Source organism: Prionailurus bengalensis, chromosome C1 (assembly GCF_016509475.1).
Source record: "Prionailurus bengalensis isolate Pbe53 chromosome C1, Fcat_Pben_1.1_paternal_pri, whole genome shotgun sequence".
In the NCBI taxonomy this organism is placed as follows: Eukaryota; Metazoa; Chordata; class Mammalia; order Carnivora; family Felidae; genus Prionailurus; species Prionailurus bengalensis.
Window position 1 is genome coordinate 201,763,652 of NC_057345.1, and position 144,179 is coordinate 201,907,830.

Here is a 144,179-nt window from a genome sequence, read left to right on the forward strand (position 1 = left end):
GAAATGACCATGAGTCTCTCTGTCCTATTTCTTCTTAAGATCTCAGAGCTCTTCACCAGTCACATGCATTGTACTCAAGCCCTGGAAGGGCATGTGGGTGACCAGAAGCTGGTCTTTCCATTGAGTAGACAGGGTCAATGCTGGCCTGAGAACTCAGAGCACAGCTAGAGGAGAACTAGAAACCAGGCCTTGTGAAGTCACAGACACCAACACCACTGAATCACAGGTCTCTATGCCTGCTCTTCTCCAGACTCTTGGAGATGCTAAAGGAGGGTAGGCGCTTCTTTCTCACTCTTGAGGATGTGAGAGTTGGTGAAAATGATAGAACAGAAACACCTCATATGTAAGGGAACTCAGACCAAGGCAAGTCAACAACTAACCACAACTGGACAGAAGGCAGAAAGTAACAGGGACAGCTGGAAACGTGGCTTCTAGCAGGAAGTATACCTGGGTTTTCAAGGTGGGAGAGGATGTTTTTTTGACTGTTGTTTGACTAGAAAGAAGATGGAGCCTTTTCATTTGGGAGAAGGCACTTGAGGCCTAGAGATTCCACGTCCCAGCTGATTGTCCTTGCGGGGACCAAACAGAGCACCTGGATGGGGAATGTCTTTGAAGTTGCTTTTTAGACTTAGTTTTATGCAAAATGGTAACAGAGGTCGGAAAGATGGAGGTAGATTGGAGTAGAAATCATCCTTTTGCTCATGGCTGTTATTGGGGGCCTTGTCATCTTGCTTACTCAGCGATGTTTTTAAAAACAAACAAACATGGGGCGCCTGGGTGGCTCAGTCGGTTAAGCGTCCGACTTCGGCTCAGGTCACGATCTCGCGGTATGTGAGTTCGAGCCTGCGTCGGGCTCTGTGCTGACAGCTCAGAGCCTGGAGCCTGTTTCAGATTCTGTGTCTCTCTCTCTCTCTCTCTCTGACCCTCCCCCCATTCATGCTCTCTCTCTGTCTCAAAAATAAATAAACGTTAAAAAAATTAAAAACAAACAAACAAACAAACTGAATCTACTGTTCTCAGGGCCCCCATCACCATGTTTTCCCGGAGCCAGGAGGTGGGGGGTGGGGTGATCAGCTGTGGAAGCTGGATTTGGCCTGCTCCCTGAAAACGTCTACCTGCTGAGAGCTCCAGTTGTCTCCCTGCCATCATGATAACGTGACACAGACAGCAAAAGTGGGGCAAGTGGAAGAATGGATGGAAATAAATGCACTGAAGCAACCTGTGAGAAGCCAGCAAACAAGACTACATCAGCAGTGAAAGTCAATGAGGCGAACGCCATCTGGCCCTGAAAATGAATGGAGCGAAGAAGGATGGACTCGCCTCCTGGGGGATTCGTGCTTCAGCGGGGAGGGGAGTCGCATGCCCACCTGCCTAGACTAGCCTGGGGTGGGGGGCAAGTGTTCACGCGTTTCCACAGAGCAGGACGCTAGGGAGAGACTTTGTCTCCATGATAATATATCAGGGCATATTTTCACCTAATAGAGACCATTCAGTGGGAAGGAATTAGAGTAGCTGCTCCATTTCCATCTCCACACAGAGCAGAATTCAGGGATTTGAAGACAGTGGAGCTGTCCGTGAGAGAGGGACAGCTGGCTTGCACCTGACTGCTTATGTTCACTCATTGGTTCCTACATTCATCCACCCTTCCATTCATTCATCCCTCTTTTCCTCTCCTTTTCCACCCGTCCTTGGTACATCACTTAGTACGTCACGCCCGACCGCCAGGGCCTCCTCTCCGGCCTGCCTCTGCTGCACTCTCCTGCAAGTGGCGGCCAGAGCCTCTTTGCAAGCCCCGGTCTGCTCTGATACCCCCTGATCTTCCGTGACTCCCCATTGCTCACATGAGGCACCCGCATGAGGGAACTGCTGCCACCCAGCTGACCTCACCTCCTGCTAGCTCTCCCTCCCCACACCCCAGCTGATGCTGCATTCATGCCCAACTGGCACAGACCACTGATGAGCCGCACTGTTTCATCCTTTGGTGTCTTTGCTTGTGCAGATCCATTATCCTGGAGCATTTTCCCTTTTGTCTTCTCCCACATTTCCTTGGTCTATGCCTACCGACACTTAAATATAAAGAAAATGTGTCAGTCATGTGTCCTGTGGCAGGGAGCATGACTGAAATGCCCCCTGAAGCCGCCCTCCTGGGTCTGCTACCCCATTCATGCCAAGACCATGATTCCTATGGGCTGCTCCCAGCCAATGGCTGGGCACGGTGGGTCACCAAGGCAGCCCCATCCAACGAGATATGAGATTCCTCCAGTGGTCTGGCCAAACCTTTCTTGGAACTACCCAGAAGGAGACTCTACTCTTTCCTCCTTTTTCCACGGGTGCTAAGCCTGCACCGTGGTCTGAGGGCTCTTCCTCAGACCTTCCTCTGCTCCCTGCACCAATGAACCCTGTGACTCTCTAACCCTCTTTTTTCATGGACCTGAACTAACGTACCAAGTTAGTATCTCCTCTCTTCTTGAAGACTTTCCTAACCTCACTCAGGTAGTATTGAGCCTTCTCTCCCTCACACCCTCCTCTCCATTTTGTACACACTTTTCGTGGTTGCACCGATACTCTTCACTATAATTATTTCTTACATGGCTGTCTTCTCCTCCCAGACCGGGACTCCAGGAGGCCAATGGGTTCACTGTCTTATTTGTCTTGTTAACATCACTGCCTAGCACAATGCCTGTTACGTTCAGAGGCACCATAAAGGTCTATGAAATGAATAAATGATTGATCTATCTATTCAATGATCAGTTCCCATTGTCCTACAGCACGCAGAAGGTGCTGAGGGTAGAGAGATTAATGCATCAGAATCCCTGCCTTTAAGGCACTCTCAGGGTGGCTGATGGGATTAGCATTCAGATCACTGTTTTCTAAGCAAGAATGGAGTAGCTGCTCTCAGAATGGTACACACAAAATGAAATAAGAACCCAGAGGATGCCATGGTTGATTCCCATGGGTGGGAAAGGAAAGCAGAGGCAGCAGGAGAGGCTTCCTACAGAAAGCAGCATTCGGCCTGGGCCATGTGCGATCTGTAGGAATCATGCCCAAAGAGTATGAGAGGAAGGGCCTTCCAGGCCAGAGAGACTGTATAAATCAAGGGCACAGAAGGGTGCTGTGATGAGGGCTATTTTGTTAATTATGAAAATTTTATAATTTTATTATGAAAATGTTCGACTACATACAAAATGAACATGCCTCATTTGTTGTGTCTCCCCTTCTTGGTGGTGTTGCTGCTGGAGAACTCTTTGTTTATTTGATGTTCGTTGGTTTTCTCTGCCTGATTCCCTAGGGTCTCCATCTGCCTCAGACCCCAGGAAGCAGCCCTTACCTGGTTTGTTTCCAGTTTCTCCACATTGTCAGTCTCCTTGACTGACTTTCCCAAGTCACATCTGGCAGGCTCTGAGGCCAGGACTGGCACCCGGGAGGCTTTAGGCATTTGGCTGGACAGGTGGGAGCCTTCTGTGACGATCCCCAGCTGACATGTCTCCAGGGCAGAGGACTGGCTGGCTCCTGTTAACAGAGCCCAGTGGCTCCCAAGGGCTGGAACCTGGAGTGGGCATGAAAAAGGGGCTCTGGCATCATACATTCTGTCCGCCATCATGTGCTATTAGAGGGCATAGTTTGGCTGCTTCTTGAAAACTCTTGGCTGGGGAGGATTAGGAAGGTGGGAATAGAGAAGTAGGAGAGAGAAAGGGAAAGAACCAACCACCAACAGCCTGGATGATGCTGGTTCTGCTGGCCAGCTTTGTCTGCAGCTTCGTTTGGGCACACATGGCTAGGCCGGCAGGAGGCCACTCTCCAAGTCGCCTGGTTAGATGCACTCAGTGCCTCTCAGCCAGGCAGGCTCTTCTCACGCATGTGTGCTGGCAGTAAGGGCTCAAGACCTCTGGGAGCTGCAGAGGCCTCTCCAGAAAACCTCTGGTCTGGAGGCCCATGGCCAAAGTGAGGTTGGGGGAGGCCACTCCTGAACTCAGCTTGAGATCCTCCTTCCTTCCCTTGGCCTCCATTGGATCAATAAATAAACTCTCAATTGCAAATTTCCTTGCTCTCAGACTTTCCTTATCATAGAACCATAGAAACACAGAAACTTGGAAGCCCCAGGGACTCCTCTACCCCACACCCCTGCAGGGGCAGCCCCTCCTCCAAAGCAAAGTTCTCAGGAAAGACAAGCAAGAATTTCCTCCAGTGACAAGGCACCTGTTTTCTAGAAGCTTCCGATCTTTGTTTTCAGTGGTTACTTGAAATTTCACAATGTGTACCATAAGTTAAAAAATTACACAAGTATTACATGAACTCATCCCTATTATAAAAATGGGAACAACACAAATGGAGGGAAAGTTTGCTCTTCACGTTCCCCAGCCTCATCCTCTCCCACAAACAAATGACTCTAATCAGTTTGGTGGCATCCCTTCCATACTCTTTTGGAATATGGCATTTTTAAATTGAAATAAGGGTGATGTTCTTTTTTTGGTTCATCTACACATATGTGATTGTTGTATCTGTCGCCTTGCAGATTATATTTTCTGGTTAACAACATGGCTTTGGACTCTGTCCCTGTCAGTCCTTCAAGGTCTATGACATTCTCTCTGATGCAGCTGGAGTATCTCACACTCCGTCACTCCCATATTGATAGACATTTAGTTTTTTTTCTGATTTGTTACATTATTACAATGATATAACTCTGATCCTCATTTCCCAAGCTCCTTGAGAAGGCAACATCTGCTACTCTCTAGGAGAATTCCAAAGAAATAGAATCCCTGGGTTGAAGGGTATGTGCATTTAAAATTCAATAGAATACTACCAAATGGCCCTCCAAGGCAGCACACTAATTTATCTGCTTATCCACAGGGTGGGACAGATCACTTTCCCAGCTTCTCCTGCAGCTAAGAGTAACTATATGATACATTTCTGTCCAGTACACACACACACACACACACACACACACACACACGCATACACGCACTTACAGAAGCATCCAGGGGTAGAAACATGGTTCTGTGAAAGCTTTTGCTTTCCTGATGTGAAGAAAGGATGTGACCAGGGCCACCCCTTCTCCTTTCTTTATTGCTTTGAGCTATAGTCACCCACTTGAGACTGTGAGGTTACAGCCATGGGTGACAAATAAACATGCTAATGATGCCAGAGCAGAAAGAGCCTGGGTCACTTGTGGCATCACTGAGCACCTGGACTGATGCCAGCAGCCACCTACTCTGGACATCTCATTACAGGAGAGAAATAAACCTCTAATTGTTTTAAGCTCCTGCTATTGGGTATCTGTTATTTATAGTTGAATGAAAACTGAAATGAGACACAGTGTTGGTGACAGTACTCATTTTTGCTTTGATTTAACCTTGCTTCTTATACATTATATTAATGGTACGACTTTCCTATTACTCTGTTGAACAATAAAATGATGATAGCAATAATTCTTTCACTGCCAATTTTATATTCATTATCCCTGATATTACAAAGACCCTGAGAGACAAATTATGTCTATTTTTTAAATGGAGAAACAAGAGACCAGAAAAGCTAAGTTACTTGCCCATGAGGCAAGGGATTCTGACCTGGGTCTGGTTGCTTCTGTGGGTCCCCACTCATAAAGTCCAGAAGCAGGGTGTTCTTATTCCAGTAAGAGCAGTAGCAGTAAGGAGGCACATATGGGAGGGCCATGGCATCTACATGGTCAATGCCAAGGATAATGGGATACCCCTTGGCTTTGGCCAGTGGGTCAAGATCTTGTTGCCAGCTTTGCCTCCTACCTTCTTCTATAAATCCTGGTACCCTGGCTCTGTCCTGCAGCCTCATACTGGGTCCTTCCCATTTCTAAGCCCTTATGTCAGAGTTCTGATTAAGGACTGCTTGCTTTTCTTTTTAGGTCCTTTCACTGTCTCCCCCAAAACAATCTTAACAGAATTTTTAAAAGATACTGTTTAAGAGAACACTTTCTGCAAGCATGTCTGTGTATATTATCTTCTTATTTAATCATCGCATAACCTTGAACAGATTCATAAAGATAATTAGGGGAGAATAATAGGAGCAAATGCTGTCATAATGCAAACTTGGATCGCTAATCAAAAGGAAAGGGAGGCAACCCATTCTTGTTCCTTTGGCCCCTCAATCAATGTGCCATGGATTTAACCCAAACTTTCTCATGGGATATATGGAAATCTTTGTATTCATGGTGGATTTTTTTTTTTTGCTTGCAAGTGACATAAATGCAGCTTAGACTAATATAAACAAAAATCAAGTTTATAGGCAAATGTCCTAGGAAATCTAGTCAAAGAGCAGGCGCAGTCATGGATCCAGGGGTCAGGATGTTTTATGTCCTTCTCTTTGTATTGTATGTCTCTGCTTGACCTTTCTCTGAAGATTAAGTGCTTTCCCTGTGACAGAAAGTGGGGTCTTTTCATTTTTCCAGGCTCCCAGGTTCCTAACAACCATGGTGGAGGGAAATGATATCTCCCACTAGCTCTGATAGAAAAATCCCAAAGACTTGGATTGGCTTTGAACACATGCCCATTTCTGAACCAATCCCCATGGTTAGAGAAATAAGATACTTCGGTCATCCAAGCCTGAGTCACAGTCTCACTGCTATGGCTGGAGAGGTATTAGGGGTTCAGCCCTACTAAAACAGCATGGTAATGTGGAAAGGAGGTTTCTGGGTACAGGATGGACAAAAGAAACAGGTGTCCACCAAAATGATTTGAGGAGTGATAGACGACATGGGTTAATGCCTCAGCCTTGAGACTTTTGAGGGAGGGACTAGGCCTTCCAATAATGCCACCATGATTCACTAGGCTGGTGTAGGCTCTCAGCATGCCCAGCGAGGTGGCAACTCCAGAATTACTACATCCCTTTTTCGGAAAGATACAATAGCCTGTGTTGGAGGGTGCAGAGGGTCCCATTCTCAACAAATCACCCCTTGGAGTGGCCACTGGCTGGAACAGGGAGGTGATATACCAAATCCAGCCTCTACACAAAAAGGTTGCTCAAACCAAGTGACATACCAGAGCTCAGAGGGCCTGATAGAGACCTTCCTCTTCTGTTCATCTCCACCTGTTACCTGGGTGTCAGTCCTCCTGAGGAAATCCAAAGGGTGGCTCAGTCAACAGGCCTTGACTCTGTGTTAACTTTTTAGAGAATGCGTTTGTCATACACTCTGTATTTCTGTCTTTCTGCATATGTGTCTTTGTGTCAAATGCACAGACATGGCTATTATCCACTTGGCTAAAAGAATGCAACACAACCCTTCACCTGCTCAGTGAGAATTGAAATTCCACCACTTACAGAATTATTCCTCTTGCTTAAAAACAATCTCCTCTCAAGGGCGCCTGGGTGGCTCAGTTGGTTAAGAATTCGACTCTTGATCTTGGCTCAGGTCATGATCTCACAGTTCATGAAGTCGGGCTCAATACTGACAGTGTGGAGCCTGCTTAGGATTCTCTCTCCCTCTTTCTTTGCCCCTCCTGTGTGCGTTCTCTCTCTCTCTCTCTCAGGAATAAATAAGTAAACTTTAAAAAATTATCTCCTCTTAAAAATGCTAATTCCCCAGGAAATGGAATGTTGTTAATTTACTTATTTACAGTTAGTAAGAGTAAGCTTGTCAGGTACTCTTTCATGAAGAAAGCTTTTGATGAGAAATTCTGAGTTAGAGTCTAGTAACTAGATAGTGAGATCCTTAAATATAGTTGTATCTGATTGATATTTGAGATGTCCACCTAGTACGAACCTTCCATATAGCAAGTTCTCGCTACAGGTTTTTTCTATGACTAATCTTCAAGTTACCTTCAAATTCCCAGTAAAGCTGGGAATATACACAACTAAAAGTGGTAATATCTTGGGTGGGAGGAAGAACCAAGGAGGGGTAATCATGTCCGATATTTGGGCTGGGCTTAACCTAGGGTTTCAGTGAAGAAGTCTAGGATGGAACAGAAACTCCGAATTCAGGAGATTCTGGAAATTGGAATAGGAGGCCACGGGAACAAATTTTATGATCCAAGTTACTAAAAATCCTGATGAGGGCATCAACCTTCCAATAGGTTGAGGCATGGAGTCCTTTGAGCTGGCATTAGCTGACTTTGGGGGGCACATGACACGGATGGCATCTGGGCTACACCCAGCTGGCATAGAGCTCATTCATTTTCCTTCAATGCCACTCAAATCAGGATAAACCTTCTAATTTTTTTTAATGTTTATTTATTTTTGAGAGACAGAGAGTGAGCAGGGGAGAAGCAGAGAGAGAGGGAGACATAGACTCCAAAGCAGGCTCCAGGCTCTGATCTGTCAGCACAGGGCCCAATGCAGGGCTCGAACTCACGAACCGTGAGATCATGACCTGAGCCAAAGTCAGACGCTCACCCGACTGAGCCACCCAGGCACCCCGACCTTTTAAATTTAAGTTTATTTACTTTTGAAAGAGAGAGAAATACAGAGACAGAGTGTGAGCAGGGGAGGGGTAGACACCGAATCTAAAGCAGGCTCCAACGTCTGAGCTGTCAGCACAGAGCCTGATGCAGGGCTTGAACTCATGAACCGCGAGATCATGACCTGAGCTGAAGTCCGATGCTTAACCGACTGAGCCACCCAGGCGCCCCCAGATAAACCTTTTAAATGCATTTCCTGAGAGGCAGTATAATGTGGTGATTAGCAGCCCAAAGCACGGCACCAGACTGCTGAGGTATAAATTCCAGTGTGGCTGTGTATGGCTACATGACCTTGGGCAATGCACTGAACTTCTCTGTGCCTCAGTTTTCTCACTTGAAAAATGGGTGTAATAGCAGTTCTCAATGTGCAGGGTGGTTTTGAGGAATTAAATTAGTTAGTATACATAAAAAGTTGAAAATGAGTCTTGACATATGGAAAGTACTACATGTTTAGCTCCTTTTCCTATTTCCCCAAAGTGATTGGGGGAAAAGGACAGTATTATCATAAGCAGAACCCAAGTATCTGCTCCCTTATTTAACAGATCCAGAAGCAGATGATTCCCTCTGCATCAGAGAGGACCCCCCCCCCCCCCCCGCCCCGAGGAGCATGAACACCCTGGGGGTGCCATGCTGCTAACTGTCCCAGGTCCCATGCCTTTCCTTGCCAGCAGGGCCTCAGGTGGACACAGCACCAGACTTGGACCAGCACACTGATGGAGCTGTATTTTCAGGACTTTCCCCTCTCAAATGAAGACATCATGAGCACAGGGTGGACGTGCTTTTCTTTCCTTCTAGAAACTCCCTGACCATGGCTCCTCCTCTTCCCTGATTATCTACTGATACTTTGGGACAAAATTCAGTGTGACGGGGAGGTGTTTTGGTACTTAATTACAGGTCACCTATTTCAAGAGAAGGGCCTGTCCCAGGGACCAGTGGCCAGGGGCAGGGAGAGTACTGAGGGCTGCAGTTCTCATTGGGTTGGGGCTTGGACAGGAAGAAAGCCCTCACCCCGGGGACTCTTATTCCCATGGTGGGCTGGGTGAGGAGTAGATAGGAGATACTGAGGAAGAAGAGGCCACATGAAGAAGGACCTGTGGTTCACTGTGGTACCACCAGTGCTTAGCTAACCAGCTGGCCACCAATCCAGTGCAGTCCACACTCTGGACCCACATTACTTAGAGTCATCTTGGAGTGTCATCCAATTTCCACGGCTCCCCAAGCACTTCCCAGTTCCCACGTGCCATTATGCCAATAAGGGTAGATGGAGATGGGGCGAGGGGAGGTTTTAGGACCATTGCATCACTGCTATAATAGCATCGGACCCTAAGAGGTAAAATCACCCTTGATTGCTTCTTACTAGGGAATAGGGTAATTGAGAAAAGGTGACAAGGAATAATGCAAAATGTGTTTCTCCCCTGCCTCCTAGGCTTCTCACATCCACAATATAATGAATTCTGCTTATAAAGCACATCATTACTCTTAGGAATTGGTTATTGTTGTAGGCAAGCCATGCCCCTACCCTCTGTTAGGAGTCCTTGGATCCAGTGGGCAAAACATCAAAATAGCAGCAAATTATCTCCTAGAGGCTAAAAAATTCTGTGATTTTCTGTGCTCTAAGATAGTGACAGATTTGATCTTTGACAGACAGGGACAAGGCCTCATAATTGTGGGGTCCTTCTAAATTTTGTGACTATGATTAGAGCCCCCAATCTGTCACTTTGCACCACTCATTTGGAACCAGAACCAAAAGCCTAGTCCCCAGATAGGATAATTTTTTACTTTTGTTTTTTTCTTTCCTAGAAAGAGAGTACTCTGTGATCTTTTTTTGGCTCTTTGTCCATAAAATTGTGGTTGAATTATGTCCATCGTCCTTTCAGAATTCCCCAGCATCCAGATATGGCCAACTTTCTATTACACAGGCTTCCATGCAGCCAGGATATTATCTGGACAACATCAAATATCGATTGTTACTTACACTCAGGTTTATCAGGTTTTGTTTGTTTGGTTGGCTTTTGGTAGGGAACAGAAATAGTTTATATTTATTTATGCCCAGTTTCCCCAACCTCCACATTTTTTTTTGTATACCTCCACCATGATGACACTGGGCTGAACCAGATTTCCCTTAAATTGGTGTCAGCTGTCCTGCAGGAGTAGCATAAAGTGGATTGCCTGGGATTGGATTCTGTCTAATCATGGCCTAGTTACTTAACCTCATTGCCTCAGTGTCCACATCTGTAAAATGAAGATAATAATGGCATCTACTTTGTCAGTTGCTGGAGTACTAAGTATGTTGATACATACACAGCAGTTAATTTGGTGCCTGTCACATACTGAGAACATTAGGCATTAGCTAGTATCTTGTCCCATGCATGGGGCCATACTTGCAGATGATTGCAAGTGAATTCTCTGAAATCTAGACATTTGTCTCGTGGTATGAAGGATGGTTTGCACATTGGAAAGGGGACAATGGTCACTGGTTATCAGGGTGCACTTCTCCTCATTCCCCAAGGATGCATATGAAAAATAAAAACCCAATTCGTTCATTTTTGTACCCACAAGTACAGGCACGGGGAATTCCAAGGCACAGGGAATTTACCACCCCATTGGGTAGAGAAGTCAGAAGTTGAGATTTCTTTTCTGCTCTGTGACTGACCTTGAGAGCTACCATGTAAGCTGACGGAGTAGGAGGCTGGTCTCCTGCATGCCGAAGACACTCCCATACTCTTTCAAGAGTGTTTTACTCATTCGGAATATTTATTAAACACCTACTGTGTGCCAGGTACTACTGTAGATCCTGGATGTGAGGCAGTAAACAAGACAGACAAGGTCTTTGCTCTTTTGAAGCTTGTATCGTCAAGACCCAACAAACTCCAGAATGCTATTAGAACTTCAGTAATCACCTCTTATTCAGTACAGCAGATTCTGAACGACCCCGAATGACCATAAGATTCTGAAGTGTCCTGTGAATCACCCAAAAAGGATGATATGAAAGCCACTATAGTTTTGATGATATGCCTATTTTGTTGCATTCTAGTATTTTTGGGAAATAATCTAACACATCTACATTTTCCATAAATACTGAATTAAACTGAATGGCCCATTCCTAGAACCCGTAGAAAAATAGACGCCTTTACTTGTACCATTTTGTCAGTTTTCTCTTGTTTTATTTTAAATTTTGTAAATGTTTTTTTTTTTAATTTTTGAGAGAGAGTGAGATAGAGTGTGAGTGGGGGAGGGGCAGAGAGAGAGGAAGACACAGAATCGGAACCAGGCTCCAGGCTCCGAGCTGTCAGCCCAGAGCCCGACATGGGGCTCAAACTCACGAACTGTGAGATCATGACCTGAGCCAAAGTCAGACACTTAACTGACTGAGCCACCCAGGCGCCCCGGTTTCACCTGTTTTGTATGTTTTCCTTGTATGTGGGCTTTGGCCTCTCACCAATTATTATTTCCTTTCTGAGCTGCTGGACTGTAAGCTCCACCAGGGGAGGAACCTTCCTAAGCCTGTGCACTTCCCACTGAGGAAGGACATTGCCTGGCCTGTTGCTGACCTGAGTGAGAAGGGCCTGGGAAAATTGAAGGGAGGAAGGGTCTTATCTGCTGCCTGGTGATATATGCAAGCCCTCTCTCAGAGCCCTGCCTGGGAGCTTTTTTTCTGATGTTCGACAGAAAACTTTCATGGGAATGAGGTCTTAACACATTCCTTGTCCTGTGTTTCTCTCAGCTTCTCTGAAATGACCCGATGGGGTAAAATTTCTCCACATTTCTTCCAGCACTAATGATCTCTGCTTCTAGGAGTCCTGGGCAGAAATTTAAAGAGAGTTTGTGAGTTGTTCCTCTTTTTAATCTTGAAGGAATCCATCTTGTAGGAAGCCAGAAAGAAGACACTAGGGGTGGAACAGACAAAAGAGAGAGAGAGAGAGAGAGAGAGAGAGAGAGAAGGGAAGGCAAGATTATGCCACAGAGGGAGAGCTGGGCAGAAGAAGGGAAAACTCACATATTGAAAAGGACACTAATGATAGGGAAAGAAATTTTATTTTCAAGCTTTTAAGAGAATAATACAAACAACAGAGAGTTTTAAAAAACCCTAAAAACTAGTTTAAAAAAGTACTTGACAGTGTCCCTTTAATACCCATGGATGGCGCGGCCATTGTGCATTGACAATGAGAAACTGTGCAGGTGACCACCCCAGTGGCCTTGCTGGCAAGGCCCCAGGAACCAGCAGCCTGGGCTGGAGGGACAGTGCTCCCTGACAGGGTCCCTGGGCCCTGCCTCGCTGCATGGGAGGGACCGGGGAGTATGTAGCACTGAGGGATTACACCCTCGGATGAGGGTCCCAAGTTGCAAGGAATACTTAGATTGGTCTCCACTCCACTCCTTGGGACACATCCAGCCAATTTCTTCCCATCTGCTACAACAGCTATCCTGGGGGGCCCCTGGGTGGGAGGTGCTCTGCCCTAGGGGGCCCTGGGTCTCTGCATGCGCCAAAGCAGGAGAAGGCATGACATTGAGCATGTCCTGGCCATGGGCAGGGTTGGGTAGTTGGGAAAGTCGCTCCTGGATTGACAGCTTTGAAGGCTGAAGCCACAGCAGCAGGACTGTGCTTGAGATACCCACAGGAAATCTGTACTTTTCTCTAGTTGTGTGTGTGTGTGTTTCTTGTAAACATCTTTGAGCCAAACCACCAGAAAATAAAGTAACAAGGGCACAAAAAGACACCCATCTCCAAACCAACCTAAACCCTCTTTGAGCCCATCTGAAACTGGGAGTTCCCGGTTTGGAAGGAAGCCGAAATCTCCCTCCCTCTGGGGGCTCACACCAACATCTCCCTCCCTGCACCTTGCCCCAGAGCCCCTAAAGCCATCTGAGTCAGGAATCCTGCCCACCCAGACGAGCCCAGGAGCCACAAATGCCATCTGTCATCCTTGCCAGCCCACACCCATCCCTCTCCCTCCCCACCACTGCCCCAAAAACAGCCCAGGGAGAAACAAACTCAAGCGGAAAACAAGGCAGGCTACAGTGCTTTTCCTTTGCACACTCTTTGCCCCTTTGCATTTTTTCTCCCACCACTTGCGCACACAGGGACACCACCGCCGCCACCTCACGTCGCCCTTCCCAAGCCTCCTTTTCTCCCAGGTGCCCTCACCCGAGGGCAGTAATCCCAGGTGGATGGGCACATCTGGGATTTTTGTCCTTGTGTTTTGTTACGTTCAAGCTGTATTGCGCTTCCTTGTTGAGTTTGTACTGGTTCTTCTTGCTCTTGTTGGAGGATGGGGGTTGACCGATTAGAATCACGAAAAGCGCCCTGGACACCCGACTCACTCGCTCCAGCTCTGACCCTGCCTCCAGGGCCCCCACGAGGCCCACCGCCTTCTGCCTGCCCTCTGCTCCGGCCCCTGGGATGCCACTTTGCCTCCCCACACCTGCTCCCCAGACTGTGGCCTGCCAGGCCTTGGCCCCTTCCTGGCCCAGCCTCCCCACCTCTGTGCATGGTCACGGCCTCCTTTCCAGGTCTCTCCCCTCACACTGTCGTGACCCTCATGACAAGCTCCCGGCTCCCGCCCTGGGGGCCCCGCTGTTCATGAGGTCGTAAGTGACTCAAGATGTGCAGGATGGTGTAAGCACAGTGGTGATCGGACAGAGGGCCTGAGGGGTGGCTGGCCGCCCTGGCAGGGCCTTCCTCAGGGCCGGGGGCACCCACAGCCTCCTCTTCGGAGGAGGGGACATCAGCCTGGGTGGATGAGGAGGTCCGGGGGTTTGTCCTGCCTCCTGACTTTTGATCTTCCAGGTCTTTCGTCCTGTCATAGTTCAGCACTTTCCACTGCTGGTTGACAGCCTGCCACCGTTTAAAGATGCGGTACACAGAGGGTCCCTCGTGCACGATGAGACCTGGAGGGGCAGGGAGGGAGAGAGAAAAGGACAAGAAAGAGACAGGACGTCACTGCTGGAAAAATGGTCTCCCTATGCTTACACACAGATGTGCACATTGGGGCAAGCTGGATTTGTATCGGTTTGATTTGTTCTTTTCAAACCTCCCTTTCAGAGCTGAGCCCCTGTATGCCTAGGCTTCACGAGTCTTCAGAAATAGAAGGTGGAAGGCTACCACACGAGTTCAGGAAATGGTCCAGTGCCTACATGCAACGCGTTTGCCCACCTCTCCTCCACCCCTCCCACCTCTTGGCTTGACAAAACCCCAAGTCATCATCTGTTGAGGCATAATATAAATATGTTTTCCTCCCTCTACCATGTAGCCATGGCACCAGGCATTGAGCAGATGTTGAATGAACCGTGTGCTTTCAAAGGCACCATGAAAGATACCAAGGGTCATTCCATACCTGCTAGATGATGTCTGGAATTACATTGGTTAACTCTTCGCTATTTAACAAATAGTCGAATTCTCTTGAAACACACCCCTGGGAAGGAGAGCTTTGATACAGTTCTACTGGCCAGAAGCAGTGTAGAGTCAGAAAGAAGCCATACCAGACAACCGGAAGATAAATATTATGTGCCTATGATGTGCCAAGCACTAGGTGTAGTGCAGTGAGCAGGACAGGCAGAGTCCTGCCCTCCAAGAGCTTATATTCTAGCAGAGAGACAATAGCAGGCACACAACCAAACTGATAAGACTATTTCAGGTGATGGCAAATGCTATGAGGAAGATGAAATAGGGTTAAATAGCCACTGGCTGCAGATACTGAGGGTCCTGCTTTATCGAAAGGATGGTGAATAAGGAGGTGGTGTTTACATTGAGACATAAATGATGAGAAGGGGGGGACCATGCAAAGATCTGGAGAGAGAGCATGTTGGTGGTAGGAGTGCTAGTGCGAAGGCCAGGAGGTGGGAATGGAATGCACGTGCATCACAAAGAAGGTCAACATGGCCAGGGTGCAGTGATGAGCGGGAAGTACAAGGAGATAAGGGGGCACAGAGGGGCACAATATGATGAGGCCTTATAAGCCATGGCAAGGGATTTCTGTTTTGTCCTGAGTATAATGGGAAGCCATTGAAGGGTTTTAAGGGAGGGGTGAGGGGTGATGTGATCTAGTTTACCCTGCAGAAAGTTCATTCTGGCTCCTGTGAAACAATAAACTGATGAGGGAGAACAGTAGGAGCAGGCGACCAAGCAGGAAGTGATGTAGTGATTCAAGCAGGAACGGATGGTGGTCTCTACCAGGGTTATAGCAGTAGGTTGCATGAAAAATTGTGTGGTCAGGACGTATGTAGAGGCAGAGCTCACAGGCTTGCTGACAGATAAGTTGTGAGTCAAGTGAAAAATCTGGACAGCCCAGGAGCTTTTGGCCAACAATACACTAGTGGTGTGCCATTTACTGAGATGTGGATAGCATGAGGGCGGAGGGGGGGGGGGGGGAGGATTTATGTGGTGTGGCCATGACTGTATTAGTTTCCTACTGTTGTTGTAACAAATGACCACACACTCAGTGGCTTAAAACACACAAGTGTTCTCTTATAGTTCTGGAGACAGAAGTCTATAGTGAACGTATCAGAGGGCTGGTTCTTTCTGGTGGCTTTGAGAGGAGAATCCATCTTCTTGCCTTTAAGCTTCTAGAAGACACCTGCATTCCCTGTCTCTTTCCTACATCACTCCACCTCTTTGTTCCAATGTCACATCTCCTACCCTTCTGTCATTGTCTCTTTCTGAATCTCTCTTATAAGAACCTTGTGATTACAAGTCCACCCAGATGACCCAGAATACCCTCCTCATTTCAAGAGTCTTAAATTAGTCATGTCTGCAAGTCCCTTTTGCCATAAAAGGTAACATTAACAGGCTCCAAGGATTAGGACCTGGATCTTTCGGGGGTCATTATTCAGCCTACCACAGTGATTAATAGTTATATTTTGATTATGGTAAATTTAAGATGTCTGTTAGAAATGTCACTGGAAGGGCCAGGTATACAGTTGAACATATGAGTCTGAAGATTAGAGAGAGGTCTGGCCTGGAGGTAGAAGTCATCAGTGTAGAGGTAGAATCTGAAGTCTCAGGAATGGCCCAGGAAGGCAGACAGATTAGAAAAGAGGGACAATGACAGATTCCTGGGCCTTTTGATATATAGAATTTTGGCGGAGGTAGAGCCAGCAAAGGAGGTCCTGAATGAGCAATAAATGGCATAGAAGCAAGACCAGCAAGTGTAAAGACCCAGAAATCTAGAGAAGGACACATTTAAATAAAAAGAGTGTGCTAACTCTTAAATTCTGTTAAGAAAACGGCTCATGTGGAATGAGGGGTGACCACTGCCTTGGTGGGCACAGGTGGAAGGAGGTTGATAGAAAATCAAGTAGTTCTCATCCAAGTGTCTTTTTCTTCTATGATTCATCAGTTAAGATGGAAGGGATACAGGAGGAAGTGTTGAAGATTATTGGGGAGAAGAAAAAGGGGGAAATGATTATCTTAGAAAAGTGGGAGACTGAATTTACAAAGGAGATATGGTAGAATTGTCTGACAGTGCTCAGCAACCATTTGAGGTTTGTGGCCACAAATTTGAGGTGAGTTGTATAGTTTTTCTCCATAACTTCAACTCCTGGCTAGGTGCACCTATGGAGTAAGAAAGTTGGGTTTCATTAGTGTAGACTTTTTCTGTGAAAGAAAGACAGTAAGAGAAGACATAAGATTTACGGATGTTGGCAAGGGAGGGATTATTAAACTGACCCATGGAGTCTGAGCTGAAGAGGAGGAAAGGGATACACAAAAGTGATAAAGAATAATGAAAAAAGGAAAAATGGAAAGTAATAGGGTCAATGCCAAGAGTTCTCTTTGAAGTTATAGAATTGCTAGAGTCAGTGAGCTACAAGGATAGGGGTGTGGAGTGATGGGCAGAGTGGGATGTTTAAATCCAGATTTTGGAAGTGGTATTGTTCTTGGTGATGATGAGGTCTAGGGAATGTCCACTTGAGCAGAGGCTGAGGTGGGCTAGAGGAAAAGGCTTGTGGAGTAAAGAGATAACCAAAGAGTTGGACAGGTTATCTGTATCAGCCATCCTCAGTGCTATTAGGACAAATGTCCCCTTTTTATAATAGGTATAGTTTGTTATTCCCTTTCCTATCCTGAAGTGAAATTCATAAGGTAATATAAGCTACTATGGTTTCTTTTTTAAAAATAAATTAATATAATGCACTGACAAATAATGTAAAAAAGAACAAAGGAGACGTCATTTAGACCAGACAATATAAGTTTCAGCAGAAATTCTAGGGCACAACTACATTAGAAAACAAACAAAAACCTCAAACATTTCTGAAATGCCCCCCTAGGAGATGGTACCACCTCCACTGAGAGGCACTGATCATAGAGATGCTGAAGACAAGAATAGTGGGAGGGAGTGCATGAACCAGCTGCACCCAGGAATGGGAGGAGTGAGTAGGCAGCCAACAGCCAACAGCATCAACAAGGGGAAAGGGACAATCAAATATGATGATATGCACTTCAAAGGGGCTGGGGCTTCTGAAGGATAAAGGAAGAGAGGTGGTTTGGAAGGGGTGATGGAGAACAAGAAGGATGCGGACCTCACCTCCACTCGCCGTATAATACAGCATATGGGAAAAAAAGCAGCTACCACTTGAGAAAGCAAGAAACAGTGTCCTCAGAAGAAGCTGTTTCCATGAAAGGAACACTCAGAGAAGTTGCTGGTGACAGGCCATGACATCCAGAGGAAGGGCTGGGAAGATGAAGCCAGCTAAGGGATGGGCAGAATAGGAAAGTGATGATTGTCCATATTGTGAGAGTGGTGCAGGAAGGTGGGCCCTGTGACAGGAAGTGAGATGACTCGGGATTCACCCTGCAGCAACTGTCAGTGTAGGGATGGCTGCTGGCCTGGCCTCTGGAGGGAAGAGCTGACTCACAGGAGCAGTGATGAGTCACTCCAGCATCCTCAATGTCAAGCAAAGAGACCAGATGGAAACCTCTCAGTGCTCCTCCAACCTTGAACACACTGTGATTCTAGGAGACAAGATAGCCACCCACCACCGCTCCTTCTTCTACTATGACAATAGTTCCTGAGATTGCACTCTGGCCACATGTTTTCAAAAGTTTGTTGGAGAGACCATCTCCCTGTGACCCAGTTGTTCCTAATCTTTTGGGTCACATGCCCCTTTGAGGATCTGATGAAGGCTAAGGACCACCTCCCTGGAACACAAACCAGACATAAGAATTTAGGATTCATATATCTTCTGAAGACCATCTATGGATCCCTATTTGTGGCCTGATTCTAGACAAGGAGACCTCCTCTCTGCCCCTTGTCTCGTCACTCTCTCCCAGTGTACTGACCCTCATCACGTCCTTCAACCTTGTGAATATGAGTCCTGTGGCACTGCTTCATTCATATGTTGATTAGTTCCACAAGCTCTTTTCCCTGTGCGGTAAGCCCCTCGAGGACTGAGTCCAGGAATGGTTGAGGCCTGGGCAGTCAACACAGTAACAGGAGTTTAATGAAGCCTTGGTGATGATGGAGGAGATAGGGGCCTCAGGGAGAGAGAAGCAGAATCTTTTGAAGCCCCAAACTAACTCTTTCCAATAAGAGCCATACACTTGATTCTTAATTAGCTTCTTGATCACACAATTTTACCCTGATTGAAGAGGGTGGCTTAAATTTTGGGTCTGAATGCTGCCTTCTAATTATCTAACTGTCTAGTGATCAGGAAGTAATTAAACCACTTTAATGGATAGGAGGCTGAAGGGGAGAAAGTGCACCTGTTTTTGTAGATAATGCTTGTTTGGCAAAAGTGGGAAAAGCACAAACTACCTTATTTGCATCCACTCCCCTTAGTTCTTCCTCTGCTTCCCGCTCTACAAATTACTTATTGATTCCTTGGCTTGTGGAATAAAAAAAAAAAAAAAAATGGAGGAAGATCGGTGGGGCTCATCTAATTGGGACAGGTGAAAATAGGCAAGTTGAAGAGTTGGGAGAGAAGGAAGATGAGTTGGAAACGGCAGTGGATGGAGAGAGAGGATGAAATTAGAATAGGAGGGAAAGAAGTTATTGGTGAAGGAAGGCAGAGAAATAGAAGAGGATGGAACATTATAATGCATGGCAATACCAGAAACTCAGTAAGTTTTGATTCACTGGGTGCTTCTCTCAAGTTGTTTCTTTTTCTTTTTTTTTTTTTTAAGTTTATTTATTTAGAGAAAGAGAGAGCTTAGGAGGGGCAGAGAGAGAGAGGGAGAGTGAGAATCCCAAGCAGGCTCCGTGTTGTCAGTGCAGGGCCTGACATGGGGCTTGATCTCACAAACTGTGAGATCATGACCTGAGCCGAAATCAAGAGTCAGATGCTTAACCAATTGAGCCACTTAGGCGCCCCTCTGGGGTTGTTTTCTATTTAATTTAATAGTTACCTTGTAACTACCCACATGGTGCCCCACCCTGGGCTGTATTGTTGGGACATCCAGTCCCAGAAGAATTGCCACCTTCATCTCCCTAATGTCTCTCCACCTTTGGGGGCAACTCTTCCTCATAGAGCTGGAGGATCCTTAAGTGTCAGAACCCTTTGCTTGTCATCATTATCTCTCCCCTGAGCCTCCAGCTGAAGCGGCCCTTTGGTTAGCCCATGAGGAGCGAAGGAAGGTGGCCATTGTGAGTGGGTGGTCCTGTCTGCTTGGCTCCCTCTGCCCCTAAGTCGCTGATGACACAGCTTTGTCAGGGAGTCCTCAATCCTTGGTTGGGATTGGCCTCCCAATCATGGCCTGCTGAATTTTGGCCACTGGCTCTTGCTGTGTCCCAAGCAGTGAGATACAATTTAATTCTATTTAGGTGATATTTCCTGAGTACCTACTATGTGCTTCTTTGAACACCTGTGATAGGACAAAAAAACTTGTTCTTATTATATACGGAGGTAACAGGCCAAGGTTAACTGAGAAGCCTGCAGAGAAGCCTCTGGTCCCTCAGCAATGCCAAAATCCCTTCTTCCCACCCCCTATTTCCTGTTACTATCCTGATCTAAGTGGCAAAAAAGTTGCAGACAATTCTACAACAGTGCTTCTCAAACTTTAGCATGCATCAAAATCAGCCAGGGACCTTGTTAGAACCCAGATTTCTAGGCTCTGGACCAAGAGTCTGAATCAGTAGGTCTTGGTTGAGGCCTACGAATTTGCATTTCTAAGATGCTCTTGAGTGACACTGATCCTGCCTGTGTGTAGAGCACACTTGAGTAACACTGCCTAGAACATGATCCTTGTCGTGGCCTACTGCCTCATGGAAGGCTCGAGATTTTGATCAAATAAAGAGCTGTGGGTAATTTTTTAAAAATCTCTGGTTCCCGATGCAGTAGACATGAAGATGTGAGGCAACTAAAGAAATGGATGCTGCTTCTTCTGGACCCAAAGAACTTTGGGTCCCATGTTTTAGAGGCAACTTGCCAGTGAACATGCATCGGACATGCAGAGTATCTACCACTTTCTAGCCTTGTGGATTTAGGTAAGTCACTTCCTCTTCTGAGCCTCAGTATTTCTGTCAGTAAATTGGGACTGATACCACCTTTCTTATAGGGTTGTTATGAGATTAGATGAGGTAATGAGTCGTATGTGCTGATGCCTGGGACTGTGCCTGGCCACATGATATTGAGTATTGGGGGGTGGGGTGGGGATGGAGATGACAAAAGAGGAAAAGCTCACTCATATCTTTTCCTCCTTCGCCAACCCTGTTCCCACGCACAAGCACCTGTTCTTCGTCTCCTAATTGTCCTTCCCAATCCTCAGTCTGAGTCATTGTTTACAGATGAACAAGATGCTGGAGCCAAAAGGAGCTCTGGAGGCCAGCTGATTCTGCAGATGTGGTGACAAGCCTCCACTCCTGCCTCCTCTCCCCCTGCCAGGAGCCTTCAGCAGTGCCAGTGGGGGAATGCTCCCCGCCTGCAGGGCTGTCCACTGTCACACAGCTGCTGGCCAGGACTTACATGGAAGGCCACCACTGCCAAACTCCTCTTCCGGACATTACCCCTCGAGAGCTCAGCCCTGTCAGAATCTGCACTAAAGAACCTGTCGGGCAAGTGTGGGAAAGATCAGTCTAACCAGCTAGGGTTGTTTTTGTTTTTGTTTTTGGTTTTTTTTGCAGGGGAGTGGAGTGGTTAGGAAGTGGCGTTGTGAGGTGACATTGGCAGCGCCTCCACCTCCCCAGTATTCATGGTGACAGCTTTGTGCTTCTCAGAAGTGTAACCAGAATGTTCTTCTGGGAGTCTCCCTATGGATGATGAGATGTGGATCCAGGGGCCTCATTTGGGCAGGCTCCCCTTGACTCAAATGCTTTGGGTCCTGGTTTGGCCTACTCTTTCAGCAATAAAGACCCAAAGGACAGAAGATACTGAAAGCCTTCGATGAGGGTGAAGCAAAATCACCTTCCCCTTCCGTTTCCATCCCGTTGATGCCTTGTCAGTGTCCAGGGAGAGGCTGTCCCCTTGGCAGTGACTTCTATTACAATTCCCTTCCTAGCAGGGTCCTTGCTGGACTGGTTGACCTTGGTCACACCGTACAGAATGTGTCTAAACCCATCAGGGCCAGAACCTTGCCGGTCCCTCTGCCCATCCAGGGCATTGCAGAGACCTGTGAGAAGACCTCAGCTAGAAAATCATGAAGAGCACTGATGCTCCTTGAAAGGAATGTGCTTAACTCAGTAGGACTGGGCAGGGAAGAGAGATATCCTCGGAGCCCCAAATATCCCTGCATTGGTATATGTGAGGGGTCCAGGCCTGCAACTGTGTGTGTGAAGCTGATTCCCAAGATACTGTAGCTTTTGCTTATGAGACTTCTCTACAAAGCTCAGGGCTCTCACTATCTGGACTGAAACTGCCAGAATTGCATTGCTCAGTCACTCTAGGTGATGGTGATGAAGGTCACAGTGATGATGCTGATGATGGCAATGGTGACAATAGCAAGTACTTATGGAATGCTTGCTATGTTCTGTCACTCCAGCAGGGCTTTGCAAAATATACAAATAAATAAATAAATAAATAGGCTTTGCAAATCTAGTGTACCTCTCACAGAAAGCCCATAACGTAGGTGGTATTATCTGCACTTGACAGAAGAGGAAACTGAGCTTGGAGAGGCTTAGCATCCTGCCCACGGACACACAGCTTGTCCATGTTGGGGGAACGTACACTCAGGTTCATCTGAAACAGAACAGTGCGGTGTGCCTGGGCTGCTGCTGCCTCCATGCTGCAGGTCATGTGCTCCCCCAGAGACAGCAGTTATGGAGATCTTTTTTTATAATAATCTGTAGGTATGAGTATACAATTTCTACTTGAATTTCTAATAAGCTGTCTTTTGTACTTTGTGTTTTGATGTATACGTGTTACATTGTTATAATAGAGTAGTTAAGGATATGGGCTTTGAAATCAGATGAAACCAGGTTCTACTTATATGGCCTTGGGTGATTTACCTCTTAGTCTCAATTTTTCTTATCAGGAAAATGGGCATTTTAATAGTAACTACATCATAAGGTTATAGGGAATAAATAAGATAATGCATGTAAAGTACTTTTTAGTGTTTGGTACATAATGAAGAATAAATTTTGGTTCTTATTTTATAAGCATTATTACGAAGTAAGTTTCACACGGCTTCATCTCAAAGGAGTTATGTTAAAGTTACAAAAGTAGTTTATTTAAGCAAATATTCCCAAATTCTAAAAAGTGTTGTCTTTTAAAATCCTCGGATTTTAGGGGCGCTTGGGTGGCTCAGTCCGTTGAGCGTCTGACTTTGGCTCAGGTCATGATCTCACGGTTCATGAGTTCAAACCTCACATTGGGCTTGCTGCTCACAGCGTGGAGCCTGCTCTGTATTCTCTCTCTCTCTCTCTCTCTCTCTCTCTCTCTCTCTCAAAAATACTAATTAAACATTAAAACATGTTTAAAAAAATTAAAAAATAAAATAAAATAAAAATAAAATAAAATAAAATAGAATCCTGGGATTTTAATTTTTGTTTTACAACTTTTTTTAGTAGAGTCACACCGAATGTGGGGCTTGAACTCATACTCATGACCCTGAGATCAAGAGTCACAGGCTCTACCTACTGAGCCAGCCAGGTGCCCCTAAAATCCTGGCATTTTAAAAGATTACCCTGGCAAACTGGGACACTCTCTCTTAGGCTATCCTAGTTCAGAGCATTTCTGGAAATTTCTCAATGACATAGCCTGTGACAGACATGACTAACTGTCCACCAAAAACCCACTCTTCTCTTTCTCAGTAGAGAGCCGCCACTGAGAAGGAATTACATTTTTAGCACTTTGCATCCACGGGGAGCCAGGTGACCAGCATTTCATGTGAACATGAATCAGGCCAAGGTTAAAGAATGGGTATGAGGGGGAAAGTGTGTGTGTGTGTGTGTGTGCCTTATCCGTGCTCACTTTTATTTTCTATTAGCTGGAGATAAAAGACTCAAGAGCCTAGGGGACTGTGGCCACAAAATGGAAGAAGCCTATGTCCCTGAATCTGTGTGAAGGAGAATCTCCCACTGATCAGGAGCTTCCTACTGCATTAAATCACTGAAATTATATACACTTATTATATGTGTAATTTGCTGGGGTTACACTAACTAAGATACCTTCAGCGCCAGGGTGGGGGCCATAAGAGAAAAGCAGGTTTTGGCTCAGTGGCATATTTCATGTCACCCCTAAAATCTATAATTGGATCAAGCAGCTACCTGATTTACCAGATTGGGGCTTTTTCTAGCCATAGACCCACTGTCAATGGACAGACACGCCATTGCCTGCAGACATGGCTGCAGGCATTTAAGACAGTTCCCAAGAGGTGTTCCTAAAATATTTTGAGCACTGTCAGCACACTGCAATAAATGAATTGCCTCCCCAGGGGTCTCCTTTGAGGGGGACAGTGCTCACTTAGCGTGTCTGCTTCTAAATTTGTCATCTTCATTTTCGGAGCATCTAACAGCTCAGCGGTGGAGAGAGGTAGCCTTGCATAGGATGCCCTGGGTGGGGGGAGGCAGAGAGTGGGTAGACTAGGAGCTAACAGTTAATCTGGAAAGTTGGAGAAGCCACATGCATTTAATGGAACACGGATTGAAACATCATCTTGCCCATTTATGTGGCTGGCACTTATCAGTTGTTTGGTCTGGCCAAACATTATTGAGAATCCCCCCCCCCAAAAGCCACAGTTGTCAACCTCTGAGAATTATGACATCTTCTCACAATAGAAGGGACTTCAGAATTCTAGAATGTCAGATCTAGAAGGACTTGCAAGTTATCCGGCTCAACCCTCTCATTTTATAAATGAGTTAACCGAGCTATAAAAAAAAAAACATGAAGTAACTTACCCAAGGTCATCAAGGTTGTTAGTGGCTAATCTAGTCTTCAGACCTAAATTTCCTATTTCCCAGTCTCTCTAGGGCACCAGGCTGCCTTCTCCATATTTTCAGTTTCCTAATCAGGGAATTAAAAGGTTTGACAGATGGGGTCATTTCTAGCCTGAGGGAAGGAAGACAGGAAGGAATCTTTGTGCCATGTATGTGTTTTTAGTTAATGTGAATTAAAATTAAGTTTGAAAAATAATGTTTATCTTCTCCTGCTGCTCCCCACCTTTGCCCACTTCCTATAAATCAGAATTTGAGTTCCTTTATCTCGGAGGGCAGGCACCAGTTATCTCTAAATTATAGGAAAAGACTTCAAGGAACAGCACACAGAGGAAGCTTTAACAAAAGATTTCCTATAATTTTGTTAATTACCATAGTCCACTGTTTTAAAGGTTTGGAACAATCTCAGAAATGTTGTTTTCCTTCCTTTCCTTGACCACATCCTACTCACAAGTAAAAAACAAACAAACAAACAAACAAACATGATAAGCGTGAGGTCCGCATTTTTGCAGATTTGACTTTTGGGTGGTCAATCTCTTGAGTCTGTAGAGTGAAAAAAAAATGTTTTTGGTGCCAAAGACCTTAATTAATTTGCTCTTGTTAAATCCTAATAACTTGACCTACTGGAGCAGAGACTGGCCCATTTGTTTGCTGCGAGATTCTGTCAAGCTTCTCTGCTGGGGCAGACAGCGTCATTAGAGATGACGGAAGAGGAGGCAGGTGTCATGAAGACATTCAATGTAATCAGATCTTCTCATTGAGAGGACACGGGTGAGGAAACCAAAAACCTTCCAGAAGAGGCACTGCTCCAAATAACAGCAGACTCTCAATTATATGAGGACATGAGGTCTGGCTCTCTAGGCTGTGACGGGCTTCTGGTTTTAACAGTACCAGCAAACCTTTACAGAGTGAGGAATAAACCTTTATTCCTAGGGGAATCTACCTGACCAAGTGCTACCCAGCCAGGTCACTGATTTTTATGAACTCCTGCTCCTTTATGTATGCCATCTTTTCAACACTCTCAACAACCCTTGGAGGGTGGTATTACTATCCCATTTCTCAGATGAGAAAAGGAAAGCAGAGAGTGGTTATGCAAATCGCTTGAGGTCCCAAGGTTAGTAAGAAACTGAGCAATATGTTGCCTGACCATTATGCAGCATGCTCCCACCGCTCCTTCCAGAAACTTGCCACTCTGGGTTTTACGACTCATTCCCTCCTGTTTTCCTCACTCTCTGTCTTCATCCATCTTTTAAGTGTTTAATACTCCCCAGGTCTCCATCCTTAGCCACCCACTCTTTGAAAGCTCCTGCTAAGTTATCTTGTCAAAACCCACAGCTTTACCCACCTTCTTGTTGACCCCCAAACCCATGCTCAAGTTTTATTATCCAACTACCTATAGAAATCTTTCCTTACCTCTGCCCTTCTCTTTAGTCACCAATCCTCATCAGAACTGGTCCAGCGCTCTCAAATCCTTCCTCTATGAACAAGAGGCCATAAAAGGCCCTTCCCTTCTTTCTACCCCTGCAAGGAGACTCTTTCCTGGCATAGCCTTCTCTTTGCAGCCCAAAACGCACTCCATGTGTCTTGCTTCTCTTCTACTGCAAACTCTTCACCTAGGAATTACCTCTTACCGCCTAGGTTTTAGGCTCACAGTGGTCCTTTTGTTTGGTGCTTTTGCCAGAGATACACCTTTCGTTCACCTTGGCTTCACCCAATTGCCAGCCCCACTCTCATGCTCAGCTATGGCATCCAGTCTCCACTCAAACCAGAGCCCTGGGGTTTCTGCTTGCTTCAAAGTTCATACAGCCCTATCTCATCCACATCCTTAGTGCTTCCCAAAGTCATCCCACACACTTCTTCCCCACTGCACTTTTTCACATTTCTTTTCTTTTTGTTCAGACTATGACAAGCATTTTCCAACTGGCCCCTCCCTGCCTCTCTAGTCTGTCCAGCTCTTGGCCATCCTCCCCATAGTTGCCAAAGTTATCTCTTTAAAACACACATACATCTGACCATACTTCTTTCCTATATAAAAGATTGAAAAGAAAGATTTCTTATCGATGCCGCTCTATCACCAACAGGGTAAAGTCTGAACTCCTTAGCACATGATTCCTGACACTGTGGGATTTGGCTCCACCAACCTCCATATCCTTATGGCCCATCACCCACCTTCATACTCTGGCTCTTGACACTGAGCCATCCATACAAGCATGCTCCAAGTTTCCCAAGTGTACCTGGTTCTCTCAAGTCTCTGTGCTTCTACACATGCTAGTCCCTCTGCCTAGAATGTTCTTTCCCACTCTTCGGGACACACTTCGACCTATCCTTCAAAACTAGCTGAAGGATAGGGTTCCTTCCTTCATAAAGCTTTCCTGGACTCCTCCAAGAGAGAGGTAATTGCTCTCTGTTTTGTTCCCCCTTTCTCTACATCTTATCCCGGCTCCCACTGTGCTATGATTTATTTGTAGAGTATGAGCTCCTTGAGGGCAAAGAGTCTTGTCTCATTCATTATTTTGTTAAATTTCCCTAGTTTCAGGAACAAAACCAGACAGCCAGGAGATGCTACTGAATGAGCAGATATGACCCTTCTGAGCCCCTTCTAACTTAGTCATCTTCTGTGTTCACTTATCTCTGTGTCCCAGCTCTTATTATTGACATAAATGATTAACTTGTCTACTACCCCAGTGAAATGTAAGATCCTTGAAAGCAAGTGACTCTCTTATTGGGAGTGCCCTTTCAATAAATATTTTTTCATCAATGAATGGATTCCCTAAGTTCATGTTGACCAGGGGATTTAGCTTCCCCTGCCCAAATTCCCTTCACCAGAGGAGAGATAAACCACCCAAATTTCATCTCAACTTCTTAAGCCACTCTCTCAGTTGGTATCAGAATAGCACTGATCAAAAGGGAAGTGTAACAATGGCTAACTCCCAAGACTCTGAATACAGGACAGGAGCAGCTAGGGCTCACTAAATTTCTTATTGCTCAGCTGTTACCCTATGGGTGAAGGTATTACTGGACCAATTTCCCCTCAAGCTGCCTCCCCATCTGAGCTCTGCATTTGCAATTCCACAGAGCAATCAGAGATAAAAAATAGGCAGTAGAAGTCACCCTGGAATTGGAGCCCAAGGTTCTTGGTCCAATTCTCAGCTCTGCTATTTGTTTAGCTATGTGTCCTGGAGCACAATTACTATAAAGCTTTTCTCACTTGTTAAATATGGATCAGAATACTTACCCTGCTTATCTTTTAGGGTTATTGTGCCCTTTCTCAGTTCTTCTCCGCCTTTTAGGGATTTGGTGCTTTGTTCTGTCCACGGCAACTTAGTTTTGGTTTTTCACAGTGGCATGGATTGGTCTAGGAAGTTAGGACTCTAAGCCAAGAGACGTTTAATCTGTAGGGGTGGTTTGTATCCAAGAATGTACAACCTTTTCATATAACTAAGTCTAGAGCTATTGTCCACAACCCTGGGTCCATGCTGCATCCAACAGAGAATGCAGACCTTCCTGGCACCCATTTCAGGCAAAATCCTTTGGTGAAAACCAAAGACTTTTCCCTGGAGGCCAACCAGGTGGACATAGGCATGGATGGGGCTGATGTGGCTTCGTGGCAACAAGATGACCACGTCCCAGACTCTGCATCTTCTTAGCTTCATGGCAGAGAATATCTGCTGAGCTGGTGTTGGTGACCAGTGGGGTGTCTCTTTGTGTCCTTCCCACCCTTAGGAGTTTTACCTCAGAGTGCTGCTCTGATAACAAAAGTAAATCTATTTTTAAGTATTAATTAAAGCTATATATTTTATGTTTACTCAGATTCTTTACTATCTGAGGCCATTTAACAGTCTTACAGAATAGAAAATTTTTTCTTGGTGTCTGAAAACTAGCAAAAGTCCAAAGACTCATCTTAACAGATGGTCTTATTCCTTTCTTACTCAGCCTTTTGAGCTAACACATGGATAGACTCATTTTCCTTCTTCTGATGATAGATTTTTATCAGGGACTGGGTTGCTCCATCCATCCAAGGAGCTTGGGTCTATGGATATGGATACTTTTATGTGACATCTTTTTTCAGCCAACATTTCTTGAGAACACTCACATTTCCCATTATCACTTCTACCTACTTTCCAGTAAGGAATCATCTCTTCCTCTGCCCACTCTTTCAGATCATTTTCTTCCACTTTCTTAGGACTTTTGGAAGGGAAACTTCCCCTTTCCCATGGAAATAAGTGACCAAGTTTTGAAACAGATGACCACCTTAATAGTAATATAGGTGCCACCCTGTAGCTCTCTTATCCATGCTGTCCATTTTTGTGCAGTAAGAAGATCACATATGTCTCGTTCTGGCTCACCTAGCCAGGTCTCTGTTCCCTTTTCCAGCTCCTCTTCCTCTCAATGGTTCAGTGAAACAGGCTTGTGTGGCCAGGAGTCCAGATTCATGGATAGAGATAGGAGGTGGTAGGACAGAGGTGATGGCATACTTCCTCCTTCTCTCAAAACAAACTAGACCCCGGGTTGGCATTCTGTCTTGTTTGCCCTGGAAGTCTGATAAGGTTAGTGTCAGCTGTGTTACAACATTCCTTGGGTTGGAAGTAACCCCTGACTGGTGGGTGCTTCACTGTGAATATCTGGTGGGAGTCTGTAGCTTTAGGATTCCCAGAGTACAGTGACACTTGTAACTGTGCATGACTCTTGTGGGGAAACTATGTCAAGGTGGACCCTGCACCCCTCGTTGTGGGTCTCCTCTCCTTCTTTCTAAGCTATTATGTTGGGGCTGAGAGACTAGCCCTACACTAGGATATGGAATGCAGCAAGGACCCACCTGCAGAGAGGGTAAGCTGGACCTGCCTTGTGGAGGCTGTGGTTCCTGTCCTAAATTCCTCTAAGTGAGTCTAGTGCTAGCTGTGCTGTCTGGTAGTTCTGTGAGTCTAAATGCCTAGTTGAGGCTAAAAATAAATATACCCCTAGAGACATTGCAGGCTCCACCTGATTGCCTCTTTCAGAAAGTCCCTAAAAGGCTGATACTTTACAACCACTTATGCAGTACTGGGTGCTTTCCCTCAACTGGCCAGAACACTACAGAAGAGAAGTGACCAGTACCTGAACTTCACCCTTAAAACCACCATCATCACCACTGATTATCATCACCATCATCAAAATCATCATCATTTCAACCACCACAAGAATTTGTGCATTTCAACTACTATCCATTACCTTCCACTCTCTTGTTTAGGTCACATATTACTCTCTTTCTGATTTTGTCTCCTAGCATTTTCTTCTATGGACAGCCTATCTTAGAAAAAAAATGCTGAACTGAGAGTCCTCCTCTGCTGCCTGAGTCAGCCTAAGACAAATCCTTCAGTATAAGTTTCACCATCTGAAAAATGGAAAAAAAGTTACTGGCCCTGGGAAAATGCACTCAAATGGAATTAGCTCCTGTTATAATCAACAAAATGATAGAACAGTCTAAACTCTTTAAAGGTGAGCTAGTCTAAATATATCTGACCACTTTTGGACAGCACCAAAAGCAATTACAGTTCCTATGCATCCCCCTCTTGTCCGATGGCTGTCTCCAAGCAGTCACTGGCTTGTCAGAAGAATGGATAGATCATGGTGTGGCTTTGCACTCTGGGAAATTATATTCCTAAAAGCTTAGAAGGAATGAAAGCAATATTAAAACTCTCAATATTTAGCTTGTTGTGCTGCTTCCAGAAATCGGGTGACTGATGTATGTATGTACATAAGAGAGAGAATTTCAGAGATAGAAGTGGGCTGGGGGGAGGCAGATGGAGAGGAGCCAAGAAAGAGACAGAGGACATGACGGTTCTGTGGAGGCCTACTCAGTGGGAGACACTATGACAGGAGAAACCAGAGTGCCAGGAAGGCCCAAGCAGGAAGGGGTGCTGGGTGCTGGGTGGCTCAGAGCCACAAGGAGCAGGACTGTTTGTGATGGCTCTTCCTACACCTGGGTCCAGGTGCACTCAAAGTCGGAGGTGGCATCTGCAGATGTCCCATAAGAGATACTGAAGACTCCTGGTGTCTGATGCAAGAGGATAATGGAAAGAGCACTGGACCACTAATCAAGAGATCTTGCTTCAAATCACAGCTGAGCAATCTTGAGCATATCACTTCCCTTCTCTGGGCCCCACTTCTCTCAACTTCAAAGCAGGAGTTGTACAGGTTGATCACATGTTCTCTTCTATGTTCACGTCTCTTGGTCTTCAAATCTGTGGTCCCCTGAATGGTAGGTGGTATCTATGCTCCTCTTTGACTCCCATGCTCCCTCCAGGGGAGGAGCAGTATGCTTCCCTGGCCCACCCCCAACCCCCCACCTCTGATCTTGGGTTCGTTGATGACTTGCATTGGACCATGGGTTGTGGGCAGAAGACACAGTGTGCCAGTCCTCTTGTGCTTCTGCACCTGCCTAGAAGAGCACACTCAGCAGTCCCTACCTCTCCAGCCTGGGGCCCAGCATGAAGAGACACTCAGAGCAGGCTGGAACCCAATGCACAGTCAGAAGCTAAGCCGCGCCAAGCCCAGCTGAGCCACAGGCACCATGCAGACCCATGAATGGGAAATCAATGCTTGTTGTTGTGAGGCACTGCAATTCTGGAGTTGCTTGTTACCATAGCCAAAGCTGACTAATACACCACGTGTTGGGCAAGCATGTCTCACAGAAGCTCACATCAGGGACCAGTCAAAAGCCTGCCTGAAGGAGAATGAAGGGCAGCTGGAGAAGCTCCTACAGGCTCTCCACTGCTGCCCCCCTCATGCCAGAGCCATACACCTCCATATGGAGACACCCCTGGCTTCTGGCAGCAACAACCCACGCCTCAGCAGGGTGGGAAGGGATTTCGGTGGAGGGGGAACTAAATTAAAATGCTCAAAGTCAAATTCCTCCTTATTCACAGTCCTCTCTCTTCCACGGTCCTCCAAAACTGGGCAGTCTGTTTCTTTCACTGTCTAGGTGCCATAAAAGGCCGCCTTAAAAAAGGCTCTGGAACTTAGGGTTGATGTATTGGTTTAGTGAGCAGGGAGAGGCAGCAAAAAGCTTAGACAAGTATCCAAACACCAGCATCACTAGTCTCTGGCTGCTGTAATCAGCATGCAAGTCTCCAGGCCTCTCTGATTCCTAATTTAAAGAACTCCAAAGAAATCCACATAGCATCCTCCTAGCCAAATCCTAGCTAATAGATGTTTTCTTGCCAAACAGAGCAGTGTAGCATAATTGATATAATATACAAAGTAAAGTGCAGAGAAGACCACTGTGGAACTTAAGTGCTGTCAGCATCATGGCCTAGGGGACAATCTGAGAGTTCCAAGTAGGATGTATGACTAGGTCTTAACCATGCTTCATGTCATTCAGAGAAAACCAGGACCTCAGTCATTTGAATGAAGACTCCATAGTTGAAAACCGTAAGCATTTTGGGGGGAAAACAGAAAGACTCAGCCCTCCACCAACCAACCTAACATACTAGAAGAGGAAGGAACATAGATTTGGGGATGGTGTGAAGGAACAGGCAGGAATTAGAGTGGTGGGTTTCCAACTTTTTTCTGAAACATCGAAGACTTTAAAACAAAGTCTTACCTAGAAGAGAAACATATGTAAATGGATAAAAGTGTAAAAACTAAGGGTGAAGCAAGGGTGAAGATTCAGAGCCTCTCTGTGTTGCATTCCACTGCCCACTCCCAAAACTGGTTTCCTTGAAGCTGTGAGTGGAACACCAGGACTACATACAGTTTGAAAAACACTAGACTAGAGAAATCTTGGGTATTGTGATAGGCTCATGGAAAGCTGAGAAGGGGGGCAAGGGGCAGGTATCATCATGGCTGTTTCTGGGCATTTTGCTGTGAAGAGGATGGAATTAAATGTATAATCGTCCCTTGTTATGGCTTGGCAGCCATGGAGTACGCAACAGAGAAGAGGGCTTGCACATCCTGTCTGAGGCAGATAGTTTGACCAACTGACCTCTCTCAAGTCTTCTTAGAGGCAAGCCTCCTTATCCTTATCTTCAACTAGGCAAGAACAGATTTGCTCGGGAAAGATTTAGACATTCCTTCTCTGGCCTACTTCCTCCCCCATCCCATCTACCCCTCAAGTCTAAGATGTTGGCTCCTCCTGAGCTTGCAAGTCTCAAGCCTGGTGCTTTGGCCTTTAAGAGGGAGGGATCCTGAGAGACTGGTCTAACTCACCGCCACGTGGCTCTCCACTTCCCATAGAGACAAGCCCCAGACCCACCTATGCACACCACGTCCATGAATCCGTACATCCCATAGCAGATCTGGAAGAGGAGGTCTTGGCGCTGCCATTTTGCCGAGGGACTGAAGGTCGACCAGATGAGCCAAGAGATACTGGCAATGAGGAAGAGGGAACCCAAGATGGCGGCTGCAATCTGCACCTTCTCAATGACTGTCAGAGAGATGGCCTGCCACTGCAAAGAAGAGAAGGGCGGGTTAGCTGTTGCTGGGACACCCTTACGCCATTTCCATTCCATCCCCATGCTTCTTGCTTCTGCTGCCTCGACCTCTCACCTCTGGTTCAGGATTTAATACAGGGCTTTTTAATTTGTAGTACAATGGCTATTTTTACAAGTTTCTGAGTTTTATACTGCACTTTTAATATGGAGGAAACCTATAGCACACCAAGTGATCAGAAATTATTGTAGGGAGTGAGTTCTGGGCAGCCATCACAGAGAAGGAAGGCCTGTATAACTGATTATGATACAGACAGAGAAATGGGAAGCAGAAAGTAAAAATGCAAAGCCAGTGTGGGTGGTATTCTAGGGCCCAGAATATTCTTTCCAGAGCAACATTGTTTATTTTCACACTAATAGGTGCTTTTCATACTAATAGGACACAGGCCTTTCTTTTGCTTATTTTCTACAACAACACCTGGCGTGTCACTTAATATAAGTGCTAGGGATTACCAATTTAACGGACAAGCCGAAGACATGGGATGTGGGGGAGAGATAAGAAAAACAGTATAATTTACTGACTATATATAAACACTGAGATTTCATTTTTTAACAGAAAAAGCACCATGCTAATAGCAGTATTGATGGATGGATTGAAAACTGGGGTGTGGGTGGGCTTCAACTCTGAAATTCTGTGATTCTATGGCTGGCCTAGGTAGCACAGGCGTAAGTGGACCTGGAGATGCATTTTAGTTTGGGATTTATTCATGCTCTCACTCAACAAATATGCACTCTGCTAGGTGCTGGAGATAAAGCAGTATGCAAAAACATGTAAGATTTCCATCCTCGTGGAATTTAAAGTCTAGAGAACACAGATGGTCAAATAAATTTATTTACAGCTGCAATTTATCAGGCATAAGAGAAGAAGGTACACAGAACTGTGAAAGCCTTTGATGGAGGATTTGACTTGTCAGAAGAAGCAATGCTTGAGTTGGGTGGTAGTTTAGGCAAAGGGAGGAAGGAAGAGTGCTCTAGGCACAGGAGAAGGCATGTGCAAAGGTCCTGTGGCAGAAAAAGCATAGTGAACATGAAAACCTGGAAGAAGGCCAGAGTGGGTGGAACAGAGAAAGCAAAAGGGAGTGTGGGGTGAGACAGCTGGGAAAATAAGAGAAGATCATGTGGAATCTTGAAGAATATGCACAGAATTTTGGCTTTGTCCTAAGAGTAAACATGCTGCTATTGAACACTTTTAACCAGGGAAGTGACAGGATCAGATGTGGGAAGGTAGAGGGTGGGAGAGTCTTCTGATTGTAAGGATTTGTGTAAATCCCTGCAGAGGACACCCCCAGCAGGCTTTTAAGCCTGAACACCCCAGGTAAAGCAGACAACCTTCCATCAGCCAGTAGTGAGTCCTCGCTATGCATTAAATGGCCTGGATGGAAGCACTGATTCTGGCTCAGGAGGACTGACCAGTGGCCCCGAAGGAATTGTAACCATTGGAATACATTTCACTTGCTAGTCTAGATGTAGGACATCAGCCTTTACATTTAATTGTACAGATAGCATTCCATTACAGGTAATTGGGCCTTTAAATTTTCCACTGCTTCCCCTAGCCTAGGGTTACACAAAACAAGGGAATTTTCCAGAAGATGGCCTGATCCTACAGACTCCTCTCAAACACTCTACCACAAATGTTTTTTCCAGTGCCTGCCTCTCTGTGAAGAGGGTCCTTAACTGAGCTTTTTGTTTTGACCACTGGGTCATCATCAACCTTCACTTTCTCCTGCTCCAGACTTTAAAACCCCCCAAATGTAGTGGCGTAGAAAGGTCCCCTTAATCCCAAGAGTCACCCTAACCCCTGATCCCCCAAGCTGGCTGTAGAACGTAAGCAGGGCCCCTGACTACTGTTTGAAGCATGATGCACAAGGAACAGGGTGGGGTGCTGTGGCTGGGCTCTTCTGTCTGTCCCATGTGAGCCCCCACGAGAGGTGTGGGGAACAGAGCAGCAAAGAGCGAGCAGAGAACAAGAGAGCTCTGAACTCTCAAAGGGAAAGTTGGTGAGGGGAGAAGGGTTCCAAACGAGGTTCTGATCATGGTATCAGGAGACCCTCCACGTCCTGGCCTCCTGTGCCACAGCATCAGTGAACAGAAGAGTCTGAGGACTGGATATTTCCTTTCGCACCAGGAAGGGTCCCTGAGCAAGGAGTCGGGACCCGGTTCTGGCAGAGCTCTGCCCCAGCCTGTGCAGTGTGGCCTCACAGAAGTCAGTAAGTCACGAGGACTGTCAGTTTTCCCTTTCATAAAAAAATGGAAATAATTGGTCCTGCCCATGTCCTAGAGTATTGTGAGGGCTGAGTGAAATAGCTCTTCAATCAGAGCTTTGAATGGGACGAGCTTCCATCATCTCCACTCTTCGTTATGTTTCAGCAAAAACACAGTGATGCACGTCAAGGTGGGGGACTCCTAAACGCACCCAGCCAAGTCTTCGCCTGCACACTGGAGGTGAGAGGAGCCAGACCCCTGTATGCAAGCCTGCCCCATCAGGGCAACCCTGGGTAAATTGTGCCTCCACTGTTTCATCTGTAAATTGGAAATAACAATGCCCACTGCACTGGGTTGGTTTCAGTTTTAAATGAGATAATATGTGTGAATACTTAGTGTGACTGCCCCCCCTCCCGCCCCACAAGCACTAACTAAACATTTATTAATGTAACTGCAGTTCAGGTGGCTCCCTCGGTTAAGCACCGACCCTTGATCTTGGCTCAGGTCACGGTCTCATGGTTCATGAGATCAAGCCTCGTGTCAGGCTCTGTGCTGAGAGTGTGGAGCCTGCTTGGGATTCTCTCTCTCTCTCCCTCTCTGCCCCTTCCCTGCTTATGCTCTCTCTCTCTCTAAATAAATAAATAAACTTTAAAAAAATGTTTAAAATTTTAAAAATATATAACTGCAGTTCAGTTGTAGCAGAGAGGGCCCTGGGACCACCCTAAAAATCCCTTCTCAGTGCTGCTTCTGCCACAAACAAAATCTTGCAGAGTATCTCTGGGATAATGTGCCGTCACAACCACTGTCTCTCACAACTTTGGATGCGGCACGGACCGTGAGGTGCGTACCCTGAGACCTGGGAGAAATCTCCCCACTCTGATCGCAGAGGTATCCTGCCTGCTCCGTCCTGTCCTGCAGGTGGCTCAGCTGGGCTGTGGGAGCAGAAGTCAGCGCCACTGTGGCTGTCTCACTCCTGGCTGGATCCGAGAAGCCCAGGGACACAAGCGGGACAATCTGGGCCACAGCCACACAACACTGCCGCTAGGCCAAACTACTTCCTCTTTCTGGTGCAATCTGGAAAAGTGCAGTGGCATTTACTGAGCACACACCATGTATTTCCAGGAGCAACAGAATCCAAGGGAGTCAGTCCCCAGTGTTCAGAAACTCACAGTTAAAGACATATTAGTAACTTAAATTGATACATCAGTATCGTCAATGCTGCCATTTGCTCACCATACTTAAAAAGATTAGAATAACCTTTTCTTTCTTTTTTCTTCCCAGGAAAAAATGATCCCTAAATGGTTTTTCATTCTATGAGTCAAGCTCCAATGCCTGTTTATGAGCCAAGGGGACACTGTGGGGTAGTCCCGTGGATCTGGACTCTGACCCTTTTCTAAGGCTTGAGTGAGCTGAGAAAGAAGAAGAGAGTTAATACACCCCAGAGGGCATGGAATCAGCAGTCTCATGACACTGCTATTTTAAGACACTTCAAGATTTGAAATGAATGATTAAAGATGGAACCAGCACAGCGAGAGGCATCTCTTATTCTGACCCCTCCATATACCATCAGGATGGCTGCTGAGGTGCCCGGGAGTCTTAGGGCCTCCTTCCAGAAACGATGCCCCCTGCTGGCCCACATGCATGCAGTAGCTCACACACGCACGCACGCACGCACACACACTCATTCCTGACAGTGCCTCATGTACGACTACATTGTGTTTAAAATAAAACGCGCCAGACACTGCAGCTCCAGGTTTCTGGCTCACCCTCCCTGCAAAGACCCCACCCCCACAGTTACCCCGAACCACCGCCCTCCTGGGCTCGCAGAATCGACTCTGCCCCCTCCCCCTGAGAAAGGAGAAAGGAAACAGCTAGGTCCGGCCCCTGAAGCTCCCTTCCTCACTGGCATGCTGGCTGATTGACTGTGTGGCAGCTTCATTGGCTGACCATGCACATGTAGAGGTATTTCCAGAAGCAAAGTGCTCTCTGCACGTGTGGGTGCGCCTCGCAGGGACCGCTGTTGGGTTTGGAGGATTTTCGAGGCAGGGCAGGGCCCGCCAGCAGCTCCGGACAGGGCAGGAGGATGGGAGACAACAGGGTGCGGGTGCGGCCCTGTCCGAATCCCTGCGGCGGGCCCCACCCGGCCTGGCCCTCTCTGCCCCTCAGGGTCGCCCCTTCCCAGTCCTCCCTTTTCCTTTTTCCTTCCATTCTATTTCTCGCCACCTCCCTCTCCTGTCTCTTCTCCATTTCCCCCTGTCCCTTGTCACTAGGAGTGTGGTGGTCCGTGGACCAGCGGCATCAGCATCACCCCTGGGTTGTTAGACACGCAGAATCTCGGGCTCCGCCCCAGACTCCTGAGTCACAGTCTGCTTTTTTTTTTTTTTAATTTTTTTTAATATATAAAATTTATTGTCAACAGTCTGCTTTTTAAACAAGACTCCGGGTGAACTGAGTGCACATTAAAGTCTGGGCAGTGGCCCTGAGTCTCCTCCCTCCTCATTTCTTCCCCCCCCCCCCCCCCCAGCTTTCCCTCAGTCTTCCTCCTCACACCCCTCACCCTCTGTCCTTTTTCCATTCTGCTATCACCTGACCTCTGGTCTGTCCCTCTTTCCTTTCTTTTCCTCCCTGCCTCCCCTCCGTCGTTTCTTTCTTTCCTTTCCCCTTCCATCCAGCCAGGCAGCCAGCCAGCCAGCCATCTCTCCCTCCTTCCCTCCCTCCCTTGGCTCACTGATCCTGTGTACCATCTCACGCTCACACTTCTTTCTTTCTAAATCTTTCCTTTCCCTTTTCCCCATCCCTTTCCCTTCTTACTGAGGCCGAGGAGAAAACACGAGTTCTCTCATCCCCTCTGCCCACAGGCCACTGCCGTCTTGCCCACACGGCCCGTCTCGTTCCTTTTCTCCAGACTGGCCTGGACTCTAAGGGGAGACCATCCTCGCTCCCGGTCATACCTGCAGAGGATTCTTTGTGCTTATGGCGATGACATGATACTTGTAGTAGCACAGCTCACAGCTCCAGCAGCCCCGCTCGCTGATCCACTTGATGAGGCAGGGCTGGTGCGTGCACTTGACCGAGCCATCACAGCGGCATGGGCTCAGCAGCTCCCCCTGCAGGGAGAGAGGCAGAGGGCGGTGAGGTCCCCGCCTGGCGTGTGGAGCGACGGGTGGGGCCACCCAGGGATGGCAGACCACACCACTGAAGCCAGGTCACGGGCTTTGTCGGGAAGCACCAGAGGTCCATGGGGGACAGGGGAGCCAGGCAGCCTCAGTGAATTCAACTAACAGTTCAGAGCCTCAGCACCCACTGGCCTAGGGTGCCTGTAAAAATGAGCGGGTCGGTGTCTATGGAAGCTCCTTGCTGTCCAAAGAGGGTGCCAGCCTGGCGGACTTCTCTGTGAAGGGGATCTCAAGCTCTAATGCCCTCAGAGCCAGGCACACCATGCAAGTGACACAGGCAGCCAGCTGGTAGGGACACGGGCAAATCTAAGGTCCAGACCCCAAGTTAAAGAAAAGGAAAGCCACTGTCAGCGCCAGCCCATTCTGCACGTGGGAATCTAGGGAGCCATTTTTATGTAAAGTCTCCCAATAGTGAGATGTCCACAACAAAGGCAAGTCTTCTAAACATATCGTGAGCGTCATTTTGCCCGAGTTTGGAGCTCTGGTCTGAAGCCTTTGCACTCCCCCGCAGACCAGCATGTGGAGACTCAGGTCCCTCTGTGAAGCCTCCCTCCCCGGGTCCCTGAGTGACTAAACCTTGGCAGGTGGGGGCAGGCCTGAATCCCAAGGACCTAAGAGGTGTGTATCCATCCCTCCAGGCATGTCCTTTGGGCCTGGCTGGGAGTGGCCACGAAGCCTAGTCTAGGGTAGGCCTGGAAGCAGGGAGGCAGAGGACCTGGCCCAGCGACACGGTGGCAGGATCTGAAGACCCTTGTGAGTAGACTGCAGAGATGGGCTTAGCCTCCAGAACACCCTGTGACGACATGTCAATGACCGTGACTGAAGCTGGCGTGTATCTGCTTCCTGCCAGGCCCGACGTGGTGGCCCCAAAGTGCCTCTGTGAGCCTCCCTGACTCTTTTTCCCTCTCTCTCCCCTCCCCATTCCCTCCTTCCCCTTCTGGCTTGTCTTTCTCCCTCCCAGCTCAGAGTCCATGGTTTCTACTTGCTAAATCCCACCACCCCCAAGTCCCTCATTTACTTTCGTAAGGACTTGACAGTTGGGCCACCCCCCTTCCCCAGCCTGTGCCTTCTTCTGACCTACCCCAGGTTCTCTTTCTCCTTACTCCCTATGCCTTCCCTTCCCATTCCAACTCGTTTATTGTGGACCCAGCCCTTCCACCTCACTCCTATCAAAGGACCCAGAAGATGTCCCTGTGCCCCACAATGGTGTGTTTGCGATTTGGCCACGTAAGCCACGTCCCTGCTAACTTGGAGATTCCACCATTCAGGAAACCACATCTTGTTCCCCATTTTGAATAAGCAAGCACAGGAGCACCTGACTTATATAAGACAGACATTTAACCCATGGTCTTTGCTGTTGACTGTAGAACCAGCTGTTCCCTCCAAAGATGCACAGAATCATCTTTCCCTTCCAATTCAACCCTTATCACTCAAAGACCACAGCTTGGCCTGGATGAGGTCTACAATGTTCTTTTGTACCTGGTCTACCTGTCACACTGCTTCTCTATCTTCATGATAGTTCCAATACCACCTCCTACAGGGAGTCACCCCTGACTTTTCCAGGTTGAGCTCAGTTCTTTGATCTCTGAGTGCCTTGTGCGAGCACCTTGGGCATATCCCTGTTAGAGCACTGAGTACCTCCTTATAAGGATCTGTGAGTATGCCTGTCTACTTGTCAGAGAAGCCCTGGAAGGCAGGGATGAGGGGTTGTTCACTCCTTTCCCCCAATGCCTAGCCCTCCTCCCCAAAGGCCCTCAACAACATTTGTGTTTGAGTAAATGAAAAAGTTAATCAAGTGTCTGTTCAGGTTCCCTGCACTGTCCCGAGGAATAGGGATGAGACTGCCCAGTCCAGGAGAATAGGGACCATGTCCACTTGTGGACCTCTGGACCCCAGCACCTTGCCCAGTGCCCAGCACTCATTGTATGTATGCGCCATGAATGAACTTGGTGGTAGAAATTCTCAAAGTGCCTGGTCCCCATACAACCCTTCCTGGTTCCCCACACTGCTCCTCCAGTATTGACGGGCCCCCTTCACTGTGGCTCCCGCCCTTCCCATCCCCTCTGTTGCAGCACTTCCCCCATTTGTCTCTAGGTTACTACACCGTGATCCCTTACAGGGACAATATCTTTTCCATCTTTGCATCCTTAACACCTAATATAGTGCCTGAAACAGACTCTCCATCCAATATTGGTGGCAAAATGCATTCATATCTGTTTGATGAACAAGTTTTGCTCCCCTTGAACATGGCCAGCTCTGGCTCCAGGTGGGCAGCTGTGGTGCCTGGGAGAGTAGAAGAGGCAGGAGATGGCCACACTGCTGGATGCCCACCACACCCTTCCAGGTCCAAGGGCCCTTGGTAGTGAGTCGTTGCTGTGTGGCTCTCAGAAAGAAGCAGGAGGGAGAGAGTGGGGAGAGGTGTTGGGGGAGGGGCAAAAGCCCTCATCATTCTTGGCAGCATTTCCCAGGCTCATTAATTCTAACAGGATGAGCTGGGTTTGATTAATCGGGTTGTTAAGCAGCCACGTCAAATTGCCAGTGGAGTAAGAGACATGACTTCCGGTCCCTGGCAACGTTGCCAAGTGGCAGAGAAGTCTACACTCCTTGCTTCCAAGCAGCAGCCAGGAGACAGGGCAGGAAGAGCTGCTGGCCAGGCACAACTGGTCACAAGACCTGGACTCTCCATCGAGGCTGTAGATGTGCAACCACCAGGGCACAGGAGTCTCAGCACCTCAATATACTTATCTGGGGAAAGGGAGAGCATGACCTGGCCTGGCTGGCCCCAGCACCTGGTTAACAGGCCAAAGGTGTGCTGTTTGCCCAGGGGCTCCTGGTCCCCCACGCTTTCCCTGGGAACCAGACAACCCCGAAAGGCAGACTACGAACTTGCTTCAGGTGCTACAAAGATTAGAAAGTAAGGACACCAAAACTGTTAGAAAGGTTTAACTTGATAAAGGAAGCAATCTAGGATTTTAGCAAAAATAATGATGATGATGATAATAATAACAACAACAATAATAATAAATCTGGAAAGATGTTATTTTAACCTTAGCATTTACATAAGTTTTGTATGTGATGATTTAGTATATTTTTATGTACATTTGGGAGAAGGGCCATAATCTTTGTCATGTTTAAGGCTTCTAAGAGGCCGCTTTACCACCTTTGACTGGTCAGGCCTATGCTTCTTCAAGAGCAGAAGAGATGGAAATGAGCCGTAGCCAGACGAACTCAGGTTAGCCTTAAGATGATCTGTGCAGTAAACTCTGTTAAAAGCTGAAGTGTTGGAGCAGGAAGTGGTAAATGCCTCTGAGTGTAAGAACGACCCTTATTGAAGAGAAAGGTTAAATGACCAGCTCAGAGTCACTCAGCCAGCCGGTGGCATGGCCAGAATCTAATGCCAGGTCTTTGTGACACCAGCCTCCAAGCTTCTCAGCACCCCGCTCTGTTCATCCCTCCTGTGGACTCTGTCCCCACTGTCCCTCCCACACCTGTGCCCAAGGTCTCTTCTCTGTCTCTCCTCCAGCCTCTTTGCCCAGCTGGTACCCCTCTGCCAAGTCTCTCCAGACTGCTAGCTACAGACCTGTCTCCTCTCCCCATGCTGCCACCCACAGTTGAGTGGTTCTTCTCTGTGTCTTCCAGGATTGGAGCTGTTCCCGTGTGCCCCATAGAACTCAGCACATTACAGGTGCACAGTGAGGGGCATTTGCTGAATGGATGGGCACCAGGTGTAGAAGAGGATGAACCCCTCTGGTCCAGCTCCTGAGACACCAGCCCTCGGGCTGGGGGGATTATTATGATCTTGTCTGCAGAGCTCAGCAAACTCCACGGATCAAAGGGGTTCATTAAAAGCAAAGGGCCCTAAACACTCCTTGATGTTCTACTTGAAGCTTTGGGGCCCAGGGAATGACTAAGGCAAGACAAATCAGGTCTTCTCGAAAACCCTGGCCCCCAAGGGACATAGTGTCGGGGAGGCATGAAGAGCATGTTTTTCAGAGATTGGCTCCTTAGGTTTTGAATGCCTCTTCACACTTACCAGCTGTGCAAACTTGGACAGGCTGCTCAACCTCTCTGAGGCTTCTTTATCTTTCTGTTGCAAGCAACTCTTACCTCCTCCAAGGGTGGCATGATGTCATGCCCACAAAGTGCTAGATACAGTGCCTGGCACAAGTAAGTCCTCTTGTGCAAGTATTGCAATTCTAACTCGTGTTTCCATGAGGACTTTAATTTCATAGTTTTTTTCTACTATAGCTCTATTCTGTTCTCCTACTAGCAAATAAGGAAGGAGCCATGCCTTAGGTAAAGGGTCCGTCGAGCCCCTGTGGGAGGGTGAGATTAAAGAACTATCTAAGACAGTCTGCCCTTGTGAGATGGATGAGGGATCAGAATATAGATCCTGCCGAATTCCGGTCCAGGACTGTCCTCTGTGTTACCATGGGGATGCTGAGAGCATTTGGGGGGCTCTCCTTCCCTGGGGATGTTGCACAGAAGAGCACGACCCTCCTGGATGGGTTAAGTGGGGGTCATGCTAGAGGCAAGAGGCAGGACGGGTTGATCTGCAGCCTTTGGCTGTGGCTGAGCTGGTGGGCGGGGAGGAGAACTGGGTGGATTCTCCTCACTGCCAATGACAAGGCAAGCTGCAGGTGTGAGACTCCAGTCGTTTCTCCATTCACAGATTTCTTTCTGTTTATTTTCAGCTTTCTTCCATTCTTTCTCCTCTCCATCTGAAAGGACTTGCTTCTGGAGTCCTTAGGTTACCTGGTTGCCATGACAGTGGCAGGTAAGCCAAGACTTCCCATTCCACCCACACAGGCACCAGGCATCCCTGCCACAGAAAGACACAAATACAGTCTAGTGACGCAAAGACAGCCCCAGCCCTGCTGCAATGTGCAGCTCCAGAAGATCAGAAAAAAAGGAGACAACAGAAGCCCTAGCCTTGGGGTGCAGTTTAGGTACATCATCCATTACCGACACTAATGTGGTGGTTAAGAGCTCGGACTCTAATCCTAGGAAGTCTCAGGTATATCCAGGCTCTTACAATCTGTGTGACCCTGGAAAAGTTGCTTAAGCTCTCTGGGCCTCATTCAGTCATTCCTGTATTCATCAAGCATTCATCTAGTATGTTCCAGGTTCTGTTCTAGGTGACAAGGATACAATGGCAAGTAGAACTAACCAAATTCTCTAGTAGACAGAGAAAGACAATAAAAAATATAAACAAATAAACTATAAGTACCTAAGATGCTGTCATGTGCTATGGAGAAAAATGAGCAGGGGAAAGGAAAATAGAAGAGTAGGGAGTAGGAAGGTTGGTATTCTAAATAGGGTGGCTGACAGGCTTCACCAAACAGGGGCATTTGAGTGAGGACTTGGGGAAGGTCAAGAGGCACACCATGCAGATACCTGGGAGCTGCGGGAACATCATGTGCAAAGGCCCTGAGGCAGAAGCATGCCTGGCATGTTTTGGGGACACCAAAGAGACTGGTGTGTCTGGGGTAGAGTGAATGAGGGGAAGGGGAGTAGGAGATGAGGTCAGAGATCTAAGGGGGAGGAAGAATGAGAGACAAATCAGGAGACAGCCACTTTAAAAACTTGGCACTCACTATGAATGAGAAAAGAGAGTTTTGAGGAGAGGAGAGTGATCTGATCTGACCATGTTTGACAGGATCCCTCTGGCTGCTGTACTGAAAACAGACCAGACAGAAGTAAGGGCCAAGTAGAAAGACAAGGCTGTTGCAGTAATCCAGGCAGGTGACGATGCTGTTTTGGACCCGTATGGAAGCAGTGGGAGTTCTGAGAAGCAGTCAGCTTCTAGATCTGTTTTGAAGACACTGATAATAAGATTTGCTGATGGCCTGGATGGGTAGATGAAAGGAGAGAAATCGAGGATGACGCTGATTCTGACCTGAGCCATGAGACGGATGGGGAGTTGCTTTCTTTTGAGATGGGAAAGACTCAGGGAAGGACAGGTTTTGGAGGGCAGATTGGGAGCTCAGTTTTGGACGTGTCAATGTTGAGATGCCTATTACATAGGCACCAAACAGAGACCCTTCCCAGCCAGACCGTCCAGCTTCTCGTTTCCCATCTCAGTGTTGCCAAGGCCAGACCTTGGCTCCTGGAGACTAACAGTGTGTCAACCCTGGCACAAAGAAATAAGGAGTTGCTGCAAGGTAATTTGATTTTAAAAAGAAAGAACTCTATTACCAAGTAGGAAAAAAAAAAAAGATTTAAGGCCTTAATGAGCTATAGTTATCCACACTAAATCCAATTAGCCACATAATTATTTCTAGTTCTGCTCTCATACCAAGCAGCTTAATTTCACAAACACACACACAAAACACACGCATAGAATCTCCCTCCCTCTCCCTGGAAAAATCTCCAGCCTCGCTGCTCATCAGTTCAGAAAAAAAGAATACAGAAAGACACAAGGAACACCAACACACAGACCCAAACCCAACCCTCCAAACCATGGGCTTTCATTTTCGTGATAATTATTTTATTCCTGGAATGCTTTTCCCCTTATAATTTAACCGGTTTAAGACAAATGTACCTATTTCCTCTAACTGCCTCTAAATTTACTCAACTGGTACTAGAAAGAAGAACTTAACCTCACAATAATTGAATTTAAATGACATCTAATTCCATACAGTCAAACACAGGCTGCATAATAAATAAACGAAGCTATATGAGGGGCTGGAGGAAAGAAAGAAGGTCATGTCTTATGCGTATATTCATAATCATATCTGTATTTCTAATGACCTAAATGGGCAATATCCTGTCCGTTTGTCTTTCTGTGTAACTCATCATGGTCCTTGCCATTGTTACCAAAGAGCTCAAATTAAAGGCTGTTCTGCCCTCAGTCCTTTGCCTGACTCAATAGAAAAATGTAATTTCGACAAACCTCCGCTGGCCAGAAACGGGCGATGTGCGTACGGCAGAGAGCTGGGCTTGTTTCCAGGGCTCCAGGCCGCCAGGGTGAAAAGTGCAGAAATTCCAGGTCACAACGTCCTCTTTCTTTCCCTCAAAGGTGGCCAAAGCAGGGGCACAAGTCAATGGCATGTTAATAAGGGGCGAATACTGAACTGCCCCCTGGGGTCGGCCCTCCACACTCCCTGTACATTGGCAGAGGGATGCCCGGTTCCAGTTGTGCAAAACCTTTGTATTCTTTGAAGGGGTGGTGGTGCAATTCTGCAAAAATTCATTTTCAGCCACTGTCATGAGCACATCACTCTGTGTGTAGAGGGGACACAGCAGATGTTACAAGTGTAAATGAACGATGATGATGTGCCACCCTTGATGAACGTTTCAAACAACACAACCCTAGGCACTCAGAACCTTCTCTGTGGCTGACTCCTACAAAGCAGAACAGCTGGGTCTCTCCTGGGTGCCCACACCAGCGCTGCCAACCTCTGGCTGGTGAGCTTGGCTTTAGGCCATCTAGGCCTTGAGTCCTTGGTTCTCAGAATTCAGCATACGTAAGAACCACTTGGAAGCTTGTTACGAGGCTACCCAGGCTTTGCTCCAGAGATTCTGATTCCATGTGGACCCACTCTTCCTCTCTTTGAAGCAAGGTTGGCTGAGACTCATTTTGCAAAGCCCTGGACCAGATACTTTTCAGCAAACCTTCTGTCTCCTACATCACTCTAAGACTCTTATGCATGCAAAGATAAAAACAAATACCAATAGCTAACACATATTGAATGCTTACTATGTACTGAGCCCTGTGTGCCAGCTTTGACTGCTGAGTTCAAATCCTGGTTCTTCCACTCAGTGGTGAAGGGCACCGAGCAGGTTACTTACCCACACTGAGCCGCAGGCCCATCATGCCCATCTGTACGGTTTTAGAAACGCTGCCACTGCTATGGCTGACTCTCTTACTAGCTCACACTCACTGAGCATGCGTTGGGGGTGGCTGTTGTTCTAAGCACTTGCCACGCGTGAGCCGGTATAGCATGGCTACTAGGGCCGGTGGATGCAGACTGGCTGGTTTGAATCCTTGCTCTATCATTTGTTACCTGTGTGACTGTGGTAAGTCTGCTCAGAGGTAAAGTGGGACCAAAGACGCTACCCTGCCTCCCCAGGGTCTCCCGGAGATTCAACGAAATAATACACAACGACAAGTACTTAGAACCCAGCTGGCACATAGTGGGTGCTCGTTGTAGATCATTCCTCATTGTCTCTCATGTACCCATCAGGTCTTACGGAGTCTCTCCACATCCTAACGAAAGGAGGCAGGCAGGGGGTATGCTCTCTCGCACTGTGGCCGAGGGGTCTCTGCCGTTGGCTACCTCACCAAGGACTTCACTTGACCACCTTGTAGACGAAGCTCCTCGGTCTGAAACCAGTGACCACTTAAGCTGCCTGGGAGCCTGGATAATGAGTGTCAGGTAATAACAGTGTGTGGAAGGCCAGGGGCCTCCAGGTGCTGCTAACTACCCTGGTATTTCTCGGAGGGAAGAACAAACCAGATACCCCAGCTCCCGTTCACCTGCTGGCCTCGGCCTCTCCTGGGAGCCCTCCCCGTGCTTCCTCCCTCACATGCTTGTGCTCCTTCCTCCCATGACGGGGTAAACAAGGCATTAAGCTGTGAGTGTTTGCAGCCATCACTCCAGTCTCCCCTTGCCCTTTCAGGCAAGGCTGTGAAAATGTGTCCCCAGGGCCGACCGACGACTTGGTGATGCCCTTATGAGGGGCAGAGAAAGCAGAGCAGAGAGGCTAATCTGTGTCACAAGGAGTTTAGCGAGAGAAGAGAAGTGTGAGAGGGAAAAGAGATTTTTGCCCTATAATATGCCCTGCCTGCTTACAAAGAGTAAACACCGACGTGCTTTTCAGTTCTTTCTCTGCATGGGACTTCCATTTCTTCTTCGTGATAAGCTTCGTTCAGATTATCCTCCGTTCAGAGGGCAAAGCCTGAAGCCTAGAGAGGGCGGGGGACTTCCCCAGGGTGGTATGGAGGGGTGCTCTCCCACCGTGGGCTCAGGGCTTCCTCCCCTGCCGGACTGACGCCTCTCACAGGGCCATTCCCATTCCAGACTCTGCCGCAAGCTCAGCCCAGTTCTTTTCACACCTCTCAAGGAAGCATACTATTCCTGAAGTCTTGGCTGTGCCTCCCTGTCAGGAATAAGCTTGCTAAGTAGAATTGGAATTACTATGGCGTGTGAATAGACTCCGGTCTGTTGACTCCAAGCTTCTGTTAAGCTGCTCCGAGCAGCTTCTGTCATGTTGGCAATTTTACTTTTTGTTTGAGAGAATTCTATATTCCTTACTTCTGGGGCTGGGAAGGAGGTGGTCTTCAAAGGCCCTTCTCTTTATCCCCCAAGCCTCTGGTCAGAGGGCCTGCCCCCAACCCTGAAGTATGGAGTGGTCCTGTGTAGAGATTATGCCGGGAAAGGGGGTCCCAGAGGTTCCCATGTTCACCAGTGCCCTCCAGTTTTCCCTTTTGGATGCATATACGAGAAACACCATAGAACAAGTCCAAAGTTCATAGAACAGCCCAGGCTTCTGTACTCAAGGAAGAGGGTGTGGGTATTTATGGACTGGCAGTGTTTCCCTCCAAAAGACTGAGACTATAGCCCACAGTCTCCTTCTTTAAGGAGCCATTCAGGGGCCTTGGTTGAGCATTGGCTCTGGGCCCTCGTGCAGAGACCACAAGATGGTGCCTGCCCAGGACACACACACACACTGGGACGTGTTTTCTCAAACCCATCTGGATTCTCAGCTTTTGCCATGGTTTTTAGGCCTGTGCTTCGTTTAATCAGTGGCTGGTAAGCATAATATCACTTCCTTTTATTTGCCTTTAACCTTTTTCAGATGGCGAGGTGGTCAGGCAGACAATCAAGACTTTTCTGGGACTTTAGTCATTTTCTGGGATTTGGTGAGCCTCATCCACACTGCTCCTCCCCTTAGATGTCGTGATTGTGTAAAACCACATTCGTCTCCCCCCTAGCAGCCATCCATCAGCAAAAAGTTTTAGCTTTAGATCCCGTTCTCATGTCATGCATCATTTCAGCCACTTTCTTCTGGTTCTTCACCAATTGCTTGGGTTTTTAAGGTAAGTTTTCCTACTACATCTCAGACAGCCAAGGATCCTTATGTCCAAAGGCTGGGACAGACAAAATCACATAAAAACATGGAGAGATTTATTATATATCAAAATTTTCCTTATAACTATGCCCCCCCCACAGACACATAATTTCCCCCAAATCAGAAACATAATATTCAGTCTATTTTTAACTTGTATCTTTCCATTCACACTATGTCATGAAAAGCTTCTCATGGTGAGGGCGCCTGGATGGTTCAATCAGTTAAGCATCCAACTGTTGATCTCAGCTCAGGTCTTGATCTCAGGGTTGTGAGTTCGAGCCCTGTGTTGGGCTCCACGCTCAGGGTGGAGCCTACTTAAAAAAAAAAAAAAAAGGAAAATTTTCTCATGGTGACCCATGATTTCACGGTTCATATCCATGATTATTTCCTTAAAAGACAGTCCTGGAATGGAATTCCTAATTCAAAGGGCATTAACATTTGTAAGGCTGTTGGTGCACATTACCAAATTGTCCTCTTCTGCAAGATGACCCGTTTTCCATCCCTATCATTACCGTGTGTCATTACCTCCTGTTATTGCCTCATATTCAAGATCTTGTCCTTTCTCCACATTCTCATGGGCATCTGTCAGTAATACCACAGCTGTGACCCTGAGAAAAAAGGCTCAGAAAACACAGGCGGTCTATTCCTTTCTACGTTTGTTTCCACTGTGGGGGATGAGCAGGAGGTGACCACAGGATTGGGGCAGAATTAAGTCCAGAATTTTCAGCAAGATAACTGAGGCAATCTTGGGGGAAAGTCTCAGCCATAAAGGAGAAACAGGGAGTACGTAGCCCACTGGAAGCTGCAGAATCTTACCCTGGGTGCTGGGGGCAAGGGGGGGATTTTTTTCTCCAAGGACCTGATATATGATGACAGGAATGACTCAGTGTTTTTATCAAGAGCCAGGACAGCTCAGTCTCTGGGATGGTGACCTACAAAGCTAAGACACCTGGGGCTAACGGGTTCCACATTAAGACCCCTCACCTGGATAACTGCCCTCTAAGACAGCTAGGTATGGATATGTACACTCACTGCATGCAGCAATACTCATATGTGACTGGGCGACTTTGCTGTTAAAGGTATCATCTAGCCTTATTGTCCCTGCTACAATTTCAGTCTTTTCCTATATTTTCATGATGAATGGACAATGCTTTAAGATCAAACAACTTCTAGCCCTGCTGTTTGCTAGCCGTGTCAGTTAGTTTTAGCTGCTAACTATGCTCCTGCATATGCACCCCAAAATTAATGGCATAAAATTACGACCACTTATTATTTTTCACAAGTCTACAAGTTGGCTGAGTCGTACTGCTCTGGTTTGGCTGGGCTTGGCTGGGCTTGGCCAGGCTCGTTCATGCCTATGTGAGTTGGCTAGAGGCTGCTGATCAGGGATGAGCCCCCCTCTGCTCACATGTTTCTTATCATCCAATAGGACTGCCTGGGCTTGTTCACATAATGCCGGAAGAGTTCCTGCCAGTAAGAGAGGGTAGGCCCAGATGTGCAAGCTCTTTTCAAGCCTTTGCTTATATCGTTTGCTAATGTCCCATTGGCCAAGTCATGTGGCCTTCTCCAGACTCAATGTGAGGAGGCATTACCAAAAGGAAGGGACTATAGGGAAGCATAAAGATCTAAGGCCATTAGTACAATCAATCTATCACATTAGCTCTATGACCTTGGACAATTTCCTTAACTTCTCTGAGTCTTGCTTCCATCATCTGTAAAAATGCAGAGCTTTGTAGGATTCCTTGCTATAATATATGTACAATGTCTGTAAACGCAGTAAACACTCCATATGTGTTAATTTCCTTCTCTTCTCCTTTTCTGTCATTTGGACTTTTCTCTTTTTTCACTTAAATGCATTATTTCTATGCATTACTTTCTTCATTTAAAGCTTCCACATAATAACACTAAACATTATGCCTATGGCTTCTGTTGAATCCCCAACTCTTAGCCTGTGGCTAACACAGTGGGTAGGCCCTCAATTCATTCCAATGAGCTGGAATTTGGATAGTAAGGGAATCTGGGGGTTTCTCCTCCCTGTGTTCCACGACTGCCCAGTTGAGAGATGACATCTTGGCTTTCTGATCCAGCTCCAATATCAAGAATGAAAAAGAAAGGGTTAACACATTTGCATTAACTGATGACTCAGAATAGAGGCAACAAGATGGGGAACCTCCATTTCCTAATTTATAGGTGGCCTTGGGGGTAGGATAAGTATCCTGGCCTCTCCTTAGCTAATCAGGCTCCAGAAGAGACATTAATTGCAGCCAGTCCAACCTGCTGGGGAGACCCAAGGCTGCCAGCTCCCTTGCTGGGAATGGAATAGAATTTTAATTGGCTGTGAAAGCATCATGGCAGGAGGTGCATGAAAGAGTTGATCCACTCCCCCAAAGCAGGTGAAAGAAGCTCTAGGGGAAAGGCCCTGAAGAGGTGCATGGCAGCAAAGACCAGCCACATTCAGGGCTTATCCCAGTGGCCACACCACTGGTCCAGTTCCAGGGCTGGACTCCAGCCAGGGTCAAGGACTCACACATTATGCTTAGTGTGTGTGGTCAGCACAGGAGCACTAAACCTGTAAACCTCATCTCTGTCAGCACCCCACCCTGGACTTTCATGACAGGAGCACTACATACTGTCACTTGCATGGCCAAGAAAGTCAGCATCCTCTGCCTCAGAGAATTCTCCAAATATAAGCTCCATCCCCCAGTGTGTGTGTGTGTGTGTGTGTGCACACGCACGTGGGTATATCCATTTGTCCATTTGTATAGTTGGAATTGGTGGCACAGCATTCCTGTACTGTTGTTTCACAACAATGTTAATTTTTTTTCACTCAAGTAAATTAATGTGATAAGGTTTGGGAAAGATGTGTCCTTGTGGCAACATGTGTATTTTCTGCCAACGCATTTCCTGGCACATGTAGAACATGGGATCATGTGTAGGTCAGTGGATGTACCTATGAAAACGAGTGGAAATAAACATGTTCATGTAAGCATACAGTGATGCATGTTGTTGTGGTTTTCAGAGACTCCTGGGCAAGTTATTTAACATCCTCGTGGCTTAGCTTCATTATCAATAAAATGAGGGCAATAGTAGTACTTATCTAATAAAACTGTTGGAAAGAATAAGATGTAAAGAGCTTAAAATAATGGAGAGACTCAATGAATGTGTTTTCAGGATTACGTCTAGTGAAGGGGAGAGTTAGGGAGCTCACCGTGCTCTGTTGACCTAGTGGTATAATGAACCTGCAGGCAAAAAAGTAAAGCAGAAAACCAAAAAATATACAAGCAAAATCAGCGCTTTCAGAAAGCTGTTTTGTAAGATGAGAGCTTAGTAAAAATTCAGAATTTTCAAGGAAACTACTTCATTAACCTTTAAAACTTAAGGCAATAAAACATCATTTATAACTACTGAACAGTTTTATTTTTATTGTGTATTTAGATTTTTATTATCAAGGTTTTATTAAAGATTTATCAAAAATTCAGTTAAGAGGGGCGCCTGGGTGGGGCAGTCGGTTAAGCGGCCGACTTCAGCCAGGTCACGATCTTGCGGTCCGTGAGTTCGAGCCCCGCGTCAGGCTCTGGGCTGATGGCTCAGAGCCTGGAGCCTGTTTCCGAATCTGTGTCTCCCTCTCTCTCTGCCCCTCGCCCGTTCATGCTCTGTATCTCTCTGTCCCAAAAATGAATAAACGTTGTAAAAAAAAAAATTAAAAAAAAAATTCAGTTAAGATAGAAGATATGCATTGAAGAACACCATTAAAAATGGAATTTTATGGGGCACCTGGGTGGCTCAGTAGGTTAGGCATCCAATTCTTGATTTCAGCTCAGGTCATAATTTCATAGTTCATGAGATCCGTGTTGGGCTCTGCACTGATAGTGTGGAATCTGCTTGAGATTTTCTCTTTCCCTCTCTCTTGGCCCCTCCTTTGCTCATGCTCTCCCTCTCTCAAAATAAATAAATAAACATTTTTTAAATGGAATTTTATAATTTGTAGAGATAGGAAGACAAGCTTCTAAAACCAAAGCCTAAACCAAAACCTCATTTCCGTTTCCACTCTCACTGCACTCCTCCCATTCATGCCTCTTGTCTCCTTAATGGGGAAAAAGACACCTTTCTGGTTTAAGCTCAGAATATAGAAATGAAAATAGCCAGGATAAAAGACATGACTGATAGAGAGCATCTTCTTTGAAATGGTGAGGACTTCATCTCCCAAAAAAAGCAGATGGAAGTTCTTGACCTTTGGGACAAAGAACCCAAGGAAGGTCACGTCAATTCATGCCCTTGAAGACAGAATAGCCCTCTCATACTGGAAACAGCTCTTTCCCCTCCAAACCTGGTCCCTAGATCACAGCTGGGTATACAAGCTCCTGTGCCTAACTTATTCCAATTGTACCATCAGTGTTGGGGGAGGACAGCCATTTAAAGAAGTAATTGGTTGCACAAATCAGATCACCCCTTCCGAGGATGATCTTTCTCACATTTCCTGCATCTGTAATAGATTAACAGCGTCAGTGGAGGCAGACCTTGTTGTTTTTCCACTGTTCAAGGGACTGAACAACATGGCTGGGCCACGTGATTAGGGGTGAGGCTGCAGGTGTCAAAGTTCGCCTCAGAGAGTACAGCTGCCCACAGGGGATGCATCCCTGATGGTGTAAGGGATGACTGAGCGCTGGGAGGAGATTAGATGAAAGCTTGGCTTTGAGTCCTAGCCACTCCTCTTGCCCCTTGGGTGTGCCTGTTTCTTTTTTTTTTTCCGAGGCCTCTCTCCTTTCTTTATTGAAATGGGGATGTGGGTTAAACAATCCCTCCCAGTGTCTGATAGTTTCTGACTTTTTAAGATTCTATAATTTATACAAAGGCTCTATAGATGCAAAACATGAGATTCCAGGAGTTGCTTGAAGGTGAACTAGGCTGAAGGCATAGCAGCAGGAGCTCTTTGTGACTGAGGTGAGCACACTGCATGGGCAGAGGAGAAGGTCATTTGGAGTGGCACCATCAACCACTGGAAGCCCCCTCCCTGCCCATCCCAGAGCCCTGGAGCAGGGGATCCAGAGAGAGTGACTTAGGGTTGTGCATCCATGGTACAGCAGAGGGAGAAGCATGTAGCCATGGGAGTCCTCAGGGTCCTAGAGACAGCTGTTCCCTATTGCTTGCCCCAAATTATTTTTATTATTTATTTTAAGAGAAAGAGAACATGAGCAGGGGAGGGGCAGAGAGAGAGGGAGAGAGAGAATCCCAAGCAGACTCCACACCATCAGTGCAGAGTCCTACTTGGGGCTCAAACTCCTGAACTGTGAGATCATGACCAGAGCCAAAACCAAGAATCGGGTGCTCAACTGACAGGTGCCTCACCCCAAATTATTTTTTTTTTAATTTTTTTTTCAACGTTTATTTATTTTTGGGACAGAGAGAGACAGAGCATGAACGGGGGAGGGTCAGAGAGAGGGAGACACAGAATCTGAAACAGGCTCCAGGCTCTGAGCTGTCAGCACAGAGCCCGAGGCGGGGCTCGACCTCACCGACCGCGAGATCGTGACCTGGCTGAAGTCAGACGCTTAACCGACTGCGCCACCCAGGCGCCCCCCAAATTATTTTTAAAGAGCATATGACTCACTTCCTCATGCCCCCATGTCACCTAACAAGCTTTTTATCTTTTGTTTGGCTGCTCAGCTATATGAGATCCTAGAACGAGCTCCTTGGACATAGGCACATAATCATTCTAGGTATTGAAAAGCAGTGTCTTCCACTATAAACATAAATCAGTTTTCTGGTCTCTATCTTGGTTTTTCACATGTTTTCTTGGCCCAAATAGGTCTTTTCAAAATATGACCAGATACTGACCAAATATTTTACCCTGACCAGAATAAAAGGTCATTAAATCAAGGTTCCAGACTTCCCTCAGCACAACCTTGCGGGGAAGTTGGGGACAAAACTCCTCTTTAAGTTGTTCATTCCCATCCATTCCTCCTGCTCCCTGCACCCCCATCCAGCAAAGGAGATGAATTACTCCTGACAGGTACATGATGTAAAGTCACACTATCTATTTATGTTTTTATTCTGTTGTTTGGTCTTTGCTCTTTAAATTCCCAGGAGCGCCTGGGTGGCTCGGTTGGTTAAGCATCCGACTTCGGCTCAGGTCATGATCTCACGGTCCGTGGGTTCGAGCCCCGCGTCGGGCTCTGTGCTGACCGCTCAGAGCCTGGAGCCTGTTTCAGATTCTGTGTCTCCCTCTCTCTCTGCCCCTCCCCTGTTCATGCTCTGTCTCTCTCTGTCTCAAACATAAATAAACGTTAAAATTAAAATAAATAAATAAATAAATTCCCATAAGTGAAGTCTGTCTTAAACCCTAGGACAGTGTGAAAAACATTCACAGACCCCATGGAAACCAATCAACTCAGCATGCAAGCATCCCTGTGTTATTCTTAATGATTCACCAGCTTCTCAGTGACAGGGAGCTCACTACCTTAAAGGCTACCCATTGTATTTTTAAATAGTTCCAACCAGTGAATGCTTGCTGGAGAAACGATAAATAATTGCAAGCTGCAGGAAGACAGGGCTTTGTGCAAGCCATGGTGAAAAGGCATTGCAAAAGATTGGACAATGATCATGATATATGGCATGTGCGTCTGGATTAGTGTGTGGAGAAGAAAAGGAGATAGGCGGGTATAAGTTCAAGGTTGTGTACTATGTGTGTGAACGTTCAGGTGGTCATGGTACATGGCCTGAGTGCCCTTTCCCATCACCTCTGCAACAATTTCCCCCATCCTGTGTCCTACTTCCCTCATCTGGAATAAATACTTATCTCTACTCACCCAGAGCATCACCTTTTTTGTCTGGGCTCTAATCCTCAGACAAAAATGCCAGAGGCAAGAAGAACGCAAGAGAGGCAGAGAAGAGGAGGGGAACGTGAGTCAAAAGAGCCAATGTGGGGTACTTAGGAGTTGCCAAAAGAGTCAACAAGAAAAGTAGTGGAATGGATGGGCAGGGCGCTCATGGCCCCAGCGAAGCTGGCAGACATCCACATGTAAATAGACGCTATGGCAAAGAGCTCCAGTTCCATGAATTTTTGGCTTCCTGCCTCTCATCCCAGAGTTATCGTAGGCCCATGAGGGAACTGAATAACCTGTGCCAGGGTCTGTTCTGGGTGGTTTGGTCATGTGGCAGGAATCAAGGCCATCTCCCTATATCCATTGTTGTGCTGTTACCTGAGCCCTTCAGAGTAATTACACAGCATAAACCTAAAGAATAAAGAGGCAAGAGACCACACACGCCCTATCCTAGCATGCCTTCTATCTAAACACTCCTTTTTGGTCAAGACATCCCAACACATCTACCTAACCACCCCACACCCACTTTCATCTAAACATTTTTCATGATGGTTGTCATCATCATCATCATTAGGGTTGAGATTGCTTCAGTTTCACCATTGGTACTCCAAGGACATTTGATTCTGTGTTTACAAGTGCAAAGTTTTAATAGGAATTATATATGCATCAATACACTCTCCTTGAGAATGTATTTTGCAAAAAGAATCCCATCAAGTCAACTTAATTTTTGATCAACCTTTTTTAATATAGAGCAGCTAAACGATTTCTATTTCTCATTTAATGTTATTGAAACTTTCCATTGGGGTAATTCATTTTATATGAAAAAAAATGTGTGTTAACCACTTGATCAGTTGATCTGGTTTGGGTCCATGTTAAAATTCACTCGTTATAGCTTCCATCATTGAAAGTTTTATTTTGTGGCCTTTAAAATCCTTCCAAATTTAATTTTTTCTGGATCAAAGTTTGCCAGTCTGAATTTTCTCAAGAAGCTGTGGTCTTGTGCCAGATTTTAATAAATTATAAATTTCACTGAGGGCAGTTTTGGCCACTGACAGTTTTCTTGTAGTGAGTGTTTCTAAACACCATCAAGATGCCCTCCCACGGAAGAGCAAGGGTGCTTTGTTAACTGCCAAGTACATGTGGGCGTCAAATAAATATGACCTCATTTAAGCCTACAACAGTGGTGACAGGCAAGTATTATTATCCCCATTTTATAGATCAGTGAAGTCAAAAGAAGTGAGGTCATCTGCGCAATGTTATACAGCAGTTATATGATGAAGCTGGGAATTGAAAACTAAGCTTTTGAGTCTTAAAAGTTTTTATTGTTTCTACTGTATCACACTAGCTTTGTCTTCATTTATAATTGGACTGTGTTCACTGGCTGCACATATTCTCATGGTATCTTCTGCCTTGCTCTTGCTATTTCCTGTTCTCTGTCACACACACACACGCTTACACGCACCCCTTGTGCTTCTAACAAAGCACACCAGACTGCCGTTGTACTCTAGGCCTCACCCCCAGGAGCAACGTGACTCATTTTCTCCTCCCTCTCCAGAAGAGAAAGACCTGGGAGGAGCTCCTGGTGACAGCACCTTAGGTGGGTCCTCACATGTTCATATCCATGTATGCCACCAAGTTCAAGGTCCAGCTGGAAACCTGAATGAGGTGGCCAGGTGGTGCTGGTGGTGGTGGTGGTGGTGTGTGTGAGTGTGTGAGTGTATGTGTCAGTAAATGGGCCCCACCCAGGGCAGGGGAGCAGGCTGCTGCACAGAAGCCCGGGCCCCACAGCCCTGCCACTGACAGTGACACACAGAGTCTTGACCACCAGGCTGGGGGGTACATCAGCCTGTTGTTTTATTTAGTCAGGAAGAGCATGTCTTTTCAGTGGAGCACATCCAGACAGTTTCCTTTTTTACAACAAATTACAGGGGGATGGGAAGGAAAGGAAATGGAGGGAGAGAGGGAGGGAGAGGGGCTTCTATTTTTAAACCCTTGCCAGGCATTAGTTCTATGGAGGTTTCTGTGAGGAAAAGAGAAGGGAAGAAAAGATGGGAAGCAGCAAGGGATAGCTGACTGGAAGGGCAAGGTCTAGGATAGTGGTCTTCAAACATACTTCTTTTCTCATACTTTTTTTTTTAAGTAGCCGGAAACTTTTCTTCCGATGTATCCTATGAGGAATGCCAATGTTTAAAATAAATAAAAGGAGCGTTGTTTTAATTGATGAGACAGTAGGAGATTCCAGATCCCCACCCACTTGGTCTTGCCCCTGAGAACACATGGCTCTTGTGATAGCTCTACTGAAAGCGGGCCTCAAGGAACGTGGTATACGAAGAGGATCACCTTTCCACGGGTTCACTCGGCCACTCACGAAATTCTTGTTGATGCGTATTATGCGCCAAGTGCCATGCTAGGTGCTAGAGCATATTGCGGCAAATAAAACACACCTGGCCCCTGCTAATGGTCTAGCACAGGAGACAAACATTTGCGAAATAACCACACAAACGAATGTAACACTGCTGCTTTGATAAGTGCTGTATAAAAGGACATGGCGTCACCCAGCAGGAGGCTGCCCTGAGGGAGCCATGTGCAGGCTGAGGGCGAAGACAGGCACTAACTACATGAAGAGGGGCGGAAAGGGCCTTCCAGAGAGAGAGAACAGCAAATTCTGAGGTCCTGTGGCAGGAGAGAGCATGGCAAGGGTTCCTATTATGAATTCCTATCTAGGAATCCATCCCAAAACTCAGCGGCTTAGAGCAACCACAGTTTTTCCCAATCTCACAACTTTGTGGGTCAGAAATGTGGACAATGCTTGGCTGGGCACTTCTTCTGCTTCATGTGACATTGACTGAGGCCAGTCAGCGATATTCAGTTGGCAAATGGGCTGGTCTGGAGGGCCCAAGATGGCTTCCCTCATACGTCTGGGACTTTGGTGAGGATGACTGGAAGCTAGACCCGGTTGAGACCGTTAGCCTACATGTGGTCACTCCAACATGGCAGTTTCAGAGTAGTTGGACTACGTACATGGAAATCTCGGGCTCCCAGAAAGAGTATTGCAAGAGGCAGGAAGTGAAAGCCCCTGGTTGCTTAAGGTCTAGACCAGACACCAAGCCCCATGTTACTTTTACTGTATTCTATTATCCAAAGCAGTTTCAAAGCCACTTCAAGAAGCGGGAACATGGACCCATCTCTCAATGAGAGACTGTAAAAGAGTTTGTGGCCATCTTTATTCCACCACAGCAAATATATGGGATTGAAAGAGAACCAGTGGAGCTAGTGTGCAGAGTGAAGAACAGTGTAGAAAAGGGGAAAGGGGAGGGGCCAGACCTCACAGGCAGGGTTGAGGCACATATTTGTGTAGGTTGTACACAGCACAATTCTGGAAGGCACCATTCCACAACCTACATGGCCACACTGACTCCGGGAGCCAAACTGCCCCAGGAACCACTTGAGACTGTTGAAAGTCTTTGCTGATTGACTCTCAGAGCTTTTCTGTCCCACAGAGATGATATACAGGCAGCTGCAACTTAAAGAGTAGTTGGCTTAAAATTTAGAGTTTGTGTCATTGCCATTTGGAAGCTGCTATATGCTGAGTGTTTGTGTCCCACCCCCAAATTCATGTGTTGCAGCCTAACACCCAAAGTGGTGGTATTTAGGAGGTGGCACCTTTGGGAGGTGATTAGGTCATGAGAGTAGAGCCCTCAGGAATGGGATTAGTGCTCTTATGGAAAAGATCCCAGAGAGGTCCCTCACAGCTTCCACCACGTGAGGACACATCTATGCACCAGGAGGCAGGGCTTCACCAGACACTGGATCTGCTGGCCCCTTGATCATGGACTTCCCAGGCTCTAGAACCGTGAGCAATAAATGCTTATTGTTTATAGTTCACCCAGTCAATGGTATTCCCTTATAGAATCCTGAACTAAGTCTGGACTAAGACAGAAGCCATACCTACATACATTATCAAAGGTTACATTAGCTTTTAAAAGCAGGCGTGCCTTCCCCCAGGCTCACCCCAGGTGCTGTGGGCAAAGGGCTTGTCTTTTCTGAACCACCCTTTCAAACCAATGGCAAAGGCATCCTGCCCAGCCTACTCTGCTGTGTCCCTCAGGTACCAAGCCCTTCCTTATCTTTCCCAATTTGCCTACTGGACTTTCACAAGGACTCTCTGGCCCTCACCAGGTTCTTTCTGGACAGCCTTCCCTTTTGGGCCCAGCAATTACATTAGTTCTTCCTGACACACTGTGGCTCAGCTTCGACCTGGTGCACTCCTGACCAAGCCCCTGAGATTGGCCCGCACCCCAGCACTGGATGGGGACTTAGCAGAACACAGTTACCAATGGGTTCAAGCTGTTACATACAGCAGTAATTTGAACACTTCATTGCAGTAGAATGTTGCACTGTGTGAATACATCATAATGATGATACAGTTTGGGATTGTTTCTAGTTTGGAATTACTGTGAACATTCTTGTACACGTCTCAGTAAGAAGGACAGCCTCATGAGGAAGGGGCACCAAAGGAGGCAAGGTCTCCCTCACTGGCCTAATGAAAGTTCCAGACCCTCCAGCAGCCATACTCTCAGCCCAGCTGACTTTCCTCTGCCAGGAGCACCCCCCACATACAGTGTGCCACATATAGCCCTTCCCATGTGGCTTCAGGCTTGATCAGAGTCAGAAGACTCACTTCCAAATATGGCCCCAGCTGTTAATGGTTAACTGCAATTCTGCACCTTGCAAGTCTTGAAAATATTTGACCAGCCAAAAGATGGGATCAAAGGCTCTCCAAAGAGTTCCCACAAGGATTTCAGCCTTGCTCTCTGCCCTCGGAATTAACCTGGAATCAATATGTGTGGCCTTAGTTACTGTGCTTTGTCTTCTTGTCAACTATTCCCAGTCTTGGCTTTAAATTTGTCTCTGGACTTCCAGAGCTATTTGGTAGCTATTTTGCTTGTCTAGCCCTGACTCCAACTAGTGGGAAAGAGTCTACTTTTATTTCACAGACAAAGTTTTGGCCTCTTCTCCACATCATCCTGAGACCCCAGCATCTTGTCCTATAATGAATGCCATGTGATCCTGGGCAGGTCATCTGACCCCTGTAAACCTCTTAGTTCCCTTGTCTGTGGGCTGGAGGTAGCAATTAGCCCTTGTTCAGCTTTAGCATAATTGTTAAAAACCTAGGTCTTAGAGGTAGGCTCCCCAGGGTTCAAACCTGAGCTCCAGCACTTACTAGCTGCCTTAGTCTGTTCAAGCTGCTATAACAGAATGTCCTAGATTGGGTGGCTTATAAACAACAAACATTTATTTCTTATGGTTCCAGGAAGCTAAGTAGCTCAAGATTAAGGCATCAGCAGATTCAGTGTCTGGTAAGATCCTAGTTCCTGGTTTATAGAAGGGTATGTTCTCACTGTGTCCTCACATAATGGAGGGATGAGGAAACTCCCTGGGCTCTCTTTTAAGAGCACCAATCCCAGTCATGAGGGCTCCATTCTCATGACCTAATGACCCCCAAAGGCTCCACCTCCTAATACCATCACACTGAGGTTAGGACTTAAACATATGAATTTGGGGCAGGGGGACACAGACATTCAGTTGGTAGCACTAGCAATGTGACATTCCTCTGTACAAGTCACTGAAATTCTCAGTTCCACAGTGTCCTTACCTGCAAAATGAATAGTACCTATCTCATGGGGTTGTGGTGAGGATTGCATGAGTTGATACACAGAAGGCACTAACAGCACTTGGCACACAGCCATTTATAAATAAGCATTTGCTAGTATCATTGATACTTTGTCCCACACGATGTTGATGGGATAAAAGGAGGTAACAGTTGCAGGGAGCCATCATCCATGCCATGTGGCAAAGTGTTTCTCTAAGTCCTAAGGAAACAGGTTGGCCCATGACCCTCCAGATGGGAGTGCAGAGTCTTCAGAGTCTAAAGGACCTTGGTTTCGATCCCACTGTGCCATGGCTGGGTGCCCTTGAACAAGTTCCTTAAGTGAGAGTTTTATTGTCTGCCTGGGGGGTTGATGATGAAAATTAAAAGAGTAGTAGGTGACCTGCCTGGCACCAGTTGGAACTGAGTTCAGGTCAGGTTTCTGCCCCACCACGTGGCGCTGCTCTGGCCTGGGCAGTGCCTGGGCACGCTGCCTAATGGAGTTCTACCTGCTCACAGAGAGGTTTGCTGGCTTGCAGACAAGGCAGGACTTACAGGAAGGTTCAGTCTCGAGCGTAGATGTGAAGCATGCAGGTGCCAATGACAGTTTGGGAGCTGCTCTGCCCAGAGACATCACAGGTGCCTTGTTATGTGACCTGTCGATGTCTGTCTCCTGAATGGAAGGCCTTTAATGCTATTTCCAGAGAAAGATGTTTGTAAGCAATTAATAAGGACTAATAATGAACTGAATAAATTGCCATTGGGGTGGAGAGCTAATACCATTCCTGGGCAGAAATGGGCCAGGATTAACAAGGAGGCAACAAAGGATGAAAAGACTCTGAGCAACTGCCAACAGGAAGGCTGGGGCCACATGAGAAGGTCCTACCATCGCGGTGCCTGGAGCCCATCTTCACTGTGCCAGCCTCGCTCTTCAGAGCCTGGGGTCTCTGCAGGGGTGACCCAAAGCCCCTGAGTACTCCCATCTCCTCCCTAACCTTCACCTGGAGTAGATATACTTTAATCTACTTTATGTATTGTGTTTCCATGAATTTAATTTAAAAATTAAGTTTTGCCGGGGCACCTGGGTGTTGAGTGTCTGACTTCAGCTCAGGTGATGATCTTGCAGTTCGTGAGTTCGAGCCCCACATCGGGTTCTGCGCTGACAGCTCAGAGCCTGAAGCCTGCTTAGGATTCTGTGTCTCCCTCTCTCTCTGCCCCTCCCCCAACTTGCACTCTGTCTCTCAAAACTGAATAAACATTAAAAAAATTAAAAAATAAAAATAAAATAAAAGTAAGTTTTGCTGATGGAAAAAAATTTGAGAACTATTGCATTAGTTAATCACAGAAGCTTGATTTTTTAAAGATGCTAATTTCGTTTTAGCCCCCACTTTGAGCTTTTCTGTTACAAAAGAGAATGATTTAAAAGTATGTAAATGAAGAAAATAATAGCAATGCTTCCTTACACTTTCATATCATATTCCAGTTTGCACTGTACAATCATATTTCTTATTGGATTCTCACAGTAGCCCAGTTAGCTATTCACCAGGGCCTCTTCCTCATTTTTAGATGAGGAGAATGGGGCTAGGGACCCTAGAATTTTCCAAGACAGATGAACACCTGTTTGGGAACAAGTCTAACACTCTCTGGATGGTGATGTGAATGATGATGCTAATCATAGAGCAAAGAGTTTTTAGGTGCTTATTTTTGTCAGTTCCTGTGCTAAGAACTTTAGATATTATCTCTCTTGGTTCTCATAACGACCCTATGAAGTATGTAATGTTATCAGTGAATTGAGGCTCTGTGTCATTGAGCAACTTGCTAAAGGTCACACTGCTAAGAATTCATGGATTTAACTTGAATCTAATCAGGTGGAAATGATCAAACAAATCCAAAATGAGAAACAGTCTACAAACCAATGGGTCTGGACCCTTCACTCTCCAAAAATGTCAGTGTTCTGACCATAGACAAAGTTGGGAGCTAGGTAGAAAAAAGTCAGTTTAAAGGACATTATAAGGACGATCAGGGATATTTGAAGATAAATTTTATATTATCTCTTAGCATTGTATCAATTCTAAATTCTTGGGTGTAATGACTGTATTGTGTTTTTATAGGAGAGTATGCTTTTAGGGGATTTATGAAGATGTATGTAGGGGTAAAGTATTATGAAGTGTGCAACTTAATCTCACATGGTTTAGGGAAAAGTTTTTGATAGATATACATACATATTCACATATGTATACATGTGCATGCATATATACATACACATACCCTATATAGATATATAGATCTCCTACATATATATATATATATATATATATATATACCATATCTATCTATATCTCTTTATAGATTATCTATCATCTATCTATCTATCTATCATCTCAATACCTAAATATCTATCTACCTATCTAGATATCTATATCTACCTATCTATCCACCTAGAGAGAGTCAACAATGTGTCAAAATGAATCTGGATAAAGGCTATATGAGTGTTCATTGGACTATTCTTTCAACTTTTTCTATGTATTTGAATCTTTTTAAAATTAAAAGTTGGAGAAGACGTTTGGTTTTGAAGAGGTAAAGCCAGACACATACAGCTCCTATCCTGGACTCCAGACCTACTCCCTTCAACAGCAATGGACACTAGTTTCCTGTGTCAGCCACCCTGCTGGCTGATGATGGGCCCATGCAACCAGGTAAGCAGATTGTATGGGAGAGCTCTACAGTGTGCCCAGGCTTCCCTAAAGTGTGACTTGTGAGCCCAGCCTGCACTTTGCTCCCTGAAGCCTGTGTTATGACCCTCCCACTAAGCAGTGTGCTTCCCAGCATTTGTCCCTGACAGTCCTCAGAAAGAAGTGTTGCAGGTTGACAGTGGAGCCCAGACTGTGACGTCCGCACACTGCCCAGACAGTTATACATCATTCATAGCTCATTAACCTGAGCTAAAAAAGGAAAGCCACTCAACACAGCCAGCTGCTAATCCTTGGGGCGCTCATCCTGTTTGGGTTTGGATTATACAACCTGTTTAGCCACTCCTGGGCCCCTGTTCTCACCCTCTATTCCTTTCAGAGAAGGGTAACATTCAAATCTATCATGATTGTTCTTTGTGTTTACTTCTCATGAATGGCAGAGGCATAGTATTTGAAGAGGAAAAAGAATGGCTATCATGGTCACGATGAAGTCTCAGTGCTATTTGCAAACTTCAATTTCCTTGCCTTTTGATGCAGCCTCACCTCCATCCCTGATAAGCATAAAAAATAAAGAGTTGATTCCAATGGCAACATATCTTTACAAAGCATCTGGTTCTGAAGATCCTATGGCACTTTACAGATGGTTTCTGGAAAACCTAATTAATCCTCACGGTGTGTCTGTGAGGAAAGAGGTTTTGATCTAAATCTACCCTGAAGATGGGACAGAATAAGATGGGTGGAAATTATAGCAGAAGGAATTCAAGCTAGAAGAGAGGTAGAATTACCAGATGGTAAGGACAGGAAATAGATTTCTGTGGCATCTGGTACGTCTCCTTTTCCAAAATAGTTTTAAAATAAGAGAGAACTCTTCATAGTGGACATAGGACACTTGCCTTTCCATTTCCGGCTCAACCCACACGGTCCATGTAAGGCTGATTTGCTCCCACCACACCCAGGTTCCTGGTGTGTGTATGTCGCCCAGACTAACCAATCAGTAGACAACTACCCTGGGACACAGCGATTGGTTCAGGAATTATTCACATGACCCAAACCATCTAAGGAGATCTTCCTAAAGAATCTACTTAAGTTTTGGAGAAAGACACTCTTGGTCTGAGATCCTGAGCTCTAAGTACATCTTACCTCCACATGAAGAGGCCTGTATGGTGGTGATGCAAACAGATTTCACTACATGAACTGAAGAATGGAAATTCAAATTGGATTCCCCCGTCATTTAAATGATTTGCATCGGCCTATAAATACCATGGAAATTAGAAAAAAATTACTGGTATTAAAATTTTAAAACTAATTGAAAGTGAAATTGCTAGGGATAAAAACCCTTGGCTCCAAGCACGGTTCACTCAGCTCCATTCACTTTGGCTTCCTTGGTTTGTTTGTTTTTTTTTCCTGGTAATACACTATTTTGCTTAATATAGTTTCAGTTGGTTCTCTGTCACTTACAACCAAGAATGCTGATATAGCTCCATTTCCCATCTTCAAACCCCATTCCATCCCATCCCCAAGCATACACCGCTCATCTCAAATGGCTTTGATGCCTTCATACTTGGAACAGAGGAACTAGCAGAGAGAAAGGGGAGTGATGTCTCCAGGACTCTCCTCCCCATTTTACAATGGGCAAAGCACAGAATCCTCAGCCTGGATGAGACCCTGAAGGGTAGCTAACCAGTACAACCACTCAAGTGATGCCAGAATTCTCTCAATGTTGCCACTACGTGGTCACCCAGCCTTGCCCCTAGCAGTGAGGCTCCCTCCTCACAAGGCTCCCTTTTTATTTTGGGACAGTTCCAATCATTACACAGTTCTTATAGTGAACCCAAGTCTAGTTGTTTGCTATTTCCAGCCATGGATCTTGCTTTCTGAGGTGACACAGAGGCATTTACTCTCTTTGATCCATGATAACCTTCAGGTACATTTAGACAGCCAGACTGGCCTCCTGCCCCTGCCCCTATACCTAGCCATTTTTCATGTCACTTGGTTTTAAGATCCTTCATCATTCCGCCCTTTTATTAACCCAGTTCTATAGGTATATGCTCTTAAAGGCTGACAAGAGAGGCATATACGAGAGCTCTTACTTCTCTTTTCTAGATTGGATACGTCAGTGAATGTAGCCCAAGACCACATTGTCATCACCAAGGAAGGGGAAGGGAGAGGAGGAGGGAAGACTCCTTTTAAATTAAAAAGTGGGACGCCTGGGTGGTTCGGTCAGATAAGGGTTGGACTCTTGATTTCAGCCCAGGTCATGCGTAATCTCACAGTCATGAGATCAAGCTCCACATCGGGCTCATGTTGGGCATGGGGCCTGCTTAAGATTCTCTCTCTCTCTCTCTCTCTCTCTCTCTCATTTACCCCTCCCCCACTCACTCTCATGCTCTCCTTCTCAAAACAATAAATAAAAATAAAATTCATTTTTTAAAAAAGTAATATAATGGATTATAAAGAATTTGGGAAATAATAAGAAGGAAACAAAAGATTTCCTTTAATTCTACCACCTAGAGTTAAGCACTGTCACTACTTTATTATTTCTCTTCTAATTGTTTTCCTAAAAAATATAAATTAAAAATAAAATCTGGAATTAAACCCTGGATAATTATTAGATTGAGGAATATATCCAATGTAATTAATTAACATTATTGTTAATGATTCCAGAATAGCCCATACTGTAGCTGAACCATGTCCTCACTGTCAAATATTTTGGTTTTCTCACACTTTCACTTCAATAAGTAATCACATGATATGAGCATTTTAGTAGAAGATACTATTGTATAAGTAAGATTAGAAGCCAGTAGAGTATGGACAGTTGTAAGGCTCTTGCTTCTTTCTGGAAAATTCCATTCCAGAAACACTGTATCCATTTATTCTCCACTCACAGTTTATGAAGCATTTGTCTTACCACATTCTGCTCAGCATTATGTATAATTTCCTGTATTGCAATGAATTTATTAGGAGCAAATGGTATCTAGCTGTGGTTCCAAGTTGTATCTTCTGATTATTTGTAAAGTTAAAAATGTCTTAAGTTTAATAAAACAATTGTTAAATGGAGTAAAATTGGTTCCTCTTTTGTGACTTCCATTTTTTCAGAGGTAAGTTTCATTTCTTCAATTATTAGTAAAGTTGAACGTTCTTAGGTTCATTACGACAGTTTTTAAATAAAGTAAAACCAGTTCTTTTGGCTTATTCCATTATTTTATGCCTGGTGTATTACTTTCATAAATTAGATAAACTTTACTGATAACAAATTTTAAATACTAAAAGTTATGGCCTCCTTAGGCCAGATCATAGCTACTCCACTGGTCTGTTTTCTTCCTTTCCTTTCCTTTCCTTTCCTTTCCTTTTTTCTTTTTTTTTCCTTTTCCTCTTTCTTTCTTTCTTTCCTTCCTTCTTTCTTTCTTTATTTTAATTGCATGCCATTTGCTCCTTGAAAACTGCACAAGTCAGTCTTAAAGGAGCAAATGACATGTAGCATGAGATAACACTTCAAAATTTTAAAAGCACATGTGAAGGGGCACTGTCACCTTCCTCCCACTGGCTGGCTCTGACTACCTCCCCGTCTCTCTCATCTTCATTCAAAATGTTCGATGTGATCCCTAGATTTGGAAAGAATGTAGAGAAGTCTAGTTTCTGAGGGTTATGGAGGGAAAGAGATTTTTCTGGGCTCCCAAAGACTGATGTGGATATTGTGGAAACACATCAAAGATATCTGATGCCCTGCCATTTACATTATTTGAATCAGTCATTAAATACCATTATTTAAGGATCCACTCTGGGCTGAGCCCTGAAATAAACACTATGAGAAGCACTTAGGGACTAGGCAATAATGGAGAAATGGAAGTCATTGTAGAGAGAGGAGACGACGGGACTAGAGAGCCATGATAATGAGAGCCATTGATTCTTTCCCCCTCCTACTTCCTAGGTTTTACTTCTGATTTCCAAGTGAAATGGGGATTATAAGAACCAATCTGCATTATAGTTGTGCGTTGTAATCACAAGATACTATTTAGGGACACTTAAATTAGATCTCTAGTTTAAACATTATACCAAAATAAATTCTAGATGAATTTAACACTCAACAACTTTTAACAAATGTCTTTCGTGTATCTAGGTTAGACACCAGGTTAGGTGCTGGGAATACAAAACAGACATTTCTGCCCTCCATAGAGTCTACAGTCTAGTTGCAAATATTGAGTAAGTAGACAAGTAAAATACGTAACTGTGACTCTTGACACAGCTCATGAAAGAAAACAATAGAGTGCTAAGAGAAGGAAAAACGGGAGACCAGAAAATCTTTTTTAGATTCCATAACAAAATAAAGAAAAGCTTCTCTGAGATGATATTTACGCTGAGTCTTGAGGAATGGGAAGGCGCCACCCAGTTGCAGAGTGGAGAAAGATCACTCCAGGCAGAGGATAGCTGGCAAAAGACCGTAAGAGTTGAGAGAGCTAAAACACACAAGAAGAAAATACAGATAAATATTTTTATAACCATGGAATATAGACACCCTTTCTACACGTGGTTCCAAAAAACCTGGAAACACAGAAGTTTAACAACATCAGAATGCTTAACTTCTTCATGGCAGAAAGCACATAAAGACCGATGGTAAATGAGGCAAAATGGCTGTAACTTATATGACGGTTACTATCTTTACTGTTTAGAAAATCCTTAAATCCAAATATGAGAAAGGTTAATGCTCCCAAGGAGGGGGCAAAGGTCAAGGGAGATCACAAAACAAGAAACACAAATGGCCAATACACAGAGGAAAAACTGTTAAACTCCTCTACTCAATAGAAAAATACACACAAAAACAATAGTCAGGTACCATTTTTTCACTCACGAAATGGGCAAAGACTGAGAGCTGTAATCCCCAGAATTAAGGGGAGTAAAAAGAAGCAGGTCTCATATCCCCTGCTGGGGGGCTGTAAATCGCTCCAACCCTTCTAGAGGACAGGGAGCAGAAGTCTGAAAGACACGCACATGCAAGTCTAGCTCTAGGAATTTATCGTAAGGAAATATCCTCAGTTCCTTAGGAAGATTTATCAATGAAGCTGTTCATTGAAACATGCTAGAAGTATGTTCTGCTATCATGTATACATGATAGAAGTATATTCTACCATACTTAAATGTCAGAGGCAACCTCCAGAGATTCATTCATACAATGGATACAGTGAAATCATTAAGAATGGTTTTATAATGGGGGCGCCTGGTTGGCTCAGTCGGTTGAGCGTCCGACTTCAGCTCAGGTCATGATCTCACGGTCTGTAGGTTCGAGCCCCGCGTCGGGCTCTGTGCTGTCAGTTCAGAGCCTGGAGCCTGCTTCGGATTCTGTGTCTCCCTCTCTCTCTGCCCCTCCCCCACTCGCACTCTGTGTCTATCAAAAAATGAATAAACGTTAAAAAAAATTTTTTTAATAAATTTTAAAAATTAAAAAAAAGAATGATTTTATAATAATTTCAAAATTTATATTTTTTGGACATGGAACTGTGTTCAAGATGTTAAGTGAAAGATGCAAGGTTTGTGTTAAACAATAGATGTGCATCGAAGTGTCCTTAAAATATTAACAATGGTTATCACTGACTGATGGGATTCCAGCTAGTTTTTACTTTCTTTGTTATACCTTTGTATATTGTATGGTAATTTTAGAACAACCGTGCATTACTATTTGTCACAAGAAAAAAAAAATAAAGCTGTTTTTATATTGGGGTGGGTAAGAAGTGAATCATCACAGCCCCTTGAACCAGAAAGGGCTGGAAGATGATCCCATTTCACTTCTTAGGAGCAGGTCTGTTTGATCAGCATTACCCGAGCCTCGGGAACAGGACTAATCCTCCGGGAAGGCAATATCCTCCTCCAATCCCTTTCTATCCCTGGTTTAGACACAGTCATCCCATCCACATAAGCCCCCTGCTCAATGTTTTCTCTTTTCCTGGGAAACAAAGCCCTTTGCGTGCTCTGATTCATTGCCCGGTTGGAAGCTAAGTCACCAGAGCCTCAGACGCAGGTGTCTGGGGTGACACAGCGCGACACAACGCCTCCGGAATAAGGGCAACCCTTCCGCCTTCGAGGCTGTGAAATGTCAGGCGTGATTAGAAAGGTCACTTGTCCTGACAGCACTCTGTGCTTCCCGGAGAGCAGCCTTCCTGCTGGGAATGTTCTTAATTGTACTCCCCGTTGTGGGGTCCCTGCCTGCTAACTCCCTTATAATAAAGGAGGCCCTAATCTCCCCAAGTCCTTTCTGAACATGAAGAAGAAAAAAAAAAAAAACGCCCAAGAGTGCAAAACCTTGCAAAACAGAGCAGCATTCTGATTCAATATCTGGATGAAAGGTGAATTTCTAGGAAAGAGTGTTGCATGGTTGAAGAAGGAAACCTCATTCTTGAAAAAAGAAATATGCAGTCCTGGAGAGTGTGTAGTAGGGAGGTGGGGGGCAAAGGGGCCAGAGGAACAGAAAAAAGAACAGACACAACCAAAATCCATGTCTTTAGAGCAAGGAAGGAAGAAAAGTCCATGACACTACAAAGCACAGTCTCCAAAGGCTGAGGCGGAAGACCTGTTACAGCTGTGTGCTCCTGGCCCCAGCCCTGCAAGTCAGGGGTGCCCCTCAGAAATCTGCGTTTTAGAAAAGCAGCCCGTCTGTGCACCCCACTTTAGGAATCCCAGCACAGAGGCTAAGGATGGACATGTTGAGGGACTAGTTGCTCAGCACATCAGAGATATCCAAGGTGGGTAGCGAGTGAAGGATGGGATGAGGTGACAGGAAGACTGCCTGAAAGGAAGGATAAGAATGATAGCTGCATACCTCTCTAGCAACTGGAGCCCCAACTGACCCAGGAGTGGCTTCTGACCCTGTTAAATACACACCTGATACGAGTATTCCCCCGCCAACCCATAGTCTCTATCTGGTGTCCTTCTACAGGACCTGTACTCTGGTAAAGCACTGTCTGGACACTTGCCCTATAGCAGAGTTTCCAATGTATGTACAATTGGCCAGAGGATCCCATTCGAATGCAGATTCTGACTCCGTAGGTCTGGGGTGGGGTCGGCGATTCTGATTTCTAGCAAGGTCCCAGACAGTGGTTCTTGGTTCAGGCTGCCTGGGGCAATCAGCTGAGGAGCTTTGGGAAAGGCAATGTCTGAGTCCCACCGCCAGAGATTTGGATGGAATTGGTCTAAGGCATCAGGATATTTAAAGCTCTCCACTAAAGCTGGCCTCCACTGCTCAGAGAACCCCAAGGAGGGTCAGACAGAGGACTAGAGGGGGCTGTCAGGCTATATTCCTTCTTCTTCAATAAGTACTAATTAGGCAGATGAATGTGGAAACTCTGGATGTACATCCAGATGCAGACTCAGACCCCTGCGCTTAAATATGGCTTCAACCATATTTTAAATTTCAATCACTATTACAATAATTGTTGTAAATATCTTGCAAAGTTCTCTCCCATACATTATATATTAATTAATCTTCATAATACCTCTGTGAGGTAAGACATATTATGCACATTTTATAGGAGGTAAAACAGGATTCACAAGAATACTGAGCATCAGGTATCAGCTTCCACCTCAGACCTGCTGAATCAGATTCTGCATTTTAACCAGATCCATAATTTGTTTACATACACATTAACATTGGAGAAACACGGCATGCCACATGTCTCCAATCTCTGGCTGGCTCCTGAAGGGTTGAAGAAAATGCTCTTAGGTCACCTGATGGTCGTTTCAAAAATGCAGTCTTAGCTCTTTTAATATTGCCTAATTATGGGGTGCCTGGGTGGCTCCGTCGGTTAAGCGTCAGACTTCGGTTCAGGTCCTGATCTCACGGTTCGAGAGTTCGAGCTGCTCCTCAGCTCTGTCCTGACAGCTCAGAGCCTGGAGCCTGTTTCAGATTCTGTGCCTTCCTCTCTCTCTGCCCCTCCCCCGCTCGTGCTCTGTCTCTCATAAATAAACATTAAAAAATTTATAAATATTGTCTAATTATCCTTAAAGAATCTTGGGATAATGTCTGAATTAGGAGATATGTTTGAGAGCATTTAGTTCAGTTTTTGGCAAAATGTGGCCTGTAGAAAACCACCTCCACTGAAATCACCTAGACCTGCCCAGACCTCCTGAAACAGTATCTTGGGGGTGGAACCAGGAATCTGCATTTTGACTGGCTCCCCAGATGGTCCTTACACTTAGGCTGAGAACTACTACCCTAGTCGTGTAAAGGGAAAGATATCACCAATATTAAACTGCTATTTTAGGAAGTGGATGACATTTTTATTCCCTGTGTTATTGGCTCTAAATTATCCATGTTAATAGGATGGCCTGGGGGTGGGGTGCAGATATGATGTATGGGGGATATTTTCCTTTCATTTCCATTTCATTTCCACCTTCTGGCTGCTTCCTCCCTACTGTGGTTGCCCCCAGAGTGTGGACAGGGCAGAGGGGACCACGCAGCCCTTGGCTCGTGACTCTGCTGAAAGATGAAAGGGGGGTTGAGACAACTAGAAAGGTGATAACATCAACCAAAATGAAGTTTCAGGGATCATCTATGGGTTTTAATATGTCTGTTTGCCCCATTGGTTGGCGGTGTTATTTTCTCATCTCTTGGGGTTTCCAGGATAATGGGAGTGTTTTGTGCGTATTTAGCTTTTATCATGTCTTGCCAAGGAAATGCAGCTGGGACGCTAGGCTCAAAAACATCAAATCCAATTCTCGTGGTCATTCAACACCCCCCACCATGAGGAGCCAGTTTGGGCTCTGATGTACATCAGCTTCCTGTTCCTTTTAAAGCAAACTCTTTTTACACTCCTCCATGGGCAGAGAAAGGAGAGAAAAGATACGACCAGCTCACGCGGTGATGGTGTGGAAGATACAAATGGAAGAGGGAACAATGGACACATTGACTCTCCAGAGAATTCTGCAACTGCAAGGTAGTCAGTGGTGATGGAAGACGTGGGGAAAATCTCAGCCATTGCTCCGGCTGTCTGACACTGAGTAGGTAAAGGAAGCATGTGTTAAAATTGCCAAAAAGAACTAAAACTTACCGATGAAAGAAATTAAAGAAGGCACAAACAAGTGGAAAGCTGTACTATTAATAGATGAGAAGACTGAATAGTGTTACAATGTCCGTACTACTCAAAGCAATCTACAGATTCAGGGCAATCTCTATCCAAATCCCAGTGGCATATTTTTACAGAAATAGGAAAGGTTATCTTAAATTTCATACGGAACCACAAAAGATCCTGAAAATCCGAAGAAATCTTGAGAAAGAAGAACAACTCCTTCTGATGGAGGCACCAACTTCCTGATCTCAAGATATTTTGCAAAGCCACAGTAATTAAAACAATATGGCACTGGCATAAACACATATATACAGATCAACAGAGCACAGTAGAGAGCCCAGAAATCAACTCATGCATATATGGTCATCTTCAACAAGGATGACAAGAATACACAATGAGGAAAGGATAGTGTCTTTAACAAGTAGTGCTGGGCAGGGCGGGGGGACGCCTGGGTGTCTCAGTTGGTTGTCTGACTCTTGATTTTGGCTCAGGTCATGATCTCACAGTTCGTGAGTTCGAGGTCCATGTCAGGCTCTGCACTGACAGCATGGAGCCTGCTTGAGATTCTCTCTTTGCTCCTCCCCTGCTCATGATCTCTCTCTCTCTCAAAATAAATAAACTTAAAAAAAAAAAGTAGTGCTGGGAAAACTGGATATCCACAATGCAAAAGAATGAAATTGAACCCTCATCTTAAACCATACACAAAAAAATCAACTTAAAATGGTTTAAAGACTTAAATAAGAACAGAAACTACAAAACATCTAGAAGAAAACATAGGGGTAAATCTTCATGAGATTGGGCTGGCAGTGATTTCTTGGATGTGACACCAAGAGCCCAGGAAAGAGAAACAAAATTAGACAAGTGGGACTACATCAAACTAAAAAGCTTCTGCACAGCAAAGAAATAATCGACAGAGTGAAAAGGCAACCTATAGAATGGGAGAAAATATTTGCAAACCATATGTCTTAGAAGGGGTTAATATCCGAAATATATGAGAAACTCCCATGGCTCAACTGGGAAGAAAAACAACAACAACAACAACAACAACAACCTGATTGAAAACTGGGCAAAGCACTTGAACAGACATTTTTCCAAACAATACATACAAATGGCCAACTGGTATGTAAAAAGATGCCACACATCATTAATCATCAGGGAAGTGCAAATCAAAACCACAACAAGGGGCACCTGGGTGGCTCAGTCGGTTCAGCATCTGACTTCGACTTAGGTCATGATCCCTTCGTTCATGAGTTTGAGTCTCACATCAGGCTCTCTGCTCTCAGAATGGAGCCCACCTCAAATACTCTATCTCTCTCTCTCTCTCTCTGCCTCACCCCCTGCGTGTTCTCTCTCTCTCAAAAATAAATAAACATTAAAAAAATTACAGAGCCACAGTGAGATACCACCTCACACCTGTTATAATGGCTATTATGAAAAAGACAAATAAGAAAAATTGGAAACTTTGTACATTGTTGGTGGGAATGTAAAATGGTGCTGCTCCTATGGAGAACAGTATGGAGTTTCCTACCATAGATTCAGCAATCCTACTTTTGGGCTTATATCCAAAAGAACTGAAACCAGGAATTCAAAAAGAGATCTGTATTCACATGTTCACTGCAGCATTGTTCACAATAGCTGAGATATGGAAACAATCTAAATGGCCACCAGTGGATGATCCTACTGAGAAAGTGTGGTATATACATATGGTGAAATATTATTCAACCTTAAAAAAGAAGGAAATCTTGGCATATTACAACTGGATGAACCACAAGGACATAATTCTAAGTGAAATAAGTCAGACAAATACTGGCACTGGGAAAAGAGGGAAATGGGGAGCTGCTGTTTAAATGGGTATAGTTTCAGTAATGCAAGACTGTAAGTTCTAGAAGATCTGCTGTACAACATAGAACATATAGTTAAGATACTATATTGTGCACTTAAATTTTTAAGAGGGTAGATATCATGTCTAGTGCTCTTACTACAATAATAAAGAAAAAAGGTTACCAGGGAGAAGAAGGTTTTGCCAAGCAAATATGACCAGCCCTTGTCAACTGACTTGGGATGTGAGCTGCAGAAATGACAGGGTGTGGCTCATTGGATCATCTCCCCTTCTTGCAGCAGGAAGCTCACTACAAGTAGCTGTAGGGAGCAGAGTAGTCTCTGTGTTTTTCATCTCCAGACTCTGCAAGTTAGTGCTTACATTTGAGCAGTTCATCCCTAAAAGAATGTGACACTGAGGAAGGCGGGTAGTTCCTCCCCACCTGCATTGAGCAAAATGTAAGGAGTAGGGAGCCAAAGCAGAAGCATCATTCAAAATTCAGGTGTGTATCTGTCAGGCCAGCCACAGCTCTAGGTGTCAGGGAGACATCAGTGAAGAAACCAAGCAGTACCCTTGTTGTCTGGTGATTCAGTTCAATGGGAAGGGCGACCACAAATTAGTACTTTAAAATACATATGTCAGGTGTCATAAATGCTGTGAAGATCATTACATCAGGATAAAGGGATGGAGAGTGATAGAAGCTACTAGCAAGTAATCAAGGAAGGCCTCTGGAAGGAGATGAAATTTAAGCAGCGACAGAAACAAGTGAGGGAATGAACTATGTGAATATCGAGGGGAACTGTGCTCCAGACAGAGGAGTGCAAGTTCCCACGTGCTGAGGGAGGAGCAGTCTGGGGTGAGCAAAGAACCCCATGAAGGCCTCCATGAATAGAAGAACAGCACAAAATGACATCAGAGAGGTGGTCAGGGCCTTGTTGGTCATGAGTGGAAATTTGAATTAGCTACTGGGAAGTGCTTACAACTTAGATTTTCTCCCCAAAACTTTAGTGATGTGACTAAGAAAAATCATCAAAACTACTTCTTTAGAGATTGTGAACAACAAAGGCATTAGAAAATGAAAGTAACCATGTTAGGGTGGTGGGATTATGGAATTTTTTTTTTTAATTTGTGATTGCTGCAATGCTTGCAGAATATATCATGTCTTTTCCTGGAGATGAATCAGCCACCTCAGGGGCAGAATGGTGCATCCCTAGTCTTGGAGTTGCACGCAAATGCATGTCTCTCATAGATGCTCATGGACTCAGTGACCCTCTTGAGATGGGTTACATGTTCTGTCTGGAGCAGGAGAATAAGAAACACCTCAGGCCTTTCCCAAATAGGTCAATATAATCTGAGCTTCTGTACTTCATCCTCAGGGTCTCAAATAGCCATGCCTGTAGAAAGCTCGAGAGCTAGAAAAGTACACTATGATTTTGAGCAAAGAGGCTACAGACCTTCTACTGGCCTTCTGAGAAACACAACAAGTTTGCTGCCTGGTGCCCCCACCATCCTCATCCAGCCTGGAAGCCCCTATGATTGTGAAAGTTCCCAGTACTTTGATTAAGTTCTTCTTCATCTCCCTAGTGTGCTGGGCTGTGTCAAAGGGAAAGTGAAAAATCTGCTTATACCCTAGGACCATTGTGAGACATAAAGGTAGATTCAGAGAACACAAAGGACTCAATGTTAAACAAATCCATGAATTATGCCAGCCATTAAGGTATTCTTCCTGTGATGTTTTCTGGAAAATAAATAATAAAGGTACATGTCACATTTTAGCCTTTTGTGGCCCAGTTCCTATGGGTGCTTAATTCTCTACCTCTCTTATGAGCATCCAATTTAGCTAATAAAAAATGTCCAATGATTGATTGCCTACTATGGGTCAGGTTCTCCGAAAAGCATATCACATAACTTAACTCATTTATCCTTGTAATCCTACAAGGAAGACAGTATTACCTCATTTTGCAGATCAAAGTAACTGAGACTAAGACACATTAAACCATTTGCTCAAAATCACACAGCCAGCAAGTGTACAACCCAGGTTTAAAATCTAGCTCTACCAGATTTCCAAAGCCCATGATTTTAACCACCACACTGGATAGCCTCTTAGGGCATATAAGGGTGTATAGTGTAGCCTCCTTTCCTTTAAGTCAGGTATTGAAAAATTTGGCTGAAGTTGGGTAAGAGCAAAGAAGAATGATGATGTTAAAATGCCAGAGCTGTACTACACAAACAGAAGTTCAAAATAGAAGGATGGGGTGTGACAAGAGGGTCATTTAGTCTAGGAAATAGACTTCCTAGTGTTTGTATGAGGACCTTAACACCCCAGTCAAAACTCCAAGGCTTCCCACAACCTGGACTAAGTACTTCCCATTCATTCATCCATTCAAACAAACCTTTAACACCTACCATGTGCCAGGCAACAAAGATACAATGGTAAACACAAACAAAATGATTTCCACTCTCATGGAGCATATGTCTATATACAATAATATCCCAAATAATATAAAATTGTAATGGTGGTAAGTCCAATGCAAGAGAGCTATGCGGTGCTAGAAAAACATATATGAGGGGGTTGGTCTGTCCTTGAAAAAGTGATGCTTGAGCCAAGATGTGACTGATGGCTAGTAGTTAAGGAGGTAAAAAAGAAGGAAAAATGCTAATAGAATTATCCAGCCATTCTCAGGCTCTCTTCTTCTCAGTTTTCCATGGCAGAAATCTGAATCCTGTGAAATGGAGATGGTATTCTATAGGAAATGGATCCATCAGTTCTCATTTTTCCAAGCGAATGTAGCCCTGGGAACACTGAAAGTTTTATTCATTAAGGAGAAAGAAAAGATCAGGTGACTTGGTGATACAAAACCAGAATGGGGATGTTGGTATTTTATCCTCTGGTATATCAGTCTTCTGGACTCCTTGGTAACACTGCTAATCAGGCAGGACAGCCATTGTCTCACACACTGCATTTGTCTGAGCTAGAAAAAGACACCCATTCCTCCAAAGAAGACCCAACTCAGGCCAAGACATCTGGCTTGAGAAGTAAAGCATGGTCTAGATTTCTACTCCCATGACCAGTTCCCTCAACCCAAACCAGGCACTCTTGTCCAGTGAACAACTGTCACATCTGTAGATGGTGGACCTGTGGGCAGATCTCTGTTACACAAGTCTCTGTAGCTGAGACAGGTATGAAACAAGGACTAGGGGTGCCTAGGTGCCTCAGTTGGTTAAGTGTCCAACTCTTGGTCTTGACTCAGGTCACGATCTCGAGGTTCATGAGTTCAAGACCCATGTCAGGCTCTGCGCTGACAGTGCAGAGCCTGCTTGAGATTCTCTCTCACTCTCTCTCCACTGCCCCCTGTTCATGCTCTCCCTCTCTCTCTCCCTCTCTCTCTAAATAAATAAACAAACTTTAAAAAAAGACAAGGACTAGATGATAAAGGGTTGTGTACAATGATGCACACTTGTGTGTGTGTGTGTGTGTGTGTGTGTGTCCTGGTGAATAAACACAGGTTATCAAAGATAACTAGAGAAGTCCAAGGGGAGTAACAAGAATGAGGACCCGCAAAAACAGCTTGGCCTGGAATGTATGTACCAGAACCAGTAATAAGGAGAAATGTATTTACTGTAGACAAGGAAAAAGCAAGAGGTGAACAGGAAGCCATTAGGAGAGAAGAAAACCAACACCAGATGACTGGCGACAGGTGATAAGGTGCCTGTAATAATCAGAGAAGTTGAAGGTTGGTTTGGTCCCTGGAACTTGGCCCCGTTTTGATTGAGAACAAAGGTTTTAAGCTTTGGCCCCATGAATGAGCTTCAGGGGATCTCTGAGCTTCCTGAAATTGTAGTATTATTTTGCACCTAAGTGTACATGAACATTTTTTTTTTCTGTGTGTATGGTTCTTAGCATCAGATGCTCACATGAACAACCGCTGGTCTCAGGATATTCAGATGACCTCCCTGAGTAGGCCAGAGCATTCTCTGTAAAGATAGAAACATCTTAGTCTCTGGGGTACCTGGGTGGCTCATTCAGTTAAGCAGCCAACTTTGGCTCTCAGGTCATGATTTCTTGGTTTGTGAGTTTGAGCCCTGCGTCAGGCTCTGTGCTGATAGCTCAGAGGAGCTTGGAGCCTGCTTCAGATTCTGCGTCTCCCTTTCTCTCCATCCCTCCTCCACTCACGCTCTGTCTCTCTCTGTCTCTTAAAACTTACGTTAAAAATTTAAAAAAACAACAACAAACATCTTGTCATGAGATGTCCTGACAATGAAGTCATAACTATCCTTGAAAACAGAGCTACCAATGCTTCAAAGTGCCCTTTCCCTCTTGTGTGGAATTTGACTGCCCTGCCCATAAGAACACAATGGTAATTCCAAGTGGCTTGGGTTTTCTGAATGAGTATTCCAAATATTGAGTAAGTAAAGTGTGTTCATTAACAGATGTTTACATTGGTACTTCAGTAAGTTACATTCACATCATCTTCCTCCTCAAACTTATAGCAATTAATTTTCTCCTTCTTTGTAATCATCCAAATGATTAGAACACAGAATAGAACAGATGAGGATCTAGGTAGGCACTGGAGTCCTTCAATGTGGAGTTCAAGACTTGTCTCTTCCACTTACCAGCTGGAGAAATTGGTAGGTTATTTCATCACCCTGAACTTCAATTTCAATACCTGGCAAATTGGGGATAATTGCAGTACCTACCTTGGAAGGTATTGTGAGGATAAAATAATTTAATTTACCCCATGCCTCCTTTTTAAAATTCTGTTTTCACTGTGTGCTTTTTAAAATTGAATATAATTTATATAAAGTGGGAATCTCAGATTCTGAGTGGAAAGTTTAATAAGTTTTGACAAACCCATGCCTCTTTTTGACAATCAAACGTGGCATGCTTTTTCTGTTGTCTATTTAGTGAAACTTTTTGCTTCCCAAATGTTGAGTTATATCACAATATATAATTTATCTATAAAAAATCTCCACCTTCTCTCCCTCCAACATACAGTTTCTAAAATAGCTCCTCCCCACCCCCAGACCAATTTAAAACCTGGAAGGAACTTGGTGCAGTCATTTCGTCCTTCCCCTGCATTCAGGAGAGGCTGTGCATAAATCTGCTTTATTTTTAGATCTCAAGGGAAAGTATTTCTACAACCGCCCTCAGTCACCTGTTTCAGCACAGGGCAACACTTAACACTAGAAAACTCCATCCCTGTGTGTCTCTGAAAATGAGTAGTAACAACTAATATTGAGAATGCCTTAGCAAGGCCCAATGAGCAAAAAACAGGCAGAATGTGTAAAGTCAGAAACACGAGTGCACATGGGAATGTTCTGAGAATTGGGGGCCAGGGGGTAGGGTACAAAGAGTGAACACTGCTCAGCTCCAGCCCTCTGGTCACATGTGGGAAGCCAGGTCTACATGTGGGTGCTACATGTTTAGATTTTTTTCCACAAGGAAAGGCAGAAATCCTTATTTTTATGTGAAATATAATTTTTTAGTGTTGCCTTGGTTGAAAAAAACAGAGCACTCTGTAGGCCAAACATTGATCTATCTATCTAATCTATCTATATCTATCTATATCTATATCTATATCTATATCTATATCTATATCTAATCTAGATATACCTATATCTATATCCATCTAATCTATCTAGATATATCTATATCTATATCTATATATCTATATCTATATATCTATCTATATCTATCTAATCTATCTAGATATATCTATATCTATATCTATCTAATATATCTATATCTATCTATATCTATCTATCTATCTATATCTATATCTATATCATCTATATATCTGCTACCTGTGTGCAGGGCGTGGGTCAGTTTACAATCTCTGTTTTAGAATTTATACAGTGTTTCACATTTGCTGTCTCATTTAACCTTAAATATACCTGTAAGACAGGTAAGGCCAACAGGTATACAATCTGATTTTTAAGAGATGAAGAAACTGAGGCTCAGAAATGATAAATGAGTTGTTTAGTCTACGTAGCCAGCAGAGCCCAGGTCTTATGGTTCTGTTTCACGGTTTCTCCTGCTATGTCCCAGCTTTGATTCAGGGGCAGTTAGAGTCCTCGTCCACATCTCAGTGGACAGACTACCACCCACAGCTTATCAGTTGTTTGCGGCAAATGCAGGAAGAAATGAGGAGCAACTCAAAGAGTAAATATGTGCATAAATAAAATGGAATACTGACTGCACAAGACAATAACAATGATATTTTATGGGGTTTTAAATCTTTGTAGGATTTAAATTCATGATAAAAATAAAAATGGCCAGAAACAGTTGCAATGGACTGAATGTTTGTGCCCCTCCCAAACTCATATGTTGAAATTCTAACCCCCCGTATGATGGTATTAGAAGATAGTAATCAGATGAGGAAGGTCAGCCCTTATGACTGGAATTAGTGTCTTAAGAGAGAGACCCCAGAGAACTCTCTGGCCCTCTGTCTGCTGTGTAAGGTACAAGATCACAGCAGTCCGTAACCTGCAAGACAGTTCTCACCAGAAGCCCACCACGCTGGTGCCCATCTCAGACTCTCAGCCTCCAGAAATGTGAGGAATAAGCCATCCAGGTGACAATACTTTGTTCCAGCAGCCCAAACTGACTAAGATTGTTGTTAAGAGGTTTAAATGTTCTAAGGTTTGATAATCCTTAGCAATGTCTGAAAAATGGGTAAAGTACCAATTTATATCAGACTCTAGTAGGTAAAGTTGACCACTTGAAAAAGAAAAGAATATATAATTAAAAAGCTAAAAGAGAGGGGAGTTACTGGATAAATACCAATGAAGACAAGAAAAGAGAGGGGAAAATCATAACTCATGTAGGACAAACAAAGCAATGGACAGATAGTAGGTATAAACCCAACTATATAAGTCATTATATTAAATATAAACTGACTAAATACTTTAGTTAAAATATAAATTTTATCAGGGGTACCAGGCTGGCTGAGTTGTAGAGTATGAGACTCTTGATCTTGGGGCTGTGAGTTCGAGTCCCACGTGGGGTGTAGAGATTACATAGAAAGAAAATATTTAGGGGCACCTGGGTGGCTCGGTTGGTTAAGCATCCGACTTCGGCTCAGTCATGATCTCACAGTTTGTGAGTTTGAGCCCCACATCAGTCTCTGTACTAACAGCTCAGAGCCTGGAGCTTGCTTCGGATTCTGTGTCTCCCTCCCTTTCTGACCCTCCCCTGCTCACGTCTGTCTCTCTCTCTCAAAAATAAATAAACATTTAAAAAAATTGTTTTAAAAGAAAATATTTAGGGGTGGCTGGGTGGCTTAGTCAGTTGAACATTGACTCTTGACTTTGGCTCAGGTAATGATCCCAAGGTTGTGGGATGGAGCCTGCTTAAGATTCTCTCTCTCTCTCTCTCTCTCTCTCTTTGCCCTTCTCCCACACTCACACTTGCTTTCTTGCTCTCTCTCTCTAAAATAAAAAAGAAAAGAAAATCTTTAAAATATATATATATAAATTATCAGGCTGGATTAAAAAATAAAAACCCAATTATATGTTCCTTAAATATAACGACATAAAAGATTGAAAGTAAAGGATGAAAAGTGATAGAATGTAAACACTGACCAAAAGAAAACTGTAGACAAAGTAGATTTTACAGCATGAAGCACTACTGGAGACATTTTATAATGATAAGGTGGTCAGTCTATCAGGAATATGTAACAATTCTTAATTTATATATAACTTACATGTAACTCAATATATAAAAAGCAAAAATGGGCAGAACTTTAATGAGGAGAAATAAAGCCACAACCACAAAGGAAACCCTTAACACATCTCTCTTAATAACAGATAGAATAATCAGACCAAAAAAATCAGTAAGGATATGAAAGATCTGAAAAACAAAATCGACAAACAAATCTAAACTACAGATACAGGTAAAACACTGCTCATACTGATGACAATATGTGCATTCTTATCAAGTGCACATGAAACATTTTCCAAATTTGAATATATATTGTGCTAAAAAGCAAATTCTAAGAAAACTCTAAGAACTGAAATTACTCAGTTTTCTCTGAGCATCTCCAATAAACAAGAAATCAAGAACAAAAAATGACTAGAATATCACCAAGTGTTTAGAGATTAAGTAATAAACTTCTACATAATTCATGGGCCCAAGAAGAAATCACATGGAAATTTCCATTATTAATAATAGAAATGTAACATATCAAAAAGATGTGATACAACCAAAACTTTACTTGGAGACTTATACATTTATATTGGAAAACAGAAAGACTAAAAAAAAATCAGCAATCTAAGCATTCAACTGAACAATTTAGAAATAGAACAGAAAATTAAACCCAAAGTAAGTAGAAGAAAGGGAATCATAAAAATAAGATCAGAGGTTAATGAAGCAGAAAATAAATGCACATTAGAGAAGTCCAACAAAGCCAAAAATTGGGTCTTTGAGAAGAATAATAAAATGGATGGATCTCTGGCAAGACCCATCAAGACCAAAAAAAAAAAAAAAAAAAAAAAAAACCAAACCCAAATCATACGTATCAGGAATTAAGTTCACCACAGACCTTTAAGACATTAAAAAGTTAATAATAGAACATTATAAATTTCTATGCCAAAAGTTTTAGAAAATTTAAGTGAAATAAATAACTTTCTAGAAAAGTACAGCTTACAAAACTAATATAAAAGCAATAGGAAATCTAATATTTCTGTATCTACTAAATAAATGTTTAACTAAACATCTTCCCACAGAGAAAACTCTAGGCCCAAATGTCTCCACTGGTGAATTAGCCTAAATATTTAATAATTAAACAATATCAATATTACATAAACTAAAAGGAAGGAAGGAAGGAAGGAAGGAAGGAAGGAAGAAAGGGTGCCTGGGTGGCTCAGTTGGTTAAAGGTCTGACTTCAGCTCAGGTCATGATCTCACAGCTTGTGGGTTTGAGCCCGGCTTCAGTCTCTTTGCTAACAGCCTAGAGCCTGAAGCCTGCCTCAGATCCTGTGTCTCCCTCTCTCTCTGTCCCTACCCAACTTGTTCTCTCTCTCTCTCTCTCTCTCTCTCTCAAAAATAAATAAACATTAAAAAATTTTTTTAATTAAAAAAAAAAAGGAAGGAAGGAAAGGTGAGAAGGAGGAAGGAAGGGAGGGAAGAAGAAAGGATAAAGAAAAGAGAATATTACATCCAAAGCCAGTATAAGTTTGATACTAAAATCTGACATTAAAAGAAAAGAAAAAGGGTTCCTGGGTGGTTCAGTCAGTTAAGCATCTGGCTCATGATGTCAGCTTGGGTCATGATCTCATGGCTCATGAGTTCCAGCCTTGCAAAATGAGTTTGAGTCCTTTGAGTTTGGCCGGTGAGTTCAAGCCCTACTGTGCTGACAGTGCAGAACCTGCTTGAGATTCTCTGTCTCTCCCTCTCTCTGCTCCTTCCCTGTGGGCACTCTCTCTCTCTCTGTCTCTCTCTCTCTCAAAATAAACATATGAACTTTAGAAAGAGAGAGAGAGAGAGAGAGAGAGAGAGAGAGAGAGAGAGGAAGGAAAGGAAAGGAAAGGAAAGGAAAGGAAAGGAAAAGGAAAGGAAAGGAAAAATTAAATTTCTGGCCAATCTGTTTCATGAACATGCCACAAAAATCCCCAACAAAATGCATATCAGCAAATTGAACCCAGTGACACATAAAAAGAACAACACACAAGGACCAAGTGGACTTATTCAGAAATGCAGGGACTGTTTAACAAGTGAAAGCCAGTCAATGTAGTTGATTTCATACACATAATAAACATGTTTATTTATTTATAAAGGAAAAAAGTCATATAGCCATCTCACTAGATGAAGAAAAAAATTAATAGAACTTAACACCCATTAACGATTAAAGTTCCTAGCGATTTAGGACTAAAAGAGAATTTCCAAATCTTTTATAGAATATCTGCAAGAATTCTAATGCAAAAATATTACTCAATGGAGAACTATTAAAAGATTTTCCTCTGAAATCAGAAATGAGACAAAAATGCTCACTACCTTTATTTCTATTCAAACTCTCCTGGAAGTCTTAACCACCTCAGTAAATGAAGAAAAGACATAAACTTATATAAAAATTGGAAAGAAAGAAGTAAAGTTGCCATCATTTGTAGTCAATATGATCGTGCACATAGGAAAAAATAATCTATATGTTATTATAGTTAAAAATGATCTGGCAAAAGTTCTTGATTTTTAGGGCCAATAGAAAAATTGGAAATCAATGCGTATATCAGTGGTAAGCAGAAAGTAAAACGTTTAGAATATTATTTAAAATAGCATCAAGAATATTGAATACTTGAAAATAAATCTTGTGAAAGATACGCAAGAACCTTATACTGATAACTACAAAAGTTTGCGGAGAAAAACTTAGTAAAATATAAAGATGTTTATCTCCCTAAGCACATCTGTGGATTCAATGCAATACCAATCAAAATCCCTTCTTTTCTGTGGAAATTGACATGTGGATTCTAAAATGTATGTGGAAATGCAAAGGGCCGAAAATAACCAATACAATCTCGAAGAACAGAGTTGTTTGCAATTACCAGGCTTTAAGACTAATGACAGGGCCACAGTAATTATTTCAGCATGGTATTGAACTAATTCAAAGAGACTAGTGGAAAGGTGTCACAAACAGGACAAATCCATGATTACTTGACTTATGGCAAATGGGAAATTGCAGGACCAAGGGGGTCCTCAATAAATGGTGCCATGCCAGTAGCATATCCATATGGGGAAAAAAAGGGAATCTGGAACCCACATCATCTCCTACACAAACATTAGGTCTAGATGGATTGCAGTGCTAAATGTGAAAGTAAAATCTATAAAGCTTCTGGAAGAAAACAAAGAAGAAAATTTTCATGATCTTTGGGATGGGTGAAGTTTTCTTACATTGCACACAAAGAGCATCACCCATGGTGTGGGGAGCATTTGGTCAACTTAAGAACTTTAGTTTGTCCAAAGAATTTAGGAAGGAAAGAGGCAACTCCCAGAATAGGAGAAGATTATTTGCAAAACACAGGTATGACAAATGCCTTAAATCCAGAACGTATAAAGAAGTCTGACAAATCAAAAGAAAGTGGCAGATAACTCAGGAGAGCAGGAGGCAAAAGGCTAGAACAGGTCCTTCACAAGAAGTTGGCCAACGGGCCAGTAAGTTTATTAAGGAAAAAAATAAGTTTAAAGCCACAATGACATACTACGCAACCCAACTGGTTTGGCTAAAATTAAGACACATGAAAGAGGAGTGTGGAGCATTCTCTTTGACGGGGCGGGGCGGGGGCTGGGGCCGGGGGGGGGGGGGGGGGGGTTGGGGGGGGGGGGAGGGGCGTACTAATTGCTACAATAAATACGGACACTGTTTGGCAGTCTCTACTCAAAGGGAACGTGCATACCCCTTGTCGCAGCAAATGCCAGGTATGTGAATCAAATTCAGCCCCTTGGTTGCTCCCCCTTTACACATTCCTCTCTGCTCTAAAATGATTTCTTTGACCCCAGTTTCTCTAAAATCCTCCAGCTTTCTTCTCGCCTGTTTCCCCTCCATTCTGCTATATTTCGCTTGCCCGGCCTCTGGGAGACACCTGTCCCTGGGCCGTCGTTCCTGCTTATTGCCAACAGGGCCCTGGGCACCCACAGGTACAGACTACACCTGAAGTCACTTCCACCCAGGATTTGGGTGTGTCGTGTTTTTGTAACACAGTGCCAAAGCAACCGTTGGTCCCCTATCCCACGCTCTACATCTAGGCCTGAAATAAGCCTAGCTGAGGTGATTCTCTTTTTTTAACCGCAATAGCTAATGTGGGCATGGTAGGCAGCTATGGCCCCCCAAAGACATCCATATCTTAAACTGGGGAGCCTGTGAATATGTTATATTACATCACAAAAGGGAGTTAGGGTTTCTAGTCAGCTGACCTAAAATTAGAGAGATTAGCCTAGATCAGCCAGGTGGACCGGGTCTATTCATACCAGCCTTCCAAGTGGAAAAGGAAGGCCAAGCATAGGTCATACAGGGTCATGGGGAGTACTAACCGCTGTTGCTGGCTTGAAGATGAAGAAAGGGTCCCACAAGCTGAGGAATGTGCTGGCCTGTAATTGCTGGGAGGGTCCTCAGTGTAAGCAAGCAAGAGAGGGTCCTCAGTCTCAGCCAGCAACAGAGCAGGGCATTCAGTCCTGTCATCACAAGGAATTGACTTCTGCCAACAACCCAAAAGAACAGAAACAAATTGTCTCCGAAGGCCTCCAGAAACAAACGCAACCTGCCAACATCTTCATTTTAGTCTGGTGAGACAGACCCGTACTGGACTTGGAAACCACAGGACTGTAAGAGAATAAGTGTGTGCTATTTATAGCTACAACGATTGTAGCAATTTGTTACAGCAGCAACAGAAAACTAATATAGTTGGCAAGGATGCAAGGAGATGGGACTTTTGCAAGGAAACAGGCTGTTTTATCAGAAAAGAATTCACTAAAACACACACTTTGCAAATAGCCAGTTAGCCCAATAAATCGGCAAACTGGATCCTCCCTAAGGTAAGCTGTGGCTTCTGCAGTACTGTGGGGACAGAACCTTCAGAGCTGCTCCCACTATCAAATGGCTATGTGCTATTTCTAGTAATGATGTATGACTTACATGTTGGAAAAAAATAAACGGGAATATCCGCTTGGTAGCAGTTTGCAGAAAATCTATATGGTTCACAATTCAAGACAAAATTGGTTCAAAACACGAAAAAGAAGATACCAATGACAGAGCGGAATCACTAAATCTGCTATCCGTGCACCATAAATATGAAATTGCTAACAACAGAGCCAAACGTTCATTGGCCCCAAATCTTATAAACACCAGAAGATGGGCTAAGAGAGAAAAAAAGACAGAAACGATTGCATCCATTAATTTCAGAAATTCAAAATTAAAGCTGATGTCATTTGAGGAGGTGATGAAAGAATGCCCCCAAACGACTAAAAATTGGAAAACCAGAGAATGGCAGGCACAGGTGTCCAAAACAATCTTATCACAGGGGCAGTGCCAAAATGTGAAAAGTTAACTGCTAGGAATGTACTAAGGCGGATACACAATTTGGGAAATTAGCTAATGAATGCTAAAAATGCATACAGTTGAAAACCTTTAAAAGATATTCCCCAGATTGCTAAAGAAATCAGAGGGCACCGTCCCATTCCAACAGGAAGTCTTGAGACGTGGGTTTCTAACCAGGAGTCATTGGAATGCGATGGCTTGGTAGAAGTTTGTGGAAGGTTAGACGTGAGAGGGCAAGCAGGAGAAAAAAAGAGAACAAGAATCCAGAAGAGAATGGACAGTGTGACCAGTGCCTCAAATATGACAGACATTAGCCATCAATATACAATGACTGAGGAGAGAGAATAAATTAGTTACCAATCCTAAAAATGCTGGACAATTTTAAGCCAGCAGGGGAACTAAGAAGTGACTAGTACCCATATCATATATTAAATTTTGTTTACTAATTGCTAGAAATCAATCAAAGAACCATTGAGAAATGAGCTGATGTCTCATGAAAACGTCAAAAATGCAGCAACAGAGAGTGAGGTGAAAAGGAATTCAAAAGAAATCAGTAAAAACAGGAAGATTCCTACTTACAGTGCCAGCAACATAGTTTCTAATGGGGAAATATACTTTTTTGATTATTAAAGATACACCTGGGGCACCTGGCTGGCTCAGTTGGTGGAACATATGATGCTTGATCTCCAGGTCATGAGTTCAAGCCCCATGTTGGGTACAGAGATTACTCAAAAATAAAATCTTAAGAATAAATAAATAAATAAAAATTTAAAAATACTCTCAAAAAAGCACATCATTTCAACAAACTGAGCAATTTTTTTTTTGGTGTTTGTTTATTTTGAGATAGAGAGGGAGTGCGCAAGCAGGGAGAGGGGCAGAGAGAGGGGAAAGACAGAATCCTAAGCAGGGCATGGAGCCTGACAGGGGACTTGATCCCACAAACTGTGAGATCATGGCCTGAGCTGAAATCAAGAGTCGGATGCTCAACCCACTGAGCCACCCAGGTGTCCCCAGACCTGCTGCAGTAGGGACAAAATGAGACCAGTCCACTCACACATGATGACAATCTCCATGGCACAGGAAAACCTTCTTGTGCAATAGAAATTGCTTTGCAACAATGTTAATAAGTGCATTTATTACATTATTTATTCTGCTAATAGATCATTTAATCAGTTGGCTTTGACTTGCCCTGTCTATCTATCTATCTATCTATCTATCTATCTATCTTTCTACCTACCTATCTATCTATCATCTTCTTAACTGGTCATTTTGTAAATGGGTCATTTGATTAATTGATTTTGACAAAATAACATTAGATCAATTCAGTGTTGGTAAGTTTACCTAGAACCATTTCCTCTACAACACATAGGAACGCGAATAATTTAAAAAAGGAAAACAACTTTCTAGAAAGCAATTCGGCAATGCCCGTTAAAAGCTATAAAAATGTGAATGTGCTTTGACCATTATCCTGAAGAAATAATGACAATGTGCAAAAGGATTAGGCTGTATGGACTTCCTCATAGGATTTTCTAGTACAGTAAAATATTAAAGACAAGCAAAAACTTCAATAAGAGAGGGTGGGTTAAATGAATCAAATGAATGTGTACAGCAGACTGTTTGTCATGATGCTTTATAATTTGTGCTGTAAAAGAGTATGTAATATCTTGGAAAGTTGCTCAAGCATTATTGTTAAGTTTTAAAAAGTAGGTTGCAAAACAGATTGATACTACTCTTAGTAGAAAAAAAATGCCATATGTATATGACTGAGTGGATAAACTCCAAAATATTTACTGTGATTATTTGTGGGGCTTAGCATTATGCATAATTTTTATTTTCTTTGTTTTGCTTACCTGACTTTTCTAAATTTTCCACAGTTAACATGTGTTATTTTTTTATAAAGAGAAAAAAGTAAAAAAAAAAATTTTTTTTGAGAGAGAGAGAGAAAGCACGCGCACCCAAGCAGGGGAGTAGGCAAAGGGAGAGGGAGCATCTTAAGCAGGCTCCACATTGATCGTGGAGCCTGATGTGGGGCTCAATCTCACAACCCTGAGATCATGACCTGAGCTGAACAATCCAGTGAAGAAATGGGCAAAAGACATGAATAGACACTTCTCCAAAGAAGACATCCAGATGGCTAACAGACACATGAAAAAATGCTCAACGTCACTCGTTATCAGGGAAATACAAATTAAAACCACAATGAGATGCCACCTCACGCCTGTCAGAATGGCTCACATTAACAACTCAGGCCACAACAGATGCTGGCGAGGATGCGGAAAGAGAGGATCTCTTTTGCATTGTTGGTGGGAATGCAAGCTGGTGCAGCCACTCTGGAAAATAGTATGGACATTCCTTAAACAATTAAAAATAGAGGGGCGCCTGGGTGGCTCAGTCGGTTGGGCATCCAACTTTGGCTCAGGTCATGATCTTGCAATCCGTGAGTTCTAGCCCCGAGTCAGGCTCTGTGCTGACAGCTCAGAGCCTGGAGCCTGTTTCAGATTCTCTGTGTGTGTGTGTCTCTCTCTCTGACCCTCCCCCATTCATGCTCTGTCTCTCTCTGTCTCAAAAATAAATAAACGTTAAAAAAATTGTTTTTTTAATTAAAAATAGAACTACCCTACAACCCAGCAATTGCACTACTAGGTGTTTATCCAAGGGATACGGTGTGCTGTTTTGAAGGGGCACATGCACCCCAATGTTTATAGCAGCACTATTGACAATAGCCAAAGTATGGAAAGAGTCCAACTGTCCATCAATGGATGAATCGATAAAGAAGATGTGGTATATATATATATATATATATATATATATATATAATGGAGTATTACTCAGCAATCAAAAAGAATGAAATTTTGCCATTTGCAACAACATGGATGGAACTAGAGGGTATCATGCTAAGCAAAATTAGTCAGTCAGAGAAAGACAAATAGCATATGACTTCACTCATATGAGGAATTTAAGATACAAAACAGATGAACATAAGGGAAGGGAAGCAAAAAAATTATAAAAACAAGGAGGTGGACAAAACATAAGAGATTCTTAAATACAGAGAACAAACTGAGGGTTGCTGGAGGGGTTGTGGGTGGGGGGATGGGCTAAATGGGGAAGGGGCATTAAGGAAGACACTTGTTGAGATGAGCACTGGGTGTTATACATAGGGGGTGAATCACTGGAATCTACTCCTGAAATCATCATTGCACTATATGCCAACTAACATGGATGTAAATTGAAAAATAAAAATAAAAGAGTTGGATGCTTAACCAAAGGAGCCACCCAGGCTCTCCAAAAGTTAGGTTTTTTTAATCACCTACTAGCTTAAAAGCCAGAACATCTGGCAGCCCTCGCTACGTGTGTGACCTTGAATAAGCCCGTGTCTTTCTCTAAAATTTCATACCTCCCATCTTCCTTGAACTTCACGCTTCTCTTCTTGTCTTTTCTTTCCCCCCACTAAAATTCCATTAGTGACGCACTACTCCTAGAAATCCATATCCCATGAACTCCAGCATTGCTTAGAGAATGTTTTGAACAGTTACGTGTTATGTGTGGACCTGCAAAGCTTCCATCCAATAATTACTGAATGACAGGCCCTTCCGGAGCAACAGCTGCCAAGCAGAGGAAGTCACTCCTAGCAGCTCATCCTCTAGTGGCAGAGACAGATACCTGATCCCACAAGGCACTGCAGTGTGATAGAGGCTCTACTGAAAGTATGAGCAAGGTGGTGTAAGGTCATAGAGATCAGCAGTGACTTCCAGAAGACCATAGGAGCTGGTACCAGAAAGGAGGAGTAGATTGAGTGTGCCATCATTGAATACTTGGTAGGACCACTGTGGGCTTTTTCAGCCCCAGCCCATGGGAGCCGCGCAACAGCTACTCCACATCAGTCATCAGGCATCCTCTCCCTTCCCCCACTCTTTCTTAAGCAGTTTAAGACACTAAGCTACAAGAGGGTAAGTCATGTGTCCCACATCCCCGTGTGGGTCACTCCTTGCCTTGCCCCGTTCTGCTCTATGTCACAGTGCACTAACCCCTATAAACTACACTTCTGAGTCTCCATTGCCAACTGGTTCAGCCAAGTGGGAGGTTGGAGGGTGGGAGTTAGGGAGGAGCCAGGGTGGTTCTTTGTTCCCTCCAAGTCTTGGGTACCCCATACAACCACTCCTCCTGGATCCCACCAGGAAGCCTCCAGTAACCTGCCTCCTCCCTCTGTCCCTCCAGCTTAGGGACGGTACCACCTTACTACATTGCTTCTCTGCTCTGTCTCAAGGTCTCCTGCTGACTTACAGCTCCACCAACAGCACCATAACTAGTCCCCTCCTGAACTGACTAACCTGGGCTCCTGTTTCCTAAACAGACTCTGATCTAGCCAGTCGCACAGCTACTCATTGCCTGAGCCAAGACACTCATGGCCCTTGGACTCCAAAGCCTTCAAAGATGGCAGTCCACATCTACTGCACGCTTAACTATGTGTCAAGGTCCTTAAATGGATCACCTGTTTACAAGAGCCCTCTGAAGTGAGTGCTATCGTTATCTCCCACTTATAATACAAGAAGCGGAGGCCCAGAGAACAAAGTAACTTTCCCCAAAGACACAGCCAGCAAGCGGGGTAAGGAGGAGTTTGAGGACCCAGGCAGTCTGAGTCCAGGGCCTGTGTCTCCAACCACTGCGCAGTCCTCAGATTGGACAGCAGGGAGCGGGGCGGTGGGAGAGGGTCTCAAGTCCGGTGAGAGCGAAGCACAAAGAACACAAGAGTGACCTTGGACCAGTCCCTTGACCTTTAGAACTGCAGTTCCTGAGCAATAGTTGAAAGGATAGACCTGGTCATCAGGACCCCTCCTTGGCGCTCCCCAGCTGCAGAGCCATCATACTGGCATCTGTGAGAAGAGAGTGCTTGGCAGGTCACAGGAGATGCCAAGATGTTAAATGACCTTGCCCTTCTGGGCACCTCCTCAGTTCCTCACCCCACCCTCCCCCACCTTCTGCAGTCCTGGATCCTCAATTGGGAAAAGCCCATGATACATCCTCGGAAAATCTACCCATCCTTCGGGCTCCCCTCCCTTGGCACTTGCACATCACAGGGAATGCAGGTTGCTCTGACTCGAATTAGCAGGTGCTAAGCAGCTTCCACATTTCCTAGTAAATATGTCAAAATACAAAATCCATTCATTCTTTCACCCCCTCTCCCCGCCCTTCCTGCTTTAAGGCATGCTTTACTCTCTTAGCTGCTCAGCAGAGAAGTGTTCTCCTTCAGCAAGAGCGAAAGTGGCATTAACACCGTGAGTCTGGCTGGCAGTTTAACAATCCTTTTCAAATCCTCATCCGCCTTCCTGGTCATTCATCCCTCTGCTCATTCGTCCATTCATTTGCCCACTCTGGGGCAGACAGAGTCTGGCTTTGGCTTTTATTGGGGCTTTGGCTTTTATCGGGGTCTCTCAAAAATAAAGCTGGCATCACGAGGGAGCCCATGGAGACCCTCCTGGAGGCCCCATTATCGTCCAGGACTCCGCCGGGCCACAGGGTACCAGGGAGCCTGCGTGGGCGGGGGGGGGGGGTGTGCCCTTGATTTCCACCAGCACCCTGGGCCTCCCTCTGGGGTGATTTGGAAACAAGTCGGTACATCCAGCGGCGGCCGTGGCTCCGCGCGCAGCGCCCGCCCCCTCGGAGTCCCGGGTGGAGACGCCCAATTTGCAGCCGCCCTCCCGCGCAGGCTGTCCAGCGCCCGGCTCCGGACCCCGCGCCCCAGACAAAGGAAACAGGAAGTGGAGCGAGTGGGGCCGGCTGCTCAGCCCGTCCCTCCCTCCCGGAGCATCTCCGCAAAGGCGGCTGCCGGATCGGTTTTACAGCCTGGGTTCTGGATGCCAGGCTGAGATTTCATGACCAAAATGAGGGACCTCTGGGTGGTCCGGGGGCGGGGGGACCTTTCCCATCTGCGTGTTGTTGTTGTTGTTGTTTGAATCTAGGGTAGCACGGGAATATAAAACCCAGAATGATTTTGAAGGGCCGGCCGTGCAGTTTCAGCCAGGAGCTCACTCACACGTGATGCCCTCCACCCCCCTTCCCCTGGCAGCTTTCACCCGGACAGCATCTGTGGGGGAGGAAAGGAAGAGGCAGACGGGGCTTCCCGGTCTGAGCCTCCGTGGGAATGTAATGAATCCCCCACCACCACCCCCAGCCGGTCAAAGCCAGCGGTGTCCTAATCTGACCCCACCCTTCCTTTGTAAGTAGCCCGCCGGGCTACTGCCTTCAACAGCCTTAGCCACCCGCAAGGCTGCCCCTGTGTCCTTCATTCCATCACTCCAGCCGACCCCACACCTTCCATGCCCTTAGAACCTCATGATCAAAAAGAGAAAGGAGATGATTCTTGGCTTTGAGGACAGCTCCCAGCTGTGGAAGACAGATACATCAGCCAAATAATTTCAACAGAGGAAATGGGGGTGGGGAAGTGCATGAAAAAGTATTATGGGGGCCATAGAATATCGAGGCTGACTGGGACTTGCAAACTCCACTAGCAACTCTATATGGTGATATGAAAACCAAGGCCCAGAGAGGTGAGGCAACTTGCCCAAGGTCACCCAGCTGGCCAGGAGCAGCACAGGACTCACACGGAAGCCTCATGGGTTCTCAGATTGCACATTTGCACGTTTCTGTCCAGGCTGTGAAAGGCTCCATGGCTGTCAGTCCCCCTCTCGCCCCCCACATTCTAATGACACTCCCTTCTGCTACCAAATCCTCAAGTTTTGGGCCTCTCAGAGTGCCTGGCCCCCAAGTGCTCGGGCCCCCGGAAAGCAGTTGCTAGAACCATTCCAAGAAGGCAGGCAGGCAGCGAGAAGCGCCAGAAGAATCATTTTCATTAATTTATACTATTCTGCAGTTCCTCCAATCTGCGTGCTCCCTGCTGGTCCTTCTATGTCCTGACTGAGATTGCTGTTCTGTTTGTTTCTATTGTCTGAGAAATAAAATGGTTTTGATTACACCCACGGTCTCTCGTGCATGACTACGTTTTGGCTGCCCACAAGGCAGAAGGCTCCGTCTGTATTCCTCTGCCACTGGCTTCTGGAAGAGGCCTGCCTGCTGCTCAGGGGTGGTGGGCCCAAGGACACCATCAGACCCAACCCAGCCCATCCCCGCAGAAATTGGGTGTTGGGAGGGAATTCTGGGTAGTAAAAGGGCAAGATCCAGGATGACCCAGTTTCCCGTTAGCTTTGAAAGTAGGGAAGGGTAAGGAAAAGAGTGGGCTAAAAAGAAAAGCATAGGCCCAAAACGGCATCACTTAGGCCAAGTGACCAAACTGGGGCTTCATACCTAATCTAACTGCAATTTCAGCCTCCCCCGGAATGTAAGTCTTAACCAGTCAGTCAGGAGTTTCCTGATCAGCACCAGTGAGGTTATGTGTCACATGCACCCTCTCAACCACAGCCTCCCCAAACGCACGATAACCCACCTGACAAGAACCCCTGCCCTTCCCCAAAGGGAAGGTGACCTTTACTTTTCTTTTGCTAATAACTTCCTTGCCCCGCCCCCCTTCCTATAAACACCTTCCATTTTGTACAGCTCCCTGGAGCTCCCTTCTACCTGCTGGATGGGATGCTGCCTGATTCATGAGCTGCTTAGTAAAGCCAGTTAGATCTTCAAATTTACTCGGTTGAACTTTTGTTCTTTAACAAGGGGAAATAACATTTTTGAGAAGACGAGGCAGAGTCAATCCATCAGCCAGTCAACAAGCAACACCTACTGTGTGTTGGGTCCTCTTGTCAAGGCTGGGGACTCGGAGGTGAACGTGGGACACAGGTTCTAGTACATCTGGGTGGTGATGTTGTTCAAAATGTTTAAGGACTGGACCTGCACAGCCACCAACCAATCAGCTCTCTGTAGCCCTGCCTGAGGGTCCCAGAGGCACCTTACTATGCTGGGCATTAACCCTTTAGTCGCTGGATCCTGGTGGAGCTCAGGCAGCGCGAATCCCAATCGGGATGGTGGCGCTTCAGACAGCAGTCGCTCCCTAGCTGGTGCTCAAAAATTGCAGTATTTCAACAATATTAACATCAGTCATTGGGGCACCTGGGTGACTCAGCCCGTTAAGGATCTGACTCTTGATTTCGGCTCAGGTCATGATCTCAGTTTCATGAGATTGAGCCTCTCGTTGGGCTCTGGGCTGAGAGTGTGGAGCCTGCTTGGGATTCTCTCTCCCTCTCTCTCTGCCCCTCCCCTGATCACTCGCTTGTGTGCGCTCGCTCTCTCTCTCTCTCTCTCTGTCTCGCTCTTGCTCTCTCTCTCTCTCCCCCTTTCAAAATAAATAATTAAACTATATATATATATGTATATATATGTATATATACAGAGAGAGATAGATAGAGAGAGAGAGAGAGAGAGAGAGAGAGTCAGATCAGGGAGGTGTGGAAGGACTATAGCTAACTGTCTGTAATTAGAGGTAACCACTACTTAGTGATGGCCCATAATTGGGAAGAAAAGACCCAATCTAACAATTTCAAGGGGAGTCACTTCTAGGGTGTATGTGTATGATTTTTATAATAAACAAATTATATACCTAACCCCAGTCAAAGAAAATATACCTTTACCCACACACCTCCAGAGAGCCCCAAGTTTGAGCCCTGTGGCCTTGTGCTACCAGGAACTGGGCTGGGCTTTACAGGCTATAACTAGAGTTAATCTTCACAACCACCGTCCAGCTAACAGATGAGAAGAACCAAGGATCAGTTATCTATGGGGGACAGGAGTCACAAGGGCGTCTGTCCGGTACAAGAGAGGGCCCCTAGTTGAACCTAGGGCTGCCCGTCTCTAGGAGGAGAAAGGACCCCCTCTGGTGCACAGATGTTCTGGTGTTCCAGTTGGCACCTGTCTTGTGGATGAGATGGGCTACTGAGGGCAGATGTGCAGAAGGACCAGCAAGGGAGCTGAGGTGGCCGTGACTGGCCTAGGATGCTATACTGTAGGAGCAGCAGGGAAGGGGGGGGCACAAATCTCTCTGTAGAAGTGAGAATGGGGAGTAGAAGTTACAAAAACTCTGGAGCTTATTCCAGTCAGAGGAATGAGTGAATTTAGGTCACGGTGGGGCTGGGAGGTAGGCAGAGAGCCCGCACAGAGGGTTGAGGAGTAGACTGATGTTTTATCTTCCACATGCCTGCGGAAAGATCCACAGGCCACCTTCTTCTCTGCACTGGGCCGTGGGAGCTGGTTCCCATGTGCAGCAGTGCACCTGGCTTCTAAGACACCTGCAGCATCTGGGCTCGAACCCAATCAACTTCCACGGTCTCCAGTGGGATCACCAGTGGGTGGGAAGGCTCTTGTGTTCCCCTTCTGCAAGACTGTACTGGAACGCCAATGACAGGGGACAGGTGGAACTTAGGGGAGGGACCAGTTGAACACAAGGAACTGCCAGGAAAAGAGCATGAAGACAGGAACCTGCAGGTCTGTGACAGGAATGGTGGCCAGTCCCACTGTCCAAAAAAACAGGGACTAGTAGAAAACAAAGGTTTAAATGGAAGGCTCTGACCAAGTTGAAGAACTCTCTTAGGGGACTAGGACCAGAATTGAGGTATTTTATTCAGTAGGTGAAAGGGAGCCATAGAAGGTTTGATAGCGGGCTGCCTGGTGAATTAGGAGACTGGCAGCTAACAGCTGAGTTCCTAACTTGTGCCAGACTCTTTATAGTCCTTCATCCAGCTTTATATATATTCTTTATATAGCTTTCAATGAATCCTGAGAACAGTCCTGTGGGAAAAGTATTTGCAGGTAATGATATTGAAACTCAGAAATATCAAACAACATCTCTGAGGTCATACAGCTCACAAATGACAGTTTGGGATTGTAACTGCACTGGGGAGGGGGTGCTTCACAAAACTGGAGGTGGGGAGAGTAGCTAGAAGTCTATCGAAATATCCTAGGTATGAATAGAAAGATCTCAGACTGCAGCGGAAGCAAGGGGAAATGCAGGGGAGGGGGTGGATGCTGAAGTCTTTGGAGTGGGCCCTGGTGACTGATTCGGTGCCACGGAGGTGTGCAGGGAGGGAGAAGAAGAGGGAGAAGTCGTAGGATGCAGGATGCGGGCATGGGAACCCTGGAGAGAACGTCAGCAGCGTACAGGGAATTTGGCAGGAGGGCTCAGTTCTCAGAAGAGAGTCTTCCTGTGATTTCAGAAATGTTGCAGAGGTGTGGGAATGTCGTTTTCATTTCCCAGTTTGGCAGTACAGAAAGACAAAGTAGAACAGAAGCTTCTCAACTTTTTTTTTTTAACTAATCAACAGCGAAAATATACATTTAACAATACTTACCCTTCCTACGTGTAATGTACTTGAATTTCATCCTATCCTATTCCGGTCTATCTCATGGGAGGGCAGAGGGTAGGGAAAGAGAATGCGGACTACAACACAGTCGTACAGTTGACTTCATGACTCATGCGCCGGGACGGCCCGCAGTTGGGATCAGTCTTCACCAGAAGCCGGGTGGGAGGGACGAGGAGCAGTCAGTCCTCATGTGCATGGCACACAAACATTAACAAAGACAGACCCCGGAGAGGGAAGCCTAGAGGCACGGAGGGAAGACTTGAGGGGGTCTAATGGGCAGAGGAACCACCGAGGGACCACTTCTAAGAAGCCATTGGGTTTTAGAATTAGGTCATCAGGGACCTTCCAGGGAACATTTTCAGACAGTGGTGGAGGTAGAAACCAGACTGCACAACAGAAGTGCACATGAGGGGATGAAAAAGTGTTACACCTTCAAGGGACATTAAAGACCTAAGCACACCTGCTTGCCAGTGAGTGGGGCCAGCATGGATGACATGATTGGAATGTCCGAGAGCATGTGTGCTGGTGAAGGCGGCAATGGATGCTTCGAAGTCCCAGTGGAGATAGAAGATGCTGGGGCGAGCCAGCACAAAGGGCGCTGGTACGTCATTTGGGGAAGGAGGCAGATAGCAGCGAGAGGGAGACACTAGGTAATGGCACATTTGCAGAAGTGAAGAGGCAAGTAGAAGTGGGGAGATGATGGAATGTGAATGGCTGACCTCAAACTTCTCAGTGAAGTAGGAAGCGAGTTCGTCTGTCGAGAAGGAGATGGGCAATTTGATGAGCATGAGCAGTGTTTGGAACAGCTGCTAGGAAGCATTAACAAGCAAGGAAACAAGAGAAATTCTGAAGAGTTGGAAGAGCATCGTAGAGGAATTGTCTGTGGAACTTGTTGGTATCGGTTTCAGAAGACCTCTGCCCTCTCCTATCGGCTGCTTTCAGAGCAGGGCACCTTCTCCCCAGGGTTGTGCACTGGGCTCCATCACCCTGGGAGTTCAAAGAGTGTTGTTGATTCCCAGCTAAACGGCCAAAGAATACAAACCATCATGCCCTGGTTTTTTTTTTTTTTTTTCAAAGAATCTTGCCTCTAGGCTTTCCAAAATAAGCTCCCTCTTTTAGATTCCTGACTCTACTTCCAATAAATCACTTGACAGCACAGCCTATAGCCCATCTGGACCAATCAATCAGCCCTTATCATCCGCAGTATTTTTCTCTTTCCCCTCTTCGGGATTTGCAACCCTGTCTGCACATTGGAATCACCCGGGAAGAGTTAAAAATACTGATGCCTGTTCCCACCCTACAGACTGACTTAATTAGTCTGGGTTTGTGACTGGGCAGCTATCGAGTCCCCCCAGATAATTCTAATATGCCAGCTAAGAGTGAGAACCACAGAGCCCCTTGCACTCAAAGTGTGCTCTGCGGACCAGAAGTCTCAGCATTGACCTGGGAATCTACAGAAATGCAGGAACTGGGGCTCTACCCCAGGCACGCAGAATCAGATGCTGCAATTCAATTGGGACTCCCTACAGTTCATATGTATTTTAAAGTCTGAGAAGCTCTGTGCTAGAGATCTAACTTATGGTCTCCCCCCTGCACTGTGTAAGATCTAATAGGAGGGTCTCAGAGATCACACCTCCTTGACTCTAAGCAGCCTGGCAGACAGCTGATGGCTGCTTTCTCCTGGAGTGTGAAAACAGGTATCTATCAGCCAAGCAACAAGTGCTTCTGGACTTACAGCAAGCAGACACTGAGTATCCGAGGTGTTGTCCCTGGAAGGAGCAGTCTACAGCGCAGTTAGCTGGAGCGTTGTTGTAGGGTGACCAATGGTCCAGGGCCATCTGGGACTATTCCAGGTTTAGCACTGAAATTCTGCATTGTGGGAAATTCATTAGTTCTCCAGGAAGCTGGAATGGTTGATGGTTGGCCACCCTGATAATGTCATGTAACATTTGGAACTGATTTTTCCCCACTCTACACACACATACACACACAAACACACACACACACACACACACACACACACATACACAAACACACACACAGAGTTGGGGAATGTGATCAAAAAAAGGTAAGCATCGGTTGACCTGTGAGCTGGACCCGGGGAACTCAGAGGCCCTCCTTCACCTTCCCTGTCCTTGGAATGTCGTTTCACTTGCTTTCCTCACTCTCAGAGGCTGCTCTGAGGACAGAGCCTTGAGATGGTGATGTGATGTTGAAAACACTTGCAAGGTATACACGGCTGAGCCCAGTTAGGGCCTCTTCACAAGCTTTTAAGATTTGGACTTGCTGCTGCCCAAGACAAGCCTCCTATGTAAGTTCCCTTTGCTATTGTTAAAATTTCCATCTACGAACATGGAGGGACCTGCCTCTTTCTTTAGTCTCTCCTTGACATCTGTGTACAAGGCCAGTTTCAGATGATACCAGGAAAGCTCAGGAGACTATTGTGAGTCTACACACACACACACACACGCATGCATGCACATCCTCACACATATGTGTCAAAGGTAAGATCTGTTTCTTTGGTACCAACCACCCCCTCATGAACACACATAACTTGGAGGTATTGTTTAGATGCATAAAGCTAATGCTTAGAAATGAGCTATTGCTCATTCCTTCAGCAATAATTCATTGAGTGTGTTCAGTGTATCGACCTTTGTGCAAAATGCTGGAAAGCAATAAGACCCAAGTAGATACAACACCTGCCCTCACGGGGCTTACAGTCTAAGAAGGAATACAAGAGCAACGACAGTGCAGTGGGGTGGGTGCTGTGATTGGCAGAGTGAGTGCAGGGATCCGCGAAGCTTATAGGAGGAGTGTCCAACCCATACAGGGATTAGGGACTTCCGAAGGATGCGAGATGCCAATCAGGTGAGAGGAGAAATGCATATGTGAGGGGGCAGAGAGCTTCCTTATCAGAGAGAATGGGGTTTGCATGGGAGCTCCTCTGAACTGGAAAGAAGGATAAGGAAGGTGGGAGGGGAGGGGAGGCAACCAAAGAATCTGGACAGGTAGGCAAAGGCTGGCTGCCCTTGTAAAGCAGGACAAGGAGCTGGGATATGGTCCAGAGAGAAAGGGATCCATAGACTCATTTTAAGCTAATTTTAAGAACCCTATATGGGTGAAGGGTCACTGCAATTCTGTAGAGAGCAGACATAGAGTAAAACAGGAGTGAAAGCAGAGGCTTAGGAACCTGAGAGAGAAATGGTTGCAGCTCTGACTGAGAAGTGGCTGTCTAGGTCCAGAGAAGCGGATGGATTGGAGAGGTCTTTTGGAAGTAAAAGCAATGGAAGAATATGTTCATTGAAAAACACCCATGATGGAGAAAAGGTAAAGTAAAAAAGGAGAACTGAAGATTATGCTCAGGTTGCTTTTTGTTCCCTTTAAGTTTTTATTTACAATGACTTTTAGACTTAGAGAAAAGTTGCAAAAATAGTAGTTTCTGTATATCCCTCTTTGAGTCTCTCCCAATGCTGACATCGTACATATTCACCCTACAACTATGAGAACCAGAAATTACGGTAAATACCATCACAAATGAAAGAGCCCACTCAAACTTCACTACTTTTCCCAAGAGCATGTCTGGTTTGGGTTCCAGGCTCCCACACAGCATTTCGTGTTTATCTCTGGTCTCCTGCCATCTGGGACAGGTCCTCAGCCTTTTCTGTGTTTCAGGATCTTAAAATCCCTGAAGACTAGTTGTTTTGCTAATTGTCGCTCAATTCCACCTGTGTAGTGTCCTGGGGTTTCTGCCTCTGACAGTGAGAAGACAAGCTCCTTATGGGCAGGGGCATGTCTGATTGCTCGCTGACTAACTCCCAGTCTCAGAAGCAGCACTGAGTGTGTTGAAGGAACGATAGGGAGGGTGATGTGCCAGCCACTGAGATGGTTAAAAACATTCTTCATAGATCTCCCCTCCCCCATGGTATTTGTCTGCTCAGCGGCCATAACGAAATATCACAGATTGGTGACTTAAACAACAGGCATTTATTTCTTACAGTTCTGGAAGATAGAAGTCCAAGATTGGGGTTCCTGCACAGCTGGATTCTGGAGACAGAGAGCCCTGGCTGGCAGACAGCCACCTTCTTGCCGTGTCCTCACTGTGGTAGAGACAGAGCCAGAAATTCTCTGGTATCTCTTCTTATAAGGGCACTAATCCCTTCATGATGGCCCCACCCTCATGACCTCACCTAATCCTTTTACCCCCCTAAAGCCCCATCTCCACATATCATCACATAGAGCCTTGGGGGTTCAACATGTGAATTTGAGAGAGCAATAATTCAGTCCACAGCACCCATATTAGCAGAAAGGGGAAAATGTTGATTAGGAAAAAAAAATGCTTTTCTTGAGTGGATCCACGAAAGTATTCAAATACCTACTTGGCTTAGATTCTGTACATTAAATTGCCTTTTTGAGCCCCTATGACTGCTAGGCACAGCGAGTGATACAAAGGTGAATTATGCATGTGGAACAAGCTCTCTTGAGCTCACCTTCCACTGGGAAAGGAAATGGAGGCAGCTGGTGCTAACAGGGCAGGCAGCCTGTGGTAAGTGCTATGGGAGCACAGCCAGGGTGAGATAAAATACAGGAGGGAGATCTCCTGGAGAAGGTGACAAGTGAGGTAGGGCTTGGAGGTGGTTAGAGTTTGGGCTGGTGAAGGAAAAAGGGAAAGATGTCCCTAATGAAACAAAGCCTTTGAATGGGAATCAAAAGGCAGAGAGCCAAGGGATGTGTTCAGGGAATGGAAAATGGAAGGCAGTAAGGATGGGCTAGAGAGGCTGATGGGATGTAGGGGTGCTGAGGCTGGAGGCTGGAGGCTGGAGGCTGGAAGGAAAGATTAGGTCCAAATCCCAATAGTTGTCACCAAACTGAAGGCATTTAGCTTTTTTCTATGTCAGTAAGAAGCAGGAGAGTGAACTGCTCAGAACTCATTCTGTGGAGTCAGGGTCTGGTCTGGATGTTTCCTCACCACCTTACTGCAAGGAGTTGCTTTAGTGGAGCTAACACCCTGGACATGCTCAAGGGCCTCTGGTCCTTGCCCTCCTGTCTCCTGATGTTCCTCGTGTGAACCACGACCACCACACCATGCCACACCACCTCAGTTTTCAGGTGCCAGGTTGCCCCTTCCCCTGCAGGTCTCTGGTGAACTCTTGCCCATTCCCCTAGCACCAGCTGGAGGTTCTTGTGTGTGAGGCCACCCACCTGATTCGCTCAGGCAGAATTGACCCTTCCCTCTTTTCTTCCTACATTGTAACTAGAATATCTCTCCATCATTGTTATTGCGACAATTCCCTCACATACTTATCCCTCTGAAAGGCCACTAACAGAAGGAGCCATGTTTCTTTCTCTACATTCCTAAGGTTGGCAGGATGTGCCTGGCACATCATAGCTGCTTAAAAAATAACTGCTGGATTTAATTATTTTTAATTAAATGGTGGAATGAGCACTGGACTAGGAGCCAGGAGCCCAGAATCTAAACTCCAGCCCTACAAACCAACATAGATACAAGACCTTTCTGAGTCTGCCTCCACATCCATAAGGGGAGCAAAGGATGGTAATCTCTATTTCATCGTTTTGTTGTTCCTGGAACAACATAGTATGTTCCTGGAATATAACAACTGAAGTTCCGTCATCACACTTAACACACCTTTAATTACTTGCTCAGAGTTTGGAGAGTTTACAGAGCAACAATAGGCATAAAACAGAGATTGCTGCTACCCCTGGTAGTTCTGCTTCATGCCAGATATTGCCAAATGCAAAAAAAAAACAAAAAACAAAAAACAAAAAACGTGCATATTTGAAGCAGAAATGCAGTGGGGAAGAGACTAGAAAGTTGATCAAGACATTTGCATTATCCAGGAGAGGACGAAGGCCTGTCAGCAGAGGGAAGGCAAGAGCTATAAACAGAACTGTGCCAAAAGAAGCTAGAGCATTTGCCCAGGATGGCCAGGGCCTACCAGGACCACTAGCATGACCAGGGGCCTATAATTCCACCAGACTTCACCTCTAGACTGCAGGTTCTATGAGAGTTGAGGCCTTGTCTGTTTTGTTCGTGGCTACACTACCTACGCCTGGCTCAGTGTGTGTACAGAACAGTAGCAAAGAAACATCTTTGTAACCTCTTTGGACGTTGATTCCTTTGATCTCAAAATTGACAGGACCTCCCTTTCTCCCAACATACTCTTCTACAAGCAACAAAACCTATTCACATTTTGTAGCATGTACATAGGTAGCAATAATGCTGATGACAACTGGGGAATGACAATTTAAAAAGGAAAAAAGAGGGGCACCTGGGTGACTCAGTAAGTTAAGTGTCCAACTCTTGGTTTCAGCTCAGGTCATGATCTCTTGGTTCATGCGATCATGTCCGGAGTCAGGCCCCACACTGGGTGTGGAGCCAGGTTAAGATTCTCTCTCGTTCTGCCTCTCCCCCAGTCATGTGAACACGTGCACTCTCTCTCTCTCTCAAAAAAATAATTACTTAAAAAGGAAAAAAAGATAGGCAAACATAGTATCCTGGTTCTGTGTCTCCCTGATCTCCACAGATATGAGCAAGCACAGAGAAATGGGAGAGCCAGAGATACTGAAGGTCTGGAAAACTAAGGGGCCAGGCTATATCAATGACATTTTTTTGACTCTCTGGCCAAAAATGGCCTGTAGGTTAGAAGGCTAAGAGGTAAATGTGCCTGGACCTTGAAAGAGACACTGTCTACCAACCACAGTGAAACACAGACCTCCACATGTTTGTAGTTCTTGGGCTCTACACCCCTTTTGTCAACCTGCTGCACTCTCCAGCAACCTGAAGTGGTGGTTGCCATGGTGGCCACCCACAATGGGGGGACCCCTGTGTCCTCCTCCTCAAGTGGGCTAAGTGAGGCAGCTTCCTGGTGCGAGCCAGGCTGGACTAGGCTAGGACGGGTACAGATAAGTCAAGCTAAGCAAGATTCACAGTTTCTGCAGTCAATGTCCGTGGAAGGCAGACCCAACCTCACCACCCAGAGGGCGCAAAGAAAGGAAGATGAGTGAATGTTTATGTCTTGAAGAGAACTGGGCTTTTCCATTCCTCCTGGGGGTGGCACTCCTTTCCACCCTCCAAGTTTTTGGAAAACCTCCTACTTCTTCTTGGAATGCCCTATTCTTGCCCATGCTCCCTCCCTAATCTTTTCCATACTCCAAATGTTCTGGTAAATTAACACTTTAATGCAATAGAGGAGTGTGTTAGGAAGTGAATGAATAAATACTTTTATGGCTGAAAGAGGCTCTAAGATATTTACTGGTATTTTCCAGTCTGAAAAGAGGAGACTCCAGCTTAAGGATTTGCCTTCCGTCTTGAACACAACACCTCACCTCTCTGGATCCTAGTTTCTCAATTCTAAAAATTAGGAAAATATTGTCTGCTTGTCCCTCCTTACCACAGGAATATGAGCTAGTGCCTCTGCATGTGTTATAGGATAAGGAAGTTCCTGGACCCCAAGAGTCCTTCCAGACTCTCCTGAAGCTTCCCAGATAAAAACTGAGTTCAATTAACCATGCAAATTTCTGTGGCATTACTATTCCCAGGCAGGTGGCTCCCAAGCACCGCCAGACCACAAGGCTCCTATTATGGAAAGGTCATTAGAACCAAGCCCAGAGAAGCCAGCATTGAGAGTAATTGCTAGAGAGGAGTAAGCTCACCCCTCCCCTCTCTGCACCCTGCCCACACTTTAATCTGCCCAGCTCTCTGAGGAAAGCTATACTGGGTCTTAAAACATAGCAGGGCAATTTTAAAAGCAATGAGAGGGAGAAAGGATGAGGCCAAGTGGAAAGGAATCTGTTTCTAATGAGGAGAATGAGGTAGGTCTTGTATTGCTATACTTTGTCATACACTTCCACTGGAAGAATTCTTCCTTCTCATCCCTATTTGGCCACTTGAAGATTAGCATGTCTGGCAGTGCTTGTCCAGTTTTCTCAGGCATCACTAGTCACCTGTCCTATGCAGTCATTCAGCAAGCACAATGGATGCAACCCTGGGTCAAGGAAATCATCATGTCATCTTGTGACATCTCCTAGACTCTGAGCTCCCCATCTTATCTCCACATTCCAGCACCTGGCACCCAGCTGTGTTCAGTCACTGTCTGCTGAGTCAATGGTCACACTGATCCTTTTGCTGCCACCAGACCAGGTGGACCAGAAAGGAAATGGACATCAGGACATTTTCATCTTCAAATCATGACCTTTGGGGATGGAAGACCCCTTAAGATGTCATCAAATTTATTCCCCCTCAATGAGCAAGACTAATGAAGTGCCCAGTAGGAGACACTCAAGTTCTATCTTTGACTTGGGTCCCCAGCATTATTGTGCCCAAAGCTATCTTGTCCATCCTCAGGTAACTTCATCTCCTCTTTTGTAAAACCTTTTAAAAATTGTCTTTCTAAGGGCACCTGGGTGGTTCAGTTAGTTGAGCATCTGACTCTTGATTTTGGCTCAGGTCATGATCTCAAGGGCATGGGATTAAGCCCTGTGTCAGGCTCTGTGCTAATAGCACAGAGCCTGCTTGGAATTCTCTCTCTCTCTCCCTCTCTCTCTGCCACTCTCTTTAAAATAAATAAAAATAAAAATAATTGTCTTTTGGGGGTGCCCGGGTAGCTCAACTGGTTAAGCATCTGGCTTTACCTCAGGTCATGATCTCGTGGTTCATGGGTTCAAACCCTGCGTAGAGCTCTGTGCTGACACCTCAGAGCCTGCAGCCTATTTCGAATTCTGTGTCTTCCTCTCTCTCTGCCTCTCCCTTGCTTGTGCTCTCTCTCTCTCTCTCAAAAATAATCATTAAAATTTTTTACGTAAAAAATTAAAAAATTGTCTTTTTATAGCAAATAATATGTCAATTTTTTATTATAGAAAGTTTCAATCACACATAAAAGTAGAGAAAATATATAAAATATACATAATTATAATACATATAAATATAAACAAAATATAATGTAATGAAAAAGCTTTAAGTAGAGAAAATAGTAGAATGAACCCATCACCCAATTTCAGCACTTCTAAACATATGATCAGTCTTGTATCATCTATAGTCACTGGATTTTTTGGAAACAAATTCCAGTTATCATGTCAGATAAACACTTTTTTACTTCCTTTACATTCATAGGAAAGACGAAAATTAATTTAAATCATGAAGAACCTCTATGTGGGTTTTTTTTGGGGGGGGGGTGGAGAGGAAGAACCTTTGAAATTGTATTATATACTTGTCCAAAGTCCCAAACTAATTTTTTTTCCTAGGAAGCACTTAATGGGTATTCAAAGCAAGAGACAAGGCAGTGTGTATTATGTAAAACATCACCATTGACTTTGCAAAGACTAGACACTCTGGGCTCTCTCTGGAGCAAAGGTATGCAAAAGGCTGGAAGAGCCAAAGGATCAACACCTTCAAATGTCTTTTTCTTCTGAATTAGTTGTATTCCACGTGCACACACACCCGCACTCCCTCCCCTCCTCGTTGTTCTTGCTCACTCCCACAAACATGCACCCAACAGGAGTGGACACCTTTGCACTCCCACGCACACCTGCTCTCATTCACCTGCAGCTGCCTGGTTTGGGCAGCTGTTTTCGAAACACATTGAATAACTCAGCGCCCCAGTACTAGAAAGCTTTCCTTTATAAAGTAGCACATTGCTACATGGAGGCTTAATTCTTCAGCTCCTGGAGGGATCGCCACAGGATGTATCAAAATATACAACCCACACTCACTCGATGTGCCAAAGAGCTCCTTTTGGGGTGTTAGGTTAAAAACTGCTAAAGAACACTGCATAATGGCCAACGCTGTTTTTGCTGATGGTTATTAACTCTGTTTATATGCTTAAGATCCCATATTGGGAAAACTTCATTGCCCACTCAACACTTTCACAGCTCAGGCATCACCTTGTCAATCTCAAAGCACTTAGCACACAGTACTTATAACGAGGGAAATGTGCAAGGCATGTTTATCACCCTCCCTGGATAGAGGTGGAAGGAGAGACCAGACAGAGAGCACGTGTTTATGGGGAGCCCCTTCATGCATTGCAGTAAGTGTTGTCTACTCAAATCCTTGCAGCAGTGCTATGAAGTACTTCTTTTATTTGCTCCATGGTACAGACAGAAGACACTGAAGTTCAAAGGATCTTAATGATTTGCCTGAAATCCACAGCTAGGAAGTTCTAGAGCCCAAATTCTAAACGAGGTTTTTGTAACCCATGGTCCTTTTTCGGTACTAGTAATTCCCAATTTTTCCACGTATGAGTAACCATCTCCATTTAAATTATTTTTATTTTTTAACTTTTTATTTTGCAATAATTTCAGATTAATCTAAGAACTTGTCAAAACAGCACAAAGAGTTCCCATTGACCCTTCAACCAGCTTCCCCAAAGGTTAACATGTATCATAGTACAATGACCAAAACGAGGAACTTAATGTTGATACAATACTGCTTACTGGTTTACACACTTTATTCAAGTGTCACCACCTGTCCCACTAATGTCCTTTAACTGGTACAGAATCTAATTCGAATCACACATTGTATTTAAATATCATCATCTTCTTAGACTCCTCTAATTTGGGACATTTCCCTCATTGTTCTTCATTCCTCATAACCTTGACACTTTTGGAAATTACTGGCTGGTTGTTTTGTAGAATATCCCTCAATTTAGACCCATTTTAATGCTTAAAGTTTCACAAGCCCTCAAGTGACCAGAATTGTAGTTTGAGTATCTACTGATGGAGAATATACTTATTGACAAGATGCTACATTAACGTGAAGGATGCTTTTGATTTTGTTCATCACAATGGCTTCCACACATTTGGGGGGAAAGTATGTATATCTGTGAGATAATTTTTACTTAGTCTACCAGCAGTGCTTTGGTATATTTAGCTTCATCTACCCCTATGATGTCTTGGAAGCATCTCCTGAGATCAGCAGCCACAAGCAGACACACACACACACACACACACACACACACACGCCAAGGCAGAAATTCTCAAAGAAAGTTTGAAGAAGACAATAGAGAGTCAGTGAGATCAGATAACAACATCAAGAGCTAATGTTTATTGGGCATTTTAAAATTTATCGTATGTTTTCATTCCACACTGTGCCAAGAGTTTCACATGTGTTATATCATTTGAGCCTCACAGCAATCTCTAAACAGATACTGTTATTATCATTCCCATTCTATAGCAGAGGAAATGAAGATTCTGGGCCTGTAAATGATTTGCTCAAGGTCACACAGTGACCGCACAGCAACAGTGAGATTTGAAAGATGTTCTGCTTGGCTATGTAGACGCCATGTTCTTATCCACCCTGCCAATTTTCTGCAAAAGCATCTCTGATTCCTTGCTTCCATTGTTCCTATGCCTGGAACAGTCTTCATTCTCCTATTTTCCAAATTCTTTCCCTGATTGGGTCTTTAAGTTCCAGTTCTAAGTTCATTCTTCTAGGCAGACAGCTATTGGTGGGGGGGAAAATGGTATGCCAGCCCCAGGTACAGCTCCCCCACTTGATATGGCATGAAGAGAACAGCAGAACTAGTAGGGGCTTGGATATTTCTGGGCACAATTTCCTCCTTGTAGAACTGAGAAGATGATAACAAAACTACTAGCATTTCCTGAGTGCTTACTGTGGGTCAAGCCGTGTTCTGCATGCTTTCATTTACCTTTCATATTCTTTCCCGTGTTTATGGGGAGCCCCTTCATTCACTGCGGTAAGTGTTGTCTACTCAAATTCTTGCAGCAGTGCTATGAAGTATTTCTTTTATTTGCTCCATGGTACAGACAGAAGACTTTCTTTCATTTACCTTTCTTTCATTTACCTTTCATTCTTTCATTTACCTTTCTCACAACCCTAAGAGGGAGGTACTAATACTGTTGAGGGGGACTTCTAGAGCTCACTACATCTGAGTTTCCTCTCTTCACAGGCACCCAGGAGGATGACAGTCCCCATCCCTACTGCTATTAGGTAGAGTCATGTGTCTAGACCCAGCCAATGAGCTATAGGCAAAAGTGATGTGTTATTCGTGAACTGACGCATGTCGTTGTGGGGACTCAGTGAGCTATGGGGTGGCAAGCTGTGCACTTCCTATTGCCTTCCTTTGAGACCCTCGGACTTCCCTAAGGAGTCCCTGATTTGACTTGACTCAGGAATACTCTCTGAACATGATTCAGAAGTAGGAATTAATGGTTGTATTAGCCAGGGAATTTAACATTAGCTGGGCAGCAGACAAAGCTCTGAGTCTCAGCATCTTAACACAATCAAAGTTTCCATCTCCCTCGTGTTACAATCCTGTGTGGGTTAGTGTTTCCGTCTTGTGTCTATCCCGTCTGAAACATATAGCTCTCAGATGAAGGAAGCAGGGAAAGAGAGAGAGGCAAGATATATCCCTTCCTGCCTCTGCCCTGAGTGACACATGTCATTTCCTTCTTGGTCACGTGGCCCTGTGCCCTCCCTGCCCCTCCAGTGCCCAGCTCCCTGCTCCTTGTATGTCTGAGAACCTCAGGTCTGCTGGAGGTTATCTCTCCTTCCCATTTTATTGCCCCTCCAAACTGCTGCCTAACACACAGTATTCCTGAATCACCTACTTTAGAATTGTCAAAAACAGCTGTTGAAAATGCAGATTCCAGGATGCCATGGAATGTGCATGACCCAACTCTGCATTTTCCCCCTTCTTGAAGCACTTCTTGGTATCCACAAATGTTTCAGAACTATTATAAAGTGTACATCACAGAACCGTATCACATAAACTTCAGTTGCATACACTTTTTAACATATGCATGTACCATCTATCCTATTATTTACTTCATACTTAACATTTTTCTCTGTCTTACATTTTTACTTCAATAAATTTATTTCCAAAAAAGACTTTTGTCACTACCATAAATAAAAAACTGATGTCATTTACCAAAGAAGGAATAGACAAACTGTGTCTCTACGATAGAATATTATTCAGTGCTAAAAAAAAAATGCACTATCGGGGTACAAAAAGACATGGAGGAACTGTAAATGCATATTACTAAGTGAAAGGAGCCAGTCATAAAAGGCTACACATTGTATAATTCCAACTATATGACATTCTGGAAGAGGCCAGGCTATATTGTCAGGAATCCGAGGGTGGGAGCAAAAAGATGAATGGGTGAAGCACAGGGGATTTTTAAGTCAGTAAAACTATAATGATAGGGTAGATACATGCCACTATCCATTTGTCAAAACCCTTCAAACCTACGACACCAAGAATGAAGCCCGATGTAAACTATGAACCTTGAGTGATAATGATGTGTCAGTGTTAGTTCATCCATTATAACGAATCACCACTCTAATACAAGATGAGGTTGGGTTGGGGGGTTCACAAGGAGGGAGTACATGAGAACTCTGTACTTGCAGCCCAGTTTTGCTTCAAACCTAGAACTGCTTTTCAAAATAGTCGATTAATAAAAAACAGAACAGATGCCCACAACTGCAAACAAAACAAGATTAACAAATTCTAGCTAGATATTACTGTATGTCCAAGGACTCTAAGGCTGATGACTTCTCTTTGTTTGCAAAGAAGACTGACAAGTGTTAAAAAGGTGTTAAAGACATATTATCACTCCAGTGAGATTTTCTCCTAGACATAATCATAAGGCATGAAAACAAACTGAAAAGAGAACAACGTTCTCACTTGACGACCAACATTATTTAACATTGTGTCTGTCGGGGGTACCATCTCATCCCAGGCTTTCAAAAACACTAGTCTAAGGATGACCCTGAAGGCAAACACCATTCTGTCACACGTTGGGCAAGCATTTCTTCTGCCACTTCCTCTACATGCTCCTCTGCGTGCAGAGTCTGCTCCTGGCCTCTAGGGACTCAGAGTCCAGGAAAGTGTCTTTCTGCACAGTTCCTGCCAAGAAGAGAGTACTGCTTAATAAAGATCTGTCAGGAACATAGTGGTGATGGAGATAGATAAAGACAACTATGTTGGGGATGAGAGACCTGAGCAGGAGAGCAGAGGGGTTGAACTGAGTGAGGCAATACAGAGGCAAAAAGTCAGCTAAACAGACACACTGGATCTGAACAGTGATCTGAACTGGATCCCTGATGTCAGGCACAAAAACAGCTGGGGGTTTACTGTGTGGTCAAAGTACAGCTTTACTTATAGCATCTGATTTTTTAAGGCTGTAGTAAGAGAGAGTAGTAGGAAAGGCAGCAGTAAGATCTTGGGGCCCCACTCCAGGTCTCTGAGCCACATTGACAGAATGGAGGTATAGATGGCTCCCATTTAATGAACAGCTGCTATGTTCCTAAAACTTTAATACAGCATGGCCACTATTTATGATGAGTATTCAAGTTGAGTATTGTATTCCTGCTTTATAAACGATGAAAGCAAAGTCCAGGGAGGTTAAGTAAGTTGCCCAAGATCACTCAGCTGGGTAGGGTCGAAATTGGTATTTAAATTCATGTCTTTCTGACTTCAAAGCCTGTGTTCCTCTCATCATTCAGCAATAGAATAAGAAAAGGTCTGCTCCTGGCCAAGTGGACTCAAGCCAGGACAGTGATCACTATGATTACTAGAAAAAGAATCATCACTATTTGTCATTATAGAATCTGAAAAGGAGATTGGATGGGGTGGAGGGGGTCTCAAGACAGCATCCATATCCCTTTTGCCTGGCCTTTTAACTTGCATACAGTCACATACACATATGTGCACATGTACACACACACACACACACACACACAAAGACAAATATACCTTCTACCATGCATACACTAGGGACCAAAGATAGCACTATGAATCTGGAATGAACATGTGCCAGGAAAGAGACCAAGAGATCAACAAATATTGAGCTCCTACTGCATGCAGAGTCATACAGGCCACTATGGGTGGCTATGAGAGGCTTCTTTTGCAGAAACTGACGTTGATTCACTTCCACCACATCCAAAGTGACCATTCCATAAAGAAGGAAACTAATTTGATCTGTCCACCTCAACATCTCTGAGCAGGAACCTGGGGAAATCCTCATGAGAGCAATGAGCTAGGTCCAAAACTGGGACCTGTGTATCCCCCCTCGAGGGCTTGAATCATGGAGTTAGAGCCCATATTTGTGAATCCTCTTTTTCTCTGACAGTTTGCATCTACCAGAACTCAAATTGTAACTAATTCAATTTTGCCTATTTTGTTATGAGGTAGCCAGTCCCATGTGCACCCCATTTTTACTTTTAACATATGCAGAGGGAGGTATCAAACGTGTACTATAGGCAATATGCACACTTAGACTGCATCTCACATTGATACACTCGGTAGGGGGATGGTGTGCAACTCAGGCCACACAGTATTCACTTGCCAGCTCCTTTACATCCGGGCTCACTTCCAACTTGGCTTCCTTCCCAGCAAACAAGAAGAAGCTCGCTCATTCCCACACTCTTTAGAGTAGCCCCTCCCCCTTCGAACCAGCTCCCCCTCCCCCAACTCACAGGCCACAGCTGGGCTTCTCCAACATACCAGCTGGAAAAGAGGATGGCGGTGGTTGGGGGGTGGGGAGGAGAGAGAGAAAGAGAGTTCCAGTATCTGGCCTTTCTCCTCCCAGGCTCTTTAGAAATCCTTATTTTACTCCTGCCCTACCAGCTTTATTAAGTATATTTCTGGTGGGGAGGGGCTCAGCTAGAAGCTCCACCCAATAAATTAACCAACCATCACAAGCAGAGGCAGGCTGGCAAGTGAGGAAGCATGACTCTAAAGTGAACACCAGGAAAAGGATCTACAGACAATTGAGGTGAGAATCACTCCACACCTGTCAAGACACCAGGTGCCTCCTTTCCTCCAATCCCTAATTCTTCCTGTGAAGGTGAGACAGGTGCACTTAGTGCTTTATTCCCACGCATGTGTGTGCATGTATGTGCATGTAAAAACAATAGATAGCTAAATTTGGAAAGCAGCCAGGGATGTGATGGTGGAGGTTGAGCATCCTTACATCATCTCCTAGTAAAGAATGAGAGTGCACTGGTGAGAACCCTGGGTGGGTCCTTGGAGCTTTCAGTTCAAACAGGACCAAGACTAGCCGAAGTAGGAATGGAAAAACTACCATGGAAGATCCAAGATGGAAAAATGAAAACAGCCCTCTCATGACTCTGGGAAGGGGTTAACTGGGCTTCCCCTTTTCTGGGATGGTGTTGCATCCTTAGCTCCATGTTGGCATCTGTTGCCTATCATTCACGACATGCTGCTTTCCTACTGTGATATGTGCCAGGTATAAATTCATGATTGCCAACAACTTGGGATTTCCATGAACACAGGACAGAGACTATTCTTTGTGATCTTTGTTGAAGGCACATCTGTACATGCCATGTACACTAGCATTAGATATGGGGACAAGATGACCCCTTGAATTGAAAAAGGATGCAAGTTCATCTCTCTCCGCTTAGATTAAAATGTTTCTGGGAGGGGTGCCTGGGTGGCTCAGTCGGTTAAACCTCGACTTTGGGTTAGGTCATGATCTCGAGATTCTTGAGTGAGAGCCCTGTTTGGGGCTCTGAGTTGATAGCTCAGGGCCTGGACCTGCTTCGGATTCTGTGTCTCCCTCTCTCTCTGCCCCTTCCTCACTGACGCTTTGTCTCTCTCTCTAAACAATAAATAAACATTTAAAAAAATTTTAAAAATGTTACTGGGCCCTCAAGCAATCTCATTGTAGTGAACCCCAACTTTCAAGCCCAGGAAGGATCTTGAGGGTCACTAGTTCCAGTCCCCCACTTGAGCCCCTTTCTAAGGCAGCCTATACTATCCCAAGATAGTATAGCTGTCCCAAGACAGCTTTGATAGAAAGTTCTTTCTAATATTAAGCCCAAGTTGGCTTCCCTGAAGATTTCATCACTAGCCAAGGCACTGCCGTTTGTGATTCCACAGAACAGTTCTGCCCTTTCTGCATAGCACACATTCAAGCACCTGGTGCCAGCAAATATTTTTCTCCTTGATAGTCTCTTCTCCCCAGTCCCCCTCCCTGTGGAGCTGCCCACTGGATGAGCTCTAGAAACTCATTCATTCAACAAAAGTTTACTGAGTGTGAAACAGGTGCCAGGCAGTAGTTTGGGAGCTGATGACCCAATGATGTGAAAACACACACAAGTCGCTGCTTCCAGGGGTCTTACAATCCCTTTGCAGTGCTTCTCCTAGACCCAGGCAAAAGGGTCCCTTGCTATAGAAGGCCCCACTCTGGCCCTTTTTCGGCTGCAACCTTTGCATAGGAAGTCTGTGAGGTCAAGGAGCTATACCCTTCTTCTAGAACATGCTCCAATTACCTGGAACCCTGGAATCCCTGTGTATTCAGACATGAGCCTGCTTCCAGAGCATTCAGGTTTCTCTTCCTCAGGTTCAAAAGGAGAGGGGCAAGGGAAAACTGTTTAGGGTTAGGATGGACAGAGCTTGGGTAAGCCAGCTGGAGAGTCCACGCATGTGTGACAAAAGCTGATCCTGGTGCAAGATGTAGCCAGCAGAGGAAAGAGAATCCAAGTGGCCTGTAGACCAAGGGCCAGGTACCCCCATTTGGCTAGCACAGAATTATAAGGAATCCAATAATTTTAAATTCAAAGCTGTCTTCCAGGTTGTTTTGACATTTTATTTGCCAAGATAGGAAGATAAAATTCATTTTATTTAACAGTTTGTTAGCTGGACTTATGACTTTTAAATACTTTGGCTTATGGTATGTGAGCCCCCACCTATACTATTGCTCTACAGTCAATAAATGTTAGGGATAGGCCTATTCTCTGCGGAGACTGATACTAATTAAATAATCATACACACACACACACACACACACAGTGTAAAATCGAACCAGAACACTAAGAAAAATAATATACTCTATGGGCCTCTCCTAAAATTCTCTCCTTCATCTCCATTCCCAAGGTTCTTAATGCATCTTTGGGTCTCCAGTTTCCCCTGAGCACTGCAAACCTCTTCTCTTACTACCCCAGGACCTAAAACACTGATTGAAATATTTCACAGTACTCTTGCCCCTTCTCAATGTGGAGCTCTAGGGAAGCCAACCCCAGGAAGAATAAGGGAGGCAGGCCAAGCAAGTTAATCTCTCCCAGACTCATTTCCACTTTTCCATTAGGTCCAAAGCAGGTGCCCCCCCACCACTGCCATGATGGATTTCATCCTTGTAGCAACCTCTAGGTGTTCCACAGCTGACTCCACCTAGGAGATGGTTTCACCTCTTTGTCGAGGTATCCATGTGTCTCACAGCTTTTCTGCTTCCAGCTGTCTAAATTCATCCTACATCTATTTCTTCTCACTTGGTCTTCAGCAGAAACAGAGAAGCCTTCTCTGACTAATTGGGGGAAAAGTAGCACATTCCTCCACTTGTCTCTCTGAAAAGGCACCCCACACACTAGCCACTTTTAAGCACACGTCTCTTTTTTGTATCCAATATTACTATAATTCCCCTGTGACCCACTGTCTGTGTTCTTGATCCCTATCAGCTTCTGTGATGTCTGGGTTAGATTGTGAAACTCCCGGAAGGCAGGGCCACATCTGCCCTGTGTCTCCAGACACTGCTTGCCAGAGCAGCAGGCATAGGTAGGCACTTACTTAATAGAGACTTTTGATGATGGAAATAGAGAAGCAGCACTCTGAACCTAGAGGATTGTGAGTGCACAGGAAGCAATCTACTATCACACCAGACCACAATCACAGCAGTCCTGCTAGGGACTAGACTGGGAAATGGGGCACACTTTTCCTTTTAAATGAGGCAGAAGGAGCACTGTCTTGCCTCTGACATAATAACAACAAAACACTGTGACAGCATGGCTCTGTGTGACTGATCTGATGCTCAGAATGACCATCAATTGAGGACTATCATTATTATTGCTGTTTTACAGAGGAAGAACCTGAAGCGGAGAGAGGCTGTCCTACTTGTTCATGCCTTGAACTGGGGCCATCTGGCTTCAGAGATCTCAGCTGATCCACCATGGTCCATCGAAGTGAACCAGTGCAGTTTCAGTCAGAAACAGAGAGTAAAGAGCTGCCAGCTGGGCTCTTGTCCCACACTTCCATGTATCCTTGACCCCTGTCCAACCTAAATGAATGGCTGGGAAGAGGAGGGTGGCTACTCAGTCAGCTTGTAAGCATGGAGCCAAGTTGGCTTTCAAAGCATTTGTTCACACACACCCTCCATCTGCCTCCTCCTGTCCTCTCTTCTGGTTCTCAAACATGCTAAGCTTGTTCACACTCAGGTCTTTGAACTTGCTATTTCCTCCACCTTGAGTGCTTTTCCCCCAGGCCTATGCATCAGTGCCTCCTTCTCATCATGTAGGGCCAGCTCGGATGGCACATTCTTGGGAAGGCTGTCTCTGATCACTCTTTCTAATGTTGATGCTTCTTTCTCAAACCCTCCCTTTCATTTTTGTCTAAGTCATTCTCCTATTTGACTTTCACCATAGTACTCAACACCATCTGAAATAGCTTTATTTATCTACTAGGTTACTGGTCTATTCCTGCATCTCCACTAGAATGTCACCTTTAGAAGAGAAGAGACCTCACCTATTTTGTTCATGCCTGGATACTCAGAGCCTGGAACAGCATCTGGCACACTGTAGGTTCCCAACAAACATTTTTTAGGTAAAAGAATGCATGAACAAATGAGTGTAAAGTCCATTATAGGTATGTGCAAAAGTAGAACTGGCTGACTCCTCCAGTCGCCCCTTACCCCATACATTACAAACCCTTATCAGGAAGAGACCAAATCTTCATTTAGGGCAGTCTTTTAGCCCTTGGAGTAGTGGCAAATGACCAGGGAGCTCTTTGGTTCCTTTGTTTGGGCAAAGAAAAGACCAAGACATTCAGCCACTGAGATTGCAGACTGCCCTCCCCTTACAGCCACATGTGGACAGTTGCTGGATAGCTTGCTTCCTGAACAGAAAATGAAATACTGACATCTCAGCTCTTTACTTTCTGTCTTTTTCTCTTCCTACTCTAAATAGTTTTCCCCATCTCCCCTTTGTCGCTCTTCCTCACTGATATCCTGTGAAGAAAAACAAGTAAAAGTGGGAAAATGTGTTCATATCTAACACATGCTCCTCTTATTACTATGAGAGCACAATCTCATTAAATCTCTTGGCCCTTGCACAAATAATGCAAACCCCCAAAATATCATCATCGTGTGCAGGAAGTGCTTGACCGAATCCAGTCTTAATGTGCTAACATGACCCCCCTATTCCTTGCACATAATAATAGAGCTCATTCCTTTATTGTGTTAGTGTTTTAATTCAATGCTTTATTTATGACACACCATAAAAATAATGAAGAAGAAAGGAAACTCCTAACCTCTGCCTAGACCCTGTATCACGTGAGGGTATTTCACAATAGCCCTAATGATCCTTTTCTTCTTCTTTCTTCAACAAAATACTGCTTTCCCATGATCAAAATACCTGCCATTATATTTTAATCCTTCTCAAGATGTTTTCAGGCTCATTATCTTCTGAATCCTCCTAACAGACTTATAAGGAAAAAAGGAGGACAGAGAAAGGTGCCTCTAAATCACAGAAGTTGGAAAAGGGGCCCCAAGGCATAAAGCAATTTGAGGAAGTTCACACAGCAGGTGAAATATCATCCAGAAAAGGCTCCAAGTCCTGCCGGTTTCTAGAGACAAGGTTGTTTTTGCCAGAAGCCACACTTCCAGCAGCCTCGGTGACATGTAGACCTAAGCCAACCCATATGGGAGAAGAAAGAAACAGCTTAAGGAGTTAGGAAGCTAAATAATTCTTCCTTTTGGAAAAGATGAGGCTCCTGATTGGGGCAGAATGCTGAGCAGGAGCATCCCACAGTAAGACCTGTTCTTGCTGCCAGCCAAGCCCCTCCACTCTGTGCCTCTGCTGGAGGCCCACCAATGGAAGTGGAGAGAAGGGCTGGAAGAAAGGCACGGAGCAGGCACCCTGGACCTTCTCACCTAACAGAGTCCTCAGCTCTGAGCAGGACTTCATTGGGGACTCCAGGCAAGCCTCGTCACAAGAAGAAGGAACCCAACCCTCAGCCCCTTAGAAACATTTATTCACTGAGATCCACATCACCTCCTTTCATAATGCCCAAGTAGGGATCCCAGTCATCATCTGTCCCAGAAGTGTGTTGCCCATTCAGAGCAAAGGTGAAATGAATGAAATTGTCAGCTAAGCCTATCTCTCAGAGAGCAAGCCTTCAGAAAGAGCCAGAGCCACTCAGGATCACTGGCATGGCATCCTGATGCTCTGCCTCTTGCTCAGGAAACACCCAGAAGTCTTCCCTCCACTTCTGGGAAACTACTGAAAAAGTGGCTGAGCAACCACACAACCCTGACCAAGGTGCAACTGAATGTTCCTTCTCCAGCATCACTAACTAGGTCAAATTTTCAGGTGAGTCTTTTCCATCTGGGATTCTGTGGTAAGTGTTGCCACAATTCATGACTTTGGGAGAATGTCCACCTGCTATCTCCAGCCTCTAGAAAACACTAGATTGGAAGTGGAGCTGGAAGGGCTGGCAGGAGTCTGTCTGAAAATTTGAGTGAATGGGGTAGGGAGGACCTTCAGACTTAGCAAGATTGGCTCATGATTATAGTTGGCATCCCCTATCCTGGATGGGGAGAGTTTAAGGGACATTCTAAGTTGATGTGCTTCAGGCCTGAGAAAAGGAGTAGATATGACAAGGTTCCCTTTCTTCCTTCTCCATATCCCTTCAACTCACTCTCAACCTGCTTACCTATTTGCTTTCAAACTAGGAAAACCTTGAGTCTGCCAAGAAGTGTCTTAGCAAATTGTAGAGTCTTCTTGGACCTAGAATCTCTCTCCATTTCCTCCTCAGTGGCTAAAACATACTCCTGAGGGTGTCAATGTAATATGGGAGGGGGGAGTTCAAAGTGAAAGAATAGGGTCAGGCTTGTTGTGTTTCAGTCTGTGAGAATAAGGGAAAGAGGACAAGATGTCTGCACATGTCCCTCCAAAGAGGGAAGAAGTTTAAATCTGGGACTGAAAACGGGCTGGGGGGAATGTCAGCAAACAACAAATCAGATAAAAAGATATCTCGGCTACAAGCATGAATGTACCACCACGTTCCTTCATTTCATCACTTTTGACTTCTGAATCGTCTATTCTGAGGATGGTTATGGAGTTTTGGGATGGAATTGGAGACACTAGCATTGGAAGGAAAATGCAAAAACTGGGGTACAACTCAGCCACCAAACAGGCTCTGCTGGGAACCAGACACCTTTTGGACAAACTTAACCAAAAGAAACATCACTGAAGAGCCCTTAGAGACGGCACAATCGTTCCCGAGGGCAAGCAGGTGAGTACTTATCTGCAAGACCTGAGGACACCATAAGGCAGCAGGAAAAGGGAAAAGGGGTCTCACCTGTTCCGGCCCCTGGAAGCAGATGCGGCAGAGCGGGGTCCTCATGCCACTGTCCAGGCTGCTGCCCAGTGAGTAGCAATCCTCAGCCTTCCCCTTACAGAAGTCATCTGAGGAGGCACTGCTGAGCAGCGAGGCGGGTGGCTCTGTGGCTGGGCCACCCCAGTCATCTTCCACAGAAGAAGGTGGCAAAGGTGGTGGAGGTGGCAGAGGAGTGGTCTCCCTGCCCACCCCTTCTCGAGGGCCCCTCCAGCCTGCCCACCCCCCGGCACCTAGAGCCGGAAGGGTGTTGTTGTTGGCCGCCAAGCTGGGGGGCTGGGGGTCTCCGTGCATGGGCAGGGGCGCTGGAGGGGGGCGCCGCAGTAGGAAAACCTTCAGGTCATTGAAGAGCATGCGGCAGCGGCACTTGAGGAGACCCTGGTGGCGCAACATCTGGGGAGCCGGGGCGCACAATCCACAGTAGGAGCGGGCACAGCAGCAGCACCACCACCAGAAGAGTCCACTCAGGGGCATCAGCATGTGCCCAGTGGAAGCAGAGAGCCCGGGAGGGGCAGCTGGAGTCTTTTCAGAGGAAGATAGTAGAATGGTTTGGGGTGGGGGTGGGGGGTCCACAGCAAAGCTGTGTTATGGGGGGGGGGGGATCTGCTTTCTCACTGGCTCCTCTTACACCCCCTCCAAGTAGCAAATCAATTGCCCCCAGGACTTAGAACTGTGAGTCACTGATTTTGAACTCTCCCTGGAAAGCTCGACAACAACAAAAAAGGTTTTCTTTCCTCCCTCCCACCAGCCTTAGCTTTGCTCAGGGTGTCTCCTTTTTGCCTGTGACTGGGGCACTGGGAGGGGAAGGGGGGTTTTAAAAAATGTTGAGGAAGGGCTGTTTGGGGCTTGAGATCAAGGTCTAGTTGTTAGAAAGTTTCCCAGGAGAAGATTGTTAGGTTCTTCTCAAATTCCTAGGCAATGGGAAATCTCTTTTCTTTTGTATAAAAGGGTGGGGAAGATTATAAATCAAATTTAGAGTGGACTGAGCTGGGCTTAGGGCAAACCAGCCCAGTGAAAAATTGAGTACTGCATGTGCAGAGAGAAATAGTTTTCCTCAGGTAGCAGGTAATCGGTTGTGGGGGGTGGGGGGAGTGTAAGGTGGGGAGGGAGAGGAGGTTGGGAGAAGTTTTAATTCTCCTGGGCAGAAAACTGGGGCAATTAATCCCCAGAAGCACCAGAGTTGCTTTTAAGAGAGCAGTTGGATGGGGGGGGTGAGGGGGCAGGGAGGAGGGATTGCAGGTGAAATTGGGCAAGGGGCTTGTGCTTTGCCTCCGCAGCCAAAGGGTTGCGCAAAAGAGGGAAAAGCCAATTAGGAGAATAGAAGTGGGAACATAATGGGCTGGGGAGGGGGAAAGAAATGGGGGGGGGGGAGGAAAGATCGTTTAACCCTTGCAGATCCGCTTCCTTCCTGAGCATGAAGATCCTGGCTAGAGGAAGGGTGTGTGTGTAGGGGACGGGAGGCAGTGGAGCAGAGAGAAGGGGTAGAGAAAAGGGGCGTGTGGGAAGAGACAGGAGGAAGGAGTAGTTACATGATCTCAGCCCCCAGCCCACCCCTGCGGTAGTCTGTAAATCCGCGGCCCCTTCCCCTTGGCTCCATCAAAGGTCCCTTCGGGCGAGGGGCAAGGGCCGGGAGAAGGGCAGATCCGGGAGGGTGAGTGGCCTCGCCTTCTCTTCCTCTTCCTCTTCCTCTTCTGGGCCGTTGTCGCCCTCCTCCTCTTGCTCCGAGTCTGCCCGCGGCCGCTGATGCTGCTGTGGCGGCGGCAGTGAACGCTGGTCGGCGTCCCGGTGTCTCCGGGGCGGGGGCTGCTCTGGCTCGTCCTCTGGCTGCTGCTCGCCGTCCGGCGCGGCCGCGACTCCCGGCTTCATGATCCTCCTCCTCCTCCTCCTCCTTCCCTGGGGGCCGGCTCTGAGCCCCCGCGCCCGGGCAGCGCTGCCATGCAACCGGAGGCGAGGCAGGCGTTGGGGTGGGGGCGGCTGGGGAGTGAGGAGGGGGGCAATAAAAAATGAAATGAAACTAGTGGAAGAATAACAATTCGGTTCTCAATCAGGCAAGAGTGCTTCTGGAGGGGCGGGGGTGGAGGAGGGCGGCTGCCGGGTCTTCACGGCAGCTCTGCCCCCACTACCCCCCCCCCAAAGGGCGGCCTCGGCCGGCTCTCTGCCCCCCCCCCCCACGCCCCTCCCTCCTCTCCGCTGCCTCCGGCTGGTTGGGCTCGCTGTTGCTACCTCCTCGCAGATGCAACGAGGTAAGGCTTGTTTGCGGTGCCAGTTGCAGGTGGGGAGGGGGAAACGAAGCCGTGTGGCCGAGGTGGGAGACAGCCAGCACTTGGCTCCGGCTTGGTCCTCGCGACTCCTCAAAACCGTATATAAATATATCTCTTATAAAAGGCGAGAGGAAGCAAATCAGATTCCAGGCTGCTGCCAGGTGTTGTCTCGTCTTCCGCCGTTGCTCAGCACCCGCCGCCGCGACTGCTGCCCCCCTGGCTCAATTCCCAAAGGGGTGGTGCTGGAAGGGAGGTGGCGGGGCGGTGAGCTGACCGTCCGAGGAATGGAAACAAGATTCCTGGAGCGGAGAAGGCTCTCAGCTGTCTCCGCTGCCGCCGCCGCCGCCGCCGCCGCTGCTGCTGCATTCAGCACCCCAGGCAAGTGGACAGCTCCCACCCAGACCCCGCGCGTCACGCAAGTAGGGGCCTGACGCAGACGCCGCGGAGGGATGGAGGAGGGAAAAGGGCCAAGAGGAAAAGAGGCTAGGGAGAGAGGGGAGGGAGGGAGAAAGAGAGAGAGGGAGAGAGAGAGAAGGAGAGAACTGTTCGAAAGAAGGGGGTGGGGAGGGACCAAGGGAAGGGAAGGAAGGACGCGAGGGAGGGATTTAGGAAGGAAGGGAGGAGGGAGCAAAGTGGAGGAAGAGGGAGAAAGGCAAGTGGAGTGGAAGGGAGCAATTCAGGTACATTTTCCCCCAGCTCGAAAGTATCAGTGTGGAGAGTTCGGTTGTAGAATTTCTTCCCAATGGACACTATCACCAGCCCTCTCAACGCGCGTACACAGAGACTTCTATGTCGCAACCAGAGTCCATTTCCCTGCTTATATAAACATTTTAAGCAGATATCAGTCTGCCAGCTTTGGGAAAGATAAAGTTTTGTGATTCTCTCACTAACACTGAGACTTGGTGGAGACTAAGTCCCTCATGACTAGGAACTCATGAGAAGAAAATGCTTCGAAGAAGGAGGAGATATCAGCACCATTTCTGCCAGTTGCTTCTAGAATTCAAGCTACAAAGGGCAGGGTTTGTTTGTCTGTTGCTGTTGTTTTGGTCCGTTTTGATCATATGTGCATAGGTCAGTGGTGGCATGCAGTGAGTGCCCAATACATATTTGTTGAATGGACTGTGACCACCATCGCTACCACCAAAGTCATCATTACTCCAAGCCATAGACCTCTTTCAATTGTGGATCATAAGAATCCAGAACAGTATTATGGCTGCGTCTTAACCAATATCTCCAACATGCCCTGATCCAAGCTTTTCATTGAGTTGCTGACAAGAGGTAATTTGAAATGGATTTTAATTTCCTCTTTCATTTGTTTCTGACTCATGTCACCCTACTGCATCCTTCTCAAGGAGTTCCTAATGAGTAGAAAGAAAAAGAAAACTTAAGGTGGTCTGTACAAATGTTCAGTACTTACAGCTGTAGATTTCAGTCATTTAAAACTTAGGCTTGCTTTCTTGCCTTTCTTCATAACCTCCCTCCCTCTCCCTCTGAACACTCACACACACCTCCAGGGTCATGGACTTGGACAAGCTATCCCAATGAGTCATCTACACAGCTGTGGTAATGCCTTTAGAAATATTGGAGCCATAGACAGAGAGCATGCAAAATCTCTGCACCAAAATATCACTGGCATGAAGTTGAGCCCTATGAATCATAAGAAAATACCCCTTTGCTGCCATCTCCTTGAATGTTTTATTCTTACAAGTGCTAAGGAGCAAGGACCTAAGTCTGGGTCTTGATTAAGCCAGGGTGGCTGCTTGTATGAATCATGTCTCAGCACCCACCATGGAGGCTGACACCTGGCCCAAGGTGAATGGTTAGAAGAGGATACTACAAAAATGACTACAAAATCAACTACAAAATAATATGTATGTTATGGATATCAGCACACCCACTCTGCTGCAAAAGAGAATTTCTTTGTTACAAAAATCCATCTGCTCTCAAAGAAAATTCTCTGTGTGCCACATCGCCCTGTGCCTGATTCTGACATTGTGCAAATCACACTCTATAATAATGATCTCATCATATATTCATCTCCTTTTACAAGACACAGAACTCCTTGAAGGCAGGGACCAGTTTTATATTTGTATCATCAGCACATAACATAGTGCCTAAAGCCCAATGTGTGATAGAGAAAACAAACATGAAATGAAAGAAAGACCTTTTTGTTTTAGTGAAGCTTACCCTATTTCTCCCCTTCAACCTAAACACATTCATGTGAGTGCTCTCATACATGGCTGAATATCTGCTTTACCTAAAGTTGGATTTCAGGGTCTTGTAAAATACAAATACTCACAAAATACTGGTTACAAGTACGTCGTGCAAGTGAGTCAGGGCAGGAAATAAAGGAGCCATATGAAGCCTATATTCAGAGTTACAGAAAGGGGTGTTATCCATAAGACTGTCTTTCCCAACCCTTCCACTGAAAGGAAAAGGATTTCCAGAAACAGAAAACTGCTAAGGATGTGGAGCAAGGACAAGGCTGTCTGCGGAAAGACTGGAAGGCTTGAGAGTTCTGTTTTGAATATAATGTAAATCCTGAAAAGCACCTCACTGAGTTACATTCTCCTTATGCTGATAATGAAACAATGGTTGTGAACCCCAAGAGTAAAAGCCACAGTAAAGAAAATGTCAAATCAATGGGTCTCCATTAAAGTATTCAAAATATTTATCGAACACCAATCATAGCCAAGGCATTGTACTGGAAGATGAAAACACAAAAATGGATTGGTTGGGATTGCTTCCTCAAGGGTCTGGTACTGTAAATATGTACATAATCATAATATAAGATATAAAATAATAAATTCTATAAAGGTATAAAACGTTTGGGGCATGTTTAAAATAAGGAGGTAACTATGTTTATGGCTTGGCAACAATTAGGATAGGTAGGGAGAGGTGGAGACATCAGAGCTCCAAGAAAGTCTTTTTCAAAAAGTGACACTTGAACTGAGTTAAAATATGTAGAGTTCAGAGGAAGGAAGCATATTTCTGGCAGTGGGGATGTTGAATACTTTAGTTCTTCCATTTGTCTGGAGTAGTTGGTGCTTGAAATTAAGTAGCCGGAAGGAAAGTTTGAAAGGTAGGCTGGAGCCAGATCACAGAAGGCCCTGAACGCCAATCTGAGAGATTTATTCATTGACCAGTTACTTGTTTTAATGGTTTTAAAGATTTGGAGTTGAAGGTGGAGGGCAGAAATAAACTTTATCTCTGAGCAGGTTAATTAACTGGATGGGATTTCATTGCTAACAGGTGAGAAGCAATCAATATTTTTCATTTCATGCCAGAAAGTTCTCAGTTCCCTAATAGATTTATTCTTTTAAGTGAGGTTGTTTTTCAGATATATTTCATTACATACAGAGATACCGGGGTCATATGAATTAAAAGAGTAACAGAGTGAGAGGCTCCAAGGAATAGTCTTCTGGAACAAATGTTAGGAGGTGAAGATTTCAGAAAAGACTATTACAGAGGCTATTGCACTTACTTCTCCAACCAGGGGAGCCCTAAAGTGATCCCATGCTAACTGCTGTTGTTTCTTCTTTATCTAGACAGAATGTACTCAGACTAGAAGGCATTTTTACAGGGGCTGGGGGGAAAAAAGAAGTCTGGAAGGATTAGGTGGCTCTGTTCCCAAGATCCTGCAGCAAAGTAAGTGTCAGACAAGGACTCAAACTTCCACATCTTCTAATTGTCATTACAGTTTCCTTTCTACTATATCACAGTTGGTTCTCTTCAAACTTAGAGTTTCTCAAGAATAATTGCGGAATTACTGTTATACAAACTGTTAATAACTACCATTTACTGAGCCACACACCTTTTTTTGTATGTACTGAGAAATGCCTGTGCATTTATTAAAAATATAAATCCTTAAGTGCCACCCAAGTCTACTGAGTAAGAACTTCTTGGAGAGAACCTGGGAATGTGAATCTTAACAAGTGCCTTACCCAAGTGACTTTTTATTTTCAAAACTCCTTAGGTAGTAGGTATTTTCCACATTTTTGGGGTCAGAAAACTGAGGTTCAGAGAAACTAAGTCTAAGATTATAAAGTTGGTGAACACCAAAGCTGAGATTCTAACACCAAAGCTGACAGGCCTCTCTCACCCTAAAGTCTATGCTCTTCTTATGATGCAGCAGTGACTTTTAAATTAAATTTCCTGGTGCCAGTAGAGTCCCCACACAGCTATTATCTGTCTGCCATACTGTGTCCTATTTCAAATGATAACTCAAAACTCAGGCTGAGGAAGCTTCTAAAAGGGCTCCCAATGATCCCCATTTCCTGGTAGTCAAGCTCTTATGTAATCTCCTACTTTTGAGTGTGGGTTGAACCTAGTGACTTGCTTCTAGTAAATAGAATGCAGCAAAAGTGATGGCATATCACTTCAGAGATCAGGTTACAAAAGACTGATTTCCATATTGCTCTCACTCTCTCTTGGCTCTCCTCACTTGCCCGTTCTGATAGATACCAGGTGCCATGTTGTGAGCTGCACTATGGAGAGGCCTGTGTGGCAGGTAACTGAAGATAGCCTCAACTATGTAGCCATCCAACAGCCAGTGAGGAACCAAGGCCCTTAGTCCAACAGCCCATGAAGAACCAAATCTTGCCAACAATGATATGAGTGAGCTTGGAAATGAATCCTTCCCGAGTTGAGCCTTGAGATGACTGTAGCCCTGGCCAACATTTTGACTGCAGTCTCATGAAAGAAGCTGAGCCAGAGGACCCAGCTAAGATGTGCCTGAATTCCTGGCCTACAGAAACTTCGAGATAAATGTAGTTGTTTTAAGCCCTCTGTACACTGTCAAATCCCCCACCCCAACACACATACACAGAGACATCCACCTCTCCACCTGAGTCCATTTCCCTGCATATAAGGATATACATGAGTATTTGAGTAGATTTCCATCTGCAAACGCTGGAAGAGATAAAGTTTTGGGAATCCCTCATTGAACCTGGGAACTTTATGGAGACTAAGACCCTCATGACCAAGAACTCATAAGAAAGAAATGCTTCACATAAGAAGAGAGACACTAGCATCATTTCCTCTTCTAGAAGTTAAGGTCTGTGGGGGCAGGGATCTTTTTTTTCTTGGTCAATTTGAATCCCATGTGCCTAATTCATGATGGCATGTAGTAGGCACTCAATACTCACTTGTTAAATGGACTATAACCATCATCACTATCAGCAAAGTCATTACTCCAAGCCATAGACCTCTTTCAATTGTAGATCACAAGAATCCAGAGCAATATTACAGCCTCATCTTAACCAATAGCTCAGGTTCCTCCTTATCTAAGACTTTCACTGAGTCACTGATAAGGGGCATTTGAAATGGATTTTAATTTTCTCTTCTATTTCTGCCCCGACACATATCTCCTTGCCCCATCCTTCTCAAGGAGTTTCTAATGAGCAAAAAAGTGTCCCAAATGTGAGAAAAACACAAGTTTCGGGGTCATTTCTTACACAGCAATTGATAACTCATACATAAGGGCACTGAGAACATTAGTCATTGTGCCCATGCTTTCTGTGCCCCAACACACACTACTCTGATGTCAAACAGAGTCTGATAATTCACAAGATAATCCAAGTATCAATGTGAGAAGTCACCAGGAAAAAAACAAAAGTATTTTGTATGCTTAATTGATGGACTGAACTTAACACCTAAGAGAGCTCCTCTGAAGCCTAACTGTGCCTCTAAGATGACCTGTGGTACTTGTTAAAAGTGCATGTTGCCCAGTAGACTCTCACCTCCAGAGATTCTGACTTCTTTGTCAAGTATAGACTTGGGATATGTGTTTTCTACTAGATCCTTTAGAAACTCTGAAACAGGTGGTACTTGAGCTCCACTGTGGAGAACACTGACTTAGAAGAGGAAGCTCAAAGTCAAGCCTTACTCCCTAGTTACCAGCCACCACATGAGCAGGGTGGCCACTCCCCTGCTATAAGTTGATATTCTTCTCCAGATATGAGTGAGGAAAGAGCAAGTTCCAAATCAATATCCAAAAAAGGCAACATAAAGATATGGAAAAAGTGCTGAGCACAGATTTGTGCATTCACCCCTCAAGTCCTGGACCATTCTTAGTGATGGGGATACAGTAGGAAGAAAGATAGAAGAAGGCCTTACTCTCACAAAGTTCCCATCCTAGTGTGGAAAACAGAGAGCTAGGGAAATAAATTAATTTCATATGGGGGTAAGTGCTAGAAAGAAACTAAACAGGGTAGTGTGATGGAGAGTGACCCACTAGCCTGTGTACTGACTGGTGAGAAATAGATAGCAAGGACAGGGAAGGCTTCCTGAATTTAGACCTAAGACGTGAAGAGGAACTAATGATGTGAAGATCTGAGGCAGTGTTCCTGTTAGAGAAGGGAGCAATCACAGAGTTTGAGGGAGGAATGATGTAGCTTTTCAGGGTGACAATGAGAAGCCCAAAGTAACGGGAGACCAAGGAATGAGAAGAGGTGATGGAAGATGAAACTGGAGAGAAGGACAAAATTATATCAGGTAGATACTGTAATAATAGTTAGATAAATTGCATTTAATTCTAAATGAGCTGGGAAGCCACTAAAGGATTTTAGGTAATAGATTTTTATTTTTAAAAGGTCACTCTGGTTGCTGAGTAGGAAAAGAACTAGAGGTCTACCATTTCTTGAACACTTACAGTATGCCAGACACTATGCCAAGCACTTTTTGTACTTTATCTCATTTAATTCTGCACCCAAAACCTTATGGATTAGATACTACTGTTTTCCCCATTTTATAGAAGATGGAACAGACTCAGAGAATTAAACAACTTGCCAAAGATCAAACAGCTGATAAGTGACTAGGATCGTTAATACCCATGGTCACCAATAGTTCTGATCTTCTTCCCCTTCCTGGATACATGGAAAACTATATTTCCCACCTCTCCTTGCAATTGGGGAGGGTTTTGTGACTAGTGTTCTCAATGGGTTGTGACTTCAAGTGACAAGGTATTCCTGGGCTGACACATTTCAGAGCTGGCATGTGATCTTCAGTCTTAATTCCTCTGCCTCCAGGAGTCACAGGAGCATGTGTTGAGATGGGATGCCATAGCATTAAAAAAAGCTTGGACTAATGAGCACTACATGAAGGCAAGTTGCCCTGCCGAGTCACTCAGACCTGCCTGCACTGACTTGGGAGAGGCAAAATAAACTTTTGTTATGTTAAGAAACTGGAAACCTGGTATTGTTTGTTACTGCAGCATAACCTAACCATTCCACGGACTCTTGGGTTATAGAAACTGCTTGGCCAATCATCAGCTGGGTGACTTCAGGGATTGGTTGTACTCTGGGTCTCAGTTTTCCAGTCTATAAAATGCTTGCTTGGGATCAGAAGAGTGATGTGGTTCATTCTACCTTCACCATTCAGTGAAATATGCTGCAGTAGCCTGGATTTGAGCCAAGCTCTTACGCGTTACTGGAAAATAAATCTCTGGTTTCCCTCTCACCACATACCATGGTCACATGATACCAGCTCAGCACTTCCTCTTCCTCTCTAAGCCTCCTGACTGGTGCCTGAACCCACCAGCCTGGCCTCCTTTCCCTGCCACATCCTTAGCTCAGAGCCATCTGTTGGGGTTTTCAGTTTGAGGATGCTCAGAGAGAGGAATGCCTGGCCAGCTTGTTCCATGTCATCACTGCCCTACTACTCACCACTTGTACCAATGACTGCTCAGGCTTCTCCAGGCTCTGTTTCTGGAAAGGCAAATTGTATTATTAAATACTCAAGAAAGCCAGTAATGAGACAGTGGACACGAAAGATGGAATCTACTCCTCAGTTATGCTGAGAGGGCAGTTGCCTGCCCAGAGCCATCCTAGGGCAAAGAAAGAGGTGGTCTCAGCTGAAGATTCCCCAGGCTCCTCTGGATATACCTTTGATATGTCCACTGCACACCTGGTCCAGAACGCGAAGGCCTTTTGTCCTTCATGGGGACAAAGCACTTCACCAACCAACCCTTTTGGGGAACATATTATCTCATTCCAGTGACATGTGACTACACATGGAATTACAGGTACCTGAGATGTACACAAACATATGTAATCCTAAACAGAAATATAATCTATATTTATACCACAAACTACCCCTAGTTCACACATGTAAAATGATACCCACACCCTGCAAACTTTAACCATGTGCATATAACCCATTTTAACAGAGAACTCACTGAATGCAACGTGGCTTTAAAAAGAGTCTGTTTTAAATGGCTGCCTGAGTTGCACATGTAGATCGATAGCCAGACAGATAGAAACATTGATTTTTAGATACATACATAGCAATAATAAGACCTTGAATTTATATACCCTCCTTCTCCTGGGGAATTCACAGGATATGTCGTCTCCCCTATGTGGAGAGCACAAAAGTTTATCTGTGCATGAGATGTGAAACAGAGTTAATATAAACCAAAGAAAGCCCCTTAGCATCCTGATTTATGCCACCTTGGACCTCATACATCCCGAATGTCTGGATTCATATACCCTCCAAAACAGGGAAGACTTGAGCTCTATAAATTATACTGAGAAGATGTATGTAATGCCATCCATGTGCATGCTATATCACTATATTCTAAACAATATTACCCAGAAATTTTAAAATTGTACCTTCACGTCCTACAATATTTATCATCTCTACCTTTCCAGATTAGATATAGCTATGAATATAGAGAGCTGTTACATGAGTATTTAATTGTGTAAAAACCCATTAAGCTAGCCACTTAAGATTTGTGCCCTTTACTGTGTATAAGTAAATACCCCAATATAAAAACGTAAGACAACACACATTTGCCTCTTGAAATCCAGGATGCATCTGCATAAACTAGAGTCAGGATAATAAAGGGTACTTAGGGTATGGGCGTGTCTTAAAATTCGGTTAGTGCAGATAAGGTGGGCCACGAATCTGAATCTGATAGTTCATGGTTGTGTGACCTTGGCCACCTTACTTAACCCTTCCGTGCCTGACTCTTCATCTGCACACTAAATAGAACCAACATGATATAAAGATTAAATGAGAAAATTAATGTAAAACAGTTCACATGGTATCTGGCACAGTGAACTCTCAGTAACAGTTGGCTATTTCTGTTATGATTGTAGTGACCCCTAATTCCTTGTGCTGACACAGCCAGAGGCCAATCAATGCATAGCACAGTTTACATGCACGACTTCTGCCTCCACCCTACCAAAAGCATCTGCAAAAGCAAAAGGATTAAATTTAATCAGAAACCTAACTGATGATTTTTAAATGTGCTGGTTGTCCAATCCCATCCATAAGAGCCAAATGAATAAATTTTGGTCTTTCAAATTTCCCGCTGGGCATCATGTTTTCTGAAGACATCAGTGAGCAACACAATCTTTTCCCATTACCAGCTCCCCAACATTAACATACTGTCACACCTTTGCTCTGCTTTTTTAACCTTGAGAATCTACCTCCTGGTCCTATCTCCCAGCAATTTCCCTTTATATACACCCCTACAGTTATACGCTCCAGAAAAAACAGCCCAGCCAACATTCTCTTCCAATTCACTTACGTAGCGAACATGTGTGTGAGCAGTATGTGTGTAAAGAATGAACAAAGCACGGGCTTTTTGGTAAGAAAGGCCTCGATGCTGATCCTAGGCATGTCTCTCAGTCCAAGTCACTTGACCTCTCTGAGCCTTAGTCTCCTTATCTAGAAAATGGGACCATTGATCCTTACCTCAGAGGGTGTGATGAGAATGGATAAGAACACACATACCAAGTAAGTGCCGAGCACAGTGCTCAGCACTAATAGCACTGACGAGAAGCAGAGATTACTGCTAAGGAGGAGGGAGCTTGCTACAAATCCCTTGCTTAGGAGACAGTTTGCAGTTTTGTTGGACAGGATAACTGTTTATTAGCTGGAAAAAAAATTGTGTGCCTCCTTAAGAATTACCTTCTCTGAGCTTTTTCATTGAGAGCTGTCCTAGCTAAGACTGGCAAGATTTGTGCAATTCACACATACTTGTGAAATTCAAGCACATTATCTCTTACTGACAAACCATAATGGCTGTAATAAACAAGGAAGCCTCTGTTCTAATAAACAAGTAATTATAGTTGACAATAAATGTGTAAACATGATGCTAATTAGCACATCTTCTCATAGCTGCTCCCAGTTTGGGGATCCATGCACACATGCTTAGGAATATGGGGAAGTCCATGTTCTTATCCATAGGTATATGAATATGTGGGCAATTGGTGCCACCTTCTTTGCCAATCCTTGTTTCCCCACAATAGAATTATCTTCTTCAGTGGAAAAAATGAGGTCATTTTAGCCTCTTGGTTTCCAATGTAATCCCTTTAAACTCAGGTTTCCTAGTAACCTTAGGGGACTGTGATTTATTACACAAAGTGCCTTTAGATATGGGGACACTGGCCTCATTACCTGGGTTCTTTCCAAACTTAGATACAAAGACATGTCCTGTCAATCTTGGGATTTGGGAATGGCAGGTAAAAGAAGGCTGAAAGGAGAAGGTGGATGAGTGTTGTAAACAGTCTTAAAACAACAAATTATTTTTATTGAACCAAGAAAAAGAAAAGCCACACAGGGAGGCAGTGACAGGATAGAGGTTCTATCCTGTTTGCAGGCAGAGCCTATAGCTTTCAGCTTCTCTTCCAAAGCAGAGACCATTCCCATTTATGCTTCCCTAGAGATGAGCCACAAAATCATTTTCAATGAGGAGCAGCCACAATTAATTCCCTGACCATATGCAAAAATCCCAGAGGCCCTACTTATAAAAATTTTTCTAAGGAATCCTTTTTTTCTTTATTATTTTTTATTGATATAATGACCAAAGGAAGGACAGGCATGATTTTCTACTAATCTCTTTCCTAACTCTTTTAATCCTCTAGTAAGAGGGCTTCTGACTATCACATTTCTTTCTTATGTCTGCTTTTTCTTATCTTTCCAAGGTGACAACTTCCAAGATGTCTTCTTGGGTAAAGATACAGAGAGAAGCAGTATTGCCCAGTAGTTTAGGACACTGAGTTTTGGTTCAAAAAGACTTATATTTGATACCAGCTCCTCCACTCTTTCAGTCAGCATAGGTTAGATTATGCTGCAGTAACAGATAGCACCACACTTCTAGTGTCTTAACACACAATAAAAGTTTATTTTGCCTTTCCACCAAGTCAGTGCAGGCAGGTCTGAGTGACTCTGCAGGACAGCTGCCTTCATGTAATGCTTAGCAGTCCAGGCTACTTTAATGTTATCCCATCTCAACACATGCTATCACGACTGCAGAGGCAGAGGAATCAGGATCGAGTATCACATGCCAGCTCTGAAATACATCATCCCAGAAGTACCTTGTCACTTGAAGTCACAACCCATTCAGAACACTATTCACAAGATCTTCCCCACTTGCAAAGAAGGATGGGAAATATAGTTTCCCATATATCCAGGAAAGGGAAGATAATCAGAAATATTGGTGACCACTGGTATTAATGACCATATTTACCAGCTGTTTTCTCCTGTTGCTTAACTGTCAGAGCCTCAGTTCTCTCAGCTATAAAACAGGAAAAATAATAGCACCTAACCCAAAAGTTTGTTGGGCAAATTAAATTAGGGAAAGCATATAAATTGTTTGGCAGAGTGTCTGGCACCTTATAAGTGTTCAAGAAATAGTATGTAGCATTTTCAAATATAGCATTATTAGCCCACTTTATACTTGCTTAGACAATAGGGTATAAATGTTCCAGGGACTATAAGTGGAGAGGGATAATAACTCTCAAATCCATAATTTTAACTATTAGGCTTCCCAAGAAGGCTAGGTCCTAAAGAATATGTGTGAGTTCATATGTGGAATTTAAGGAAAAAAAACAGAATAGGGGCACCTGGGTGGCTCAGTCATTTAAACATCTGACTCTTGATTCTGGCTCAGGTCATGATCTCATGATTCATGAGATAGCACAGAGCCTGCTTGGGATTCTCTCTATCTCTCTTTCTCCCTCTGCCCCTCCCCTGCTCTCTCCCAATCTCTCTCTCTCTCTCTCTCTCTCTCTCTCTCTCAAAATAAATAAACATTAAAAAAAAGAAAGAAACAAAACAGATGAACATAGATGAAAGAGAGAGAGGTAATCCAGGAAACAGACTCTTAACTACACAGAACAGACTGAGGGTTACTGGAGGGGAGGTGAGTAGGGGTGTGGATTAAATAGGTGATGGGTATTAAGGAGGGCACTTGTTGTGATGAGCACTGGGTATTGTATGTAAGTGATGAATCACTAAATTCTACACCTGAAACTAATATTAAACTATATGTTAACTATCTAGAATTTAAATAAAAATTTGGAGATGGGGCACCTGGGTGGGTCAGTTGGTTGAGCATCTGACTTCGGCTCAGGTCATGATCTCACTGTGAGTTTGAGCCCCATGTCGGGCTCTGTGCTGACAGCTCAGAGCCTGGAGCCTGCTTCAGATTCTGTGTCTTCCTCTCTCTCTCTCTGCCCCTCCTCTCTCTCTCTCTCTCTCTCTCTCTCTCTCTCTCTCCGTTTCAAAAATAAATAAATAAACATTAAAAAAATTTTTTTAATTGGAGAAAGAGAAAAAAAGAACAGGTTATGGGGGACTATTCTTTAGACTTCTAGAATATTAATCAGGTGTGATCAAGGAATTTGATACCTGATATGACAGTGTGGCTGAGTGGATCCTGTACCTGTCAAATGCCTGTTATATCAGTTAGGATTCTTAGAGGAACCAGACAACATACTCAGAGACTTTCCATTGAAAGTATTATATACAGATGTGTAGGTAAGAATAAAGGAACCAATAAGTATTGAGTCACTCAAGAAGGTAACCTCAGGGAGTTAATGCCATCTTTAGACCTGAAGGAGCAAAGGGAGGAAGTGGTATTATGGAGTCTAAATGAAAGAAGCATCATGAAAAGAGTACAACTCGACAGAAGGTGGTAATGGAATGTGGCCACGGTAAGAACCATGACAGCAGGGAAGAATCAGGAGTAATAAATATCCAAATCTCCTCTCCCTCCCTTTCATCTCCTGGTGATGCCAACCATTGACCAAAACCAACCACAAGGCAGAAAACAAATGGTCCTGAGTGATGCAGTCCCATAGCGTTCAGTCCCAGGGCAGAGACGTCATTTGAGATTAGGGACACAGCACACCTGTGCCCCAGCTCTCACTTTCTCTGAACACTTCTTAGCTGCCACCTCCTCCACTCCCTCCCCCTTCTCTGCCTCTCCTGCTCTCACTTTTCCAGGCTGACTGAGCATCTCCTAAGGTGAAAAGTGCTGCCTTCATGGAGGTAATTAAAGCCCCAGGACATCTACCTACTGAGTGCAATGAAAAATTCACTGGCGCCAGCCCAGAGTCTTCCTAGACAGTCCCATTGACCTCCCACTGCTGTTGCTGCTATTTTGAGTCCAAATACAAACACAGTTCTTGCCTCTGTAGTCTCTTGATGAGAGGAGTGTGGGTGGTGGGCATCTATTGTTTTTGCTGCCCAGCATCTATTCACCTCATCTTGATTACCATCCCCAGCTCTCTCTGGGGTATCATGCTTTCTCCCCTTACTCTCAGCTTCAGGTAGGGTTGTCTCATCCCTGCTCAGACACGGAACATGTGACCTAGGGTTAAACCAGTCATAGCTCCGCATTCTGCTGTACACAGTAATTGGTTCAGGGATGGATGTTATAGTTATATTTGCTAGAAATGCTGGGACAAAGACTGTTGTTTTACAGATAGAACATGTAGAAGTCATTATGATTGACTCTTCACTAACCATTCCATTCTAAGTAATTGTCTAAACCAAGTTTTTTCAGTCTCGGCACTACCGACATATTGAACCATAGTTCTTTGTTGTGAGGGCTGTCCTGTGCAGTGTAGGATGCTTAGCATCATCCCTGTTCTTTACCCACTAGACTTCTACTACATTTATGACAACCAAAAGTGTTTTTGGATATTGTCAAATGGCCCCTGTGGAACATCTTCCTTGGTTGAAAACCATTGGTATAAGCTAACATGATAATTGTATTCCACTTGTCCATGGTTGGTTGAAAAATGAGCAAGGGGGAAATTCTACCCCATAAGACATGAGAAGTCCTCTAGGACATTCTGGGGACCATTTATTTTTCTTGAAGAAAAAGCTGGAGGAAGAGGTAGTTATCCTTCTTTTCCCGTGCATTGCAATGTCTGGGTACGACACTTGGAATTCCAACAGCCATTTATGTGACCACAAGGGGAGCCATTCTGAGAGAAAAAATTGATACTGAAAATAAAGGAGGAGAAAAACTTGGCTCCTTGATGACATTGTTGAGGCATTTAATTAACCCATCTGGATCTCACAACATCTTTGGATTTCTTGTTGTGTAAGGTGAAAATTTTCCTTATTGATTAAGCTAATTTGAGCCAGGTTTTCTGTGGTTTGCAGCTCAAATTATCCCAGTCAACAAAAACTTTAATATGGATGTACATGACCCTGGGGATTTCTAAATGTTCTCTTGTGATCACAAAGAGATCCTACATACAACTTGAGAAAATACAGAGGATGTAGAGCTGAGAGGAGAAAAGAAACGTATTTTACTGAGAATGGTTCAGACATGAAACAATACATTTTCCTTGCTTGGTTTAGTCCATTAGAGTTGGGTTTTCTGTCCCTTACAGTAAAACATGATCTAACTGATGCAGATGCAAGTGGAGCCTCCAGCATCAGAAAGTCACCTCAGAGAAATAAAGAGATGTGAGTACTTAGGATATCAGTCCACCCAAATTAATCTGGATTTTTTGGCTGTGTATATACAAGCAAGTTAAGTAGAATAAGGTACTTACCAACCTCCCCAGCCCACTTTTCTGAAGTATAACAAAATACTCCTACCTAAAATATTAATAAAACTAAGGAAAGTTTGGCCCCAAATGTGGACAACTTCTCACAATTTCAAATTCCACTGACTTACTGTAGATTTTGCCTGGATGCTCCATGTAGATATTTGATCAAAGTGAATGATATTGGATCCATAGAAGGAAAAAGTTGACAGTAAACTTAGATACATCCTATCTGACTTTTTCATTTTTGTTCAGGAGGAAACTGAGGCTCTGAGAGGGGAAATGATTACCAAGGTCACACTGTTCCTGAGCGGCAGAGCCAGGACCAGAAGCCATGTCTCTTGACCCCTCCATCCCTATGCATTCTCCCTCACTTCACCTACCAGATACTGGGTCTCATTTTCTGAAACGCTCCCTGCAGAGCCTCAGAGCTTGGCTGGGCTTTCCTGAGTGCTAGAAACCATTCTCCCAACATCCAAATATTCTGTCAGTGGAACCCCTGAGAATACATGCTTTAGTATCTTTTTCCTGGAGCAGCTGTGTCAGCAGCCCTGGGAAGCCCTAGGACCAGCGGGGTCCTCACCCTCAGCTAGGACAGAAGGCCCGTCTGGTGAAGCTGGTCCAACTGCCTGCTCTCCTTCAGGCTGAGTTGGAGCCAGCTGGATGCTAGAGGGTTGGATAACTGGAGACAGCAGAGTAGGAGAATGGGCCCTCCCTGTGGCAGGAGGCACAGAATCTTTTGTGCCACCAAAAATTCAATCCAAGTTTAAAGCTGACACAGGTGGAGTGGGCGGGCCTCTGTGATTTGATGGGTTCTCTGAGGTTCTGGCTGCCTAAAAATATCTCCTCTACCCACCTGCCTATGACACCCTCCCTTCTTATCGGGCCTGCAATTCCTGCCATTAGAGTCTCCAAGGTTTAGATGACAAAGGATGGAGGATGTTTCCCAGCAGGTCACCGTTAAAGCAGGTTTCCTGGGAGTGGAAGGGAGGCCCTTGTGTCTGCTCCTTTTAGCACAAAGAGCTAACATTGCCAGGAACTCAGAGAAGACGAGACTGGCCTACTTTACAATTTTGGCTCCTACTGAGACACCAGTCACTCAATTCATTCATGCCCATATGACCAGGGCTTTGAAGAAATTAGGAAGCAGGCTTTAATAAAATAAGGTGAAGAAACTGACAAGCAAAGTATCATATTCTGCCTCTCCTTTGGGTTCCTACTTAGGTTTTTTTCCTCTGTGGGAATCTGGGTCCAAGTTGGAGAACTTTTCCATGTGCCTGTGGCAGCCAGATATCAGAATGCTTCCAGAGTTATGCAGGGCTCTCCAATTACTGCTGTTCTTGTTTTCCCCTAAATCCTTTCCCATTTCCTCTTGTCATCACTTCCTTTTGGCCAATCCCAGAAGGAAATTTAAGATCCTGGCATGCTCCTGAGAAGCAGAGGGATGAAATGGTGGAGGGCAGGGAGGGGCAGTGGAGGAGATTCATAATCCTGCTGATTGATTTTGCCCACCCCATTTCGACAGGTGTGAGCTTCCACTCTGCTCTGTCAGAAGCTGGGGCGAGGGAGAAAGATCGACAGGAAGGATCAGAGGGAATGGTTGCTGACAGAAAGGGCCTGGCAGGTAGCAAAGTGATTAATGGTCTTGGGCTTGGGGAATAGACAGTGGCCACAGGAGGGGAGGACAGTGTTGACGGGGTTGGGGGTTATGCTAAGAATTTATAAGCTCTGGTGTGAAGGGGAAACTCTCTGAATACTTAAGAAGATGCTTGGTACAGGGCTGATTGGTGGGGCTCAAGGTGGGTACCTTGATTTGGATCAGATAATTCGTGCATTCATTTATAAGGTGCACGTGGGTAAGACTGGAGAACCCAATTGAAGGAATGGATTAATGCCAGACAATTTTTCTGTCTTATCTGGGCTGGACACACTCTGGTGGCAGGGTGGGGGAGGTGGGGGATGGCTTGCCCTTGAAGCAGATGGATACTCCCATTGTCAATCATCCTGGCAAGAACTTAATCAGTTGTTAGCTATAAGAATATAAGGGGGAAGGACCTACGTTGGGAAGAAAAATAGCGTATTTGTTCTCCCCAAAGCAAGATATCTCTTCAGCTGCTGCCTCAAGGCCAAGAACAGCCCCAGGATATTTCTGGTGTGAGTACATTTTGGGGCAGGTTGTCAATGGAGGCCAACCAGGAGCCAAGAAAGGAAACTGATTTAAAGGATGAGCCTGATATGGGAGCCAGAGTTTTTGATAATTCTCAGTTTTCATAATTTCCTTTCATTAACCCTGGACTTGAAGAAAATCTCCTTAAGATATATTACCTGGTCTCAGTGATGCTGTCATAGCTGAAGGGAGCAGCTGACACCTGCTTAGGACGCAGCAGCAGAGCAGTGAGCAGCATCCCCTTCCTTGAGGCCAGAGAAGTAGCAACAGTGGCAGTCACGGGCAGTTGTACCCAATAGGAATGCCATGAAAGTCACTGGCTGAGGTGGTGGCTTGCAGATAAGGCAGAAAGAAAGAATATTATGGACTTGTTCCTGAACAATGGGTAAGGCAGCACTCTGGGAAGTCCTCAGAATGGTCTGATAGGACTAGGTCTCAGCTCAGGACACTGTAATTTTCTGCACTTTCTTTTATAGTATCAAACATTTCCTGAGGGGCCTGGCATTGTATCAGGCTCTAGGGATACAGGGATGAAATGGACATGATCCCTCCCTGAGGGCCCTTCCTGACTAAGTGACTTTACTGCAACCCTGCAGGTGTCTGGAAACAGAGGGCCTTGGATAGAAAAGGCACTCTAAATCCTGGGCTCAGAGGGACCACACCACTTGTTTTCCTTTGCCTTGTCCATGTTTCCAGGCCGGTGGCTTAATTTAGGAACCACAGGTTTATAAGATCTGGAAAAAAAGTTGGAGGATATCTGGCTCATCTCTCTGATTTTACAGACTTAGGAACATCTATATGGTAGGATATAGGGGGTAGAGAATCTGATAGGATCCGATGTCCAGAACTGTCCCTTTGCAAAGCGTCTCTCTCTGCAAGTTGATATCAGAGCATCACCCTGGAAATGATGTCAGCCCTGTGGCCAAGCGTCCTGACTCAGACACAAGGATTTAAATCCTAGTTCCAGCTCTGTAACCATAGGTATATTACTGAACCTCTAGAAGCCTCATTTCCTTGTCTATAAAATGGGGACAATAACTGGCCGCTACTCACAGGGAGTCCATTGGGGATTAAATGAAAAAAAAATCTGTGTCAAGAATTTAGTGCTGTGTATAGTACATTAAAAATGTTCCACAGATTTTAATTATTTAAGGAAAGCTTTTTCTCAAAATATGCTCAAGTTGGGATTGATTTGCCTTTTTTTCTGCCTCAAAGTACGTGGCATCTGTAAATCTTGCTACTTTTAAGATCATCAGTCATTACCAACTGATGAAAATAACCCTTGTTGAAGCTCTTGACTCTCATTTCCCTGCAGCTCTTTCCCTAATGCTTCTTCTTACATTTCACACATTCTGTAATAATACTCTAGGTAAGAGGTAATGTTCCAGCTATCTACTTTTGCATAACAAACTGCCCTACAACATACTGGGTTAAAAAACAACTGTATATGTTACATCTCATGAGTTTATAGGTCAAGAACGTGGGCAGGGCTTGGCTGGGTGGTTCCTTTGCTCCATTTAGTGTTGAAAGAGGTTATTCGGTGATATTGAGTTTGCCCTGGTGCAAATGGCTAGAATTCTTGGCTCAGCTGGGATGGTCAAGTGCTTACGCATCACGTCTCCAGCAAGGTGGCTTTTAAGGTAGTCAGACTTCTTACTCGGAGACTCGGGATTTTATGAGCCTGTGCAGCAAGGGGATAACCTTGCTTCCAAAATCCCAGGACATCAGTTCTACCATATTCTGTGGTCAATCAAGTCACTAAAGCCTGATTCAAGAGGAAAAGAATTAGACTCCAATTCCTAGAGGTAAGAGCAAAGGATATGCAGCCATATTCAGTCTACCAGAAGTACTGAGAGCATACAGATCAACTTTCTTTCTTTCTTTCTTTCTTTCTTTCTTTCTTTCTTTCTTTCTTTTAGAGAGAGAGAGCAGGGGAGAGGCATAGAGGGAAAGAGAGAGAATCTCGAGCAGGCTCTACATTCAGTGCAGAGCCTGACATGGGGCTCAATCCCATGACCCTAGGATCATGACCTGAGCTGAATTCAAGAGTCAGATGTTCAACCAACTTAGCCACCCTGGTGTCCCAGATCAACATTTTTAATGTAAACATAGAAACCATTGGGGGAACAAAATAAAAGGAAATATACATGATTGTTTGTCCCCTCTATGGATAGGAAAACCCTAAGCATAAGAGGATAAGAAACCAGAGACACAAATTTTGATAGAGTTCAAACTTTTGTATTTCAGGAGCACTATAAACAAAACAGAAAATAAAACTCAAGCTGTAAAACAATAGCTACAACATACAATAGGTTAATGTTTCCAAGGTAGAAAACTAATACAAATAAATAAGAACAAATAAATCTAATAGAAAATTAGGTAAAGTAAATTCATAGACAATTCCCCAAAACAAGAAATGCATATGACCAATAAACATGTGGAAACACTTCAATCTCAGTCAAAAAATAGAAATTAAACCAATTATAAGATATTTTATAATCTCGTTGACTTTGGCTGACCAAAAATATTTGACTGGAGGGGCGCCTGGGTGGCGCAGTCGGTTAAGCGTCCGACATCAGCCAGGTCACGATCTCGCGGTCTGTGAGTTCGAGCCCCGCGTCGGGCTCTGGGCTGACTGCTCAGAGCCTGGAGCCTGTTTCCGATTCTGTGTCTCCCTCTCTCTCTGCCCCTCCCCCGTTCATGCTCTGTCTCTCTCTGTCCCAAAAATAAATAAATGTTGAAAAAAAAAATTAAAAAAAAAAAAAATATTTGACTGGATACTGGTAAAGATGGTGGGGCAACAGAAATTCTTAACAAACTTCCTGAAAATCAACTTGATAAAATATATCAAAAGCTTTTAAAATGTCATATTCTTTGAACCACTAATTCTGCTTCCAGGAATTTACCCTAAGGAAATAATTATCAGTGTGCACAAAGATTTAGCAATAAAGATATTCATTGCAGTATGGTACAAAACAACAAAAAAATTGGAAGAAATCTAACAATAAGAGATCACTTAAATAAATTATGATATGTTTGCACAGTGTAATTCCATGCCGCCATTGAAAACAAGGTAAAATATGCTATTGATATGAGAACATTTTCACAATATATTGTTGAAGGGAAAATGTGCAGTATGATTCTGTTTTTGCAATAAAAAAATATATTTACCTAGAAAACAACATTGGCACCAGACAAATGTTATTGCTTCCACCACAGCTGTTTGAAGGTGCAAATATACGCTCTCAATATGACTATCATGGGTTGAATTGTGTTTTCTCCAAAGATATCGAAGTCCTAAGCTCCAGTATCTGTGAATATGACCTTATTTGGAAATAGAATCTTTGGAGATGACCAAATTCAGATGAGGTCATTAAGGTGGACCCTAATCCAATTGGACTGTGTTCTCATGGAAGGGGAAATTTGGATACAAACATAAACCCACAAGGAGAGTGCTGTGAGAAAATGAAGGCTGAGATGGGGGTGATACAGCAGAAGTCAAGGAATGCCAAAGATCCCAGCAAACCACGAGAAGTTAGGGAAGAGGCATGATACAAATCATCCATCAAAGCCCTCAGAAGGAACCAACTTTACTAATATCTTGACCTTGGACTTCTGGCCTGCAGAACCATGAGACAAGGAATTTCTGTTGGTTAGGCCACCCAGTGTATGGTACTTTGTTGTGGCAGCCCTAGGAAACTAATAGAGATTTGCGACCCTGTCTACCAGATGAAGCTTCCTGACCTAAGCTGGGAGAGTTTTCTTGGCACATGAAATTGGGAAAGTGAAAGATTGAGCCCGTGAGACGGAAAAATCACAGAAGCCCCAGAACAGACAGAGGACCCCATGTGAACTAATGAGTGGGTGAAGGAGAGTGGTCTTTGGAGACAGAAGATTGAAGCAGGGGGACAGATGAAGCAGAGATGCCCTGGGAAGGAGGTCATAAGGCCCCTCGGAGCCAGAGAGAGCAGCTTTGGTGTCTGTTGGAGTTTAGTTCCCTTGAGGTCCAGAGATGCTTTGTGCCCTGTGGGTTTCTCTGGAGTCCACTGCAGACTTTGATAAATACTCCTGTGTTTGGGCCAACCAGAGTGGATTTAACTGCTGACAGCTTGGAAGGCATTGAAGAGAACAATCAGGACGGATCCACAGTGAATGCCAGCACTAGGTATTTCCAGATGGTAGTCCTTATTCATTCTTAAGGCTTATCATAGTTTCTAATTTTTCTACAAGGAACCCATATAATGTGTTTCATTTTAAATTAACTAGATTAATCCATTTATTCGTTCACTTAACACATAGCTATTGAAAACCCCTTGTGGGCTAGGCACTGCTCTAGACCCTAAGGATGCAAGCACACAAGAATCCTGATCCTTGTGGAGCTAAAGATAAGGAAGATGGGTCAGTAAAACATAAGTGGTGATGAGGGTTATGGAAAAAAATAAAGGGGAGGGAGAAGGTATTGCCAGAGGGAAAGAGTTTTAATTTTAAATACAGTGTCCGGGCTAGGTTTCACTGAGAAGGTAAGTTTTGAACCAAGACTTGAAGGAGGTGGGAGAGCAAGTCACTGAGTG

The 144,179-nt window shown here is 44.9% G+C and overlaps 1 protein-coding gene across 1 annotated transcript; it reads right to left on the reverse strand.

Moving 5' to 3' along the window:
• Positions 1 to 12,442: 12,442 nt before the first annotated feature.
• Positions 12,443 to 120,871, reverse strand: MARCHF4 (membrane associated ring-CH-type finger 4). Its single transcript, XM_043577763.1, has 4 exons — positions 120,347 to 120,871; positions 38,346 to 38,501; positions 32,958 to 33,150; positions 12,443 to 14,312 (listed from the first exon to the last, which is right to left on the reverse strand). The coding sequence occupies exons 1-4, from the start codon at positions 120,860 to 120,862 to the stop codon at positions 13,945 to 13,947; spliced, it is 1,233 nt and encodes a 410-aa protein (XP_043433698.1). The 5' UTR covers positions 120,863 to 120,871; the 3' UTR covers positions 12,443 to 13,944.
• Positions 120,872 to 144,179: the final 23,308 nt, after the last annotated feature.

Excerpts from the sequence above, each read along its gene's own strand:
- MARCHF4 (XM_043577763.1), bottom strand. The coding sequence starts at position 120,862 with ATGCTGATGCCCCTGAGTGGACTCTTCTGGTGGTGGTGCTGCTGCTGT. Across the intron at positions 33,151-38,345 it reads GCACAAAGAATCCTCTGCAG|TGGCAGGCCATCTCTCTGAC; the intron begins GTATGACCGGGA and ends TCTTCTTTGCAG. Across the intron at positions 14,313-32,957 it reads CATGGACGTGGTGTGCATAG|GTCTCATCGTGCACGAGGGA; the intron begins GTGGGTCTGGGG and ends CTGCCCCTCCAG.